The sequence below is a fragment of the Cygnus olor genome, chromosome Z (genome assembly GCF_009769625.2).
Source record: "Cygnus olor isolate bCygOlo1 chromosome Z, bCygOlo1.pri.v2, whole genome shotgun sequence".
Taxonomy (NCBI): domain Eukaryota; kingdom Metazoa; phylum Chordata; class Aves; order Anseriformes; family Anatidae; genus Cygnus; species Cygnus olor.
In genome coordinates this window covers 50,088,762-50,227,818 of record NC_049198.1, presented here as the reverse complement: position 1 = coordinate 50,227,818, position 139,057 = coordinate 50,088,762, and the positions used below count along the sequence as shown (strand labels likewise).

The 139,057-nt window shown below is 40.6% G+C and overlaps 1 protein-coding gene across 3 annotated transcripts; it reads left to right on the top strand.

The window, feature by feature from the left end:
• Positions 1-73,092: 73,092 nt before the first annotated feature.
• SLC44A1 (solute carrier family 44 member 1) lies at positions 73,093-138,833 on the top strand. Of its 3 annotated transcripts, XM_040541062.1 has the most exons (16): positions 80,988-81,047; positions 89,860-89,949; positions 92,583-92,725; positions 101,509-101,645; positions 111,182-111,275; positions 115,604-115,773; positions 117,496-117,585; positions 119,873-120,000; positions 120,903-121,089; positions 122,895-123,060; positions 126,366-126,522; positions 126,766-126,849; positions 127,925-128,062; positions 129,910-130,146; positions 131,620-131,700; positions 133,920-138,833. In XM_040541062.1, the coding sequence occupies exons 1-16, from the start codon at positions 81,003-81,005 to the stop codon at positions 133,941-133,943; spliced, it is 1,971 nt and encodes a 656-aa protein (XP_040396996.1). In that variant the 5' UTR covers positions 80,988-81,002; the 3' UTR covers positions 133,944-138,833. The 3 variants fall into 3 exon arrangements, with proteins under 3 accessions (XP_040396995.1, XP_040396996.1, XP_040396994.1); XM_040541061.1 differs by lacking the exons at positions 80,988-81,047; positions 133,920-138,833 and adding an exon at positions 73,093-73,359 and having other exon boundaries at positions 131,620-133,872; XM_040541060.1 differs by lacking the exon at positions 133,920-138,833 and having other exon boundaries at positions 131,620-133,873.
• Positions 138,834-139,057: the final 224 nt, after the last annotated feature.

Sequence of the window (139,057 nt, the reverse complement as noted above, 5' to 3'; positions counted from 1 at the left end):
TGATTGGAGCACACTGGTTTATCTGTTTCTCTCTGACAAGACTGGATCCTAAAGCATCTCATCCATATTTATCCTGAGGAAAAATGTAGTGCAAAAGTAAATATCAACAAGCTTCCATGCTGGAATGAGAGAATGACCTCCGCAGAATAAGTAATGTGATTCAGCATCTGTATCAGTTCAGACCTGAACATCTGCTGTCCTGCCCTCTTATCTCCTTCCCTATAAGAAGACTTCTGTTATTTCTCCCCATCCTCAGCCTGGACAAACAGTCCTTGCTCTACCTGACAGTCCCATCGAGCCAAACTCTGTGACAGAATAAAGCAGGGCACATTCAATGCCCTAAAGCTACGTTACACCACTGCCGACCAGCATGAAAGCCTGGCTCATGCAGACAGGGACTTTGCTTTTTCAAGTCAGCAAATTGCTGAATGGCTGGGACAGGCTGCAGATATGTCTAATCACTGGAAGGCATCCCTCCATCTCCACAGGCCATGGTATTGCTAGCTTAAATGCAACATGTCTTAGAGCTTGTCTACACAAGGAAGCTATTTCTTAGCAAGGAAGGAAGTGAATTTACAGCTGAGCACCACACTTCTCATGTGGACACATTCAGTGTGCATGAAGCAAATTACTGTTTGGCCAAGCTTTGAGTGAATATATGCCCAGGAATGATTCACTAAAGGACTATCCGGTGCTTTAACTGCTGGAAGATTTAACTCCTAAACAGGCTGGGCAAAGGCTACCACTATATCACACACAAATCCCTGCTGGAAGACTGCGGCAGTAGAAAAGTAAAGTGCTCAAAACTGATGAAATGCCAGGATGAAAGCTGTCTTCATTCACACATAGGTGTTGCAGTGGTCTGTGACTAAAGGCTCATGTAATTGTTTTCCCGACAATTTTTTTTTCTTTTGCAACCTTGTGCTGCTTCTAGTAAACAGTGGCCAAGCCTTTTCCATGGACACAAGTATGGAGTTGCTATGCCACCAAGAACAGTCCCAAAAAACATGTTAATTTCTCTCCAGAAGCACCCCAGAAGGTAGCAGGATGATGTTATCCCAAAATTGTATGAAGGGACAGATGGGAAATTCGGGTGAAAGCAACAGTGGCTCTGTGTCCACAGCAGCCTCAGCCACTCCGACAGCACCATGCCCTGCTCCTACCTCTCGCCTTTCCCCTTCCCCCTGCCAGTTCTTGCACCCCTGCGTTAACCAGCAGCCATGTTTTCTTCACCTCCCAAAAGACCCCGGAGTGAGTGCCAGGGCCAGGGCCAGGGCAGGAAAGGGAGTGAGAGCACCCAGCTGGGAGGAGAGGAGAGGACAGCAGCAAACAGCTGTGTCTAACTGCATCTAAAGAGCTTTTACCAGGTGGGTTCTCCCTTCAGTCAGACAGATATTAATAGGCTATCACATGTCCAAAGGGAAAATGAAACTTTTCTTCCTGATGCTTCATTTCCTTTTCAGTACTGTGCTGCAAAATCCCCTCATCTTCTCTCCTTCTCTTTCCTAAAACTCATCTCAAGAGAGACTCTATCAACCAACATCTTCTTGCTGACTTTCTCCTCCTGTTTTCAGCTTAGATGTATTCTCCATCAGCTCTTCTCTGTCCAGACATACCATTCTTCCTTTGCTACTTTTCTACCCATCTTTGCTGATTTATTAACACTAAGGAAGGAAGTTAAACTTTTCTGAAACAGCTCTACAAAGCAGGACATATATTCAGCAGGAGGGTGACCATCTTGAGACATGGCAGCGCAGCCCAAGAACATCCCTCTTCCACCTGTAGAGAAGTTCTGAGAAGTTTTCAGTCTCCATCAGGAAAATGCGTACAATACCAGGCCATAGATATTTTAAATTAGCATGAGCTTTGGCATCACTTGTTTGGTCACTGTGTACCCATCACAACTGAATAGTCTATGTGCATTCCTAGCTATAAACTACTAAAATGGTCAGCGTGCAATTGTTAAACAACACTCCTAATTACATCAGTCCTGTTTTATATATAGACAGGCATCAATTGTTACTTCTTAAACTAGAAGTTTGGAACCATGGGGACAATTGTCTTACAGCTTCCAAGTATACAGAGTTCTGCAATTACAAAATAAATTAATTAATTAATTAAAAAAAAAAAAACAACAATAAGCACGCGGGGCTCCCTAGCTAAATGATCTGTAAGGAAGCAAAGACACAGCTTGAACTCCATTGCCCACGCGACAATGTGACTCATACTTTTTACATAAGTTCTAAGTAAATTTTTAGGAGTATCAGGCTGAACCCTTGTGATTTGGGGATTTTAATGTCCACTTAGATGCAGGGAGACTGCCTGAAGAAACTGTCTGGAAACTGGTATGAATTACTATGTACATCATGCTATTTTTTCTGCCACAAAAGCCGTACACAAGCCGAGCTCCGTGCACAGCACAGCTCTCCCAACACCATGTAAAAAGACAGGTTTAGGTTTCTGCTTTACAAAGGCCCTCACTCCCCTCCCCCCTTACACTAGACAAAAAAAAAAAAAAAAAAAAAAAAAAAAAAAAAAAAAAGTTGCAGAGGCTAAACAAAGGAAACTTAAAAATAACATGAAAAGAGGCTTCCAGATAACTTATGGGAATAAATGAAGAAATGAAAGGACGTACATTGCTTACACTTAGCCTGCACATGCCTTTGTAAGCCTTGGGCAAGGGCGCTGCTTTTGGAGGCAAAGGAGAAGCAGCGTGAGTTGGGAGCTGCAGGTCCTCGTCCCCTTCTCACGGGGCTTTTATGTGCTGATGCTCTACCCCTCCCAGAGCGCAGCAGAGGCTCCACTGACCCAGGCAAAGCCAAAGATCATAGGGATCCTACTGTTCTTGGGCAGGATTTTTTTGTTTATTTTTAACATCCTTTTCCGTTGTTATTCTCACAGTGCCTGAGCAGAAAGTGGCTGAACGCTTCCTAGCATGGGCAGACGTGTAAAGCAAAGAAAGTTAACTGCTTTTGTTTGCTGTCTGTACGGACCAGAAATGCCAAGCTGTAAAAAGCAAAGCATAAGTGCTACCAAAGGTTTGAACATCACATAACCCACTTTTGGATTCACTAAATGCAATTCAGGCTGTAGGATACCCCTACAGACTAAAACTATGGGTTAAAACAGAACGTCTCTTTCAAAGTGTGCATGGGTACTATTAAAACGGAAGTAAAAGCTCTGGCCAGTGAAGAATCGTCGTGACATTTACCACCTGCAACCGCTATTACCCACAGAAGTCAGTTATTACCACAATTACCACTATTACCCAGCCAGAAGTCAATATTCTTCCTTATAAACAGGAATCACAGAAAAAGCTTCACGTTGTTCCTTTGGGCATGTCCACGTGAGACAAGTTTTCCTGCCACCAAAAGGCCCCCACAAAATCTCTCCCCTTTTTTCTCTTCAGGAAAAGGACTTTGCCTTGCATCCTGCAAAGCTCCCGGTATCCCCAAGGGGTACACAACTGTGAAGTTTCCTAGCATACTTTACTGTAACTTCCTAGCAGGCTAGAGACCAATTCAGAGAAATGCTTAGGTAATAAGTCAAGAATGCCAACAATTACTCATGATTAGAGCATCTCACAAGTGCGTGCAGCTTAGTAGTCAAAACCAGACTTCTTGCACTCATTTGCACTGGGGTTCGTATCCTGGTTATTGTTAACATCATGTCTGGAAAAATGCATATACTGCACCCTTCTTTGAACAGTGCTGACATTAACACATAAAACTCCCAGCCAAGACCCACCTCCTGCATCTGGACTGTATCAAGCACCGCACTTAGGATTCATACGCTGTATAATGAGATAAAGTAAAAGTGGAACAACATGTATTCCCCTCTGTGCTAGCTGCACAGAAAAAGGAGGAAGGTATGTTAAACCCACAAATCCTACAAATCCAAAGCATGTGTTTGTGGCATGGGCATTCCCACCCAGTTTCACCTGTCCCACATTTCCTTTAGAAATTTCCGAACTTAATGCAACCTCTGGTGAGATCTGAGATGTGACGAACTCACGCCAGCAGCACCACAGTGACCGAAATCAGGCAAAAAAAGGGAAAGTTTGAAACCGCTTGGTTCAGGCTGTGTTGTAGTGCAGGCTCCGGGATGAATTCAAAGAACAGGGATTCAACCATATGATTTACAGTTTTATTCAGTCCTACATTAAAACATCCCATAAAAATGGTAAACAGAAGAATTATTAAGAAAATGTCACCCTATAGGAAGGGAATTTCCCAGTGATTTCCTAAATATTTCTAGTTTCTAGATAGCTGACTTCATTTTCTGTCTACTATTTAGTCTCTTCAACCAGCCGGCGTTGTAAAACCAGATCTCAGACACAAGCAGACAGCTTTAAGTTATTGCTAACAGATAATTACATGTAAAAAGAGAAACATGCTTCTTTTACACAGAAAGAATTGTTATTTACATAGTGCCCAGAGCATGTTACATGCTCTGAAGAAAAAATGAAATAAGCAGCATGTGATGTAAAGCAAGAGCCATGCTCTGACTGTAATAAAAAACTAACTTGCTTGCTTCCCTTGGTAGAGGGCTGGGCCCCACATTTGTTTCAGTACTGAGCTATGTGTTTTTAAATTGCCATGCTGCAGAGAATTTTTGTTTGTTTTCTTTTAATATTAAACTTCTCAATTCCTCAGCCATAGAACAGGAAGAGATTATTGAGTCCAGCCTGTTCTTGAAGTCAAAGGGAGTTACTTCTCCAATAGGAAGGCTTTTGTTTAGAGTACAAGGCTGTTTAGACAGAGTGTAGGTCTGTGAGCCTTAAGGAACGGTTAGTGCCAGACAATTTGGCTTGTTCATTGTGCTCATCAGTGTTTTGGCATGAAAAAAAAAAAAAAAAAAAAAAAAAAAAAAAACAAGGACAATACTAATACAAGAATTATTAAAAAGATAGAACACTTCCATAGCCAAGCTTCTGCAGCTGACTGTTATTTCAGACCCGTACAGTGCTGATCACTGTGCTGACAAGCCCCAGACAGTAGCTGGGCAGAACCAGAAAAGATTGTTTGAAATCCCTGTTCCTGCAATCCAGCGCATGTGGATGCATGCTTGTCAGCCTCTCAGCCGGCAGCACCTGTGCGTACACTGTGGGACAGAGTCTGGGTATTTAACAAAAATTTAAAGGGAGCCCAGCTGAGAAAAATACCCAGGTTTCTCTTACGCAGAAAAATATCCACCACTTGCTTTTAACATATGTTGAACATCCATTTGAAAACAAAGAAGCTGAGAACTCAGTTTGTCTTGGAGAGGGAAGCTCATGCTACAACAAATAACTTCCAGTTCTCCTCTTTTTGGCCTCGTTATTCTTCATGATATTTCACTTTATGTCTTTACCTCCAGCCTGATACAAAAGCATTTATTATCTTTAATTACCTACAATAACTCCTACGTTTTGTTGTTCGTTCTGCAGAAATGCATAAGGCTCCTAGCCACTGACCCAGCAAATCTTCTAGGTGTTCCGTAAAACCAAATATGAAAATAGTTCTTGCAGCATAGAAACATCTTTGACATACCTGGAGCACTACATTTGCAGATCATGAACATCTCGTGAAAAATTAACTCCCTCTTGTTCCCTACCCTGCCTCATTTATCACATACACTAATGACTTCATTAAATCATTCCAGAACTCTATTCATGGAGTACTAGTTACATGGCTGAAATCGCAACCTGACCCTAAGGAGGCCAACAACATTCCTGCCAATGAGAAAAATCTCACCAAAACCCTCCCGCAACTGAGATGGAAGAGTATCATTCTAGCTCCTACCACACATGCTTTCTAATTCTAAAAGGGATGCTGAAAACAAACAAAAGTTCCTAACCGCTGTCTTTACTGTACTGGATTTCTGAGGATGCCCCAGCTTGACATACGGCTGGAGTTCTCGCCTTTGTGGGCCCGATGATGAAAGTACCGTTCAGTGAAGCTCCAGTTACAGTTCCAAGGAAATCCAGTTGGAAATCTATGCTATTTTTATGGGCATTCCAGTTTACAGGCAAGTTTCAGCTCAGCAGGTTTAGTTTCCCAGCTGGGGAGACGTGTCCCGTCTTGTTAGAAACGCTGCAGAAGCACAATCTTTCCACTTAGGGTGGAAAATACCCTTTTAAAGAGCAGCCCTTTTACGGTTCAAGCTGCCCAGACTAGAACATAAGACCATCTTAAAATGCGGCAGGGCAGGAGTGCTGCTAGCAAATGCTGTATTTGTCCCTACTCTTCAAACGTAGTCGCTGTGGGACAGTGGAGGTGAGATGCTGCGGCCCAAAGCACGGCATTCCCTGCTGCAGCTGCATCTTCCGGCTGCAACGCGGAGACAAGGCTACAGCTGCACAAGCAGGGACAAAGGGCTGCAGAGTGAGGACAAACAACAAGGAAGAAGGGAGAGGAAGCACAGAAAGTGCAAGCACTCACAAAAATGCGTCCAGGAGACCATATACGGAAGGCAGGGTCTTTTGGAAGGGACTGCAGCTCGTCCAAAGATTGTTTTATATAGACCCGTTTTAGCTCATAATTCTGTCCTCCCAAGCATGCTGACATTTCTTTTATCTTTAAAGTATAAAACCTGTCTCCGGTTTTCTTTAAAGGCAGATAGAGTTAAATGTACGAGGACTCTGAATGAGCTCTGAAAATTTAAGTCTAATCACGAGCTTTATTTTTCATGGATTCCCTTTGGTTTTCACCAGCGAAAACAACCTGCTGAAACAAACACTTGGCTTCTATTGAGAGTTTCTAGTGGAAATAATAAAAAGCATCATTAAAACTGTCTTCAGCACTGTTTTTTTTGTTTGTTTGTTTGTTTTTTTTTTTTTTTTTTTTTTTCAAACTATGTCATCTCAGGCTTCCCCCACTGCTCACAGGAAGTCAAAAGATTCACTGGTATGTATAATGAGACCCCAGATAGTTCAGCACTTTGTAAACAGCAATCGTGCAGTTTCCCTTAAATATCCCTGAAGTGAAAGATAACAGACGCACGTGGAAAATCTGCTTCAACAGGTGTGGGCAATGCGGCAAGGGGAACGGAGGAGGAAACACAACTTCAAAGGCTGCAAGGCTGATAAATGGTCAGCTTCTGAACCCCTCTCTTGTTTCACGTAGCAAATATAAATATTTCCCCTCAACTTACTGGTGCCTTCGTGCAGCACAGGGGTGACTAACGAACAACTGAACTCGGCAAACCTGCAAACAGCGGAACACAGCGAGATGAGCGCTTTAGCAGAGAGCCTGCAAGGGGAGAGCGGCGAGGTCCCGGGGAAAAACACGGCAGAACACGAGAGGGAAAACAAAAAAAACAAACAAAAAAAAACAATGAAAGCATTTAACTCGATAGCAAATCTCCCGGTATTATGTGGGGGAAGCTGCTTCTGAGAGCACAGAAACATTCTTCCTAAGCTCTTTGCTGCTCGATGTTACATTGCCGTGCAATATAGCGCAATTTGTGTCAGCTTAAGCAGCTAAGTGGGAGCAAAGCGTAGCTCCTGGAAGAACAAAAACACTTCTTTCATCTCTTCCGTAGCTGTTTAATGACAGTTAAACTGTACTTAAGCTGCCTTTCTGGAGAGGCACAAAGCAAATGGGAACGCGTATCGCGTTACAGATTCTTGCAGGGTTGAATCTCGTTCAGTTTTGGTCTCTCCTGCAGCGAGGGGGAGGACCGCTGCGCTGTGCTCCGGCCTGTCCTGCTGCTAACGAGGGAAAAAATAATTAAAAAAAAAAAGCGATTGCAGGGCCGGAAAACCCTCCCGAAATCAAGCTGCACGCAGTAATTAACGACAGCAAAAGAGACAGCCCCGGACCTAAATTCACAGCAATTCGGGGCAAAATTTTCGGGAGGGGTGGGGGCGGGGGCCGCGGGAAGCCACGCGCGCGCCCTCCCGCCGCGACCGGCAGTAACCCCGGGGGCCGGGAGGGGGCCGCGCATGCGCGCCGCGCCCCGCCGCCTGACCGGCAGTTACCCCGCCGGGAAGTAGGTGAGAGGTAACTCGGTGTCAGCGCCCTCGCGGGGCGCGCGTGCGCGGCAGGCGCCTCCCTCCCCTGCCCCGTGGCGCTGCGGGGGGGGGCGCCGGGCGCGGCGCTGCGGCTGCGGAACGGGGGTCCCGGAATAACGCGGTGCGCAGTTTGCGTAAGGGTAGTGCCGCTGACATGCTGACGGGAGTGGGATACCCGTGTTTTGTTTTATTTTGTTTTGTCTTGTTTTATTTTATTTTATTTTATTTTATTTTATATTTTATTTTATATTTTATTTTATTATTTTATCCTTCCCTTCCCTTCCCTTCCCTTCCCTTCCCTTCCCTTCCCTTCCCTTCCCTTCCCTTCCCTTCCCTTCCCTTCCCTTCCCTTCCCTTCCCTTCCCTTCCCTTCCCTTCCCCTCCCTTTTTTTGAGCTTTAAGTGTATCCAGAGATGGGACTCGTGACTATTTGTCACAACCAAACAGCTCTGTAGTGCCAGGAGCTCCACAGGTGCTTCGCAGCTGCACAGAAAGCTACCTCAGTGCAAACCTTGATGGGTTTATCCCGCGTCACCCCTTTTGTAAACACAAGGTGTGAGAGGCCGGCAGGCAGATTTCGTCCCGAAACACACGTTTTGCTGAACCCAAGACCACCTGATTTAACTAATCTGTTATAAACTGCAGTAAGTGCGATGACAGTAACGACACGGAGGAAACGTGGTGCCCTTGTTCAGTACAGCAGGTGTCTAAATCTGTGTTTTGAATTACCTGTACGTGAATTTCTCCCATCCTCTCTTACAAGCTCAGAGAGACCATCTGTGTTTATCTCGGGCAGACATCTCCTTGTTACTCCAGTGAGAACTCACTGCACGCTTGGCTTTCCTTTCTCCTGGATCCACTGCTCTTCTGTGCAGACACCTCACCCTAGAAACAGCCTTTCCAGGTACAGGCGGCCGGGTGGGCGGGTGCTAGGCGAGACAAATTTACCTAACGTCACAGAACTGGCTGCGCCCCTCGGCCTGAACGCTCTGAAACAGCACCACGGCCACGGAGGACGGCACAGGGAGGATGCCAGTAGGTTTTAATAGAAAAGGACAGGTATGTTTGGTATGAGCCTTCAAAGCATTTCACACGGAGCATGCAGGGAAGAATGTGTTATTTCAAAGTCCCCTCGTGTTTGTCCCAGCGGTCGGGCAACGGCGTTCCTAGCAGCAGACCGTTTCTGCCTCACAGCACCGCGGAAAGGCCGGACACTTCGCGGAGCAGTCTGAAAACAAGCTCTGCCTTCGAGTGTTTACGGTCCGCTTTGCTATCACCGCAGCAGCTGACACGACATTCAGCCTGGAGCAGTAAGTGGGAGGCACTGCAGCGTTTCATGCCAGGGCACCAATTCTGCGTTGGGTTGTCAGTGCGCCCAGCACGTGGTGGCTGTGCCTCTGAGCCGTCACCTCGCCCCGCTCCCCCAATCCAGGGGGGAATTTCCTCACTGTCTGTGCGGGAGGACCTCTGCCTCTGCTGAGCTGTCCGCAGACACTGCTGAAGATCCCAGCTATCAGAAGCTGAAGTCTGCACAGGGTACGCAACCATCGCACCCCAGCCTCGCTGCTTAGGACCTGTTAGCCCTGTCACATAGCAAAAGCCTGACCTGGCCTTTCCCATTAATATTAGACCCCCCATTAAGTAAGCTTAGTTTTAAAGAGCTTTGCTTCCACGATCTGGTGTTGGATCATGCCTTGCTGCAGCTACATAAGTATGTGGTGTGCTGCTGGTTTGCCTTCCGACAAACTTCTTGCTGCCGTGGCACCTCTCACTGATCAAGGCCTCCCACATAATGAAACGGGGACAAAATGGAGCTGGCACACATCTTCCTCACTGCCATGAGGGGCTGATGCAAGCAACACACTTGGAGAAATAATCTCTCTTCCCAGGGTTACGCATTGCCCTTTTTTCTGCCTGCTCTTTGAGGCTCAAAGGGACAGCAGAGCAGTATCTGCACTCAGCTCCCCAAATTATTTAAAAAACAGATTTCCTTTTGGGTGTTCTTTGTCACGGCAGAGGCCAGACCTACTCAGCAGTGTCCTGGTGAGAAAACCCTGGTGAGAATTAAGTGGTTGAGATGTTTTCGGCTCTGTGTCGTGTGGTCCAAAAGCTGAGGCAGAAACGAAAGACTTTGCTGCTCTGCGAGTTCGTTCTTACCCTCAAATCCCCCTTCCTTAGCACGTGTCTGGGCAAACAGAGATAAACAACCAATGCTGGACAGTCACTGGGTCAAGCTGGAGAAACCACGCAGGCTCAGGGAGCAGAAGTGTGAGAGAGCTTCCTAAGAAGGAGGCTGGTATGTCACGTGTCCAGTGTTGTGCACAAATCCCCAGCTGGCCCATCCAGTCCCAAATTTGCCCTTATGAAACAAGGCCATTATCTGCAGACATATCAACCATCTGGGGCCCTTTCAACTAGGACCAAAGTTGAGACAGCCACCAGATCATTTCCAGAACTTTTTGAAATTCGGTGGGTCCCTCCTTTGGGGGAGAAGCCTTGCCCTGCAAGCTAGAGTTAAAGGCTGCTTGCTTTGGTACCTGAGGGTAGACTCCTGAAGACCCTGGATTCACTGAGCTTTATTTTATGGGCTTTTACTAGGTCTGTCATGGGCTGTCCACAGCTGTTGCAAGACCATGCGCCTCACAGGCCACTAGTTTTTCCTGATTTCCAACCACATAGGCAAGGTCACCTGCTCCATTTAGCACTTCAAACCTGTAGTTCAGTTGCCTTTAGCAGGCCCTGCTCCTGCCTCATGCCTCTTCGCGGGCTCCCACTGCCTTCAGACCAAAGCTGTGCGTCTGAACCTAGGAACCCAGACAAGTTTCCTCTTCTCTCCCACTGCTCAGGAAAAAGCCCTTCTTGCCCTTTCCCCCACAACAATTAACTCTCTTCTTGCCAGCTGCAAGCAGCCTTTTGCAGGCTAATTATGCCTCCCAGGTACTGAGGGCCACAGACTGCCTGAGACTGCCTTAGAGCTTGTCCTCCTCTCCCAGCTTGCTCTCTCACAGTACTTGCAAGTCTGTCATACCACACGATCTTATTTGCACAAAGGGCTTTTTTCCAGGTTTTGGTGCTGGGAAGGCCCTTGGAATGTGAGAATGACCTACACCCACATGAGTGTCCTTCATGCTGACAACTGAGCCAGGCAATCACAGGACCGTATTTGGAAAAGCCTGAGAAAAGAGAGAAAGTATTCAAGAGAACAGTTAATGTAAGTGAAATTCAGCAGCTTAGAAGTGCTAGACCTGGGAAAGAAAGTCTAGGTCCTCATCCCCTCTGGAGCTGTGCTCACTGCATCACAAGATGAGAGGGGAAGGAGTGGAGAGGGTGCAGCTCGTTGAACACCCCCCCAGCCATGCAGCTGCCTATGGATCAGTGGGGATTGAGCTGCATGGGAAATCTGGCAGTTTTATTTCTCTGGAGCTTTTTAGTGCTGAGCTGTTAAACAAATCTGTCCTACATAATGTAAATGTATTCCGCAACACAGCACATTATTCTTGGTGAAGTCATATGGATGCTAGGCTGAAAATTTGCCTCTAATTTACTCTGCTCACACAGCCTGCTTTCAAACACAAGGTGAATGACTTATTGTAACCCCAGATTGGTTTCAACACCAAGTGATTAAACCATGACATCTAGACAAAGTAAATTAAGGAAGTGGTTTCACAGAACAGGCTGACACAAGACAGGCACAGAACTAATTCTGTAGCAAAAACGGAGTGAGTCATGCATCTGCCACATGTGCTTAGGATAAGTTATTGCAGATCCGTATCTCTCGTACATATAGCAAACAGGAGGAAGGGGCTATAATCTCTCACCACACTCATATGTAACAACACAGCAATGGCAGCATCTGTTTTGAAACATTCCTCCCCCTTAGCCTATCAGATGAAACTGAATATCGCTCTTAACCTTGGGGAAGATGTACCCTTGCCTTCCACTGCTCCTCTCGCACACATTCTCCATTTATATAGGTGGCAGGACCTCTAAAGCCATGACAACACTGCAGCGGCTCAGCAAGCCACCACTTTTCTTTACTGGTCATCTGTCACATCCCAGAAATTAAAGGAACCCCTTGTCTTTGATGGTTTCAAAAACATGAATCAGATTCCAAATCCGCACCCCGGTCAGCTCAGCAGAGTGGAGTCACCGTCATTATTCTTCAGATTTAACACACATCCCCGCTGAACTGCTGATAAAAGAGGAAAGGTAGTTTGATTCTGGAGAGCTGTGAAACTGCCATCTTGTTGTTTTGCTACAAATAGGTGGAGCCCGGGCGGTAGGAATATCGTCTCCCACAGTACTTGATAGGAAGAGCCTGGAATGCGAGTGAACCAAACTGAAGTGGATGGCAGTGGAAAAATGTTTCTGTTGCCGTGACTTTGCTTCTCCCAGATCCCTGTTCACTTTAGCATTACCCAGGGAGCAAGTAAAGGAAGGAAGTTTCTACCTATTCCCTGAAGTACTTGTAATTGCAGTTGCTCTGTGGGCTTATCGTCAGCTCTTACCAGAAGGCCCTTCAAGACAGCCACAAAATGTATCGTATTAATGGTCACTGCACACCGAGAATTCACCAGTTCCCTGACCTTTACATGCCTGCTGCTTCAGAAGCAGCTGTACTTACATTTTCCTCCTCATCGATCTAACCTGCAGGTATCTGCTCCCCTGGAACTGCTCATGATTTACATCTCTGATCTTTCCAAGCACTTCCCAGAAGACTGGGAGCTCTCGTCTGCACTGGGAGTGCTTGTTCTTATTGAACTGGCTCGGTCTTTCCTGATCCTTCCTTAGGGGAGCCTCTGAATGCCAGCTGATTTTAAGTACATTGACATCGAGCTACCGTCGGTTCCAGAGGTACCACTGCTGGTGCTACCCTCGCACGCTCAGGCTGTTTCTCTCTTTCAACTCAGTTATCTTCTCTTCTCAGGTATTCTCTTGTGCCCCGCTGTAAAAACGCTGCTTCCATTTCAGAAACGAAGTGGCTGTGTTTTGCTGGGGATTCAGGCGGCAGCCTGTGTTTGGCGGACGGCTCTGAACTCTAGTAACCCCGACGAAGAACTCTTTCATTATTACGAGTGCTGCAAGAGGCCGCAAGGCAAAACCAGATCTTCCTGCCTGCCTTGAGTCACAGAAATAGGGAAATGCAAAATTCTCTTTTCCACATTAGACAATGAAAAAAAGAAAAGAAAAGAAAAGAAAAGAAAAGAAAAGAAAAGAAAAGAAAAGAAAAGAAAAGAAAAGAAAAGAAAAGAAAAGAAAAGAAAAAGAAAAAAAGCATGTTTCACAAGGTGAGAGTGGGCAAGAGACAGAGTTAGGACCTAATTGTTAGGTACAAATATAAGGAACAAAGGGCCACATTTTAAATGCTCTGATTTGATTTTGCTATGAAATGCTGTGAAACAATTTTCCTTGTTACTTATTGGCCTCTGCAGTCTCTGAACACTCTGTGCTTTCACCCAGGGGCCCCTGTGGCTGTCCAGCCCAGTTATGGACATACTCTGGGGAGAGCACTCCTGTAGTTCTCCCCAGCGTATTATCAGGATGATCTCATGATGCCTACATTAAAAGTGTTGTCAGTGAACTGTGGGACCATTCAAGGAGATTTGCAGTGGATGGACCAACAGGGTTTTACTTGCAAAACTGCTGATAGGTCTTCATCTGTCTCTAAAGGCTGTCAGTGTCTCAAAGGATCTCCTCCACAACAAAATCCAGAGTTAGTTTAGTAGACCTGAGCTTTTAAAGTGACTCCTTCGCAGCAGCAACACGCCAGGCAGCGTGAAAACAAAGTGGCTTTTAAATCACCCTGTTTGTTACATCCAGATCTCAGGGAAGATTTTGACCTTAATTTTACCAGAGACATTTTCTAATAGCAACCTTGATGCAGAGACTTACCGAATCAAGATAACACCTGCTTCTCGTAGGGCTTTTTCTCACCATGTGATTTTCCAAACAAACTGGAAGGATGGCCTTTTGAAACACAAACAAGACTCGCTGACAGAACCGTCTGGAGGTGGCTCATTTGCTTTGCCTGGCCAGCGTGATGCCAAAGACCGAGGAGGGCACCTCTCAGGCTGCCCTGCAGCCAGCTGCCTGACCCTCCTCTAGGAACTAGAACTTCTTTTTCTACTGGAAATTCAGGAGTGCCACAGTCATAGGCATTTTCCCTTAAATATTTTAAGGCTGGGGCTAAGCTTGAGTTCATAGACTCTGAACTCACAAGGGAAAGAGGAGCTGAATCCAAACAGGTGGGACACATTGTCTCCAGAGGAGGATGAGACTGGTTATACCTGTATTATTCGTATGTGGCATCCCACGGTCACTTGGCCTATATTCTTGCCTTCATTTCAGCCAGACACTGGGCTAGGAAGGACTTCTCTGTGCCCTCTGGCTTGCTAGTGTGGTTGCACTGATACATCTGACCACTGCTGCTAATTTTTAAAATTAGAAGAGCAACTTAGCCTGTGGCAGGGAATCAAGAGGCTGAACAGGGAGAATAGTGCAGACACACTTGTGCAGCCCTGATGCTGAAATTAATAATTAGTCTTTATTTATTTATTTATTTTTAATTTAGGGAAAAAAAAAAAAAGGAAAAAAAAAGAGAGAGAGATGAAAGATAATGGGGCAGATTTGGACCTTGCTACAGCCTTTAATACTGGTCTGTTTCACATACATTCATCCTGAGATTACCTGCACAGTCCATAACCTTCTCTTTTCCAGCATAATCTCTCACAGCTGCCAGGATAGAAGCATGCCAAGACAGGGCCAGAGCCTCTGGGTGCATAACAAGGTAGGTGGAAAAAGAGGAATTTAACAATGAACTCCAGAGTTCCCATGAGCAACAAGATTAAATTCCCGTGAATCTGTGCTTTTCTTCTCTTCTGGCCCATCATGTGTTTGGCTTATTTCATAAGTGTCCAGCATGTAAATAGGTTTGCCCTGCACACAAGTAAGTCTCAAAATGTCTATGGATACAAAAATAAAACAGATAATGATCATTTCCTTCTCCTGAATAAATGAGTCAATCCCCTAAAGCAAATTCCTATCACTCTTCATGTCCACTTGCATTTAGCTAAATGTAATCCTTTTTGCAGCACTTACCACAAGCATGCCATTATTTAGAGGGTTCATTTAAAAAAAAAAGGAAAAAAAAAGTCTCCATCTGCCAGTGTTAGCATCACTGGTGTTTGAATATCATGGTTCATTAATCATACAAAAAGGGCATGTGCAGGTGTGGTCAAGCTTAGTCTTGGCACAAGCTCAGCTTCTGAATGTCACCTTCCATTGGGATCATCCAAGAAGCTTTTATTTCCAAGGGAAAGTAACACCTTAGGCTTTTCAGGAAGTTTTTACATCTTTCACATTTTGCCCCCTGCTTCAGCTAAGTTTCATTCCCCTTCTTCTACAAACCTGTTTCCCCTGAAGCCACAGTTCCTCGTACCAGCCAGAGGGAGCACTAAAGAACAACTCATGATGCTTTTCTGCAGTCTAATAGTGTTGCTTCTGCAGGGAATAGAGGGCTCACGCACTCAGTCTGTGCACATTTTCTGTCTTTAGCCCTCAGAAATCATTTCCACATTTCAAGTTTTTGTTCACCATCACTTGAATACTTGGGGTACAGGTGGCACAAGTGCCAAGGGTGAATTGACAAGTAGTCACTTTATTTATTTATTTATTTATTTATTTATTTTCTTGGAGTTGCACATTTTGATCTCTACTGGAGAATTTCTTTAACTAAGCAACAAGAACATATGTCTCAGATCACATTTGAGTCTAACATGTTTTTGGCTAGCACAGGCTTGTAGTTTATTGTGTTACAAGAGTGCCCTAATTATGTACACATACGCATACATATATGCATTTCTATCAGGAGTTATCATTCTGTGAGAACTCTCTGGACTACTTGTACAATCAGGCTTTTAATTTGCTTTTGTGGGAAATCAGTGAATCATAGGTTTTCACTCAAGCTAAGAAAATCCACGTGTAAGAGCATTTCTGGGAAGTGATATAAAAAGCTTGTGAATGTGTTTAAAATGACCTTTTCTTAGACTTTGAAGATACATTCCTGGAGTTCTCCTTTGCCTTGGCTTTTCATTCAGCTCTGGTATTTCAGGAGAAAAAAAATATGAAAGTGGGGGATCTCTAAGGTAAGTCAATAGACAGAGTACCGAACTGCATATCTCAGGAACCAGAAAACTCTGTGGATACCACTTCAGTGCCTTATCTTTCCTCACACATAACCTTTCCTACCCAACTCATCCCCTCTTAGCAGGACCAGGACCTACACAGCAGCTACAGGACATTCTATACAGCAGCTAGCACAGTGAGGGCTTGATTTAACGGCCTTCTAGGTGCCACAGGAATAAAAATAATTGTAAAGACAGTTATTTCCCAAGTGCTGTAGAAATGTTTTTTATTATTGTTTTTGATCACATCAGACTGGAAATAGCATGAAGACCAACTTTTTGGGGATGTTCCACAGAAACACATGCCATTAAAATAGACCACAAGTATTAAAAGCCTCTGTATGTTGCTGGTAAATCCATAAAAGAAACAGCGATACTCAGTGACTTTCTAACTGTGTATAAATACTTTTTATAAAAAATAATAAACGGAATGCTCATGATGACGGATATTTTCATATTTCTCATACAATGTTTAGCCACACAACAACCATTACTATTAATGGAAATCGAAGCCCTAAATATGTGTGTGATGCTTCAAAAACTCATACACAGACATACAGTACCTAAAAACAGAATTCAGAATTTATTGGCAGCTAAATAGAGAACTGAGGCAACTCAGGTAGGTGGTATCAAAGTCTCAAAGAGAAGCACACATGTATGCATTTACACTCTGATTCATACCTTACGTGGTTTACACGGCGAGGTTTTGGTAGCGGGGGGCTGCAGGGGTGGCCTCTGTGAGCAGAGCCCAGCAGCTGCCCCATGTCAGAGCAGAGCCAGCTCCAGACGGCTCCAAAGGGACCTGCTGCTGGCCAGAGCTGAGCCAGGGAGCAACGCTGGGTGGGCCTCTGGGAGAGCAGTCAGAAGGAAGGGAAAAACCTCCTGTGCAACAGCAGCTGGGAGAGAGGAGTCAGAAATGTGAGAGAAGCAGCCCTGCAGCCCCCAGGTGAGTGCAGCAGGAGGGCAGGAGGTGCTCCAGGCAGGCAGCAGCAGTTCCCCTGCGGCCTGTGCAGGGAGAGGCCCCTGGTGGAGCAGGCTGTCCCCCTGCAGCCCACGGGTCCCACACGGAGCAGATCTCCACGCTGCAGCCCCCCCGTGGAGGAGCCCCCGCTGGAGCAGGTGGATGTGGCCTGGAGGAGGCTGCGGCCCATGGAGAGCCCCCGCGGGAGCAGGCCCCGGGCCGGAGCTGCAGCCCGTGGACAGGAGCCCCCGCAGCAGGAGCAGGGGGTCTGGGGGGAGCTGCCGCCCACCCGTGGGGGACCCGTGCTGGAGCAGTTTGCTCCTGGGGGATGGATGGACCCCGCGGTACGGAGCCGTGTGGGAGCAGGTCTTGAAGAGCTGCTGCCCGCGGGCAGCCCCCGCAGGCTCAGTTCGGGAAGGACGGCATCCCGTGGGAGGGACCCCGCGTGGAGCAGGGGCTGACCACAAATCCCATTCCCCTGCCCTGCCTGAGGGCTGGAGGTAGTGTTAATAGGGGGAAGGTGTTTCCATTTTTTTGTTTGTTTGTTTGTTTCTCGCTTCTCTAGCTTGTTAGTAATAGGTAATAAATTTCTCTAATCTTCCTATGCTGAGTCTGTTTTGCCTGTCACAATAACTGTTGAGTGATCTCCCCATCCTTATCTCAACCCTCGAGCCTTTTTCATCATATCTTCTTCCCCTTTCACTTTGAGGAAGGGGAGTGAGAGAGAAGTTGTGGAGCTCCGCTGCCCAGCTCAGTAAAACCAGCACCAAATGTCACAGAAAGACCTAGCAAAAAATCTGATGTGGGAATCAGGCGGACTCATATGAGGGGGTACATTGCTGTAATTTTAAGCCAATGAAAAATTCCCTCCTTTCAAATTTGAAGACATCAGGGTCCACCAGTGCTGGTCGATTTTTAAACACAGTGTCTCATAGAGCACAGGAACAGGCAATTCCGTAATGTCAAAAGTCAAGCAGGCAGGGCAGAAGGCCAGCTTGGCTGAGCAGGGGACTTCTAGAGCTTAGGCCAAAAGGGAAAGTGAGTGGATGCTGAAAGTGAGTTTGGGTTACATGGGAGGACTACAGGCATGTTGTTCACCACTGTGGGGAGAAAATTTGTGTGGCCAAAGCTCAGTTAGAGTCGAAGCTGGCCAATGTGTGGGGGGACAATCTGTGGGGGACAATAAAAAGTTTTATAAAAATATTTTAACAGCAAATGGAGGACTAGAGAAAACACTGGTCTGTTACTTAATGAGGATGGTCACTTCACAAACAGGGACACAGACAAAGCAGACACATTTAATGCATTCTTCACCTTTGTCTTCAATATAGATGTTCGGCTCTGGGACACCAGATGCCCTGAGTTGGAGGACTGTGACTGCAGTAATGATAGACTCCCAGACAACCCCAAACCTGTGTGGGATTTGCTGTTCCAGGCGGTTGCACGTAAGTCTGAGACCCAATAGGTTTCATCCCGGGGTACTCAGAGAGCTGGCTGATGTTATTGCGAGATCTCCCTCAATTTTTTTATAACAGTCTTGGGAATCTGGAGAGGTCTCAGTTGACTGGAAGCTGGCAAATGTGGTCCCAGTTTTCAAGAAGGGCAATAAATAAGATTCTGATAGTTACAGGCTTGTCAGTCTCACTTCAGTGCCAATTATAGAGAAAATTATTCTGGGAGTTATTGAAAAACACCTGAAAGACAATGAGGTCATTGGTCACAGCTGACGTGGGTTCATGAGGGGAAGGTTCTGCTTAATTAACTTAATTTCCTTTTATGACAAAGTCACCCATCTAGTTGACCAAGGGAAGCCAGTTGCTGTAATCTCCTTGGATTTCTGTAAAGCTTTCGATACTGTCTCTCACAGTATCCTTCTGGACAAAATGTCCAGCATACAGCTAGACAAATACATAATATAATGGGTGAACAATTGGCTGATGGGTTGGGCTCAGAGGGTTATCGTAAAAGGCGTTACATCAGGCTGTCAGCCAGTCACTAGTGGGGTTCCCTAGGGCTTGTGTTCCTCATGATCCTGGTGTGTCCCTCCTTCCAACTCAGGATATTCTATGATTCTAACTATTACAAAAAGGTTAAAAAAGAAAAAAGAATACTACTTACTACTAGCAAGACGTAAGTCTCAATAATGATATAGTTAAAAACATTACCCACATAGTTCTTGGTTTCCACACTTTTTCCTGGTGTTATGCTCACCTTCTACTGCTTTCCTGGGTCCTAACGTTCAGTTTCCACTTTGTTAGAGGGGAAGGGGTGGAATAAATCATCAGCATCCACATTTCTTTGACGGGAGGCATATTATGTTGCTTTCTCTTTCTTACACTCCTTCCTATTATTTTTCACATATATGATGCTTTCTATGATGTTTTCAAACCTTGCTCTTTCTCTACCGGTCTGCAATATTATAACTGAGTTTACTACATACGATGTATTTTATGTATGTGAAAAACCTGCATTTTTTTTCTCTTTGTTATTCCTACAGAGAGCTTTGCCGAGCTCCAGGTTTGCATTTCTCTAACTTACCACTGGGAATCTGGGGCCAGAACCAACCTGTGTCCTAGCTCTTGCCACTCCATGCCCACGCTCTTCCATACAGCATCCTGTGTCTTCTGCTGTCATACCAGGCCTGTTATTCCTCACACTACATCAGTGTGTTAGAGTCGTGTCTTGATCTAAACTGAATAACTACTTACTACTACTGATATAAAAATTATGGTTGTGCCATTCAATGATACGCAAAACTAAAAAAATCAGACATAGCTGCATGGTCATTAGAACAAATGACATTACAGCTAAATAAAGTAAAAACAAAACTCCAGTCAGTCAAGAAAATTTCCAGCAAAGCAAGCCTGCTGTAGTTCTGAGGCCTGAGCTGTGAAGTTCACTCATGAGACTGTTCTCTCCACATTCAGGATGTATTAGAAGAAGCATTCCCAGTCACCTATGCAAAATAAAAGCAAGTTTTTAGCACTAATCTGCCAGCATCAATTATATTTCAAAGAAGGTACAGTCCCCATGAAAGGGAGAGTTTGAAGACCTTCCTGTAAGTCATTCCAACCCTATCCCCAAAGCAAATAGGAGGCTTGCAGTGAGTCTCAAGCTCTGGACCCAGCTCTGCTGCAACAGTACCATGTGTCAGACATGCCTTAGAGTAACAACCATGCTTCTAAAAACATGCAGAATTATGCAGAGAGAGGTGACATCTGCTCCTGCCTATGAAAACGAGGGATTTCTAAGATTTCATATTGGTTGGCCAGAAATAGAAAATTTCTGAGTGATAAAAACTGTGATTCAGTATTTTCAAATCAAATGGCTAGAAATCCATAATAATCCATAATTCAGCATAAATACCAGAAAAAGGTCCAAAGCAGTTTTGGTGCAGGTTTCCAAATTAATAGCTGAAGAGGGAGTGGCACACACTTAACCCCAAATGTTAAATATGTAAACTCTGAATACATGGACACTTTGGCATTCTGCAGAGTAGTATGCCTGAAACAACAATCTAAATTCATGCTACTTTATAGCTCCTTTAGGAAAAAGAACAAACAAAAAATATCACAACTTTCACAAAATCCAACATCTTCTGTATATGTAGTTTAGTATTAATATTACTACATGAATAATTAAGCATCAAGCATAATATGAAGTTCTTTTGGACCTTTTGATTTACATAATAGATAAATATGAACAAAACATTTTATAAATACAGACAAAGCTTAGTAAACATTTCTGCTTTTAAGCTTTGATTTTTGGCTACTAGTCATTAATATTTCCATAATGAATTTTATTCTTTAACTTACTAAATTTGGAGATTTTGGTCTGTCTCTAAAAAGCAAACTGATAGTCTGAGTGTATGTCAAAGTCTAATAGGTGTCTTTTACTAGGCATAGGTCAGTACAAATACTGTCTGTTTCTTATTTTGCATTTAATAATGCCTATCATCTATCACTTGTTCAGCTTCAGAAGTACTGCATATTCAAATTGCTTTAATATCTCTAAATTAAAGTCTGATCATGAATACACATAGAGCAAATAACAAATTCACAGCTTTATAAAAATAATATTAGCTGGGGAGAAAAAATATTTTACCCATAAATAACCATAATTTTTTAATAACTAAATACAGTACAGGAGCTGATATATTCTGACAGGAATTTTTGGTTTTGATAAAATGTCTTTTTCACCACAGAGTTTCTGCTAAATTATTTGATCAGCACTCTTAAGAGACAATCCAGTAATTACAGAAACATGCAATTATCTTTAATCACCTGATCAGTCCATTTTACTGAGATAAGTGAGATCAGCTCAATGTTAATTTTTGTCCACTTGTCAAAGAAAAATGATTCTCCAAGCAATCCATGAGATAATGGTGGTTCATATGTTAAAAAAAAAAAAAAAAAAAAAAGGCATCCCCCTTCCTCCACAGAGTTGTAATAGGTTTGGGTCTTCTTTTTTACGTTTAAATCCAAATTTGTGTACTCTTCCCATGGACAAGTATGTCTTGAGAAGATCACTTTGTTAAAACCTTTAGGTTTCATCATTCCTACACATGCCATTTTAAAAAGTTGAATTGATTTTACATTAATTCCTTGTTAAAAAGGGAAAAAAAAAAGTTGGGTCCCATCTCCCCACAAAGTCTTTAAGCAAAGGGTGACCAACTCATGTCCTTGAACAGATGATGCATTCCAGGTGCCATTCTGGTGCCAGACAGTAATATTTTGTACAGGTGGGGATTGATGATGATCCAGATGATGATGATCCAGACCCTACATGAAGGAGGAAATGAGCCAAGAAGTGGCTCTCAGGGTGTCTTGGGTTGCCCTGAGGTCCATAGGCTAACCAGTCCTAACTCTACCTATAATGGTGTGTAATCAGGCCCTGGTGATCAGTATTATCTCCTACCTGTGAACAGCCCTGGAAAACCCTACCTCCTTGATCCTCCATGCGTGTAGTGCATTGCTTGTGGTTATCTGCCACGTGAAGACTTTGGTATATGTCTCACTGCCAGGAGGTAGGGTTACCCTTACTTTGAACCCTGCATTAATGTGAGTGATTGCAATATTTTTCTATATCTACAGTCTGTTCACACGGGGAGGTCTGTTCATCCGGGAACTGTCCCTTTGTTTCCTCATTCTATAAAAACATCTGGAATAACTGTCTGATGGCACACATCTACACTGAATTACTTAGCTCCCTTGTTCATTCCTTGTTCTGCTTGCTTCCCGAATCTCCATTAAATAAATAAATAAATAAACAAATACCTTTTACACAGCTTATGTCATCCTCTGTTGTTTTTTGTTGTTGTTGTTGTTTTTTTGTTTTTGGGGGAGTGGGGGTGAGGGGATTGTTGTTGGATAGCAAACTAATTCCCTCTCATATAAGACCTAAGTGTAATTTTGGAAGTAGCTAACTCCAGTCAAAACGCAATCTGGATAAAACAGCATCTCAGGTCTGCCATACATAATCTTTTCAGACTTATCCCAGAAGGTTTTGTACCCTCAAAGCACCCCTGCATGCCCTCAGGCCACAGCCATTTCAGTTTCAGGCTAAAAACCATCAAACTGCTATGCTGAACTCCCCCACCCCCAGCTATCGTAGAAAACAGTAACTGCCTCATGGCCACAGGGCATCACTACACCAAACACTTATGTGGTGTGGATGTGACCACCTAGGTCTTGTGTCACCAACAGCCGCGTACTTAACTCTGCATCACTTGAGCTGAAGAGAAAGAGCTGGATGCAGCTAGCCAGGATATACAGCCAAGAACACTTCCCGTTATCAATTAACTTGTCACTTCATAAAGTCTGTTTTAGTACAGAACTTCAGCAGCGACCTCAAATGTGTTTGTAATAAAGTCAGGTCTGTACCACTGACAGCACACGCTGCAGTAATATTATTTTGTACTCATCTGCTTCAGGTCCTACAGGAGGAATTGGTTCTGCAGGGATTTACAGACAACAGCTGCAGCATTAGGGAGAATAAGCTGGTCTCTGAGCTTAATGGTTATAATGAGTGTTTAAAAAAGCATATTTACATGAAGGTGAAAGAGTGTGTCATGTTTGAATTAAAGGTCTAGGCTAGGCTGTATAAAGGTTATTTGTCAGCTCTCTTGTAACATATTTGCAAAGTGAGAGGATGGCTTATGTATGGTTGCCCTCCAGGACTCTGGCTTCTGCCTTGGTGAAGCACATTTGAATGAAAGTGACAATCTAGAGAGCCGTACCCTGCTCTGAGGTGCACTTCAACAGGATGAGAGGTAATGCTACAAATCTGAGAAACTCTAATGTGGTATCAGGAAAAACATTATGAAGGTGGTCAGCCACTGAACAGGGGCCTGGAGCAGCCTGTTGGGGGACCTCCATTCTTCAAGGCTCAGCTGGATAGTGCCCTGAAAAACCTGGTCTCATTGACCTGCTTTGAGAAGGCAGTTGGACCAGAGACCTTCAGAGCTTCTTTCCAACTCAGTTACTCTAGGGATCAATGGTGCTTTCAAGTCTGTGAAAACTTCAATGATGAAATGTGGTTCTCTGGGAAAAGAACACTTTATGCTCTCTAGATCAAACTGATTTGCATCAAAGCACCTAGAAAAAGTAAAACTGCAATATACCTGTGATATATTTTTACTTTTCTAAAGCACTAACAATGAAATGATAAACAATTCCAGCAGAGAAACATCCAGCAACACGGTAGTTACTAATGTGTATTTTGCCAGTGTTTTGGTTTCTGAGATTTGAATTATATTTGGTCATAGCTTTAAGACCTTCTAAATATGAAGAGTTGGAAACACTTTCGGAAAAATGTAAAAATGAACACCATCATTGCCAGTCACATGAATCCTGCTCCTCCTTTGATGACAACATATAATCTAGGTCTTCTACAGTGTTCTTCATCCATATAATTCAAAGTGTTTTATGAAAGAGACTGTAAACATCATCTTCATTTTATAAAAAGATGCTTGAATATGGAAGGAAGTGTTCAAAGTCACGTTGAAAAGTAGTGTGGTAGAGGTAGAAACTGAACCTGTCTCCCCTACATCAGGATAAATATATGAAGAACCTTTTATCTTTTGGTGATGATCACACCAAAAGTTGGGGACAAAATCGTTCTGGTTCAACCCAATCCAAAGGACATATTGGTAAGTCATCCGCATACTGCTGAAGTGCAAAGTAAAAATTACAACATTTTCCATTGTTTTTCAAACCTTTTTTTTTTTTTTTCTTTTCCCTGAACGCAATACAGATTCAGAACACTTTTACTACTTGGTGACTGTAATTATTTTTGCCAGCACTACGTGAGACCTCCAGTTCAGTGTCACCTGGCCACAAATATTTCCAGCACATTGCAAGTGTAACATTGCAGAGATAGATGTTAAATGAGAGGCCTGAACTTCTGTCTTTTTCAAAGGACAATCAGGAAAAAATGCTAGATGTTAAAATAACCTGATAAATAACCTGTAAATAGAACACTATTTTCTTTTCCCTAAATAGCTACTGAAGTATAAAAAGAAAGTTGGTTAAATCTTCTGTCTGTCTTACTTTTCTGGAAAGGGTAGAAGGACAGAAAAGGTGACAAAAGAGCACAATGCATTCAAAGATTATGTCTGCAGAAAACATAATGAAAACTGCACCACTGCAAGGAACAGGGGATGTCAACAACAATCCAACTCTGTCTTATATTAACTTGTAGGCACAACTACAAACATGAGACATTCAGACCAGATGCCCACTGATCCAAGATCTTGTCTCAGAAAATGGCCAACGGCAAGGGTGTAGGAAAAACAATAAAAGAACAGGATGATTGGAGAGAAAATTGTTGCCTCATTTACTCTGTTATCTTTCAATGTCTCGAGGGTTAGGGACTTCCTGAGGCAGAAACTGTATCCTCACCTTCGTGTTTATTAGCCTGCGATGGACTTCCATTAATTCATCTAATGAAATTCAATCAAGTTGCCATCAGTTCTCTGGGGTGGTGCTTGCATGACCATCATGTGTGGTGTAGGAACACATTGTGCTGGCAAACTTTCATATGGACAAGGGCTAACACCATTATAATACCCCACGTAAACCTGGACCTAGTGCTAGGCACTCCCTTACAAATAAAGGTACCACCCATTTTGCTGAAAATGTTCCAAAGTTGAGGTTTTGCTGGTCGTTCTTGTTTTCAGAACAACTCATCAACACAATGATCTACCTTTGTGGCCTGTGTTTTGAGTAACACGTGCAGACTACTGAAAGAGTGTTGTCATAAAGGGTGTTGGAAGCTACTGAATGGTGCCTACAGCCTTTTGCTGTGAACACTTCCTCTTCCCCCTCTTCCTGCCCATCCCTTCCATACAGATTTCAGAAGACTAAATTATGACTGCACTTTTATGTGGGTACTGCCTTAGTCATCTCTGGTGTTTTTACATTGTCCATATGCCCTTTGAGTTTCGCTAGTTTTGCACATGTTCCTGGATCCCACCCGCAGAACCTTTTCAGTGGACCCTGATACAATAACTGTTCCTATTTGGTTCACTGCAAGGCTGTAGATGATCTTCGTTCCCACTCATGGAAGGAGATGTGACAGTGTTATTGGAGGCATGCTGTGCTGTTAGATTGTTTACATTGTAGAGAAGTATCTGTCCAGCCAGGCAGATGCTACCAGTTCTTTATCTTTTCCATATGCTTAGCCTTTCACTTAATGCATCTCTTTATAATGAGGCCTCTAGTGGAGATATTCTGCAAGTGTTAATAAACTCTTAACAACAACAACAAGAAGCCTAAAGTGATCAAAATGGAACAAACACCATCTCAGGAATTCCCTTTCATAACTTCAAGAGTCCGTCTTAAAATAGGGAACATCACCTACAATTATAGGGACAGTCACCTGTCCTTGGGCTATGCAGATGTTGGAAGAAAAGCTTAATCCAATCTTATGTATACAAAACTCTTCTTTAATCCGGAATGTGGCTGATATCAATCACTATGAATTTACATAATGCTGGAGACAAAGGGTGAGCAAACCCAGCTGCCATGCCTTCTCTTTTTTTTTTCTTGTACATAAACATTACATGAGTGACTGACAGAATTTTTAAAACATTTAAAAGGCCTCAGGTGCCTGGTTCTTTTTATTATCATTATAATTTTTAAGCATAAGAAATATCAAACAGCAAACATTTTCACAGAAATTGCTGATGTTCCTAACTCAGCACTTTTGGACAATGTTTTCTTGGAGGGGAGGAGTGGGATATAAAATGATTTCAGCCAGATGCATCATTAAGCTTAGATGCTAATGACAAAAATACTGTGTTTAAAGACACTTAAGGTTGCATTAATATATCTGATCTGTGAGTTTCAGTACGAGGACATAAATACAGTGAGAATGTAAAGTCCTTTTATTTAAAACTCTGAATGCAGGACAGGTTTCCAGAGCTGCTGATCGTATATAGCTGTCACTAGCCTCTTTGGGATCAGCATGTACTTAACATCTGGAAATCAGACTAGCTTTGTTAACACATGTCCTGGACACTATAGTTTTGCTTATTGTTCTATATTTGTGAGGAATACAGAATAGTACAGCTTAAAAAAAAAAAAAAAAAAAAAAAAAGAGAGAGAAAAGCCAAGCCATCACTGTGATTGTTTATTTGCTTTTAAATTGAATAATTTTTAGTGAATTGTGAAGTCAATTTTCTTTTGTTCAGCTTTAGTAATATTGTCAACTCTTAACCGTCTAGGAAAATACAAAGAATTCTATGTTCAGTGAAATATGCCACAATAAGTTTGCATCCTACTGTCAGGAATTAGTTAATTAAAGTGAGAAAAATGAGATTTCAAAGAACGTATTTGTTATAATGAGAGGGCTTGATATCCTGAAAGGGTGGAACTGCACACCAGAAAGAAGGCATCTCTTTTGCCTGTCAGTTATTTTGTTCTAAACAGAGTGATTCAGGGCACAAGGCACAAGAAATGCTGACAATGCAAAGAATAATGTTCTGCTTCTCTGTTGTCTTCTGGGCCAAACTTTTAGAGCCTAGGAAATGCTGGAGCTTTCATCCTGTGCCTCTTGATGTTTTCTATCAATGATGCCTTTGGAGAACAATTTAGCACTGTCTGTTACTGTTTCAGTGCTAGTAAAATTCCTATCCCACAAAGAAAAACACCAGGAGCAGTATTTGTTTCTTTTGTGCCTCCTGATTTATTATATTATTACTATATTATTATAACTATATTATTACCTAGACTTTCCAGAATTTTCCAATTCTCTTCTTGGCTATCTTAAATAATTTTCTTCTCAGCAGGTTTTGCTGCTTTAATGGGAGAGGAGTGTTTATTTTCTAACTAGTAACCAATTGTTAATCTTTCCCAGAGCTTTTTCAGCCTGTGGATTTCAGCCTCACTTAATAGCCTCCAACAAAGCACTTCAAAAAAGCCATTTAGAAAACTTCAGTTCTTTAGCATGAATGGTTTGTTTCACCCCCCTTTAGCTTATGTAGCTCAGCATTACAACACTGAAGTCAGGGTACTCTGCTGTTTGATATTAGTTGGGAACCCACCAGGCAATAATTTCCTCCACTGGTCTTCCTAAGGAGTTTGCTTCAGAAGCGTTATTTATATAGGTACAACTATTTCATCCCCTCTTAGATTGTTCACATCACAATGATAATTCCATCTGTAATGACTTCAGAATATTTTCTTCCAACAGCTTTCTCAGAAGAGCAGCATAACTTGGGCCACTCTCCAGACAAGCAGCTGTTCTGAATGATAAAGAACATTTGTCACCAGCTCCCTTAGGAACTTCCAGGGAGATGTCATACAGTCCTGGCAAACGCTCGCTGATTCCTCCAGTTTTTATATCACATTTATTTTCAATGTCTCTGCTTATGACAATCGCAGAATCACAAAATGGCCGAGTTTGGAAGGGACCTCTGAAGATCACCTAGTCCAACCCCCCTGCCAAGCAGGATCACCTAGAGCACACTGCACAGGATGGCATCCAGGTGGGTTTTGAACATCCCCAGAGAAGAAGACTCCACAGCCTCTCTGGGCAACCTGTCCCAGTGCTCTGCCACCTTCACAATAAAGAAGTGCCCCCTCTTATTCAGCCGGAACTTCCAATGCTCCATCAGCAGGTAAACATCAATGTATCTTTTCACTTGCAGTGAGGACCACAGCAAAAAGTTAATTTTGCTGCTGCCTTTTGAGGTTCTCCCTTTACAGAAAGTATTTATTTTACTTTACCTATTTATTAAAAGTTATTTATTTTACTTTAGAAGACACAATAAGGAAGAAACAAATGTAATTTCTGAAGAGTTTTTCTCTTTGGAAGGACAGTACCGAAGAGAGAAGAAACTACAATTCTAGAAGTTCAGATTATGATATAATGTTGCTCCAAATCAGGCAAACCCCATTGATTCCCATGCAGAATCAAAGCCTTAGTATTCAAGTCACTGACAAATAATTAACCAAGAAGAAAAGCAGATGCTTACATGAAGTTTATTCATACCTGGAGAGCTTATGTAATTTCTGGCATTTCCTGTCGCCAGCTGTACTGTCAACAGTGCTAAACATTTATATCTTCAAAGCTTTAATTGCTCTGTATAGGAATCTTAGCGACATATGTGCTATACCTACTATTATCCGTGTTTATGAAGAGCAGGTGACAGCCATGAAGAGCAGTATAAACACCACTGGGAAGAGAAGGTAGATTCTGGGATGAGCACAAGAGTGTTCCTGACATATAACTGTACCAGACTTCTGTCAACATACACCTTCCCCTAGCTGTATTACCTATTCCACCTGAACTAGGAAATGAATCAAGGTTGTAATCACACTTTGGGGGTGTAAATACTCATTCACATTTGGGCTAAAGAGGTGCCTTTCACTTAAAAATTATCTGGAATTTCATTACAACCAAACACTCTGGAGATGTCCTCCCTGTTCCTTACACTCTTGCTTGATAGCTTTGACAGTGTACCTGCTGCATGGACATAGTGTCTACTTTGTAAGGGGGCTGCCTGCGGGCAGATTTGATGTGTCTGTTCTGCTTGGAGGCATCTTACCTACTTGCACATCCCAAGGATACCCAAGAATTTTCCTTCCAGAAGCAGCAGCAAATTTAAGACCAAAGTGAGTGCAGACAGACAAGGTGAGCAAGGTGTTGGGGAAAGGACAGGTGAGCTTTAATAGCACTCAAGTCCAGAGCACACTGCTGAGTTTCTCGGGGCAGATCAAGGCATGAATGTAGTGCCACAGCAAGACATTGAAGTCCTGGGATGATGCTGGAAGTGTGTCCAAATGCAAAGCATGTCACTTTACAGCAGAAACCCCTGCTTGCCCAGCTGTTGGTCTTCGTATCCTGGCAGTGTTTTATGAGAAAGATTTTCAGCAGTCACAGGCCGCAAATTTCTATGATTTCCCTAATAATTTCTGAAACCATAGGACAATAACAGTCAAATCAGACAGAGACAGCAATCATAAAGTTACGGAATTGCTTCAAGTTTTATGAAAATAGTTGTATGGATGGCAGAGTCACTGACTATTAGTCCGTTCACTAAGGAAAGGCTGCAGCTTTCACTAAACTCTGATTAGATGCAAAGGACACAAATGGGACAAAGACACTACCAGTTCTCCAACCACTGGAAAGCTCCAGTCAGAGTCATACTTCACTAACCAGAAAAATCCCCTCTACAATTATTTTACAGGTTTAATAAGGAGTTTACTGTTTAATTAGGAGTAAGTTCTCAAAGCAAACCATTAAAAAATCAAACAACCATAAGATGCATCCAGAGAAACAAGGATTCATGAATTCTCTACTTCTGGAACTAGTTCTTTTGATTCAAGAAGCAGAAATGAAAATTATACTTGTATTTCTATAAGCATCACTTGCTCACACTTTTATATCCATTTTTTTCTTAATTCAGAAAACCACCTCAGTTCAGTGTGTACAGGCACAACCTGTTATCCCACCCTTGTTCACCATTCTATTCACAAGAATAAAACCTTTAATAGGACTTAAGCATCTTAGGAGAAAAAGTCATTAGAATGTTCCTGGACTTCAGCACTTTTCAAACTTCTGTTTCTTGAGTGCATCTACAGACATTTTTTTTCAAGTGTTTGAGATTTACATGAACATAACAATGGCTGTGTTGTGCCCTTTGCATGGAGTCTTGGAAATAGAAAGTCTAAGATAAAATTTTATCAAAACAACACAATGTGACTCCAGAGTCTCTGATGAACTTTTTGTAAGATAGTTAATGTGACAGTAACGTCCAGACTTGCTATTCACATTCACATCTAGGGTTATGTTGACATTTAGGCTTATGCCAAGACTGTGCTGCTTGTCAATTACTTCCAAAATTTAAAAAAAAAAAAAAAAAGATCTAGATCTGTCATGATCCAGAGAGTAATTTCTCCATCAAGACAGTCAGCATTTAGTCTTTGCTGTGGATTCTCTGTTTTATTAGCACTATAATATCAAACAAATGCAAAACCTCACACTATCTTTCACCCTCTACTTTATTATGATCTAAATTTCATTTTACATTTGGCAAGGGTGTTCAGGAGGTGTCTGTTCTATTTTTGACCAGCTTTTCCATATTTGAATTTCAAACTGGAGAAAAATACAGAAAGAGCATCTCTGAATTCTCAGCCTGATAAGTCAATGTGTAGTGAGTTAGATTTATAAACAAAATCCCTCTTTCCAATACAATACTGAAAATATATAAATGCAGATTCAAACACAAACAGAAAATATTTTTCAAACCTTCTGTGTCTGAAAAGAAACCCAAACCCCACAGGCTACCTTGGCAGAACTGCCCAAGAAAGTTTTATTTCTCTGCACAGACTAAAACAAAATCCTTTGGGCTGGCCTTTCCCCAGCATTGCATTCCCTTTCTCCATGCTGATCATCTGAGGCAGGAATGAAAGATAGATCTTACTTGCTCACATCTTTACAATGGTCCAAGAGGTGACAGTGCCAAGAAGGATACTGTACCACCAGCTCACAGTCCTTCTGGAGGATATTCTTCCACTGAAGCATTTCTGCGTGAAATCAATTCCTGGCTAGATTGCTGCAGATATGTACTATTTTACAACCCAGTTTTCTGATTATTATGAGACAATTCATGAGAAAAAATAGTTACTTGGGATTTGCAAGCCAACACATGCTAAACATTTTAGACCAGCTATTTCTGTGATGTTTTTGCTATGCTACAGCTCTGCAACATATCGTGAGGCAAAAAAAAAAATGTGTAGGATAATGCAGGCCTTAAACTTATTTCCCATATTGTGAGCTTGATTCCTTAAGAAAATCCAGGTAACACTAAAGCACTGGCTACCCATCTCCTTTTCAGGCAGTTGCCCAAGTTAATGTAGATTTTTTAATCCACTGAATAGCTTTGCAACCAAACATGAAAGTTACTTATACTACAAATGTAAAAAGTAGAGACGTGGTAGAGTCTCTCAGAGGAGACAGGTAGACTTCTGTAATTCCCAACAGAAAAGGCAGGCAGAACCCAACCCCTACATTTCTTTGAGCTGTAGTCAGTGGACTGATTGGCACTGACCAGAAGACCACCATGCACGCAGCTCAGGGAAATGTGCTGTTTGTTGCAAGGAGGTGTATGGGACCTGAATGGGGATGAGGAGAAGCTGGGTTCATGCGGTGAGGAGAAGAGAGTCATGGGACAGAGGACCCAGCTTTAACTCACTATACTCAATTAGTGCATGTCATGGAGCAATTAATTATCTTCAAATGTAATTAAGAGAAGCATTTTAAGTATTTTATTTCTACTGGGATGAAAGTCTGAAGATAGGCTGATTTACTTTTGCTCTAAGTCCCTTAACATAAATTCAGAATACAGCATCATAGACTCATGGCATATCCTGAATTGGAAGGGACCCTCAACGTTCACCAAGTCCAACTCCTGGCTCCACACAGGACCACCCAAAAATCAGACCATATGTCTGAGAGTGATGTCCAAATGGTTCTTGAACTCTGGCAAGCATGGTGCTTTCACCGCTGCCCTGGGCGTCCTGTCCCAGTGCCCGACCACGCTCTGGGTGCAGAACCTTTCCTAACACCCAGCCTGACCCTCCCCTGTCCCAGCTCCATGCCGTTCCCTCGGGTCCTGTCGCTGTCCCCAGAGAGCAGAGCTCAGCGCCTGCCCCTCCGCTCCCCTCGTGAGGGAGCTGCAGGCCGCCATGAGGCCTCTCCTCAGCCTGCTCTGCTCTGGGCTGAACAAACCCAGGCACTTCAGCCGCTCCTCATATGTCTTCCTTTCTAGACCCTTTGTTAACTTTGCAGCCCTCCTTTAGACACTCTGATAGTTTTATATCTTTCTTACATTGTGGCATGCGAACCTGCATGCAGTGCTCAAGGTGAGGCTGCACCAGGCAGAGTAGAGCAGGACAATCCCTTCCCTTGACCACCTAGCAGTGCTGTGCCTGATACAACCCAGGGTACTGTTGGCCCTTTTGGCTGCCAGGGCACACTGCTGGCTCATATTCAACTTGTTGTTGACTATGATCCCCAGTTCCCTTTCTACAGGACTGCTCTCCAGCCTCTTGTCCCCCGGTCTGTACTTATAGCCAGAGTTGCCCCTTCCCATGTGCAGAATCTGGCACTTGATCTTGTTATATTTCATAAGGTTGGTGATGCACAGCACTCTGTTCTATCAAGATCTCTCTACTGACAATGGAGTCAACAGCTCCTCCTAATTTAGTGTCACCAGCAAGCTTACTCAGTATGTATTCAAGTCCTGCATCCAGATCATTTACCAAAGTGTTAAAGTGAATCTTGGAGCCTTGGGGAACCCCACTAATGAATGACCAACTGCCAGCCTGATGTAACCCCATTTACGATTACCCTGTGAGCCTGACCTATCAGCTCTCATTGTTCACTCATCATACCATGTATTTGTCTAGCTGTATGCTGGACGTTTTGTCCAGAAGGATACTATAAGAGACCGTATCAAAAGCTTTACAGAAATCCAAGAAGATTACATCTTTTGGTCTAGCTGGCAAGAATAGTGCCATCTGCCCATATGATGTTCACACTGCGTTCTCAGAAAAAACAGACTTATTTAGTATTTAAACATCCACAGAGAGGGGAGGAGAGGATATGGATTTATTTTGTGTGCAGATGCTAATTCTGCCAAGTTAAGAACAGCATGTGATGGGCCAGCCTACTGCACTGGAGGTCTGAAGCATCACTGAGGGTTATGGAGCAGGTATGCAAGAAAGAGGCAGTGAAGATCACATTAAGATTCAAGGGTAAGGACTTGAATGACTAGCATTTCCACACCCTCAGACTGACTACCTCAGAAATAGGAAACTGCAACTTAAGCAAACAAATTTGATTGCCTCTTCTCATACCTGAAGAAAGCCTACAGAGAGCTTGCAAACTCCCAGCTACCCTGAGTGCAGAACTAGGTCCTCTTCTGTAAGAGAATTATATTATCTGCCTGTAAGATGTTCACACTACTTTTGCATTTTGAAAGTTTAGTGCCAAGCAGCTGGATATTTTCAGTCTCTTACTTTTGCCAGTTTGTGGGTGAGCTTTCCACAAGCCAGTAACATGTCAAGCAGGATGCAGTCAAGAGGAAGCTGGAGGAGAGGGAGAGAGCTTTGTCAGAAAGCAGACTTCTGTACTTTTTATATTCAGACTGAGCAGGGAGTGTAGGTTTCTTCTGCACAGTGATGTTGACACTGCCCAACTGAAAACACCTCGTGACAAATGGCCCAAAGTGCTGCCACAGAGGATTTTGAGCGTGATTTTCTTTGAAGAAGGAGGAAATTACTCTGAAAAATCAGGAAATAGCTCTTCACTGGGAGGTGGTCAGGCACTAAAGCAGGCTTCCCAGGGAAGTGATCATGGCACTGAGCCTGCCAGAGTTCAAGAAGCATTTCAACAATGCTCTCAGACACGTGGTCTAATTTTTGTGTGGTCCTGTGTGGAGCCAGCAGTTGGACTTGATGATCCTTGAGGGTTCCTTCTGACTTGAGACATTCTATGATTCCTCCAAAACCTCTTTAGGTTTTTCATTTCTCGATGGCTGTATGAAAGGTATAAAAATATAACTCGTCCTATGCACATACAAGTACTCTAGAAAATTTACAAAGAGAAGAAGCTCTACAACTCTGCAGTCCTAAGCAGTGTTATACTTGATAAAGCATGTGTTCTATTTGCTGTTTGAGCAACCTGAAAAAATGAACACCATTCAGCTATAAACAGCCAGCCAAGAGCTGTCCAACTTCCTTTTGCCAGAGCATCAGTGATGGCATGAACTACAGAGTGAACTATGAAGGAAACGTTAACCACTGTATGAGACCAGACAGCTTACAAGGAGGCTTTCCACCCACTCTGATCATTTCAGACAGAAAATTTACTTTGTTTTCCTCATTTGACCCCCTAAATCGAAAGTCTTTGGTAAAATCCTGTAGTAAGGTTTTAAAGTCACTGGACTCCTCTTTGGATTCTTTCCTGGGATTTAGACAGATTGATATGTTGTGCTCATAGAACAGCTTAACTCAGCATAGAATTTTTATTCCAAGCCAGCACTCGTGTTAACCTGCAGACATGAGTTTGATTTGGTAGTTGCATTACTTTAGTCTTACATTGTATTACTTTAATCTTTAATCTAAACCAGTATAGCTTTAAGGAAATGTTTTCTTGATTTGATAGTTAATCGTATGGATAAAATCGGTCCCAAGTTTCCTTTTTCTTCGGTAGGCGACATGAGTCAAGGCTCCAAATCCACTCGCAGAGGACATTAGAGACTTCATATAAATGCCTCACCAGCACACTTGTAGGATCTTACTCCGTCTTTTTAAAAATGCTAGTCTTGTCATTAATGTCTATAATTAAGGAGGAAAATAAATGCAAATAAATTATTTAATGTCTAAAAATAACAACTAGCTATGCCATGAGATAAAATACACTTCAGCTCTCTGTGATTGCACCATTGGCAATGGGTGGGGAAAAAAGACATATACTCCCTGGGCAAATGCAAAACTTCAAAGGCAATATGAGCCTGTCAACCTGCTAATCTCAAGTGGTAAAAGAGCTGGAGCTGTCAGGAAGCACTAACTACTTCAGATGACAGAAATGTTTTTCCATAATAGAAATAATATCATTGAAAACACAGATTAATACTCCACTTAAAAACAAACAAACAAATAAACAAAACTATGCAACACTATTATTCAGTACTGAATTGCAAACTGAATTCCATGCTTGCCATCTCTCTTCTTACGTTAGTTATTATATTCCACTATGCAACAGCAGGGTGAGCTCAAAAGGAAGACTATCTGTTGTGTGTAATGACATTTTTCACCCAGTATCACTTAATCACAGAATAATGGAATAATTCAGGTTGGAAGGGACCTCAGGAGCTCTTAAGTCCAACTTCCTGCTCAAAGCAGGGTCAAACAAGAAAGCACAACAGAATATATGACAAAATTGCTGGTGAACCTGGCCTAAGTCACTCTTGAGATAAATCAGCTTTTTAAAGTCAATAGAGCAATATAAACATTATATAGGAGTAATAGGTAGTAATTAGGCAGAGGGCTTTCTCTTAGCTGTAGCGTAGTATGTAGCAAGGAAGAGTTGTATAAGTCTTGTAGTAGGGGGTTACATTTGAAAGACATTAGGAAGGGGAAGTGGACGGATAAGGAAGTATTCTCCTCCCCTTGATGTAAAGCAAGAGAGTTTGTTGGGTTGCATTGTGTGGTCTGTGAAATAACATGTGGCTGGGTAAAACAGGAAGTAGTAAAATCTGCTGAGCTTCGATTGCTGAGGTGGTAAATTAGAGAAAAGGGGCAAATAAGTTTTGTGCCAGACTCAGATTAAGTAAGAATAGTTCACTGAAGAAAGTCATGCTGCAATGAGTTATCTCAGATCAAAACCTGGCCTGTGGGATATGTATTTTTCATCCTACAGAAAAGTTAAATTCAAGATAAATTCTAGATTCCTATTCTCTCCTGAGCTCTTCCCAAAGAAAGGCTTACAAAAAAGTAGCAAGGTAGGCGTGTAACAGGGAAATATGGAGAATGAAAGTAAAGACCAAAACAGATATGCTCTAAAACAACAAACTGATAAAATAACTACAGAAAAAGACAGGTTGGTGAGTCATATTGAATATTTTGTGGTTGCCATAATTTCATCCTTATCTTCTCTGCCATACCTGCCATACTGCACCCCCATAAAAATTAGTAATGAAACCATGAAGAACCACATCCTGAGGGAGCTATCCAAGTATGCAGTAACTGAACATCTCACAGAAAGTCATGTTAGACTGCTGAAGCACGGCCACCTAGTGCAGGTTGCCCAGGACCATGTCCAGATGGGTGCTGAAGATCTCCAAGGAGGGAAGCTCCACCACTGCTCTGGGCAGCCTGTGCCACCTGCACAATAACGAATTGCTTCCTGATGTTCAGATGGAACCTCCTGGGTTTCAGTGTGTGCCCATTGCCTCTGAGCCAAAGGTCAAATATTTGATAACAACTTTGTTCAACTGTTATTGCCCATCAGGTTGGATTTAGTGTTGTTTATCCTCAGGAACAACAATCATACACTGTATTTAGGGTACTCTCAAGAAGAGGAAAGAAACCATGTCAGAATCTTAACCTCTGTTACTACTATTACCATAAAATAAAAAGCAAAGTTTCAGAGTAGGGAGAGCAACAATGTTGAGATTAACAGCCTTGCAAATTGGATTTGTTTTGAATGAGAAACCTTCACTTTCTTCCAAAACAACTCGTATCAGGGAATCCAGATTAAAATAAATATTTTGGGCAAGACCTCTGCATTCTCCTATACAGCCATAGAAATGGTACTTGTGATTTTATGAAGCCATCCCCTATGGCCCCTACATTGACAGCCTATGTTTAATAACAACCAGAGACTGGCTGTTTCACGTGACAGGATGAACAGCCAGATAATCCAGAAAGGCAGAACACCTTCCATCTCACTTGGAAGGCATCCTCTCGGTACAGATAACAGCTATTTATCCTGCAATGTTCTCTTGCTCATTGGCAGCAAAAGCTCTATGAGAATTGAGTAATCCATGCTTTATGCAGCCCTTTGGTGAACTCTAGTAACCCTTCTGCCTGCCGCTACTTACTTGTCATGGACTATACAGACAAGTTCAAAAATTCTCTTGTGGGCTGGCACTTCTCAGAGACACGATTTTGCAAACAGTTGTTGATCTGGGTGGCTTCCATTGCACTAGAATAACCCCAGGACTGGTACAAAAACACCCATTGATAAGTGCCCTCCCAGAGAGGCTATTTAAATAACAATAGCATATGTTCTGCATTTAATTATGATTTTGCAAACATGCATTGGTAGTAAACACATTGGCTAAGCAATAACCGTACATGCAAGCTCAAGCAATGACTCCTGTTAAAGAAACAACATCTACTGAAAATTGTAACTATTAACTTAGTGACTGCTTGTTTGCATCTAGTTACTATAGCTTCCAGGAGGCGTTGGGACATGTTAAATCAGCGACTTCACTTTGTGCTTTTTGATTGTGATTATTCAAATACAATCTACAAGGACGACCAGCTGTATCTTTTTCTGGTCAAATATGTAAACTGGGCACAGTAAGAGGCAACAGGCACTGACAGAGTAACTCGGATTCAACTACAATGCCTGTAGCAATTACACAATATATCATCAGTAGAATTACAGCAAGAAATGGTTCAGCTAGATCTACTGGGGATGTTACAACAACCAATACACCAAGCAGCTGAAGGCATACAGATATATATTACATATATGTAATATGTGTGTATATATGTATATACATATGTATGTACATATTTATGATTTTATGATCTATAGGTTTGCTCATGAATTCTGGTCAAATAGCCTGGTAACCAAAGAGGTTCCATTAAGGTCTCAGGACACATTACTGCCAGCTCTGAATGGCCCAGAAAGACTTCTCATGCAATTCATGCATGAAGAGCACAGGATCATTGGATAATTCAGGTTGGAAGGGACCGTGGCAGGCCTCTAGTCCAACTTCCTGCTCAAAGCAGGGACAGCCATGAGACCAGATCAAGGTCCTCAGGGCTAGGTCCAGTCACATTCTGAAAACCTCCAAGGACAGAGATGGCACAACCTCTCTGAGCAATGTGCTCCACTGTTGGCTGTCCTCATGGCAGTACAGTTTCTCCTTATATCATTCTGGACCTCTCCTGTTTCAAATTATGATTGTTGTTTCCTGCCCTCCCACCATGCACTGCTGTCTCCTCCACCGAGTTGCAAAAGTTAACCAACAGGTCTCTGACATTAAACCTTCATCAATTTGCAGACTTTCTATTTTTCCAGTGGAAATATGGATACCTGTACGGTAAATTTAAACCTTCTAACCAGGTAGTGCTTCTCTTTGATCCCCTTACAAGTTGTTGAGGACGATCAGCTGGAAAACACTGTCAAGATACGTTCCCAAACACAGGAGAGAATAGTTTGTCAAGTTTCACCATGGAGGACCGGGGAACAGAAGGGCAATGTACCAGTCTAAGCAGAAATATGAGCCTCAGCAACAGACAGCTGACAATGGAGAAACCTTAACACAGCAGCCAGAGTAATTTTATTAAGCTGCAGAGGAAAAAGTTATAATGGAGAGAACATAATCTCATGTCACTAATGAGAAAGAGCTGGCACCTCGACTGCTGTAAATGTGTTGTGCTCCATTTCATTCAGTGGAGATATATGCCTCTCACACCACCTCAGGATTAGGCCTGAAGTATCTTATTCCCTAAGGAGCTGTTGCTTGTCTCACTCTATGTATCATCTTCCACATGCTGCACATTATACACCAGCAAGGAGTTGCTTGTTATGTCTGTACAGTATTGCACTGCATGGTAATTCATTGCTCACTGACATGTCAGAAATTTTTTTAATGAGGTGTCTCTGCTGTTCCAAAATAGGGTGAACGCTGAATGTTAAGTTTTACTGTTTACATTCAGCATTCATTTAGATCAAGTGGCAATTCAAGGTTCTCATGGCATATTTTAAGCTCCTTTTGCCACATTCCTACTGTTTAAGCAAATAATCATTACTCAACAGATAACCACTACTTTGTCACAAGACAAAGGTGGAAAAGTCATTGCAAAGACAAACAGTTCTGACAGAAAGTTTGCATGATGCTAGAAGGATGCTAGGCAGTCTGCTTGTGCAACTGTATTGAGACAGAACAAGGACTATGTTAAACAGCTCTCCTTTTGTCTGCAGAATGGAAGGAAAGAGTAGAAGGGTCTTGTTCAGGTTTAAAAGAAAAACTATCCCAGAGAAAAAGTAGTACATAATTTTATTCTAAGTGAGGCTGAATTTACAATCTGATGCAATTCTGATAACAGTCACTGAGTTACAAGTCATTCTATGATATCCCTCTAGATCTTTAATTACATCCCGTCTAGGCAAGTACTTAAGTACATGCTAAACTCTCGCTTCAACAGGATCACTCACATGCTTCAAAACTAAGACACAAGCTTGATTGAGTGTCTAGCTTAATCATGGCTGAGTTTGATCCATTTCTAAATCAAACTAAGTAAAGATTGTAACAGATTAGAAGGAAGTTAGATTTGCCTCTCAAACCATGTGCAATATCCCATGTCAGAGCAGATAAGGCACAAGGGTTAAATAGAAGTGTGATAAAATATGACTCACATTGTATTGATTTTTAATGAGGCTGTTAGGTAGATCTTTTGATGATGTAAATCAGCATAACACCATCAAAGCTGACAAAGTAATGCCAATATGCATTTGCTGAGATTTACTAGCAGAACAGTAAGATGGCAGAAGAACTCAAAAGTCCAGTATCCCATGGACACACACCATGTTTTAGCTCTGCTGTCTCATACCTATATGATGCTATTGTAATACAATCTTCAGTCCTACAAAACCTATTCACACTTTCTCTGCATAGCAAATGAAGAAAATGAACTACATTTACTTTTATGTGAGCAAAAAACTAAGGGCAAGTTGTGCCTAAAGAATCTGGTGGCCTTCTATGATGGAGTGACTGCATCAGTTGACAAGGGAAGACTTCTGTCTTCTATGTCATCTACCTGGGCTTCTGTAAGGCTTTTGACACGGTCCCACATGACATCCTGATCTCCAAATTGGAGAGAGATGGATTTGAAGGGAGGACCATTCAGTGGATAAGGAATTGCCTTGAAGGTCACACCCAGATAGTGGTGGCCAATGGCTCTATGTCCAGGTGGAGGCTGGTGACGAGTGGTGTCCCTTAGGGGTCTGTCTTGGACGGTACTGTTTAGTATCTTTAGTAACTGTTTATTTTTGAGGAAGCCAGTATTGAACTGAAATAGAAATGTTTAGAGAAAATATTGAAAAAAAATATTAGAATGTTACTATATATGACAAACTTGTGTCATCTCTTATAAACTCCATCTCTCCAACACTAAAAATATACAGAAAAAAAATAGGGGCTTGAGTTATACATGAAACTTACCTCTTGACAGATACAAAAAACATATGTTTACTTTAAGAATAAAAAGGGACAAGCAAAGTTCACTGAGGAACTTCACACTAAAGCTACGTGAACTCATGACAGCAATATAGATAATGTGCTTTAACTACTGCTTTCTTTTCTCAATTGTTGTAAACAAGAGTCATCAGTGACTTTTAGGAGTATAAAGGCAGGAAGAGATAAAACTACATTTTTAGTATAGCTTATGTTTGGTGCTTACATTCATGAAACAGTAATGATAGCAAGGACTCTTAACAATATCTACCCCCAAAAAACATACATCAACAGGAATAATAAATCTGCACAGAGTTGCTATGATTTCAGAGTAAAAGCTGTCATCAGCAGGAGTTTGGTTCTGAAAAAGGAGGTAAACGCCTGGCAACTCTTGTGGATATGACCTCTATATCCATTCTCATCACTGACCATTAACAAGAGGAGTTGCCCAAGTGAGGTTGTAAAGACTCTGGAGCTCTTGAGTCACCTTAAAGAAGTGACAACATTTTAACTTTCCTCCTGAATCCCTCTGCTTTTACATGCTGTTTATTGTCCTTCCCTCAGCCCACAGGAACACAGAATTTTTCCATAGGGTTAACACCAAACACAAAGCTAAATTGTAGAGAGTGGTCATTTTTAGGAAAGCATAAACACAAAGTTAATCACAAAAAAAAAGAAAAGGTGAAAGCAGTCCAGTTTCCTCCTCCCTTCTACACCTCATAGGAATTGTCATGGAATATAAACACGCAACTAGTCTATTCTGTGGATTCAGGTCAGACAGAAGCAGGTTCTCTCTATAGCAAGAAGAGAGAACACAAAGTGAGAGAGGTTCAGCCCTCTGTAAATGAACTCTGACTTAAAAGAAATTACCAGCACATATATACATTTACAGCAGATATAAATTGCTTTGTGGAGATGCCTGAAATGGCAGAGCAGCATCGACACAGAAGGGAACTTTGTGCCCGCAGATGTAACTGGGTGTGCCTGCAAACTCAGAATCTACAGCCACGTGGCCTCAACACACCTCTGTCTTGCTCATCCATCTTTTGCTTGAGACACTGCTGTGTCCTTGACCAGCTCTCAGGGTTAGCAAGGCCTGCTTCCGTACAGCTTATTACCTGAAACAAAAGAATGGTTCAAGTGTCAAAAGATTTTTATTTTGCTTCTTCTGTAACCAACTGGTTTATTAGGACTTAACAATAATTCAGGCGGTCTTTCATATTATCTTCCTGGTATGGGAAGATTTATGGCCTGAGATGTTACTGATGGAGCAGTATTGGTTGTTCTTTATTAAACTGTGCTTTACTCTACTGGCTTTGAGTTTATACAAGCTATTACCCATCTGTTGAGTAATACATCTTTACAACTCTACAACTACCCAAAAGGAGGTTGCAACGAGGACGGTGTTGGTCTCTTTTCTCAGGTGACAAGTGATAGGATGCGAAGAAATGGTCTCAAGTTGCACCATGGAAGGTTTAAATTGGATATTAGTATAAAGTTTATCATGGAAAGGGCGGTCAAGCATGGGAACAGGTTGCCCAGGGAAGTGGAGTCCCCATTGCTACAGGTATTTATTTAAGAGACGTATGGTTGTGGCACTAAGGGACATGGTTTAGTGATGGGACTTGATATGTCAGGTCAAAGGTTGGTCTTGATGGTATTGAAGGTTTTTTCCAACCTAGATAATTCTATGATTATATGGTCTATGATCTATTCCAGGGACCACTCCCCCCAGTGCCTATGAGGCAATTGGGTACATGAACTTGCAAGCTGACACAATACCACCCTCTTCCCATCTGGCAATAACTTCTGGCATTACCGAAAGTCCTACCTCTAAACTGCTTTTGTTAACTAACTTGCTACACTAACGTAGTTAAACTAGAAGCACATGATCCTCCAGCACGGTAGTCCACCAGATACGAGATCTTCTTTCTGCAAAAAAATAACCTCTTTTCAAATAGTGGAGAAAAACATAATTAAAACGCTCTTCAAGAAGTCATTTTCTATAAGGTTGTTAATTCAAGGCTTGTGGTATTAAAGGATTTTACTTCTTTAAATTGAATTTTGGGAGACAAAAAAAAATGTCGTAATATCTACTGACCCAAAGCCACAAGCTGCTCTTGTATTTTCATTCATAATCAGGCAAAAGCTAAAAGGTCCAGGACTAATTTTGAACTGAGATTCTTCCTCCACCCTGAAAGGACAGTTTCTTTCAAAAATGGCACCAAGAAAAAGGGGTTGTCAGGCTCTCAAATCGCCCCTTTGGCACAAGAGTACAAGTACAGTTTTCCTTCCCCTTTCCTGAGCCATACAAGCTGTCTGTCCCCTTTTTTCACTCACCTAACTCCCACCATACAACTTTCTGTGCTGGACTCCTTGAGTGGTGCTCCTCTAGATACCAGCCTGCTTTCTACTGGGCTTATCTCTAAATGAAAGGAAGACTTTTTGACTCCAGTTCACAGCAGCAAGTTCCTACAATGATGTTCAAAAGAGCGAGGGGAAGAGGTGAGGGTTAAAGTCACATATTGTAGAGCAAAGCCTGTGGAAGGGCTGAGCAGCTACTACAAGTCAAGTGAAGGACTCTGTGGTGGGGACTATGAACAAGTCAAGAGTTTGAGGGCCACCTAAAGGTCAGCCCATAGGTACAGTACAGGCAGGACCTAATACATGCCAAGGTCAGGCAGGACTTGGCTAGGCATCACTGCAGAGCTCATGGTCACACGTGGAAGACTTGACTTACAAGCATAAAGTGTCCAGGTATTAAAGGCTGAAATGAAAACATGACTGTCTGAAGAGAGTCTGCTCCCAGTAGGCAGAAAAAAGAATCGTCGTGTCCCAGGCACAAGCAGTTCAATCCCTTCCACCCATGCACATGCAGCCATTGCACTTTACCTTTCCATAGCTGAACATTGCTACTTGCCTGAGAGAGCAGCAACAACCCATGCAACAGCAGCTGAAAAGCTGTACCACTGAGACGTTGGTGAGTGCAGCACATTGGGAAGCTGCGGTTCCTAGCAAAGGGGGCTGCCCAGCAAGCCTTCCAGATGGCAGCAGGAGCTGCAAACAGAGGAGCTACAGCTTAGCAAGAGAACAGGCTGCCTTTATACGTTTTGGAGGCTACAACATCCTGCTGTATCTACAAAAATGGGAGGCATATCCTCAAGTGGTGTGAATCTGCACAGCATTAATAACTCCAAAGTACTGCTGCAAGTTTATGTAAAAGGAGGCGTAATCTCTGTTTTGGCAGACACCTACAAATGTCTTCGGGGCATTGATGATCATTTTGTCCTCTACTTGTATAACTCTCACCATAATGGTACTTTGACCTACATGTGGCCCTTAAGTTACTAGGGAAACCAGTAACAATAATAACTAACAGCTCTCACAAAACACTACACAACACAAAAACATGCAAAGGGTAAATTATATGAAAAATTACAGGTTTACCACTTTCCCCTATTTGTAAGACCTACACCATGTCCTACAGAGCAAGGAATATTGAGAAAGCTATTGGTACTTTAACCACAAAATGCTGAATTGATACAGCTTTTCAGCTTTTATTTCATACAATTTTCCTTTATACATAACAATTGCTTAGATGGCCTCAGATTTGCGTCCTCAGGAAATCTGAGTTTGTTTACAGAACAAGGCAAAATAAGCCACACTGTCCTCTACATGGTGTTTATAACACACCATGCAGATGGTTAATTATCTCTTGAAATATGTGTATGTATAATATATGACTTTCATACCTTTCTTTTTTCCCTAACTTTTATCCAAGGAAGATCTCTGATCTACTTAAAATATTTCTGCCAGCATGAGAGAATGTCAGGCGGGAAACAGAAACAGGGAGTGGAGAGAAAATGCCAGAACTGGGGCTAGGAATGGGATAGATGCTTGCTGTATCACAGAAGTCAAACTGCTTATGTGGCAGGTGTTTTTGTTTGTTTGTTTGTTTGTTTGTTTTCTGCTAGCACCTACATAGATGTGTTTGTGATGTCCTAGCCAAAGGCTCAGCATTTCAAATTCTATGCCATAAAAGCAGTCAAAATGCAGAAATACAGCTCCATGAATAGAAAACTCTGTCATCTGAAATACTGCACGTTGCAACATGGTATATCACATTAAACAATATTTGAACTGTCAAAAAAATTAAATGAAAGGTGCTTAAATTATCTAAACTCCCAAACATTTCATGTTTTTTTTCCCAGTATGTTGCTTAAATGTTTCTGACTTTGCTGAGCTGGTTATTTTCTGATACAAAATTACCATGACAAATTCTGCTACAGAACTTTTATTCCGTTTTGCCTTTTACTTTTCCTAATCATTCTCAAATGTGTAAAGATGTGACAAATGCATTGATATGCTCTGAAACTGGAATAGAAGCATGTTATGCTTTGTTCACCCAGGTGTGAATAACATTACAAGGTACAAGCAGAAGGCATGGTCAGCCAGGACTTAAACCAGCTGATGTTGCTTACAGGGAATCAGGAAGGCAGTACAGTGTTGCAAGGTGCTACCATGGAGCTACTATTTGCCTGCTGAAAACTGAAATGACACAGTGGTAGAAAAAGCAAATAGAATTGTGCTTATCATAGAATCATAGAATATCCTGAGTTGGAAGGGACCCACGAGGATCATAAAGTCCAAGTCATGGCTCTGCACAGGACCACTGAAAAATCAGACCTCAGATGTCTAAGAGCATTGTACAAACGCTTGCTGAACTCCCTCAGGCTCAGTGCTGTGACCACTGCCCTGGGGAGCCTGTCCCAGTGCCCGACCACCCTCTGGGTGCAGAACCTTTCCCTAACACCCAGCCTGACCCTCCCCTGTCCCAGCTCCATGCCGTTCCCTCGGGTCCTGTCGCTGTCCCCAGAGAGCAGAGCTCAGCGCCTGCCCCTCCGCTCCCCTCGTGAGGGAGCTGCAGGCTGCCATGAGGCCTCCCCTCAGCCCCCTCTGCTCTGGGATGTACAAACCAAGGGGCCTCAGCTGCTCCTCATATGTCTTGCCCTCTACACCCTTCACCATCTTTGTAGCCCTCCTTTGGACACTCTCTGATAGTCCTTCTTATGCTTTGGTACCCAAAACTGCATACTGTATATGCAGCTAAGGTATTGGATTTTGAGCCTTGCTTGGCATGCCTGTTTTTATAAAAGTTTGCTGTTTTTATTATATTTAGATAGGCGCAATTAAGTTGCTAAGACAGGTGTAGGAAGTTAACCTATGTTGTACCAATTGTTTTTGTCTCTCTTCTTAGCTAATATTAATACTTGTTAGCCTTTGACAACTGAGGGCAAATCTGGCCCTAGTTCTCCAAGAAGCATTGTCTGTGATGTGGACTGGACTTATCAAGAGAAGGGAATTCACTTTGTTGCAGATGAAGCTTTCAATATTACAGAAGTCAAACCGCTTATGTAGTGGCCTTGATCTGAGATAGCGTTTGTGCATCTTCCATTATTACACTTCTCCAAAATGAAGGAGTAGTCCAGCCTGCAAAATTGATGTTCAGCTTTAATTGCTTAGCACTGTATCTTTTGCCTTACCAGAGACAAACATTGCATGTATATTTCAGCCCTGAATTATTTCAGGTTTCTTTTCATCTGCTGTTAATTCAAAGGCTTTGTTACAATAGTCATTTTCATTCTCTTTCTCTTTCATCACCTGTCACGTTCACTCCCTTCCAGTGTCAGTCTTCACCCTATCTCCTAACTGCAGGAAAAAGAATACCAGCCTCCAAACCAGGGAAGAACACATTTTGAATGACCTACATATTTTCACCTTATCTTACACTATCTGTTCCTACAGTGATTGTAATGAATAGATACACAAATCAAGCAACCTCTTTTTTTTTCCCTTTATTTTTCTGTATTCTGGAGATGATCAGTTTTAATGTCTATGGCTCCAAAGCTTTAAAACACACACTTAGAAGAGGGCTTCATCTAAACTGTTTTTTGTTGTTGTTTTGTTTTCTTTCTTTCCATTTCTGAAGACATTAAACATAAACAAAAGACCTGGGGCGTACTAGGTCCTATAGTGCATCCTGTGCTCTCCTTTTAACAGTTCTTTGCAGGAAGCCATACCTACAGAGTGGAAATTAAAACAGGCAAGACTGGGACTAGGAGTTCTGCTGAGGACAGCAGTATAAATCAGCTTAGCAGCTACTCATCTGAGCTAAAGCAGCACATTTCTCTAGTACAACCCACTGACCAGGTGAGGACTTCAGTCTTTCGCACTGCTATATTGTGGAGACTGGTCGTGTTTTAGTGCAGGCCACAGAGACTAGAGGAAATCCTCCATTTAATCCCCTCACAGCAGCCATCACATCATCAAAGTTTAACTGCCGGCTACCTACATCTTCTAGCAGTCACTTTTCCTTCAGAAGCAAATATCTCTCCCAACAAATTCTCAACAACAGTAACTGCAGTACTGTTTATTTTCTTTTTCTATAAATATTGTGATCTTTTAAGACGACTTTAAAAAATATTAGCCAAAAAACAAGCACTCTAAAACACCACAGTAGCTATTTCATCAGGTGTGGGGGCATTTCCCACATTCAGGGTCTAGCTCTGTAAATGCCCCTCATCCTGCTCATGATGCAGAGTACATGAAGTTATAGTGGCAGACTATGACAGAATTGGTCAAGGTAATACGCTGGCACCAGCTTCCTCCTATCACTGGTGGTTCCTGTGCCAATAACTCTACCGCTCAAATCTCTCAAAGTTCAGTTGACATCTCCATCAGCAAAAAAAAGAGCAGTTGTCTTGTGCTGGGGAACTCTAAGGCATCCAGCATAAGGAATTACTTTGAATAATTCACCATTCAGCATTTACTTCCTAAGGGGTTATATGGTATGCACTATCCAAGCACCATGCACCCTGCCTGCTCCACTCCAGTGAAGCAGTGGGCTGCAACTGTGCTCAGTTTACCCATCAGAGATTGAAAAACATGATTTGCCAAAGCCACATAACACATGGTACTTTACTATAGCTCAGTCATCGCCTTTCCTAAGTATTGCAAGGCGCTCCTTTGAGCTGCTCTCCCCTTTTGTTGGAAGGGTAACAGTTGTATTGTTTTCCTCGCCTCCATCATCCCCTGGTGACTAGTAAGAAGCCACACCCATCCTGTCAGAGTCAGGCTTAGCGACACTGATCCAGTGCTTTTGACAGCCAAGTCTAAATAGCATCAACTGTTATGCCTAAGTACAGAGCAGCTGCCCCTTAAAACAGTCACAGCTGGTTTACTGTGCAACAGGCCATCTGCTCAGCGAACACAGATGGCTAAGAACAGAGCAGCTCTGGCGTTTGCTCTCTTCCCTGGCTCCAGGTCAAAATAAGACGAGGGTTTTGATCTCCAGATTATCGGAGAGATGACCTCTCTCTGACTAAGGCTTCTGCAACAAGTAGGACAGAGTCACGCTCAGCACGGAGCCAGGCAGAGCAGCTGCAGGAAGCAGAAAGCTCCCCAGGGGCTGCAGCAGCTACTTGGGTCTCTCTCCCACAGGAGATCAAGATGTCCACACAGCACAGCACTCTTCTAAGCACACGCACAGATACAGAAACAGAGAGCTTCTGAGGACCCTCATGTAAAGAGAAAGAAATCTTTTTATGATGTCACTTTACAAAATTGCGAAACACTCAGATACCATAGCGGTGTCTAAGAAGAGAAAGATTATTTAAAAAGGAAGTAAGCAAGCTGCAGAAGGTGTGAAAAAATAGGGCTTGAAGAAGAATATGGACTAGTCCTAAATCTAGGACTCACACTTCTGGAGTCTCATGGCTCTCCTCTATCTCAGCTGGGTGTATTTAGTTGACTGTGTTACACTGCTTTATTTTCCGAGAAATCTCTAAGTAATTATTAAATCTATTTGAATACATGGGTAATTCAGCTGACGTAGAAAAGATTCCTTATGTACCTAAAGTGAATTACATGTGTAAAATGTCTTACTGAATAGGGGTTAAAGTAATCAAAGCAATTTCTACAGGTGGAATATTTGCCAGTGACATATATGCATAGTGTATCCCTTACTGGAACCATGAAGCAACATGTTAATTTTTCTTCCAGCTTTAGAAAATGGAAACAAAGAAAATGGATATATGCAAGATAAGATGTTCAGTGGCAATAACAAACAGTAACATACGTGACAAATCTTTAGGATTCTCATTGTAAAATAACCTCAGTGTTGCTGTTGAGATGGTTACAGACTTAAAGCCGAACTTGCCCAGTTTCTGAAGGTCCTCTTATTAACGTGCAAGTTCCTGAAAGGCCCAAAAATTCTAGTACAGACAGAAAAAAACAACCAACCAACCAACCAACCAAACAAACAAACAAAAAAACGAGCTTCTTTTAACAATCTGGTGACTGATACAGGCCTGGTTCCTAAAGAGCTTATTGGAGCTCTAGAAGAACTGGAACAAAACTATCTGAATGAGAATTTGAATGGAAAGGGAAGGGTAAGGGATACAACAAAGAACAATGCTCTCAATTTCTGTTGCAAATGGGAAGTATCTCTGAGGTTATTACTCATCTTCACATGAACCCCATTTCCTATAAAGGTGACTTCTGTGTTTCGTTGTCATTTCTTTTAAATGCACAAAGAAAAATAACAGGATTTAATGATTTAATCTTATGTGTCAAAAATACATCCACAGAGTAGAGCTGATTAAATTTGGAATTCACTTTCTGATATGGATTACCCGAGCCTCTGCATAATGCAGGGTTATGAGCTGCAGACTGAGAGTTTGCTAGTACTGTACAAAAGGATGTTCTCTGCTGTTCCATTCTGGTGATTTTTGGGTCTGGATTGTTTATTCTCAGCAGTCTTCTTGTTCTGCATATCTTCACGTGTCCCTCAGCTTACTCTCAATGAATTTTGATTTTTCCCAGACCACCATCAGCTTCTGATCTCAACTGTAGCAAACCAAACACAGACTCAATTCAAAGCCAAAGCAAAACTGTGGCTCACTGAAATCTGTAGAAAAAGTTCTGCAGATCATACACAGAGGGAGCATCATTCTGACTGTGTGCCCTAGAGAAGCCTACCTGCAAAAGCCCAAAATAGCACCTCCCATTGCCTTTCACTCAGACAAGACCAGAAGCTCTCTAAGAAATCGCTGACAAAATCTTTGAGACAATCTAGCAGGCATCTGCTTCTTCTTGTCACTGCAGTATGTCAACATTTCTCATACTTCAACACATGTGCCCATGCCAGTCCTTGGGAGGTAAGCATGGGTTCTGGAAATCTATTTTTTTTCTTGCGACACAGGCACTTTGAAGCTTTCATGAAAAGCAAGAAAGCACTTTCATGTCTTTTTTGGCTGATCCCATCTCTCATTCCTTCTTGGGTTCTGAGAAGCTGCTGTAAGTCCCTCTGCTCTCAAGCCATGTTCACAGTATCAGAGCAGAGGGTCATCACAACTCAGATGCTGTAAGACAGACCAGTGAGTAAACTTCTCTCATGGCCATCAAAGAGCTCATCATTCATCCAGCACTTATTACACATGGTATTCTTACTCGTGTCACTTTATTCTGCATCTAAACTTTCCTGCAAAAAAATGACTGCAATGTGAAACAGGCAAAGAGAGCAAAATCCAAATTGTAGTTAAGAGTCAAAACAGAGAGATACTAAATCCTAAAGCTGCTTACTCTTTTCTCATGGAGGTTGTCTGGATTTGTGCCTTACAATTGATAACAATGTCTAGACAAATAGGACAGTGACTAGAAAATGAACTAACACAATGAGAAGGAAAAAAAAAAAACAACCACACCTGTGAATTCTAGCCTAAGTTTCAAGCAGCATGGTATGGTTGCTGACTGAAAATGGATTCAGTGCTACATCCAAATTTACATGTTCTGTGCACACATTCTATGAAACTGTCTTCTGTGAGATTCTCTTATCTAACAAAGTTATTGTAATAGTGTGCTGCGAACAAGGAAGAGGTTAAATGCGATTTACAATTCCCCAGGATAGTATTTAATAACATGACAACAAGTTGATGGGATGGATGTTACTTTAGTAGCAGCACTCTTCCACCTGACATTGATCATTCTTTGGATCACTTAGATTCACAACATTTCCACTCTTTGTGTCTTGTTATGAAGCTTGCAGCTCCAGATTACAAGCTGTTCTCCAGGTACAAGTTACTATACTTTGGGCTTTTAACTGCACCTGTTTATATTTGCTCAAGGGCAAGAATTGATGGAGCTGTGAAGTGTTGCCACATATGCTGGCCAGTGTTGTGCGTATGAATTTTGCCAGGCAAATCTTATTCAGGTGGTAGATACCCTGAAAAAGATAAACTGCCAGCATTCAGTGGTGTTCCTCACTGTAGTCTAAGAAGCATCTGTCTTACAGAGGGCATGTTGTATAACTTCCCAGCTTCTGGAATTTGCTCTTTCTTATACATACAAATGACAGTATGTCTAGGACACTTTTTTACAAATATGGTCTCAAAAAGCTTTCCTTTGTTGTCTCTTTGACATTACATATATTGTTCTGCATAAAAAATTCTTTGGGAGGTGAGTGGAGACTCTCAATGCAGTAAGAAACATTATGATCCTGTGAGAAGTGCAGGAAGAAGACTATATTTTGACTCTCCAAACTGAGACTAAAGTTGTTCTGTTATATCTCAGATCAGTGACCTAAAGAGAAACGGAGAGAGATATGTTGCTCTGGCGCTTTTCAATTCTATTTTTCAAAAAGGAGACAGTAGCTATCCCTACTTCTCATCTAGAGACAGATGTATGTATGCTATGGCAAGAGATAACAGCCTTCTTTTGTTACCATGCTCTTATCACCTTCATTTTGTTCTCTGGTCCTGAACACTGAGCTAAATCCTACTCTGTAAAGAAAGTCCCCTCTGAAGGACTTTCTTCCAAAACTTCAAAATACTTCAAAGATATTTGCTCCAGCCAAATATTTAAATTTAATTTAATCTCAAAGGCTGGGACATGATGAAAACAACTTCACACCCAACTCTAATGTGGTGGAACAAGAGAAAAATCCAGCAACATTTGACTGACTGCTGACCAGTAGGCTTGGCAGAATCCCACAGACATGCACTTAGGAGGGAGGATGCACAGTTTAAATAAGCACTCATGCTGTCCTGACCTGGGACTGGCAAACAATATTGGAACAACTGTGAGGAATTTTTTAGCAGACATGCATTTGCATGAGAAACTGGCAAATGCAGCTACAACAAATATATGTGTGTGTGTTGCTTGGTTCATTTGAACAGGGCTGCCTGCTGAGAATGACCTTCTGCTTTGCCTGCTTTCCATTTTATAGCTGGCAAGCAAGAGCTTTCTTTCTGAGCACTTCTACCATTAAGCGGTGCAAAGAAAGTGGGATTCAGAGTAAACAACGCTTTAAAGGCTGGATTGCACCTCTGAAAAGTGCAAAAGAGAAGCTTATTTGTTCCAAAAGCATGTTGACTCAGTGGGCAAGTGGGCATATTTGGCACTAGAAGAAGCATACAAAAGCTTGTCAGAGTTAATTCTGAAGTAGAGATTTCTGTCTACAGCCAAGATGGCATAAATGAAAAGATGTAATAACTGGCATTTTCAACTTGTAAAAGAGGTTGCAAGGTGTGCTGCTGCCAATTACAAATCCAGATGTTTGAGCTTTGTAAGATACAGCAAGATTCACTATTTTTAAAGATCAACCTTGTAGATATTCCTACAGAGTTTGTAATGACAATATTTGGTACAGCTGAAGACTATGGCAGAAACAGGTGGAAATATATAGAAATAGGTAGATAAAGAAAACAAGGAAACAGCCATCCTAGGGGCGTGGACATGTCGTTTTTGGCCATCTGAAATAAATACTGCTCTCTTATTAAGGATCCAACCAATAACTGTCTCAATCAAGCAATTGGTCAATGACAGGTATATGACTGGGAAAACAGCTGGAGGTGGATGCTTTTATAAAGGAAATGCCCAGATGGATGTTTTAATCCAGCGTATCTCTGTTATATGTGATAGCAGTAGCATTCTGTTCCAAGATGACCACAGTCTAAGGGAGACTTTACAAAAGAGACGTATGCTTAATGTCATCACTTTCATGAAGGCACTGGGCAGCACTCAGGAGGCCTTCAGCTGTGTTATGTATGCCACGTTAATCTATGCAGAGGCTTAAGACCAAGAAGAGCAAAGTATGCATGACTCAAGGCAAAACAAACAAACATGCACCTGTGGTGCATCTCTTCCTGCTGTATAAATAAACAGAGCTGATTAACAGCTCTGAAGCAACTCATGTTTTCTGCAGTCTGCTTGTCTGATACTGATCAGTCAATCTTAGCTGTTACTCGTACTTCATCCCTTGATTTCATGGAGAATAAGTGATTTGCTACCAGCCTGTTGTAGATGAAAAGCCAGAATTATACTCAAAAGCAAGTCTGACTTTAGTTTTTACATTGCAAACCCAAGCTGAGGTCAATGTGCCTTTGCTTTCTCTTTGTGAGTGGTTTACAGTTCTTTCTTTGCAGTGTCATGACTACTCCTTTTTATCTTTCTCTTCATTTCCTCCTTTGGTTCTCCACCAACAACTGCATATCAGACTTTTCAATGCAAGGTTATACTTGCTTTACCAGCCTTCTTGTCTCATTGTTTTTGACACTCTGCAGCAAGAATGATACACTTCTGTTTCAATAAAGTGAACATTCAGTTTTGATCTACATGCCAACAAAATCAACTAGGGTAAGAACAGTAAGCCAATACACCCAGAGACAATAGAGGTAGGCTGTATTGTTACATTCAAATCTTTGTTGCATTCTTCTATTCAACAAGAACTTCGAATCATGAATCTTATACATGACTGGCTTTATTTTCATGGCACTGATACATGAACCCATTCAAGAAGTGAAGATGGGGGAAAGTAAATATTATGATGCTTGGCACTGGATCCCCTTATAGCTTTGATGTTCTTTGAAGTTTCATGCTGCTTCAAAGCAGGAGTAGTTAGTTGCTTGTGCTTTTCAGATTACAAAGACCTGCCAACAAGGGTGTAGCTCGCATACTGGTCTACCTAGGTTCAGAGTGGCACAGAATCTGGTGCTTGAGATTCTGCTTCATTTGTTCTCATGCTCATGATAACAACACAACAAAAGCTACTGGAACTTGTAGGGGTCTTGTACACCCAGGGACTGCAAAGCAGTTTGCAAAAGGTCAGTAAGCATACTGACAACATGTTAATGAGTGATGAATTCATCCACATTTTAAAGGGCTTTCTCCAACTACTTCAAGGTATTCATTGTATACAATGGGCCCACTGAATCCTCATCAGTCATCTGTTATGGTCAACAGATCACCTTTCCATTGTTATAGTAAGCTGACAGCTGGCTAGAATAGCCTCGCTATAAAAATACCATCTTCCATAAAACTAAAGAGTGGGTCATGGAACAGCCATCATGACAATTGCTGTTTCACTCTCACTGGAGCTCTCCATCAACTATTACAAAGCAGTGTCTGCTTCTATCTAAGTATTTTATTGGCTTCTTAATTTACCCATGAACAACGAAGACTGTATATCAAGGCATCTATGTTGGAAAACATTGAGTTGATCAGAGATACGTTTATACAGTTAAAGACGTTGTTCTGTATTGGGCACATCTTTCTGGTCAGACACAGATTAAATCTCAGGTGGATATTATGCACGTAGCGTTCCAGTGACAGGCAGGTAAGCTGATAAAATTGTCCTTACTGTGAAAATGAGTTTGCATGTATGTGGAGAGAAGAAGAAAAAGTGGCTATGAAAGCAGGGGAAGTAATGCCAGAATATTTATATAATAATAGTGGTAGTAACACCAAGAATAATAATAGTAATAATAGGAAAACAAGCTTTTTAACCTGAAACAAATAGCACAAAATATTGAACACAGCTTTCAAGGACAGTTGTTTAGAAAAATAGAAAAAATTTACTATGAAGTGAAATACCATTTATTTCAATAGTAAGACACCTGTTAAATGTGAAGATCTCTCCTAACTCCACACAGTCACTATTTCAAAGAGCTAAGTTGACAGATGATTTTTTTTTTTTTTTGAAATCAGTGTAATAATAACAAAGTCAAACCTGACCCACTCAGTTTAACTTTAGCAGCCAACATTAAACAGTGGAAACACAAGAGTAAAGTATGCTAAAATCTCAAGGTCAGAGCTGCTTAAATATACATCATTGTGCTGTAAATGCATCCGAAGACTTTGCTTGAGCCTCTTAGTACCAAGCATCATGTAAAAACATTTCCTTTTCTGTAGAGTTAATGGTCAAAATCAAGGAAGAGAAACGATTTGGAATGGAGAGAGGAGAAGCACACTTCCGAGTTCCAAATCTTCTTTGTAGCCACTGTGCAGTACTGTCTTTGTGGATTGTTATGTTGTTAGAATCAGATTTGTTAGAAGACAGAAAATCTGGTAGCAGATCATCTTCAGTCTGAATAGCTCTATATGAAAAGCCAGAGTATTGTTCGAAAAAACAATCAGATACCCAGTACCCTGCTTTCACTGATGAAACAGTTTCTGACACAGTCTGCCAGGAATAATAGCATATAATAAACTAAGTGAAAACACAATCAAATTTATTATAACTGGGTCAGCTTAGGCAATTTCAGTTTGATCATTCAATGAAAACAATCCCTGTGTCCTGATCCACGAAACAAACTCAAATCAGAGACTAAATGTAGTGTTGTGCTAGCTGCACAAGCAAGTTCCTTGGTGATGAGAAAGACCAGTCACATGCTGATGGATTATAAGTAGCATGTAAGTAGCACTCTGACAAGTTATACAACTCTTACGCTTCCAGCCAGCAGCTAGCCAAAAGCACAGGGATCACTTTCCCTCTTCTGGAATCATTCCAGCGTTACTTCAGATCTGGGAGTTGTCACAGGTGCTCCCACTGGTATAGGAGCTATATCATCTGAATACACTACAGACAGATCTGCTTGACTGCTACACAGAAAACACATAGCAGAGAAAGATCTGTGGGAAAAAAGTCCCAACGTCCATACCAAATCCTCTCAGTAGAGTCTGGGAGAACATTAAAGGATCCTTGCTCTGTTCTTACACTTCCCCCTAAAATCCGTGTTTTGGCTCATATTAGAGAACGAGAGCTGAGGTCTGGCCAAATATGACTCTTCACATGTTCTTATAAAATAGAACAAGGAGGAGAGAAATGCTGCGGTCTGTCTTTGTGGAAGGGCAGACTAATCACCAGTTTAAACCAGCCACTTTTTGCCCCTTTTGCACATATTGGTGTATTCATACAAGGGTATGAAGCGTGGCTTTCTTCTTCTGTAACGGCTTGGAGAGATGCCTCCTTTCTTTTGCAAATTGTCGTATATTCACATGCTTTGGTCAGTAGTTCAGCAACGGCACCCCTGCAGGTAAAGAGAATGACTGGAGAATGTAAGATTTTCTCCATCCCTCTGGTTTCGCTAACTGCCTGCCAGTCCAGCACTGCTCTGCTTAACTAAACACATGCAGATGATTTCTATGTGCTGACTTGCAAAAGCATTGCAAAATACAGGAAGGAGGGGAAAGGCAATGCTATTTTGCTGACTGGACAGAGAAGGAAGAGCCATCAGTCCTGTCAGTGAGAGCTACACCAATATGCCTGGCAACTAGAAGCTCACAGTGCAGTAAATCTGCTGTTAATGAATTTCTCATTTTCAAGTCCTGTCATGTTAAGCAGTATGATTTTCAGATGAACTAATTGCAGCTAGCAGGAAGCAGGCATCATAGCAAAGACTTTGGCAGCTATCTGCAATAGGGTCCTTCCAGAGACAAATTCCCTCATCGGGGAAGGCAGACTCAAGCTGTCTCTCTCGCTGGTATTGCAGAGTTAATTCCTTTTGTCCTGAGTGGTTACCAACTCTACTCATGCACTCTGAGACTATGCGACAGGACATTCCAACTCACAAACAAATACTGGGCCCAGAAGCCTGAACTCTAGCATCTGGTAAGCAAAGCACCAAGCAGGCAGTTAAACGTTATGCATGTGTTTGAAGTTCAGTATCCTTCAGCCAATCATTTAAGTATTTGGTTGAAATCCACTGTGTGTGTAAAGTGCTTAGCTAGACTGGATCCCTATGTCCACCAAGTTCTGGGACTGAGTTTTGCTACAAAGATGCCAGACAGACCTGCAAGAAGGTACAGTGGGAAGACTTTCTGATAAAGTCATTTAATTATGTTTTAAATAAAGTCACCTCCTGGGGAGAAACAAACAAACAAACAAAAACAACAACAAACAAACAAAAAAAAACAAACCAGAAGCCTGTGGGGGATGATTTTTGCCAATAACCATCTCTGAAAAGTCATCAAAGGTTCTGAAGCATCCTGTTGTCTTCAAAAACCCAGTAATAAAACAAAGTCTTATATCACTATATCAAAACTCCTCCCTTGCAAGAACAGCCAAAATATTGGGATATAAAAACTTTGTCATTGCAAAACTATTTTTAATACAGTAGTTAAGAGCATTTCTGCTGACATCCAAATGCTGGGTGCTAAAAATATTTTCCGCCTTCATTCTAGTGCAGAATTCTTGTATGCACAAAGAAGTAGCTGCTCTCTTCTTTGAACACAGAACAGGTCTGACTTCTAAGGCTAGATGCTGAAAAAAAGCAGAATCCTAGGGCTGTGAGCTCTTTTATTCTAAATTAGATATGCAGTTACTGCAGCTCTGTGGCATATCAGGTCTTTGAATGTACAAATGGTAAGATGGCTATCTCACTGCAAATTCCAAATGAGGGTAAATAATATTTTTACAAATTGTACAAACACATTGACTACAGTGTTGTAAGGGACCCTTCCGCCTTCTTGAAAATAAAGTATCATAGCGTATGAATAGTAAAATGAGACTGATTTCTTTTCCTTTTCATGTTAAGCAAAAATCGAGGGCGCTTATTCCATAGACAGCAGAAATGGAATGACTGGATCCTCCAGAATTTCAGCCAAACAACTTGTCTTCAACTGCTGCCATATACGGCAGAGTCAAAAATAAACATTGCTTCCATCTCAAATGTTTAAGGAGATGCTGTTTCTGATTCCCAACTACAGGCATGACCACAGTATGTCATGAAGCACGGAGATTCCTGCCTTTCTCAGTGGAGAGAGGAGCAAATGCACTCTTAAGACTGTGAGATTTTCTTTACTCTCAAGTTTTCTTTCTATATGGCTCCCTCCCTGTCCACCACCACAACCAGTAGTGATGGCCAGGTGTACAAGCGCAGAAGCTTTGCATTTGGCACCTTGATCAGAATATGTAGAAGTTTAATAGTGGGACACAATGTAAGCCTCAGGTTCCTAGCAAAGAAAACACTTGTTTGACATATTAGAGTTTGGATCTCACCTTTTACTATGTGTGTTTTGAATTTGGGTAAGGAACAATGCTGAACTTTTCTTGCGGCTTTTCTTAACATATGTCAAAGATTCCACTTTCACATTCAACAGAAACACATTATTTTTGCTAAGAAAAATGAGAAAAAAAAACTCTTAAAAGAATGGCAACAAGACATTTGAGTACAAAGACCCAAGGGAAGCAGAAAGAAAATATAAAATTACTTGAATCACCACAGCAAACCAATTTCCTTCCATTAAAAGCACTGAATTGTGCATACAGAATAATTCTCAGTGGGCTCAAGCCACAGAGTTGGTAGCTTGATTCAGGTTTCAAGTTTGAGGACACTGAGACCTGAGAACATGGTTCAGAATATTATGAAGCCTCTGAAATGCAAAACATGAGCTAGGTAATATCATAACTTTTTTTTTTTTTTTTTTTTTTTTTTTTTTTTTTTTTTTTTTAGCACTTGAATTCCTCTCAAGGTCCAAAGATTTTGGTTCAAAATCTTGAAATCTCACTCAGCCTCTGTGAACACTTGGAAAAAGTTCTCATACTAGCAAGTTCCTCCTGAACACTGCCACTACCATGACAACTATTTATTTGGAATGAAATGCATGGGGAGACAGATGTTCCTACATCACCCATATACTGGAATATTATGCTTCTTCATGGATAGGCAGAAACTTCACTGTTTGGACAAGCTGTACTCCCTCCTCCAGCCATTCTAATGGGAAAATTACTGAAGAGTCTCTCTCCAAAGTTTATAGGGCTGCAAAATATGACAATTATAGGATTAAGGAAGATGGTAAGAGTGTTTTTTTTCTATATTGCATGACTGCCCTAGCACAGAACAGTTCCTAACCCTGCCTTTCAGCAGATCTACCAGGACAGGAAACAGCAGGATTATTCCAGACTGGGAGACCCTGTTCTCCCCATTTGTTGCTCAACTTGACCCACCCTTCCTATGGCCAAGGACAGAAGATACAGCAACTTCAGGATGAACTTATCAAACTAGAAGCTGATTGGATCTAAAGCTACTTCATGTATCTTTATATTTAACTTCTCTGCAATGTGTCTAGATTTTTTTTCAGTTTAATCTCTCTGTAAAATCACATTCCTGTTAAATGTGACTCCTGGGCATTCTCCAATGTCAAAAGGTGCTTGGAATTAAAAATATTATTTAAATGTTCTCCCTATATTCTGTGACCTAAAGATTCATCAACCTAGAACACTTTGCAAAAAGAGCTTAGCTCAAAAATAACCTGTGCTGTAGCATCAGTTTAGATTTTCACCAGTGTTAGCCAAAAGAACTACGGGATTTGTCTCAGGGACACATTCCTCTTGAGGAAAAGCAGAAATATTATCCATGAAATAGAAAAGTTCCTTGGAATCAGGGTTGAGCCTCTGTTGATAACAAACCCAAGCCTGAGGATTGCGTTAATAGGAGAACCTGTCAAATCTGCCCGCGTCTTGAATCCAACATAATGCGAGTGGCTCATCAGCTGCAGGACAGATCGCATCCTTGAGAGGGAGTCCTGATTGTTCCTTTCACATGGCTCCCTCTGTCAAGACTTAACTCACCTGCAGGGACGGAGTAGTTTGCAAGCATTGAAAGGAAAAAAAAAAAAAATCCCGCGTGGTTTAATAACGCCAATTCTGCCACCTAGTGACCAAGGAAGATTAACCTATAGTCAATGAAAGGCCTGAAGGCAGCTTGGCTCAGCTACAACGTGCCATAACCCATCAGCACCGAGGGCTCACCCAGGCAGCCTGCCTGCATGCATGCATGTTGCTCAGAGCGTAAAAGGGGAATGGCTGACGGCATGCTGCTCAGCAGTGCATGGAGAAGATGGCTGTGCCAGTATGTAGACACCCACTCTCAAGGTTCATCAGCACGCATCAACCGCTGATGACTCTAGACCTTGCCTTCAGGGAGCTCAGCAAGTGGGTTCAGCTATTGCCTGCACAGAAGCACAACACTGGCAGAGGGGATGAAGGCAGACACCGATGTTCTTTTCCAGTCCTTTGGCTGATGTGGGTGGTGATTCCAGCAGGATCTTCCTGTGTTCAGAATTCACATATGGAACCCTTGCAGAGTGAGGCTTCGCAGCACCGTTCTCCAGACGGACTGCCAGCAATCAGCACCGTCTCCGAAGCATGTTGGCCATTAATTTCCCAAATGGCAGGTGGAGTCCTCTGAGCTGAGCTATACATAAAAAGGACACCAATTGCATCCAGTGACAATTTATGTGCTCCTCTCTGTCGAGGATCTTGCGACCTCATTTTCATTGTCCTGTGCATGTGCCAAAGTTCCAGGAGGAGATAAAGTATTTAGCTAGAAAGCGTAGCCGTGCCTGCTGTCATAAAGGAAAATGGCAAATAACATGGTGTTTAGAAATGTGTTAAAACAACTGGCTTCTACGAATCTGCCTTGGAAGTATTCCTAGGACAGACAGTTGCAAACTCCTTACTACCTGCTGCACTTCACAGTGCCTACCTACAGCAAAACACTTTTCAAGCTTTTGTAAAGGGGTGAGTAAATGGATAGAAAACTGCAGTTGAAAAGACGAGCTCCATTTCTACACCTTGTTAAACTAAAGATGCATAAAGCTGAGCTGCTTACAGGCCTGTATTACCAATTAATAAAGCCTGCAATTAATCATTAAAAACATGGCAGGGCCAGAGCTGGAAATAGAATCCAGGCTTGCTATCTCCCTCTTCCTTGCAGAAACTAGTAGAAAATCCTTTGTCTCTGGGTAGTTGTGCATCTGCTTTATATCCGTAGTAACAGTGCTATAGAAAAAGCTACTGGAATGGAAAGCTACAGGGCTTTCATTCTAGTCAGATGGTTTGTTCTTCCTCATACATCTGTAATTCTGTAATTTCCATTAGAATTGGTGGAACTACAACAAAGTGAGAGGAGTGCGCAGTCCAATGTCTACACAAATGACATGTTTCATACAGCCACTCAGCCTCGTCTTAGGAGAAGAAGGCTAGGTATTCAGGAAAGCTTTTCAACTGCGCTTCAGCATAGCTAGCTTTAGCTGGTTTCATGGTAGGAGCTATAGCGTTTAAGCAGAGTTTTTTCAACTGTGAATGGGAAAAAAAAGGAAGTAAAATAGAAAGTATTTACTCCCCCTGATGAATGGCAGACTTTTTGTCAAAACGCTATTCCTAAAATCTTTTGGAACCTCCTTCTGTACAGCACATATTTACCACTTGGAAAACAAGGCACCCAGGATTATCACAACGATGCTATGAAATAAATATATGCAAATCAACGGAAAGCCACTTGTTTTTTTTCTCCTCCATACTGTCACGTTAAACAGAAATGCTAAATTGTTGGTGATTAAGCCACGTATTAGAACAACTAAACACATCAAGATTCTGGTAGGAGAGAGAATGATGCCAGATTCTTGTTCCACAATACACATCTTTATCTTCCAGCTCCATCTGGTTTCTCAGCCTGTCCTGTTCTGTTCTGATCAGGGAATAAGGAAATCTAGTTACTGTTTGAAAGTAGAACCACTAAGGCAGCGTTTGTTTCAATAACAAATTGGATTCAAAAAATAACATTGGGGAAAAAATTGAAAGTTGCGTAGATACCAGAAGAGATCCAGAAAACATGCTTTTATCTCCTTCTAGGGAACTGATTAGTGCATATGTTACTGAAGACAGCAACTATGTCTTAGGGGCACAGTGGAGAAGGGCGTTGAGATCTCTGATGCGGTAAATCTAGAAGGTTCAACCCAGGTGAGATACCCTACTATTATATCTGTACTGTTTCTTCATACAGATGTGTAGGCAGCTTTGGTGTTATGAACTATACTGCCCTACAAGTACACTTGAAGACTGAAAATTCCAGCGCTAGCCTGGATATTCCCAGGTTGATACTGCAGACGATCCCTAAATGACTAATGATTTTGGTTCTCCATCCAACTCCATCTCCTCAGGATGGAGAACCAAAGGTCTGCTTTTCAGAGCTAACACTAGGTCTTGCATGTGTGTGTGCATGTTGAGGGTGGTTTTTGTTTAAATAAAAAAAATCAGAATCAAAGCACAGCGGCCTCTGGAAAGCATATAGTGAAAAGTCTTGTATACAGACAATCAGCTTGAAATTCACTCTGCATCAGAACCAGAACTAAAACATTTGTAGTTCTTTGCATCAGAAGAGTCCCTAGACCACAACTCAGAACTGGGTACAACTTTCCTACTTCAGAGTAGTGAGGCATACTGGAATGGACACATGGAAATAAGAATTTATTTCCTTCCAGATTTTTTTTTTTTTTTTTTTTTGGACAGAACACTCCTTTGCAGAAGTCACAGTCAGCTCTGGATAATGCGTCACTGATTTCAACAACAACACAAAACATCTATTACCCTATCAAACGTGTAATACAGACTGATATTTATACCCACCTAGGATCTAACAGGGAAGAACAACTGCTGCAACACGTATTCATTCACATCCAGGTCAAAGAAAACACAGTAACAGCAGGAGCCAAAATCCTCTACCTGGAGTGAGAGCAGCTCCTCTGCTTCTCCTTTACCAGTGTACCACGTATGCCATTTAATGGCTTCTTGATGACTCACAGAACAAAACCTTCTCACAACCGTGTGCATCTGCACTATAAAGCAAATGTGGTCCCTTGTCCCACCCCATTAGCTGAGCTGGAGGTTATTTATTCCTCCAAGTCTGAGAAGAAGATATAGAAATGTCACAGGAAAATACTCCATGGGAAAAATCCACCACAGAAGAGTTGTTTTGAAGAACCAGATGTGGTCAGCTCTCCTTCATAGGTTACCCTTGCCCATTAAAAAAGCTGGATCCACCCACTAGGGGATGATAGTTCCCTCTTCCCTTATCTAGCTACCAGCACTATGCAGCAGAACTCGTACTTTGGAGACATGGAACTGGTGGCTCTGATCAGAAAAAAGCTTTGCAGTAGGATGACATTTACTCTACGAAAGCCCTAGAGGTTGAGATGTTTGGCAAACATGACGGGATAAAAGCTGAAAAGCAGGGCAAGTCTCTCAATCATAACTGATGCTTTTGAAACTTCTACTTTGTCATCACATTATAGCAATTGGATTCTTTTGCTGTTTTAAGAAATATTGCATAAGCAGTTTCTCACTGAAAACCACAAGCTGTTTGAAGCTGAAACGTCTTGTGGCAATGCACAAATTTTGCTTTAAATCTGTGAGAAGATAATTTTGACACCTGAAGTACAATGCCTGGTCTATATTGGAGTCTGCCCTTTGTCATTAGCCCTAACATAACCAACTGTTCAATGAGTAAGGCTTTCACTTGGAAAATGAGTAAACAGCAGGGGACTAGTTCCAACATCATCTGCAATACCTTAGCAATTAGCTGATCAACTCATTAAGCAGCTTTTTTATATTTTAGAAAGAAAAAATGTGGAGTCAAATCTTTTTTTTTTTTTTTAATTTTTTTTTAAACTGCAGAACAAACAGCTACTAAAATCTATTATTGTGGGATGGTCACCTTATACCAGTGATAAGGAGGTTTTATTGTGTTAAGTCCAATGTCTAACAAAAGTAGTCTGACAGTCAGAGAAACAGCGTTTTCTCTGTTCATGCACAAATCTTCTTGCCTTTTACTGGTTTCATTCATTCATGGCTCCTGTTCCCAAACACAGACTTGCCACGTCCTCGGCCAGCTGTCTGCGTGGGGAAGCAGCGAGGGAGCAGGCCACTCCACAAGGGAAGGGGAACCTGGAGCTTCGTTATGGCTGGTGCGAGCAGGGACCTCACCAACAAGGTGCCAGGATGCAGAGCAGCACACCCAGGTCTGGGTCAGGGCCAGGGAAGGCAGGCAGAGTCAAACACAATCCAGTGACGAGGCAGTCCAGCGTCACGTCTGGCAGAGAGAGCAGTCAGGCGCTGACTGAGAGCTGCCACCTCTGCTGTGATGCTGCACAGGCAGGGCTCAGTGGTAAGGCCTCAGCATAAGAGCAGCCCCCAAGGGAGAGGAGGGAAGGCCTTCGCCTCTAGCTTCCTTCACAACAGTTCCTACCGGTGAGGGAGCTGACCTTGGGCTCTGACTGCTAAACTCAAGTCAGCCAACTAAACTCCCTGAAGGGGGTGCCCTCCGGGCCCTACGTAACGAAAATCCGGAGCAAGCAAGGAGAGGATTCCTCACCTACTTTAAAATTTGCAGGAAGGCTTTTGGTAATTGGATATTACAAACCACTACCTTGGATAGACTCGATGGGTAGGCTCCACCTCCGTAAAATAATGTTCCCGCAGCACTGTTAAAAATCCAAAGCAGCAGCAGCAGCAACACAAACCAAGACCCTTCTTCCATATTTTCCATCTTTTGGCTTGAAAACTGTCTCACCAAATCTCTGGAATTCGAAAGCGACGCACTCTGCGCTCTTCCCCAACCCCTTACCAGAAATGGCTACAAGAACACCCCTACCAGTCACCGTATCCCACCCTAGGTGTTTTCCAATGTAACATGAAAACTGGTAAAGCTGCAGTTTTTGTACCCAGCATCCGTCGAGGTCTACACGTAGCTGGCTGCTTGGTCAGGTTTCTGGAATCTAATCAGCAAGGTAACAGGGACGGTGACAGAAGGAATAAAGAGAACCTCTTCAGTTCATTATTAACACTCATCCCACCTTCCCCTCGTGTTCTTATGCCTGCTACCTGGGTCCCTTCACACTAATGTCTCATTTCTGTGTCATAAATGTACTTTCATTAGTACTGCAACAAAAGCTAAACACTTCTGCTTGTCTGCCACCTGTTGCAAGGAGACAGCGAAATAACTGTTTCTCAGTGTCACCTGCTCAACCAGTGAAGCTTCAAGTATCTTAAAGTGAAGCTACAACATTTGGCCTGTCAGCCTGTTATCTGCAGACAAACTATTCCTGCTTTTATTTTCAAAGTATTCTCCTCCCTGGAAACTTAAAAAGTATTGCTAATGGAAGCGGTAATAGCAGGTAAGCCTGATGCAGGTGACTAGAGGCTGGCATCTGAATGATGTCAGGAAGAAGCAAAGAGAAACCAGAATATTGTGGAGTACTGTTCAGTTAACCATTATGGGATGGGCAAATAAAAAAAAATCCTATAGACAAAGTCTGGCTTCCCACACATTATAAAACAATTTACTCAGTGGGTATTATTTGCCCATTACTTTGCCAAATGAAACGAATGTAGCCAGAAGAAAATAAAAACAAACAAACAAAACACATCAACTGATTGTGTTCCTGTAAAATACTTCTGAGTTTGAACGAACAATGAGAAACAACTGTGTCTCTGCTTATTCTGCAGGCTGTCCATAGCCTCCGGGTAATCAAAGACCTGGTAATCAAAGATAAAACTGCTGATAAGAAGAAATGCTTGAAGAATTTAATAGAACATACTCTTCTAAAGAATGATGTCAGCCATTATTCAATGTTTTTTTCTTTGGTGCTTATATGACAGTGAGTATTGCAAATGGGCAAGGATTTTTTTTTCACCCACCCAAGCTTTTTGTGGCCTTGGACCCCACAGCTGTTAGTATGAGGCTGCATCAGCTACAGAAAGGCTGATATATGTGCCTGCTGATAATCTGGCTCTATGGAAAACTCTCTCTATAGAAGTAAAATCCTCTCCCGAGATTGCAGAGCATTCTCCTACAATTAATGATCTTACTGCCCTATATCTTTTCTGTTACAGGCACAATGCTAGCAGCGTACAGGTGGTATAAACTAGCAGTGTAAGCCACTGGCCAATCTAGAAACGGAACTCAGCTTGCTTGACCACCAGACAATAATCTACTAAACCTCATACAATGCTGACCATTTTATAGTCCTCATTATTGGAGAATTACTACAACTAGACTGCTGGGCTTGTTGTTGCTTTAGTCTTTTTTTTTTTTTTTTAACCCATCTTCCCCTTGTTCTTTTCATGACATATTTTTGTGTAGTAAGTTGATGGCACAAAACAGATACTGCAGATACAATCATCTTGATTTTTGTCAAAGTGCAGGTCAGCTTGCCCTGCACACAGTAAAAAGAGGCTTGTTTTTTTTGTCCACTGTAGTCCGTGGTTCTATTATATGTTTGCAACTTGCAAAAGCCAGTCTTTCCCATGCTGTATTGTTGAGAAGAAAGGGTGTTAAAGTAATTACCCAACTGATTATACATCCACTGCAGTGCACAGTAGATGTCTGGAATTGAATGTATCCCATTTGTGGCATTGTAGCATGTTGTCACCTTGATCATGGACCTTTGCAGGCTACACAGTCCAATACAGAAAGGAAAATGACTTTAAAAGAAACGTAGACCTGTTGGAACAAAGCAATGGAAATATGTGGAATCTGAGCGCTAGAAGAGCTTTATCCAGGCATTTAATTGAAGGGGATAAATTTAAGGTTTTGCAAATGTCATTGAAAATGATACAAGGTAGGAAAATTAATGGAGCACCAGGTCAGATTTTCCAACATTCTTATGAACACTAACAGGCTTTCACTAAGCAAAGCACTTAGTTATGAGCTTAAAGGTAAGCATGTCGACAGTACTGTGGACTTTTGTGGTACTATTACATAAACACATTTTGCCAAACTGAGGCCTCATTTCTTAATAACCACAGAATGACTTCTCAAACTGTTAACAAGTATCGTTCTAGAAAAACAAGTGCTGTTATGCTACAGTAATCGCTGAAATACCATTACTCCAGGAACTGCAGAGGAAAATAGATATGCTGTTCCTCTGATACGGGTGCTGTCAGAACACATTAAATCCATTATTCCCATAGGTAACAGAGGTATGCAGATAAATTCTATCCTGAAACAACAACAGAGATTCTCACCTATCAGATTCACAATATTGCCATTGTCTTCTACAGAGCTCAGCGGAAGAGAATTAAATAACGAAATGCACACTTCACACCTGTCCTCAGCCAGCAGAAGCCTCGTTCAGGGGTCACGGGCAGTGCAATATCTGATACCAATGAACATATGCAACCTGGAGGCATATATATATTGTTCACAGCATCATACAGCTGTCCAGGACCGGTAAGAATGGAAGTCCTCCAGATAGGTCACACTAGCTCTATCACATTCAAAGGTTATTTGCTTAAAGAAGGAATATTATTATGATTATTATTATTTATTTTTTCTTCAGAAAGAAAGTTGAGATTCACAGGAGCTGATGGGTGTACAGAACTTCTGAAAGTCTCCGTATTTAGTCTGAGGCAGAACAATTAACCTAACACTCGTTTTTCTGACATCCTTATGAGCACTTACAGGCAAAAGCACTTAATAAGCAAAGCACTTTGTTTTGAGCTCAAAGATAAGTATGTCTGCATTCGTAGGAAATGTAAATTAGGAACCTCAATTTCAAATAGATCTTGATTCCTCTTTACATATATTTGTACTTATTTTAATTGGAATGGGGGCACTGTATAAAAATAAATTGCTTTTCAAATTGTTGATACCCTCATTTTAAAGGTGAACACCAGTGACACAGAGAACAACCACAAGCGAGTTTCTTCGGATAGCCAGTCACAACAATGAGGTTGGGGCCTTTGAAGCCCATCCTAGAGCAAAAACACCATGTGCAAATCACGGAGAAGCCCTTTACATCTTTTGTTAGCTGTCACTGCCATCTGCACTGGTTGTATATGTGTTCTGCCATCTACAGTATGGAGCTGAGTTAGGTCGAGCCCTTTGACAGTCCCGTCTCTCTAACCACCTTGCTGGTAGAACTCACCCTCCAAGTTTCAAAACAGCCCTTTCCAGGACTCACACACAGATTACCCATCAGTATTTTGATCTCCCTTGGTGTCTGTTCACCTGCAGTGCATCCGTAAGTGTTTGTGTCGATGGTAAAGCATCGTGTTTGGTCTTAAGTCTGCACCTGAATTGAATGCCAGTTCTGCAGGTGATGCAGACATCCACCACAGCCAATTGTCTAGAACAGTGTCATAGAACTGTGGAGCTGAGGAATGGTTTGTGTTGGAAGGGACCTTAAAGATCACCCAGTTCCAACCCCCTGCCATGGGCAGGGACACCTCCCACCAGACCAGGTTGCCCAAAGCCCCATCCAGCCTGGCCTTGAACACTTCCAGAGAGGGGGCATCCACAGTCCAGCAACTTCTGCTTGGCCACTAATACAGCTAATGTAAAGTCCACCACAGCTTAAGACAGCCTCTGGATAGCAACGTCTCTGTCTGTCCTTCCCTCTCACACAAAGTACTATAGAGAAAGCCTGAGTCACACAACACACTGAATATTGCCATGTCTCCTTTCTTGTCTTACTCTGAGAGTAAGCTGAATATTCCTTGATGAATGCTTCCTTGCATGACATTAAGGAGTGCAGAGTGGAACAGAACCTCCCTTCATACCACCTTCCCTAAGAAAACAAATGACAGGTCCCTTTTAGCATAGATTTTGTTTTGTTTGTTTTATGCAGTAACTTTTCTCCAAGAGATTTACTGCAGCAGTAAAGACGTTTGTAGCAGGCAGTGCTCCATCTGTAGTCATACATCCTCAGTGTGAGAGCCATAATTCTCCTAGAGCGAAATGACAAGAGATTGTAATGGCTAATCATGTATTATGATGATACCGCCTCTGCTGGAAGAATTGCGCTTGGCGTTCTGTGTCTCCTTTGGGCAACACAAAACTTTCTCACAACGCTGAAACAAATAACGTTTTTCTGGTTACTGCTGTGACATCAGTTGGACATCTCTCCTTCCCCACCATGCATCAGCACCATCCCAGCTACTGTAAAGAATATTTTATGAAGAGCGTATTTCTCAGTGAGTTGGATGCTGGATATGGAACATTTCAGCTACAAATTGCCAGCGTGATTCCAGCTCAGGTTGATAATGATATAAAAGTCTGACAGATGTTTTGCTTGCATGAAATGATCTATTCATACAGTTCTTCATGCACAGGTGTCCAATATCAGAATGAAATCCAACAGGTTTTAAATTGTGCAAAGCAACATATTTTAATATAGAAAAGATATTTTACTTTCATTATACCATCTATGGACTACCGTAGGCAGAGAGCAGATGCTTACAAAGGCATTTTGCCAACACACCAAAATATTATTCTTCTAATGAGTCTTGAATTTCTTGGATAGCCACCAATAGACAGGCCCTCTACCATACACTTCTGACCTCTCACCAAAATCTTACATCTCCTAGACTACAGTAGACCAAAATCTTGATTCAGAACTGGGGAAGGAAAATTTCACCCTCCTGATTAATTCAGAAAGCTTTCTGTTGCTCTTTCTCTTTCCTTGGAATCTCCAGTTCTCAAACTGAAACAGACTGAACCTGATCAATTTATGGGACTACAGCAAAAAGTATAATCACAGCAGGTTTTCTGAGCTTCCCGGTAAGTTCATTGAATTATCTGTTCCTTTGTGGTCTGAAAGGCAGCAAGAAGAAAATCTTAGCTCTAACCTGAGAGCTCAGTGTTACTGAGCAGTATATAACTTCTCTTGGTCAGAGGTGAAAAATTCTGCAAGAATCCTGTCATTCTAACTGCTAAGTGGGATACCTCAAATGCTTTTGCCATGACTGATTAACACTTAACCAACAGGACCTTGGGTGTACAAGCTGCAGCTCGCAAGATACAGCTTCGGTTCTCTGTTCCATAACTGGTGTCCTGTGTGACTTAACACAAACACACGTGCCTTAATTCCCTAGCAGTAAACAAGTGTAAAAGCACATTTAACTCTTCAAGAAGACAATCAGTTTCAGGTGGTTTATTAGGTATAGAAGATAACGTGGACTCAAAACCCTGAGTAGGGGAATGGGCTTTATCACCACATTGCTCAGAGACATACTATTTGCAGTGTGTTTACTGGAATGCCTTCTTACATTGTACTTTCATTAGTGCTCTGAAATCAGCAGAATCACTCTCAAACCCTGCACGGACAGACTTGTATAAAGGAAGACAGCTAGTTTGTTCACAGGGCAGATTATGAAGGGAATGTGTGTTATTCTATATTAAAACAGATTAAAACAAACAATCAAACAAACAAAAACAAATACTGAGACTAGACACGGAGGACAGGATTTTAAAAAGTACAGAGTCGTTGCCAAGCATTCATGCGTGCAAATTCAGTGGTAGGTGGAAGAAGTAAGTGTAATGATAACAAGCTGAATTTGTCTTTTAGAAGAGGGAGGGGAACACACAGACTGTGACAACACTTTGCTGCTGCAGTACTCGATATTTAGTCTGCATGGTGTAACTCTTACCTTCCATCAACAGTAAGGGCAGATTTGGACTTCCTTTTGATTAAGCAGTTAGCCCATTACAGAGCTTGCCTGAAAACTCCATCCCAACATTCTTATTTAGGAACATATACAACAAATCTGAATTTTATCTAGTGCTATTTGACAGGCATGTCTCCTGTTAATTTGTAATAGAAGCTACGGATTTTTTTCTACCTTCGTAAAATACTTAAGTGTTTAAACATGGGTGTCCAAGGTCAGGATCTTACATCTCATGAGAAAAGGTAAATATCGTCACATATTTCACACCTTCTGGAATGTTTCCTTATCTTCTTTTTTGTTCCCCCCTCCCCCTCCAACACTTCCTAGAGTGGAAGCAGTCTGGATATACGCTACAATTTATTTAACTCAAGTACCAAAGCCATTTTGTCATTTTAGGACCTTCTCTGCGGTGCTCCCTTTCGGAATATCAGATGGTACTTCAGAAACTCTAACCTGTCATTCTGAGTCTAGCAATGAAATGAAAACACAGATGAAGCTTATCCTTCTTAGCTGAAGGGAGAAGGGCAGATTCAAATCTGCTACAGAAAAAGACCTAGATTCTTATTAACTCTAAATCTGGGCAGTCAGATTTACACTGTAACAGCTTGCAATGTAAAGATACCTTAGAGCAGATTATAATCAAATTCAGAAAGAAATCCATAAAACATGACTTAAAAAAGGTACTTAGGCATATGCTTAAAGTTCAACTTATGTTTTACTGAATTAAGATTCAGCAATCCCCCTTTCTTTACCTTCCAGTTTATTCCTGAAATACTAATCTGAATAAATACAAAAGCAAGTGCAAACATGAATAAGAAAGAACCTTTTAACTCTTCCTCTCCTTTGTGTGACTGGCCAAAGAAAGCAGAGCTGAACTAAGGAAAGCCAGACTTCTATTGCTGCTGCTGCATCCCTGACAAAAATGCAACTAATTTCCTCAGGGCAGAAGCATAGATAAGGGCAATTACTCTGGTGATTACTTCTAAGGCTCGGATTTGTCCAATTGCTTTCCACAGTTGTCACATACTTACACTAAACCCCAGTTACCTATGCGACAGCTGGTATGTCTTTACAAGCTTTTACATAAATGCTCTTCCAGCCACTGAAGGCCCAGGATTCTTTAATCACTACAAATCTACCATTCCCCCTACGCAGAGCTTTTGACTATTGGCAGGAAAGAGCCCACAAACGTGGGGGGCAGAGCCTGTGTTTAATCCATCACCATCTTCTGATAATCGTGCTGAACGTGTGAAGTCTGTAACTAGAAAGCAGAAGGCGGTATTTAATTATAATGACAACACTTGGATGAAACGCAAGGACTATTAAAAAAAAAAAGGTCTATTTAACAAACGGACTAAATCACATTTATGGCACTCTCATCATCCTGCTGTTACCGAAGCAACTGAAAAAGAAATGCTGGGACAAAGGTCAATTTTACAAACGGCAATACTGAGGAACAAAGAAACTAAAGTGACATGTCCCAAGACGCACAAGGAATGTCTAGGGGTTTCTTGTTACCTGTTCCAGTGTCAGTCACAAAAGGCACATGCCTCCCAGAGCGCGTTCCTGCAGAACAGTTCTTTGATGGTCATACTTTCAAATACAACAGAAATATTTGGATAGAATCTGGCAGAGCAACCGAAAATAATGCCAGGGTGTGTACAAGTGGTAAAAAGATATTTTAGCCCAAGTGTTATAAAGTCCAAAGTGAAAATTGCGAAAGTGATGTTATTTGCCATTGAGGAAGAGCTAAAAAAGACTTATGATTCACAACTCACCCACATGCCAGTTTTAGTTCTATTTTGGAAGCCTCTTAAACTAGACTCCTTCTCTAGTCACAAGGCCTCTTTTGCCTCATTCTGCCTGTCAAAGGATCATTTTAAACTGAAATCAATATGGTGTTATTCCTACTCACGGGTAGTCTATTGTGCTGATCGAATTAAACCCACTGCAAAGATTCAGCAAAATGTTTTAAAATTTGGAGTCTCCTAATGTATTCGGGCCACCTTTGGATAAAACTCCTGGGCCACATAAACTTACCTTTTGAGGGGCTGTGAGGTTCCAAGGGGAACGGTGTTTCATTCTGAGGAAAGCTGTCGCCTTTGCTGCCATTAATGACTACAAGACCTCACCTAGTTCAAAAGCTTTCAGGCACTTGCTAACTGTGTGGTTTACAGATGTGGTCCAGCCTACGCTTGAAGCCTGAATTTGTGTGTTACCAATACATCAGACATTGTCCTAACGTGGTTTTTGCATTGTCTGTATGTGGTTCACGTGGTCCTGATGTGGTTCACGATTGTCCTAACACGCTTTGCATTGCGCTGATGTGGTTCCCACCACCCCAACGCGGTTCTCATCGCCCTAACGTGTTCCCAAGCCCAACTCTTCACAGCACCACGGGGGCAGGCACTTCAAAACAACCGCCCCCGAAACCCGTGCCCGGGGGGAAGGCTAAAGCCACTCGCCCACGCCGGGTTCACAAACACGCGGCAAACAGCTGCCCACGCGGGGATGAAGCACACGCACATCTCCTGCTGCCGCCACCACCCCCGCCGCCCAGGACCACCATTTCAGCACCCCACGGTGCCGCCACAGGGAGACGGGGCCGGGCGGAGAGGGAGAAACGGGGAGGGGAGGGGGGGGGGGGCGGAGAGAGGCGAGGCCTGTGCCCGCTGTTGCCATGGCAACAGGGCGGCCGGGCAGACGAGCCTGCGCCACCGGAAGCCGCCGGCCGCGCGGGAAGTGGAGGCGGTGCCGGCCGCTGGCGCAGGTACCCCCCGCGCTGCGGCGCGCTGGCCCCGCCCCAAGCCCCGCCCTCCCCTCTAAACCCCGCCCCCCTCCCCCACAAGCCACGCCCCCCTCCTCAAGCCCCGCCCCTCAACCGCGGCCGCCGCCGCTGGGGGAGGCTCCGGGGGGCGCCGCGGCGGAGCCGGTGCCGTGTCCGCGATCCGGTGCCCGGCCCCGCGGCTGCGCAGCGTCGCCTCGTCCCCGCCGACACCGACACCGCCGCCGCCACCGCCACCGCCACACAAACACCACCGCCCCGGGGCGGGCCGTGCCGCCGGGTGGATGCCCAGCGCCTGCCCGCCGCCGCCTGGCGCCTAGCGGGCACCGCCGGGGCGGGGACGCGGGGACGCCATGGGCTGCTGCAGCTCCGCCGCGCAGGTGAGCGCCTCGTCCCCCTGCCCCCTTATCCCCCTGCCACCTTATCCCCGTGTCCCCCTTTACCCCGTCCCCCCCCTCCCCCCCTTAACCCCATCCCGGCCTCTCGCTGTTCATTTATTTATTCCCACCCCCCCGCCCTGCCCCTTTCCCGAGGCTCCGGGGGGGACCAGCCCCCGCCGGCCGTGCCCTCCCGAGCGCGGTTTCCCCTCGGCGGTGTCGCTTGTGGTCGCCGGATCCGGCTCTCCCCCCCGCCCCCCCCAATCCCTTCCCAGCTTCGAGGGGGGAAAAGTCCGCCCGCTGTCCCAGATGACTCATCACAGGGCTGACTTTTTGCAAGCCAGCCCTTCAGACAGGGGCTTTCTTCCCTTTTCTTCTTGTTTATTTATTTATTTTTTTTAACGAGGGCTCCGTCCTTCCCGTGCAAAACGCTGCAGAGAGCTGTCCGGTGGACGTCCTTCCTGCGCAGCAGCGCTGTAAGAGGCAGGCAGTGAGCCTGTTGGGGCGGGGGGGTGAAAGGGGTCTGAATTCCGGAGGGATTTCGTTCCCCCCAAATGCGAGGAGGGGATTTGGGAACTGTCAGGCCACTGCAGCAGGCTGCCGGGGGAGCCCGTGGGGTCCGTGCCGTGGAGGTCTGCTCAAACCACGGCAGTAAACAGCTGTCAGGAGCGCCGCAAGTGAAGCCGGTGCAGACTTGGAGCACCGCGAGCGAGTTTGATGTTTGCAAGCAATGTTTTGAAGTCCTTTCCAGCCTTATTTTCCGCGATTTCCACCCAGGTTGCTTTTCGTGAGTGTTTAATAGGCCCTTTCTGGGTGTTCTTTATCAATCCGAATTGCCGTGCCCTGTTCTGTTCTGCTCTTAAAGGAAAAAGCAGGCTTGTTTGTGGGTGACGCTACACCAAATGCAGGAGAAATAGAGGATTAGATGTTTTCAGTGTCTGTCCTGTTCAGAGGTTTCATGTAACTGATCTTGTTTTCCAGTGAAATTTGCGCTCCCCTGCCAGATCTCGTGATGTTAATAGTATGCTGCCGAACCTTTCATTTGCTTTCCCTGTGTGTAGCGAGATGTGGTACAGTAATTCACCTTAGCATCCCGTATATGTAACTGAGCTATAAACAATGGTTGACTGTTTAATTCCTTAACTGTGAGCAATTGTGCATTTCCTCAGGAAATCCAAATCAAAAGGTGATTGCTGAATATTTTACCAGCAACAGTTTCGTCTGGCATATTGTTTGCAGAAATCGTTCTACCAATGGTACAACACTGCATTACAGTCTAACGTCTGCCTTCTCCTCCCTTTATCATTAACAATAGAGGTTGGCTTCCTCATCTAGCCTTGCCTTTTTATTTTCCCCTTTCCTTATTTCCTCTTAAGCTTTCCTTGAGCAGGGTTCCACCAGACGTTCCTTCATGTTGCCTCAGTTCTTATTTCTACCTGTTTAGCTTCGTCTTATCCTTTGATGTACAGTCATCACGATTCTTCACCCTCATTCCTTATGACTTTATCAAGTTGATTTCTCATTAAGTTTATTCTTCAGCTCCCTGGCCTGTTTGATCTTCATCTGCTAATCCTCATTTTTGCTTCTGAGGGAGGTGATTACTTCTGTTGTGACTTTGCCAGCCATTTTCTTGTTTAGTTACTGCATCTCCCAAGTCCTTTCTCATGACTGCCACCTCCTCATCTTATTTACGTTATTGCACATACCTGTGACTGGTTGTTGAGCCAGGTGGATTTCTTTAATGTCTTCTTCCTGTCTTATATTTCATACTCAATTGTCTAATTTTTTTTTTCGATTCATTTCCCAGTTCCTTTAATTTGCAAGCTGTCAGGAGCTCTGCCTTAGGCTTTTTCCTGTATCTCTTTCCCTGCAGAATCTAAAGGTTTCCAAAAAAACACGATTGGAATTGGCATGTTTAGCTTTGGATTCTCATGTTTGCTTGAGCCTGGCCCCAAAGTCCCATTCATTCCATTTTAACTCCAAATGTGTGGGTTTTTACCTTTTCCTGGCATCATATTCCCTACCTGATTTTTATTCTGAATTACTGTCCTCCATCTGTAAAACTGACAGTCAACTCTAGTCTGCTTTCCTTCTTTTCCAAACTCTTGGAACATGAAATCTGAATCCGTTGTTGTACGTTCTTTCCTCTTGCTTCATACTAAGTTCTTCCAATACTATTTGTGTGCTGAGCTGCAATTTACTTCATTAAGCTCTCCACATACTCCTTCTGGCCAAGTTCAAAGGCTTCCCCTCATTTGTTCCTCTCCCTGGCCTCTGTTGCTTTTGGTACTGCCAATAATTCTCTACGTCTTGATGTTGTATTCTTGCAGAGCTTCTGTGATACTGTCCTGTTGTTACTCTTCATTTGCAAATATATTCTGACTGTTATTTTCTCTTCCCTGCAGCTGTGTGTGCTTGTATTTCCAGTTGTTTTTTGTTTTTTTTTCCTTGACAAATCAATTAAACGTTTGTGATCTGAATCATGCACTTGAAAAATATCTGCATGATTATTTAAAAACCCGTGTTAAAAAAATCACACTCTTAAAAGCACATGACAAGAACAGAGCATGGTTGCTGTATATCCCTAGAATTTTTTATATATCATATTCTTTATAGAATCATAGAATGGTTTTGGTTGGAAGGGACCTTAAAGACCATCTAATTCCAACGTCCTGCCATGGGCAGGGACACCTCCCACCAGACCAGGTTGCCCAAAGCCCCATCCAACCTGGCCTTGAACACCTCCAGGGATGGGGCATCCACAGCTTCTCTGGGCAGCCTGTGCCAGTGCCTCACCACCCTCTGAGGGAAGAATTTCTTCCTTATATCTAATCTAAATCTACCCTCTTTTAGGTTCAAGCCATTGCCCCTTGTCCTCCCCTTGTCCTATCACTACAACCCCTGACAAAAAGTCCCTCCCCAGCTTTCCTATAGGCCCCCTTTAGGCACTGGAAGGCCTCTGTAAGGTCTGCTCAGAGCCTTCTCTTCTCCAGGCCCCAACTCCCTCAGCCTGTCTCCATGGGAGAGCTGCTCCAGCCCTCTGATCATCCTCATGGCCTTCCTCTGAACTCATTCTAATAGGTTTAATTTCATTGAAGTAGAAAATTCAAGTTTGCAGTTGAGTAGCAATATTCTCTTTCCTTTCTTTCTGGTCTTCTCCTTCACCAGTGGTGTTTTCTGCTGTCTCGTTGTATTAGTCCATGATAAACTGGATTTGCGGAAGGTACTGTAAGAGTTCGTCATTCCCATCTCATCATAATGTCAGGCTCTGCTGTAAACCTGTTTGACTGAAGTAATCCATACAGGTGTTTTTCTTTTTAAGCAAGCAACCTTTCTTTAATTGGGATTGTTCCACTGGTCTGGTTTATAGCACAGTTCCACAAAGTTAGCGTTGTTGTATATGGGAGACAGAAATTCATAGGTTATGAAATGGAACAAGTTGTGGGAAGAAGTGGACCTTCTCAAACTACTTTTTCTTGGAGTAGTTGTGATACGGAATCTTTTCTCCATTCCTGCTCTTCTATAGACGAATTGAAGAGGCTGACTGTAGTAGTTCCAAGGTATTTGCTTTGACATGCTGTTATAGGACCAAGTAAACTTATTGGGGTCTTGCTGTTTGTGTTGGGTCTGGGAAATAACTGTATTGGTTTTTGTTATTGTTTTAACCCTTACGACTTTCTGTGCTATAAGCTTAATCCAAGAAATTTGTGGAAGGAGCTTCAAATCTTGCTGGAAACTGGAGGTGCAAGTGAGGTGAACAAAGCACATGTTATTCTTGATGGTTTTATTGGTGGCCTTGGTCAAAAGAGCTTTCCGTTTTAAAAGGAGGAGAAGACAGATCATCCATTAACTTTCCATTAAGCACCTGCTATCAAAGCATCACAGAATAAATGTAGAATTCCTAGCTTTTTAAATATTTTCATAGTTCTGGTGACATTTTAGTCTCCTGTGAGGTGCTGCTACGTATAATACCTATCATTAATTGCACTTCATCCATAGCTTTGCCAGAGGTTCTTGCCCTCAAATTTCTGCATATAAGGGGCACCAAACCATGCCTGTTTCATTGTGGACATGGATATGATGAAGGAAGAAGACCAGTTGAGTAACAGTGTTGACGGGCAGAAGCAGAATGAGTTGTGAGTTCTGCTTTCACCAGCTATAAGGTTTAGTTTCCCTTTCAACACCTTGACGCCAGATGAAGCCTCTGGCAAGCAGTATGAAGGATGAAGCATACAAGCAGGATTGAGAACAGAATAAATCAGTCAGGCACCTCATGGAGCTCTTTACTTTTTTCTTTTTTTTTTTTTTTCTGCTGTATTTCTGGTCTGTGAGCTCCACTCACTTCCTGTGAAGCATCAGGTGTATATTTTACAAATGCTGTCACAAGCAACTGTACAACGTGTGCGAATGATTCCTTTTGATCTTAGCACAGAAGGAAATATTTTAACTACAGAGCTACTTGTGAATACCCTTCTTCAAATTCATTGAGTGATGTTAGCTACTTTTGAAGTTTAGACTGTTTTTCAGTTGTGTCAGATCTTAAAAGTTGTAAGTAACACATTACTTCCTTTTGCTTTGTGAGACAGGTAACTCAGACCGGATTTTTTTTTTTGGCACTTCAAAAATGAATTCTTGGATTAAGAGCAAGCATGGAACATTGCATCCTTACAAGACAATTCTTCTGCAAAGTGAGAGTGATTTTAGAAAGGATTAATTATGTTGCATCGTTAATAGTAAATGTTAAATTAAAAGCTTATGTTACAGTAATCTAACTGGCATCTAGATTGCTGTCAGCAATCTGACTTGTAGGTTGATAATCATAAGGGTGTATTCAGCATCGTGCAACTGTCAACTTTTATTTTTTGTGATGAAGAAATGACACTGTGGTTATGTGGGGAAGTTGTCAGCTGTCTTCATGCTGTTAATTCTAAAGGGGAGCTTTGTGCTAACTATGCATGCCTTTTTTTCTCGTAATTATAATTCTTGTTCATTTGAACTTCAGTGGTTTTGTTTGTGAAAATCAAAACTTGCGGAAAAAAGATAGAAACTGTGTTTTTTTTATTGTGTGTTTGAATCTTTCTCACTTGAGGAAGCTGGGCAGTTGTGTAAATCTTATGGTTTGCTTCTAAAAACCACTTACACAGAGTGTTGCCAGATTAATTCTACCCACTGAGTAAACTGATTTGCAAATTTTTACCTATAGAATCGTGGAATATCCCAAGTTGGAAGGAACCCACAAGGTTCATCAAGTCCAGCTCCTGCTTGGACAACCCAAAAATCAAACCGTATGTTAGAATCAAACCAATATTTGATTTGAATGGAGAGCTTTTTTATGCATAACTTTCAGGGAACAAGTCTGTGTTGGTGAATAAATTAGAGGGCTCTTCTAAGTCTTCCTATTACTTTAAACTTTTACAGATTTATGAAGTAAATACATCTCATCGCATTTAATGGCCTCTTATCCATACACTGCCCCCCTCTTTTTTTAAAGTCTTTTAGGTAAGCAAATTTGTAATGTGGAATGAAAGTGTGTGGTTGTACACAAACAACCTCAAGAATGTTATAAGTAGAGCAAAGAGTTAAAATTCAAAACCCTTCATTTTAAAGTTTAGCTTTCCAGTCTTAAGATTAATGTTCTTTGCTTTAGTATAATTTCAATGCCCAGTGTGCAATGCACTGCAAGAATGGGAGATGATTGTAGCATATAGGAAGGCTGAGATTCTGTCCTGCCTGTTACATGACAGTTTCTAGCTGTAGCTGTTTTAACCAGTAATACTGCTAGAATAGAGTGGAGTGTCGTGGCAAAAAGAATGCAGTAACTTACGCCTGATATCCTCTCTTAATAAATGTGATATAATTAAGCAGCTGTTTACAGCACAAATGAACTCTGGACTGGATTTTTTTTTTTTCATTGGAACCACTGTTGCTGTTCTCCAGATGCATTATTTGACTGAGGAAGGGAACTCTGAATATCCTATTGAGGTCTGTAGAAACAAAACAGGAAACCCATTAAAGTGTTTTGTTCAAGGTCATTATCATCGTGTCCTGGGAATGCTTTTTCAGGCTCCCCCTAGTTTGTTATGAAGAACTGCAAAATAATTGCCTATGTACAAGGAAGTGTGCTTATGTGATAAAGTGCTAGATACATTATTTCCCTTTTTATTCTCCCTCCACTCTTTCTTCCATAAATCATTTAGAGCCTTCTTAGCATTAGTTCTTATTAGTCTAATGCTTTTTAAATGTCTTCAGGCTGTGACTGCCCTCTTACTGTAATCCTGAGTGGTTTTTGTTCTTGTTATGCTAGAATTTTGGACCTGTTAAGTCAGGATTTTTTACTGAGGAAACTGTGTAAGCTGTAGGTTTTCCTGATCTCCATTAGAGGAAACTGGTGCTGCAGATATCCTTTAGATATGGTTGGATATGCATATTGGCTTCTCCATTTCCATTATAGCTCAGTCTTTCAGCTTTTGTATGCAGTGATGTGGAATAATATAGGTGGCCAGTGTATGCAAGAGTTGATTCCTAGTGTTCAGTGTAGTGTCACATTTTTTTTTTAGGATCATGTTTGTGTTGACATGTGCTAATATGAGCCCTCTAAATTCACAGAACCCTCTGCCCAGTAGGCCTTTGCCTTTGAACCATAGGATGCTCTTCTGTAACGACTGCAAATGCAATACAAAAATACACGATTTTAGGATTTTCCGTTGACAGCTCTGTTTGAATGTGGGATGCATTTTGAAAGAATACTTAGCAAACTGCTATCAGTGCCTCTAGTATATGGTAACATCATTTTTCACAACAGTATTCTACAGGCCATGAGCTCTTAAAAAGTTGTGTTGGTTTTGGTATTGAATTCTAGCTTTAGACAGTTCAGAAAGGAGAAAGTTCTTTTAGTACAAATTACTCACAGACAGAGAGAGTGCACAGAAACAGGGGCAGCATTTTCTGAGCATTTTCATTGTAATGTCCTTATTTTTATATGGAGCCCCACCCATGTGGGGGCTTCTACTGTGTTTTTTTTTCTGTTGCTAATGTCATGTTGTGGCAAAGCTAGCTTGTTTGGAAGCAAAGGGCATGCTGTAGCTGGACAAAATTTTACTAGTCCAAAGTATGGAAAAAAAAAAATTGTAATTTGGGACTTAGTCTCATAATAAGAATAAAATCTGAGGATCTGCTTGATTGATGTACACATAGAAAATTCAGCATGTATGAACTAACTTTTTAGGTGTAAAATATCATCAAACATGTTTCTTTTTATTGATAATCATTAATAGAACTATGGAAATAGGAAACATTCATTGAAATGTATGTTTTAATCATCTGAAAAATATTTGTCATATTTGTGAAGTGTTCTTATTTATTACCGCTTTCAAATAAGTGCTTAACTGTGTGTAATGAAGAGAAGAAACAAGAAATAAATACTTTGAGGGTGAAAAACTGAGCTTTTATCTCCAGATGGCCTTATTTCTTAACTTCAAAATATCAGCAGGTGTGCTGATCGTGTTGGCTCTCTTTTAAACAGCTGTGTTATGTTGCAAGATAAATATTTAAGTTGTAGACCATGATGGAAGTGATGTCACAAAGGGAATTTTAGAAGCAGTGTTAAATATGACTGAAATAATGTGCTAGGTGATACACAACACAGCATGTGTCAGATTCGTAAGCGAAGGATTCAAGTACGAATTTTCAGTGTAAACATCTTGATATTGCACCATCACTAATATTCTGAGTGCTGTCTTATGTACTTTCTATTTCATTTACGTTATGTTGAAAACTCGTAAATATTGTGTGGGGTGTATGGGATCATTAACGAAGTAGCAGGTGCGGGAACACTGAATTGGAGAAGCACAGTATAAGTTCATTACGTTTCAGTCAATAACTTTGAAGTAGTATCACACGTTCAGAACCCTTTTTCTTTTCCTAGCAGGAGCTCAGAGCTTTGTACTTCAAAGAGCAGATGCATCTTCTTGGTGGACAAGGTCTCGGGGAATGACTGGTGATGTGGAGCCATTAGGCAGATAAGCACATGGGTGCCAAAAGTTCAGCTAGCATCTATTTTGCAGTATAGGGAAAAATAAAGCATTTTGGAATGAGATTAGAGACATTCCACAAAAATGGGCATTAAGCACCACCATGACTTGCATATTGTGTAATACAGTCCCTTTTGGAATGGCCCAGAGGTGTTTGTGTCTTCTTGCTGTCTGGAGAACGGTATCATTGTGGAGGGTACGTTGATAGAACATGTTTATTATCCAAAAATAATACTTTATTTTAGAGATAGCTGCCACTTGTGGCTGTGTATGCACCTTCTGTAACACAGTAACATGCTCTTTTGCCCCTGGAAGCGGGAGGCCTAGTCTCAGTTCTGTAAGTCTGGGAGAATCCAAAAATCCTCTCTACCACCTGGGGAATGCTATATCGGCAGGCTTTTTGGAGTGGGAGCCACACAAACAGGGGTAGACCCAGAATTTTTTCATTTGTGTGCTTATGGTGGTGTTTTTATTGATAAAGTGTGGAAGTCTGGTTTTGCTGGTACGCGTTCCTACTCTAGTAATGGAAGAGTACCAACAAATAGCTGTGTAATAAATCAGTTGTAATGGGAACCTGAGGGAACTACCAGAATCCACGTTAAGCTGTAGTGTGGCCTGCAGTGTGCTGCTGTTAGGTATTTTATCTGAACGCTTTTAAGTAATGGTCAGGAAATCTGTAGTCAATGTTGAGCATTTTAACCAGTTCTGGGGTTCCTTTAATAAACAGTAAGATAGTTGATGAAATTGTGTACTGCAGATAGTTTTAACACTCCAAGACTTTGCTTTGGCAAAGCACATTCATCACAAGAAAATTTTATGTAGAGAGCTAATTTACTTGAGATGGTTCTTTTCTCTCAGAAGTTTGTGTATGTGGTTCCCCACGTATGCAAGCGTTTTTATTTTTTAGGAACTGAATCATCCAATTTTCAAAGTAATACAAGAGCCTAAAATAATTATAGGCTTCATTCCCCCTAGTGGTAACAAACACTAGCCTTCGTATTGGAATTGCTAGGGACTCCAGGCTCAGTTTGTAATTTGTGAAGGCTTTAGAAAATGACCATATTTTTTCCTTTGCTCTCAGTATGAATCCTTTTGTGCTGTACCTTAACAGGTTAGAAGCTGTCTAATGCTTTTGTTTGCAAAAGTGAAATGATTTGCTAGACCTTAATTTCACATTCAGATGTTTTGCATATTTGCTCATACACAGCCAATTTAGTAGAAAATGACTGATCTGCAGACAAATCCCCTATTTTTCATGAAGTAGTTTCTGACTCATGATGTTTTTACTGGGACATACTTCTACACCTTTACCTGGTAACACGTATTTTAACAACGTTGTGGTCAAAACACAATTCAGGTACAGCATACTGGTCGTCTTGTTCACTGCAGTTCAACATTCATCATGAAGGGAGAGAAGTGACTGGATACTTCACTTACTTATGTCAAAATGATGATGCTGCTTATGGGATGGGAGGACTTCTTTCTTGGTTTTGGCCTCCAAGCGTAATCTACAGACATCCTAAGCTATTAATAGAGTCAGGACTCATCTCCCCTTCCTCTTGAGGTTCTAGAATTAGGATCTGTTCAGAAAAGTGGAAGAAGTTGTATTAGGACAATGTACAACGTGTTGCTCGTTCTTGTAAGCAGATGAATAGTGTAGAAAGGTGTGCCATACCTTGGACACAAAAGTGCCGTGCTCTCTGGTAAACTAGACAATTACATTCTTGCAGTGATTTTTTTTGTCAACTAGTAAATCATGTTTCTCCTTTTACATAGGTGGCATGCATCACAGTAAATGAAAGCATGTGAATGGGACTGTTTTTTAGCTCATAAAGAGATGTAAAATGATTAAAGAACCAGCTCTTCAAATGATTGTTAGGAAACACTGAAAAATGTTTCAAGAACTTTATTTTTTTTGGTAGTGTGGGGACGTTTCCATAACGTGAACTTGTAGTTTTAAGCTTAGCTTGCTGGACACCTTCTGTACATGACACATTTTTGGTAGCAACCTCTTTAACCTGTCTTGACTGTTTCTGAAGGAGAGCTCAGGAGTGGACTATGCCTCGTGCGCCATTTTGTGCCATGCACAGTGCAGCAATGGGCTCAGCAATTCTGGAACATTAAACTTGCACTGTAGGTGAAGAATGACTATATCTGTACTCACTGTGCAATTCAAATAATCTGAGTGCTCTTCATGGAATTGGTTGAACCTCAGGTACTTCATCAGAACCAGTGTTCCTTGTAGGAAATTTGGCTCTGCAGGACTTAATGGCAGTTTGCCACACAAGATCCTCGTCAAGATGAGTATCTTTTTTTTTTGCCTCCAAGCACCGTGTATTAATTTTATGTGTGTTCTGTGGCTGTTTATCTCTCGTGTAGATAGATACATAGCTACACAGTCATTTCTGAATTCCTTGATTTGCAAACACAAACATGGTTTCCAACAGCAGTCATTTCCTGCAGTGAGCTACAGTTGCACATACTCTGAATCGAGATGCTACAGAAAAGTGATAAAGCAACAGGGAATTTGAAAGGGATGAAGTTAGATGAAGGTGGTTCTTAGACTGGAGTTTTGTAACATGTGATCTTTAAATGCCAAGTCACTAATAATGTCCCTGAGGATTTTTAAAAGTCCAATAAAAACTATCCTTTCATTTAGAAAGGAAAAAAAAAGGAAATACTTACAACCCAATAATTTTAAGTTGAAAAACCCAGAATTTTCAGTACCCCCTTAGCATTATTGGAAGTGGTTAGAAAGAATAACAATATTCCAAATTTTTATATAGTGACTCTCTGCAGAGCAATAAAAATACTAAATGAATTATAGCTATTTGAAAAGTTCATGTATGTGATCCTTTTGCAATAACTTAGACAGTTGGTAATTTATGTTTAAATAACAGCTTTGGAACAAATTGCACACATTTCATTCCTTCAGAAAAATACTTTTTCTCTCCCAAGTAAGTCTTAAAATTGTTGACCCAGCTTCAGCCAGCTTGCCAGTGATAGCTAATTTGGCAGTGTTGGTTAATTCAAAGCTATTATAGTCCTGTGAATTAATGAAAGATTGAGGTCAAACTGTTGCTGCAGAGAAAGGGGCTGTAGCAAAAGCCATGTTATTCTTAGATATCAGAAATCCTGAACAAGAAAAGAAAAAAAAAAGGTGGGGAGGGGTGGGGGGGAACAAAATAAGGAATTGTTTCTACTGCTGGAAGCACAATGATAACAACCTTCACTGTGTGTTACATACAAGAGGATCTGATGTAGTACTGTGTAGAAAGTGCAAAGGAAGTCAAACGTAACTAGTTCCATGCCTTCCAGAACTACTGATTTTTTTAAGCTAGTTTCTGTGCTTAAAAACAAGATAGAAGTATGTCACCTTCAAAAAACAGAAGTCACAGACACCGTTTTGAGGAACAAACTGGAGTTTGGATATTCATGTGTAGCAGTGTTTGTAATCAGCAGCCCAACAACTGTTCTGTGGAACCAGCATTTTAAATGTTATTAACTTTCGTAATTTGATATCAACATCCTTTCAGGGGAGAAATCTTTGTAAAGGGTGTGCAGTTGTTGTCGTCACTGAGATACTTGAAACTTGGAAGGTGGATGTGATAGAGGAGGGAGACTAGGGGCCAGAAGAGGAGGTCTAAAAAATTGAGTGCGTGTTGTTTACGAGAGAGTGGAAAGATGGATTTATTTTGTGAATTTATCCAGTCTTTAAGGAAAGGTCTAACAATTACTGAATGTGAATGGTGAAAGTAGTGGTGCAGTTTTTGTACATGAGACGTGTGTCTGTCATTAATGTAACCCAACAAAAGTTTCAGAAGAGCGGTAAAATCAGTCCAGTCTGATTCGGTCTGAAAAAGTCACATCATTAAAGCAAGGAGTGAGCTGCTAAGAGAACTGGGCCAACTGCTGAAGTGCCTGAGAATGCTAGGATCTAAAATCCTGTATACATCCAGGCCTGATTGTTTAGAGAGATGAGTCAAAATGCCTTGTCTTGTATTCAGTATCGAATAGAAAAATAAGTGGCCATTTCGAAGTGTAGGAAATGTGAAAGCTTATTCTCGATGCCTGCAAATGGGTAGCTGGTTGTTTTGCAGCATCTTCATGTTTTACTAGAACTGGGTTAAAGGTAAAAGAAAACTAAAAGAAAATTGGTTGCTTTCTAAGAGGGAATGTCAAAATGTTTTGTGTACATGTGTTTTAAAATGATTTCTTGTCTGTCTTATTTTCTGTTATTTTTGTCTTCAAGTGGAACTGAATTAAACCAAATGCTGAAGTAGAAGAATAATAGGTCACTATGTTTTATCTAACATGAGTTACAAGTAGAAGTAATGAACAATTTTTTTGTCGTTTTGGTTTTGGTTTTGGGTCTTCCAAGAGCTCTGAGGACCTGCACTGGGGAGCCTTCTCTTGAACCAGAATAGGCTATCTCACAACTGATAACTCATGAAGTTTGATTTTGCTTACTATGGACATTGCTTTAAAATGTTGTCTTTGTATGGCTTTGTTAACACTGTGTTTGGTAGTCTTGGAATTAGACTGGTAGTTTGGAAGATTGCTCTTCCTCATGACTTATATACCTTTGTATCTTCCTATGGGATTTTGATGGAACTCCCTTCATCCTGGGTCTTTTCTGAGGTTTGTTTTTGGATGAAAAAATGTGAGAGTTTTTTCCCTTTCTTTTCTTCCTTTTTTCTTTTTTTTTTTTGACCTTAACTACCCTATCTTTAACTAAGCTGTTTGTATTCTTATAACCTATGCTAATCAGAGTAGTTCTGTACTTTTCAGTTGCTATGTTAAACCTGCTAGCTAAAATAACCTAGAATCTTACCACACAATGTCCTCTTCAAACAGTGGGTATATTTAGGATTTCTTCCTCCTGCCTTTCTCATGGGATGCAACTTCCTCTCTTGATGGCAAATTCTATCGTTATCCTGATCCTGTTCACATCTTTGCTACTTAACCACAGGCTTGATTACCCATATATATATATATATAATCCTGCAGATGTTCTTTACTTGGCTTCCTGGTTCAGTCATGTTACTCCCAAATTGCCCATTAAACACACGAATGTCTCATGCAAAGAAAGTCTTTGATGCCTAATTTTTATGATACAAACATCTGTGCTGTTTTTTTTTTTTCTTTCTTCAGACCGTGTCAGGGAAGTTAATGTCCTGGGCATCTATTATAGCTTTTTTTTTTTTTCATGATTCTTTGTATTCGCTGTAATTTCTTTTATCTGTATTCTTTGCCTGATAGGCCCCATTTTTACACTTTTTGTGTGCACTTACATTTGTGTTGCACTCTGGTTGGACAGATGAGTGCTTCTATGGTAGCCTCAAGTGCAGTGATTACAATGATGACACACTCATTTGGATTCTTAAGTAAATAACTCTTAACCTCTAAAATCAGCACTGAATAGCTGTTACGGTCAGGCAAATGTTCCCAACTTGCACGTTTATCTTGGAGAGCGCTCTGTTGCGTACAGCACTCTGAAAATGCTCCTGATCCTCTGTTGTAGTGGTGTGCAGGTAGCATAGCATAAATTATGAAAGCTCTGTTTGAAGAGAAAAAAAAATAAATCAAATTATTTTTAATTAAAAATATTTTTCCTCTATTTAACTTTCTTGCATTGTTAAATGTTGAAGAGTCTTAATCTGGCTAGAGGAAAGGTGGAAATCCATTTAGGATTGCAGGCAAAGCACGTCTAGTAAAATTTTGATGGGATTTCATTTAAAATGGAGACAAAGCATGGTTTCCAGATGGAAGAACAAACAACACTTGTTAGAGTTCGTGTTGACCATAGGTTGACAATTTCTGTTGCCCAATCATGAATATCAATCAATGTCCGAGTAAATATCTTTGTGTGTGAGGGGAGTTGCCACTAGAGAGACCTAGACACCAGCATCAAAGATGAAGATTAAGGGGTGTAAAGCAATGGAAGAAGATTCAGTGGAGGTCCAGAGCACAAGGAAGCAACTGAAAAGGAAATAGCAAACAGATACTGGCAGCTAGCTTGTGTTGTGCCAACCTCAGGACAGAAGAGAGGAGAGCCTAGTGGAGAAGGACACTGTTCTAAAGATGTCATTTCTCATTATGTTAGTCTGATGGGTGGTTAAATTGCCAGCTGATAAGTATCTAGTGCCTTTTGAGTTGTCTCCAATGGTAAATTTCTTACTTGAAATACCTTCCTTAATGCTTTTTTCCTTTTTTTTTTTTTTTTTTAAATAGAAACTAACGTTTTGGAGTTAAGTAAAGACTACTGACACAAACTAAATTCTTCCGTGTGACTTTTTACTTACATGTTATGCCAGGGCTTTCCAAGTTTTCTTGTTGAAGTAGAAATTGTAGTCCAGTTAGTAAATGAAATGGGTTAGTTACGGTAACTGTGACTAGTCAGACAACCTAAATTGCCAGAGGATGTCCAGTGGCTTTTAAAAATCCTATTAAAAGATTTTGTTTGCAGATGGTTCAGAGCGGATAAAACAAACAAAAGAACACTATGCCATCCTGTCCATCTTAGTGTGCTGCCTCTTTTGTCAAGGGCAGCTTTACTCTTAGGTGGAGCTAGAGCTGAAATTTTTCTCTACTGTTTGTAAATAAAAGTAAATCTCTAAAATGTCCAGGGTTCTTGGAATGGATTTAGGAATATGAAGCTTTACATATTTTATGCAATTCTATTTATGCTAATTAAAACAATATAAATGCCACAATCTTGCTGTAAATGTTAAGTGTGAATAGTGTGTTAGTTCTAAGTGTGAACTCGCCAGGATCAGAAGACAGTTTTATTGAATGAGTGTAGTAGAGTGCATAATGTGACCTTTTAGCACCTCTCGCTAGTGATTATTGAGTAAAATAGAAAGAAGTTCAGCTGTTCAGAACTCTGTGAATTTATTAACCGAATTATTATTAACTGTGAATTTATGCAATGTGAATTAACAATATAAACACATATATCTGCCAGTGGAGCTTCCTTAACATAGGATGGCAAAAATAGGACGGAATTCCCAAATGAAAAGCCAGACTGTTCAGAAAACTGCTTTTTGATATGTTGTGCATGCAGGATTTCTTTTATATGGCATGCGGTTCGTAGTTTTCTAATGGTATTATTTGTAAAGATTGCTTTGTACTTGTGAATTAACAAAAATCAAACAAAAAGTCATGAATACCAAAAAACATTTGCTCGCATCACGAAAGTTACATGCTACAGCTTCTTAATTAATTAATTAATTAAACTCTGCAAAAATACTGGAGATAGAATGGCTGGATGAAATGTCAACAGCATTTGTTTTGATTCAGTATTGATATTTACTGCCCGGTCAACTAAGTCTTGAAGATGCTTCAGAGTCTTGGGAGGAAAAGAAGTCTAAAATTTGAATAGCTAACCCCTTTTGAATCTTTCTCTGATGAGAGCTGTTGTGTATGCTCCCTTCCTCAATCTCCTTTTCTTCCGAAGTTAGTGTTTTTCAGGTCTTGATAGAAATGTGTGAACAGTAAGTACTTGAGAATTAACTGAAAAAGATTGTGCAACTATGTATTTTTAAAAGTAGCTATAATTAATATTACCTTTCTAATATCCACACTTTAATATGGTGGCTAGTTTTGTGCTACAGCCTGTGTTCATTCTTTTTTGTAGAAATTGTTCTTTTCTTGAAGTATTGTTTTTTTAAAGCTGTATTGCCTAGACAGCAAAATGACTATTCTTTTTGTCTAGACAGCAAAAAGACTTCATTTTAGTGGTGTATACACACCTATTTTACCTCATGAGCAGCAAACAATTTGAATTGCTTACAACTGCCTTTTTATTTGCTATATTGCAAAGATTAAACAGCTCTCAGCATCATTGAGTGTTTCAACCTTTTAATGCAACGCTTTCCTTTATGACACCTGGGCAATACTGACTAGGGATTTCTTTGCTGAAGTGTTATGCTCAGCTGCCTCTTGACAGATAGAAAAAATGTTCCTTTAACAGCAATTTATTATATCCTTTCTATATGTGCTATACTTGTTTAACCTGCCATTAGTGTTTTCAAACTCGAGAGTTTTTGAGAAGTTTAACCTTTTATCCTTTGTGGAAATCAAACTGTTGGAAAGTGGGTGTGGAAAACTACAATAGCAAATATTGCTGATTCCATGCCATTAGCATCTCTTTCCAGTGAATTAAAAAAAAAAAAAAAGAGAAAGGAACCTGTTTCTTGGATAAAGAACTGTAAATTCCTGGATAAATTACCTGTTTCTTGGGTAAATAATTCTTCGTCAATCTACCTTCCAATGGATGCACTTGGTTTGAAGTTTTTCATGAGCCTTACTCTTAAGTTTTTTGACCAAGCTGCTTCAGTTGCATAAGAGCTGAAAGATAACTCCTGCTATACGTTAATGCCCCAGAGAATTATTTGCTGCCTTGTTTCTGTTGAGAATAGGAGGCACTTAAATAAATGTTGTTAACCCCATTTCTCTCTTCTCACACAAGAGCTCCAAGCGAGAGTGGAAGCCTCTGGAGGACCACAGCTGCACAGATGTACCATGGCTGCTCTTGTTCATCCTCTTCTGCGTAGGAATGGTGAGTAAAGCTCAAGGGGTTCAATGAATGTTATGTAGTTGGTGAGTTTGCATGCATTTGAAGGCGGTTTTAAAACTCTTTATCCAGTAACTTATTTACTGGATAAGGTCAGCAGGATATACCGTCATGGGAGCTGTGAGCTGGAGAACAGAAATGGGTCGTATGCACAGATGAAAAGCCTTTGATAGGGATTCAGAGTTTGTTGTTCGTGCCAGTTCTTGCTCCAGCTCCCTTTCCCCTGAAACTCCAGTTTCATTTGTATGTGACTTTCAGCACTATGAGGTGTCACTTGACTCATGTTCCTTGTGGAACTGGGGGTGTCCTGGAAATAATACTTTTGAGCCTGGTAAACAGTTCTGTGAATTACTGTATGCTTTTTGCTGAGAAAAAACGATTGAGTATCCAACAGTTGACTATTTTCTTCTTGGAGGCTTACTAGAAGCACCGACTACTAACAACCATATTTCTAATGGTATGGTGTTTTTATCTGAGTTGTCCTATGTGTTGAAACCCTCATCTTGCTCAAGACAACTTCACAACTCTGTGCACTTTATATTAAAAGATAAACAAATCTCCAAGAGCTGCAGATTACTGAAAACTGAAAATCACAGATTCACAGAACAGCTGAAGTTGGAAGGGACCTCTGGAGGTCATCTGGTCCAATCCCCATGCTCGAGCAGGGCCACCTACAGCAGGCTGTGCAGGACCTTGTCCAGGTGGCACAAGCTGTTATGATGTCTTTTTATCTTGTGTTGTTTCGTGGACCTATGTATTCTGTTCTTCTTAAACACAGAATGTCACTGTCTTGTATTGCTGCCTTTTATGTAGTAGCTTATCTGGAATTTCTTATTTCTAATTTTCCTTAGCTATCTGGTATTTCTGAAGGCTGTCAGCTTTCTCTTTTTGCAGTCCCTTAGTCTCTGGTCTTTGGAATTCTTAATCCATTGACAAATGTGTTTTTTTTTTTTTCTTTTCCTGAAATGTTTGTCATTGGCTGCACTTGAAATGCAAAGATGACAGTTTTTTCTTTAAACTATACAAATTATGTCATCACTGTAAGGTGAATATCTTAAAATCTTTAAAAGTACAGTATTTCCTGACAAACGAGCTAGCAGCTTTTGTTGTGGTTGTTTTTCTTCTGCCTGTGGTGTTGATGCTCTCTGGTTACTCAGTCTATACCCACTTGCTCCACCAGTCATAAATTAGCCTGCTGTGGGTTAGTGCCTCAGATCTTCCTGTCTAAGCAATATAGTATACAGAACAATTAACCAGTTGGGTCAAATAACCTGTAAGTTAGTGTTCTAGGGGAATGTTCACCTGAAGAGTCAGGTACCATGATGGGCTGGGAGGTCATCTTCACATTATCATAACTTAGATTAGATGTGGGAGGAATTACATAATTTCCCTTACTGTGTGTGTAGGGAAAAAAAATATGAACCAGCCGAGAGCCTGAGTTTTGTTGCATGTAAAATGCATGCTAGTAAGTCCTTTATAGAACAGCAAGACATCGAGAAAGTTGAGAGAGAGTGCTGGAAATCAGGTTTAATTACTATTTGTGATGATAGCCTTTTGCTGACTTTGCCCTTGTTCTCACTTTGAGTATTAAGTCTGTTAAGTGCATTAGTGCATTGCAAGGGAAGGATAATGACCAGCTTGCTGTTGTGTGGGGTTTCTCTGCAATGATAGCCTGTCCATCATAAAGATCACTCTTGTATCTTTAGACCTCTAAAACCACCCACATTTTAACTGTTAAATGCAGATTTCATTACCTGTTGTCATCAAGTGTGTATGATCCTGTTGCTCCCCACACGTCTCAGATGGTTTCTCAAATCTTAGCTTGCCTCATCTATAAAAACAGTTCATCGGTAGTAGTGGAGCAAACCTATGGTTCACTTTTCCCCTGTCAGTGACGTAGCGAGACAGCTCGTGATTCTTCTGGAAACAGTCTCCTGTTCACATCGTCACTGCCTTGATCCTGATTTTGCCAGTGTAAGAACTCTGAACATTCACAGCAAGACCTGCCTGATTTGGGGTATTTCTCATGTTGCTTCGTGTGCCGTTTTGCATTCTCTTGCACTTTATCTCCTTCTTTCCTGCATTTGAACCTGGCATTTGGAACAGTTGGTGCCTTCACCTGGCCATTTTCTTCTTTTGCATTAGAGCAAAAAGATTTCCTTAAAATGAACTTATGTCAGATGAACCTTGTCATTCTAGCTCATCTTGAAAGCACTAGATTTGAAGGAAGAACAAATCTTGAAGTAAGAAAATCAGGACGGTCTGGAGTCTTCTGAGACACATAATAACCCTTGAAAACTCCAGCTCTTTTTTTCACTGACTGCCCTTGGCCTCCCTTCTGTTTCACGCACCACTTGAAGAGAATATTATGACTCTCATAAAAACAACTACAAGTTTTTTAACTCCGCTTGGATTATGTACAGTGTTAGATACTTGAGTCTTCTTTTTGCCTTGTACTTTGTTTTATAATTGCACAGTAGTTCTCTGTGGATTCTCCTTGTCTTTCTGTCTTTGATCTGAAAGGGTTTTTAAAGAAGCTGTGCTTAGAAACAAGTGAATTAAACTCAATTTTTCCAGCTGTCAAAGAGAATATTACTAATTTTTTTTTTTTCTCCCAGGGTTTTATCTGTGGCTTTTCAATAGCTACAGGAGCAGCTGCAAGACTGCTTTCAGGATATGACAGTTATGGAAATATCTGTGGACAGAAAAATGTCAAGGTGGAGGGAATAGTCAACAGTGGTCTGGACCTCACACAGAAGAAGTGAGTATGTGATTCAGTTGCTTAAATCTGTAAACCAGGAAATGCAAAACCTTTCTTCCTTTGAAAGTGGTTTCCAATAAAATGTGAAAAGGAATATCCTTTTTTCCTACTGGTCCTTCTCCACTGTTCTCACCCGGAGAACAACAATCTTTTATAACATCCATCAAAAGTACTTTGAAAGTGTATGTTGACAGAAGTGTAACGTGAACATAGCTAATTCATTTAGAGATGTCCTATTCTTAGCATTCAGTTAATGTGGGATATTGTAGTAGATCACTGAAGAGTCGTCTTTTTTAGGGTTTTAAGTGTAATATAAGTGTTCTCAGATTTGAGAGTAGGCCTATGATATGTATGTAGAAATGGTTTGACTTCTGATGTCCTATGATTAATTTCTGCCATTGAGTGTAGGGAAAACCAGGATATATCTGACACATTAAAATGAGACTTTAAAACTTTAAACCTTGGATTGTAAGTAGGAAGTATAAAAGGTGCTCGTGGAGAAAATGCACAAAGCTTTTAATCAACGCTCAACTTTTAGTAAGCAGAGTCATGGGAAACACACTTAGAGGTCAGAACCAGCAAAGGTATTTTCTGTCTATTGAGAGGAAAAAAAATCTTACTACAGTTGTAGTGCTAGAGCTGAGTAACAAGAATTCTGTCTGGAGTGAGGGCCCAAAAACCTAGTGAATGTCTGTTGAGGTCTGCCTGCTCAGAATGCATCTGTACAATTTGTGTAATGTTAGAAAGTAAGCTATTCAGTCTAACCTTAATACTACTATTCTAATTGTTATGAAAGATGTCTCGTTCACTATTTGATTACATCAAAGAGCTAAAAATTACTCAATTTACGAGAATGGTATTCTTTTACTTCACACCTCACTTTCAGATTAGCAGAAAATCCTCTATTTGTGGGGATTATTTTGGAAATATTTCTAATATATGCTGATTTTGAGTTGCCATAATGAAGATTTCTAAATAGCTGATTGTACTGGGTGTGGCTGGGATGGAGTTAGCTTTCCCTGCAGCGGCCCATACAGTGCTGTGCTCTGCACCTGTAGCTAGAACAGCATCAGTGTCACACCAGCGTGTTGTCATCACTGAGTGGTGCTGGCACAGCACCAAGACTCCCTCCGTATCCCTCAAAGCCAGCAGGCTGGGGGGTGGGCAAGAGGTGGGGAGGGGACATCCCCAGGGTAGCTGACCTAAACGGAACAAAGGGGTATTCCTTCCATACAGTGTGGTGTCACACTCAAGAATAAAAGGTGGGGAAGGGGAAGGAGAGGGTTGGCTCTCATCCTGAAAATGTCTGTCCTCCCAAGCAACTGCTCCACGCATTGAGGCCCTGCTTCCTGGGACGTGGCCAAACATTGCTTGTTGATTGGAAGTAGAGAATTTGTTTTTCTTCCCTCTGTGCTTCTGTGTAGCCTTTTTTTTTTTTTTTTTTCTTCTCTACCTTTTATTTTGAGGAGGGGGAGTTGAGAGAGTGCTTGTGGTGGAGTTCAGCTGCCCAGCTGAGTAAAACCACCATGCTGGTTTAAGATTTAATGTTGCTAGGTATTTGGTGTGATATCAGGAAAATTTAAATTAAATAAAACAGCGTGAACATTTTTACATATTTATTCTGTCAAAAGAATAATTTCTTAATCTAATTGCAGCTTTTAGGAGGGTTAAAAAGCTTAGAAGTTATGCAGAAAAAAATTCCTACTGTACTCTATAAATATTTTAGTGCTTTCTAAAGTCAGGTATATCAGTACAAAATTGTCGTTCTTGTGTTGTGAAAGATGATACAAAGTTTAAAATTATCAACATAAACATGTTTACCTTTAGAAGGAAATGATGTCTCTCTTGGTGTGAGAAGGTGGAGAAACTCAGGCACCATATTGAAACACAACAAATAATAGTGTAATAGTCTCCCTAGAATACGTATGTCACAGAAATTAGGCCATTGTGAATAGAAACATCTAGCACTGCTAAGTGATTTTCACCTTGTAAAGTCAATGATTGAAAGATCGCAAATAGAAATTGAGAAAAATTTAAATGCAGTTAACATACAGAGCTTGCTGATTGTCAAGCCAAAGTGTTAGTAAGGTTCAAAAGTATATTTTTTGAAAAATGGTATCGTGGCTTGAAGCATGACTGAAGTGGGTACACTTACATGGGATATCATCATCACTGGTAAGAGTGAGAGAAAGTCTTCTAGGAAGGCAGGTTATTCTATAACTGTTCGCAGTGAAGTGTCTGGTACAGTCAAGGGTACCCAGCTTTGGTAGAGGCCAGTTCTTATGTAAGCAAGTGATCCATCCCACTCTCACTCTCGGTGGCTTTTTATTTTTTTGGCAACTTTTCAGAAGAAACTATCTGCTTTGCATCTGTGTCTAGCAGATGGAGTTCCTGCAGTGTCTGAGGTGCAGTTCAATGGAATATTTCATGCTATTTTATAGGAGTACTTTTCAGACATATGTAGAAATAAAGTCGTCTTACTGCTGCTTTGTATTTCAGTTTGTGGAAAGAAAGGATGGGCTTTAAGCTCTACAAACGTGATTTTCGAAACATAAAGTTATACTCATTTCATTCTACTTGCGGAGTAATTCTGTCTTCATTTCTGAGTCCAAGGTAGAAAAGCTAAATCATCTGTAAAAACAGCATTTCATTCCTTGTAAATGACAGCAACCCATAAAGACTGTAATGAGGAAGTGAAATGTGGCCTGCATGAAAATGAAAATCTGGGTGGCAAGGGTAAGGAGCAAGAGTTCTCACAATAGTATGATCTGATCAGTGTACATCAGTTACGCTGACACCAGTGAGGTGAAATGTTGGGAAGGAGTTTTTTACAACACGATCTTGTCAACAAAGAGTGAATCAAGCATCTTTTTATTTTAGAAAGAAAATACAGCTTTAATAGACCGTGCTCAAGGGTAAGACACAGGATGATAGACCAGCCCTAGTTTAATGAATTCTCATTAAGCCTCCCTGCTTTAAATAAACTTCTTGCTTTTCAGGTTTTGGCAATTATGATGCGGTTAAAAATGTCCATAAATGATGTCCATAGTAGCCAAATATTGTCTTATTTTTGATCAGTAGTATTTTGCTGCTTGGGCAGAATCCAGTTAGTGCTGTTCCTCCAAGTACAAGAAGATGTTCATATGCTGCCATGGAGAATAGTTAGGGTGGTTTTCTGTCTTAATAAATGCCTTTAACTCAGGAAAAGGGTTGATTTTTAGCTAGTAAGAAAGCCCAGATAGAGCTTGCAGCATGCATGATGCATGCAGAGAATTTGGTTGAAAGAAACTGTATATGCCCTACATGTCATTTGTTTAGATTGGTTGTGATCATTTAATTCACTTCTCCATTATAGCAATAAGATGCTTGTAAATCACAGTAAATGGTTGTTCTGTAAAGTACTCATTTGCCTATAAAGAGATGCCCTGAGAGCTGACAGAAAATCAATGACACAAATATAAGAACGTACAAGGTACTTGAAGGTAAGATAGTCTTATGTGGTGGTTTTACCCTTCTGGGCAGCTAAAATCCCACTCCAACTGCTCCCTCACTCTTCCACCTCAATGAAGAGGGGGGAGAAAATACAATGGGAAGGGCTCAAGGGTTGAGATAAGGACAGGGAGATCACTCACCCGTTATCATCATGGGCAAAACAAACATACCACAGGAAGATTAGTGTAATTTATTGCCCATCACTAGCAGAATAGAACAGTGAGAAACTAAAAGCAAACTAAAAACACCTTCCCCCCACCCACCCTCTTCCACCTCCTTCCCCCCCAAAGCTTCGCAGGGGAATGGGGAATGGGGGCCACAGTCAGTCTCCGCCACCCCTTCTCGGTCCCTCCCTGCCCCTGCTCCCCATGGGGTCCCTCCCACGGGATGCCGTCCTTCCCGAACTGAGCCTGCGGGGGCTGCCCACAGGCAGCAGCTCTTCAAGACCTGCTCCCACACGGCTCCGTACCGCGGGGTCCATCCATCCCCCAGGAGCAAACTGCTCCAGCACGGGTCCCCCACGGGCGGGCGGCAGCTCCCCCCCAGACCCCCTGCTCCTGCTGCGGGGGCTCCTCTCCACGGGCTGCAGCTCCGGCCCGGGGCCTGCTCCTGCGGGGGCTCTCCATGGGCCGCAGCCTCCTCCAGGCCACATCCACCTGCTCCAGCGGGGGCTCCTCCACGGGGGGGCTGCAGCGTGGAGATCTGCTCCGTGTGGGACCCGTGGGCTGCAGGGGGACAGCCTGCTCCACCAGGGGCCTCTCCCTGCACAGGCCGCAGGGGAACTGCTGCTGCCTGCCTGGAGCACCTCCTGCCCTCCTGCTGCACTCACCTGGGGGGCTGCAGGGCTGCTTCTGTCACATTTCTGACTCCTCTCTCCCAGCTGCTGTTGCACAGGAGGTTTTTCCCTTCCTTCTGACTGCTCTCCCAGAGGCCCACCCAGCGTCGCTCCCTGGCTCAGCTCTGGCCAGCAGCAGGTCCCTTTGGAGCCGGCTCTGCTCTGACATGGGGCAGCTGCTGGGCCCTGCTCACAGGGGCCACACCTGCAGCCCCTGCTGCCAAAACCTTGCCGTGTAAACCCAATACAGCTTGTTTGTATAATTTGCCACAGTGCTTAAAATGAACTGTTCATGCTTCCAGAATCAAGGTGTAGTGTATGAAGTTACCATGCTTTGTCTTCCTGTTTTTACATGGGAAGAAGAGAGTGCTGTATTTTTCATAGTCATAAATAGGTAATAACTTGTCTAATAAGCTACCAGTCAGGAGTCAAAACTGTTGATGCTCTGTTTCTAACTTCTGATCGTTTTGAAATTATATTTTGAATTACTTCCCTAGAAATCCGGAATTTTCTTTTAGACATCTTAAAAAAAAAAAAAAAAGGCTACATTGAAATAAAAACACAAAACAGTAGAAGAACAAAAAGAAGGCTATATATATACATGTAAAATTTTTTGATACATTTTGAAAAATTATGGAGAAGTTCATTTTTAATTTCCTGCCTCAGAACGAACTACTTAATACTGAATTTATTTTCACATATCATGACTTTTGAAAAGTTACACAAATTCTTTCCTTCTTTCTCTGTACGTATAGGAATTACTTTAATATTAAATATGGGCTTAACATTTCTAGTTTTTATTATAGCTATGAGTGTAGATATATTACAAATTACATGCAGTTATTTTTACCTCAGGTAACTTTTCGTCATGCCTTGTTTCAGAGACAAATGTTGATTTCCAAAAAGTAGATTAAGGTACAACATAAAGATGCTTTCTTAGGCTCTAAATCTGACATACGAATTTCCTACGGCAAACAAATTTTCATTTCTAGTGCTGAAGCATATTCTAAAAATCTAATTACTTTAGTCTTTGTGTTGCCGATCTAAGTTACTTTCTTACCAGCAAATTAGACTATTGTTGATTTTGAAGAAATTGCAGCACAAGATATGAACAAAACCTGTTCTGTGGTGACATGGTTTGGAATTTTCTGCAATCAAATCAGTTGTTTTCAGTAAATCATAGCTTTAAAAACCAAACCTTTTCCTCTGTAATGCTGGTGCTTGGCATTTCAGTTCTTGTTTTAGCTGTTAGAATTTGAAAATATCTTGCATCAGATTTCTTAAACCTTGGATTGAAGCCACATATTCATAGCTTGGAGTTTGATTTGCAGCTGCCTTGTTTTGGTCAGAGACATCTCTGAACCGCACAGTGTGGTGTTTGAATTATATGGGTCTGTTTAAGCGTATGCCAACACAGCATGCTTCTGTCCAAATTGGATATGGCCCTATAGTTGCATCATACTTCTCAATTGCCAGTCTTGACTTAAAATTGTAGTATTCATTTTACAGAGTACTCCACTTTCTTCCAGCCATTAAGATTATAGTTTGGTCTTTGCCTTGAAATGAATGTAGAAGTGGGCTGTAGTCCAGCCTGTGAATGCCAGAGTTGGTTTTCCTGGGCTTTTCTCGGCAATACGTGTTCAGGGATGCTAGCAGTGGCCTCCTGCCCAGGGAATTGGGGTCTCTGCCCAGGCTGAGGGATGCAGATGGACAGACATGCCCAGAGGACACTGCAGGACAGAGGCACACAGACACAGCCCTGTCCCCTCCTGCCCTGGGGCTGCCAGAGCCAGCCGGCCTGGTGCAGCGCCACACGCAACACCCCTGGGTCCCCATCACAAACACATCCACCTCCCTGGTGCTGCCGGCACCAAACTGACCCGTGCTGGTCCCCCAGAAGCTGTTATCTGGCAGCAGACTTGAACATTGCATGGAGCAGGATCATGCAGAGATGTTGAAGCAAGGATTTAATGAGAAGATGGGACAGGCTCATTCAGACAAGCTTTAATGACCAGCCCCGGCTTACACACAACTGGCACGTTGTGTACCTTTTTCTGTCTCTCCAACTTTGATCCTCCCATCCCTGTACATCTCATCAGCTAGTGTAGCCCCACTGACCTTCTCCAGCATCCTGGACCATCAGGTTTGCATCCTTATCGGTTGAGAAGTCCCAGTTTGCCTGCAGCTTCTTGATAGGTCATCAGTTGTTGTGATTCTTGTGTTGTTTCTAGTTATTGTATATGTTGACAATAACTGCATACATTTTATGTCTGTGTGTTTGTTTCCCCTCCCTTATCACAATTTGATGAGGTCCTTAATAATGCAGTCTCACTGCAAAATAAGTGTTCTTTGCATATCCTTACTAGTTAGTGCAATGACCAGTTTTGTTCTCGTTACTGCCTCCCTCATCGTTTCTTGGTCAGGTTTGATTCTTACATGTTCTTGTTGATGGCTGCTTTGATCAGATAACCTTACAGGAGCAGATGCTCTCTTTCCACATACGCTCACAGAATGGAAGAACATCTGCAGGGACTTGCCTTCAAGAAGAGGAGGCTGTAAAAGGAGTGTCCAGTTAAAACCACTGTTGTTTTTCTTAGTATCGATTAGAAGGTGTTTTCTTTGAAATAAAGGAAAAGTGTGGAACTCATGGCTTGTTGCTCACACCCAGTTAGTTACCTTGGAGACATGGCAGAGGTTTTTGTGTGTGCTTGCTTCCTAGACTTTCATGGTCTATGGAGTTCTGAGGTGTGTAGTATGTATTCAGTAAAAAAAAATAAAAAAATAAAAAAATTCACAGAAATAGGGACAAAGAAAATGAATGTTTTAAGAATTCAAGTGGTGTATTACTGCAGTACACTTGATATAGATGAAAGTTTTGATGGAGTTTCAGGAGGTAAGACAAGAAGTCTTTTGAAGCTAAGGACTGAAAAAGTGTGCTAAGTAGTAATAATTCTCATACACTGAGATTAGGTAATAGAAACTTCCCTCTCTTTTCTCTGTGTGAGAAAGTTAGACAGCAATTGGCACATAGACTGAAAGTGTTCAGGCAGGATCTTAACTCTAGCCATTACACATGTGGCCAACTGATATGATGTATACTTCTTTTTTTTCTTGTCCTAGGATCTGCACAGTAATTTTCGAACCAGCTTTGTCCCAGTTGTTTAAAAAAAAAGATGGATGGTTTCACATTTTTGCATGGTCTGTGAGATCCGTTATCAAAAATATCACTTGAAAAGTATTATCTCCTAAAGTGTGTAGTGTCAAACGTGTTGGGACATTGCCTTTTTCCTTGTAACACTTTCTCTCATAGCAAATTCTTCTTAAAAGTTTCAGTTCAAGTAATCAAGAAAAACATCAATCTCTTTGAAAGTTGTATTTATTTCTGATAGTGTGCTCGTAAAGGAGTCTTCTTATAGTGTACTAAGTAACTTAAAGTGTACTTATAACTATGTATAACTGTATGATAGCTTAAAAAAGTATTCTGGGATCAGAAGGGATTTTTACTGATTGTGAGTTGAATTTCCCCTATGAGAACTGTAAAAATAGAAATGCTATTTTACATGGTAGTTTTGTTTTCCCATTTTGATGTGAGGTGATATGAAGAGAGTATTTCAATGCATAGCGTGTCACCAGAGTTACAGGAATTTGAAACACTCGTTCAACTTTCACAAAAGAAAAGATGCTGTGTCTGCATTATACCATGAATGGACAATACAGTAGGGCAGTGTTTGCGATGTGATGTGTGTAGTCAGGAGAAATGATGTCTAGGAAGCTACAATAAGTACTTCACAAACTGGGTTTTTAAATGACAGTGACCATCTTGAAAAGTTATGAAATAGAATCTCTTTAAAATACTTCACCCGAACTGTAGCTACTAGAAAGAGCTGAACAATTTTTATTTCAAAATAAATACTAACATGATCTATGGTATGGGTATAGGCTGGTGGTGTGGAAAATCAATCTAAAACAAAAAGCTGTTCTGAATTGCATTTATCATGTGTGTTCATTAAAATAGTGACAGTCTGTCTTCTTTTTTTTTAATAGCATAAGTATAATCTTAGGGGGTTTGTTTTGTATTTTGGGAAAAAATGGAAATTATGAAGTGAAGTTATGGACTGAAGCATTAGCTCTGAATTTTAAGACCCATATCTGTGAAGAGGCATGATAGAAGTGCTACTCTTTTTGTAAAAAATACCATTTGAATGGACTTGAATCTGGTAAAGTTACGTATCTTTTCTGTGTGATCCAAAAGTCTGTAAATATTAGTCTTTTTGGTGCATATGTTGAGTACGTCAATTATTTTTACCCACACAATTATGATAGTAGCAAATTTCCCATGTTTCTAGGTAGACTGAAGGTTAGTCTTGAATGAATCTTTTAGTTTGAAATGAAATCAATTTTGTTCAGTGTAATTGTTGATTAAAATAGAAGTAATTCACATCTTTTTCTTCCCTAGGTATGTGTTCTTTTTGGATCCGTGCAACATTGATCTAGTACATCAGAAGATCAAATCTCTTGCTTTGTGTGTATCAGCTTGCCCAAGGAAAGAACTAAAGACTCTGGCTGATGTTCAGAAATTTGCAGAAACTAATGGTATGAAAAAACCATATCTGTTCATGTACAAATTTAATAGGATTAAGGAAAGACTTGTGCATTAGCTGAACTAAAAATGAAATCTAGTTTAAGAAATGTTGATGAAATAATGCAGTATTTTTTTAAACTAAAACTTTGCTGAAACTTACAGTATCGATATGTTTCTGTTTGTGTCTTGGACAGTTTTGAAAGATCATTCTTAAAACAGGACCAGAAAGTATAACGAGAATTAAAGAGAATGGCCAAGACTGTTGGGTGTGTTCTCAACTCCTATGGAAACACTCCGATTTGTTCAACAGTAACTGTTGAAATATCCTCATGTATAAGGGCCAGTGAGAGCGGTACTGCTGTCGAACTGTGCTTGGAGCATGTCTGTGGGTGTGAGAAAATGCCCTCCTTTCCTTCAGTGCTCCAGTGCAGTGCCTGTTTTTTTGGTGGAATTATAAATAACATTACTTGCCTGTCTCCATAGCAGTGCGAACAGCTGTGCCAGCACAGTGCAGGGTTAGACCAAGAGTGGTGGCTTCCTTATGTAATTTGTGCAGAGTCGTCTAAGATAAGTCCACAGTGAAAGTAGGCGGTGTTGGAATATGATTTCACTCTTTACCCCTTAACCATGTGTTTCTCTTACATAAAACAGGTCAGTTATTTTTTGATGTGAAGTTAACATCAGTGGAGTTTTGTAGAATCGTAGAATCACAGAATGGTGGTGTTTGGGAGGGATCTTAAAGGTCATCTAGTTCTAATCCCCCTTGCCATGGGCAGGTGCTTGAAATAATGAGATGCAGCTATGTCTTGTTTTACCACAAACACTGTTTCTATGTTTATAGGTTAAGTCTTGAATTAACTGTGCCTGAAATATGTTCAGCATAACTATCTTTAAAAGTACTGCAAAACCCACTCTTCCTAAAAAACATGTTGTGTCTTGCCCACATGATTCTCCATTCTAACTGTTATTTATGTTAGCATTTTAGGTTTTAAAATAGATCTTTGACATTTTCATTAATTAATATCAGAGCCAGGTGTTCGAGCTGAGAGAAGCTTGGCCAAAAGTATGAAGTCTGTTGTTAAAGAAGAATGGAATCATTCATGAATTCAAGTCCTAATTTTCATTATGTGATCTTGAGCTTGTTGAAAAGGAGTACTAAACTAAATTGAGCTTTCCTCTTGTAGATGTACTCTGTGCAGGACTGGAATCACACAGTTCTGAGAAGCTCATCTTCATGGGTATATTTTTGTTTAAAGGTTCACCAACCAGGACAGGTTCCAAAAAGTGGTATTTAATGACAAGTGAACAGCTTACCTACTGAGCACCCTAAATGCTATGGTTCCACAAGTAGCGTATGCATACTATGTGTACAGTAAAAGTTAAAGCATTATTCAATCCTATGACAGACCAAGAACAGTTAATTCGAATCAAACCTATAGTACTGAGTAAACAATCATTTTTCTGAGAGACGCTTTGTAGCTCCAAGAGTAGGTTTAAACTAAATAAAACTAATAAATTGAACTGGCAGCCTGTTTCACGTGACCTTAGAAGGTCACTTCTACGTTGCAGTAATTGACTGTAAAACAAATAATAAGGAAACCTGAGAACTTTGAACATTTCTGCACACAGCTTAACTGGAATTTCTATGTTTGTGATGTTATCAAGTCAGAATTTTAGAGTGTACCTGACAAGATCTGAAGAAGGCAAGAGAGATGTTTCATTTATTGTGATAATCAATGCTGAGTTTTCCATACTTGCAATTTCTAGCGCATAACAAAAAAAAACACCTTAATGTGTGAAGATGCATGGGTATAGAATGCAGTCAACTCTTAATTTTGCTCTTCTGAGCCCTTCTAAAAGCTCTAACCCTTTCTACAACTTGAAAATAACAATTGTGCTGGGTATAGGCTCTGTGTAGGCTGTTGCATATGCATTTGAAGAATTAACCGTTTTCACCTGGCTCATATGCCATCCCTGAAATTTGTTTACTTGTCCATACACCTTGGAATTCTTTTATAAATTACTGCTTAAGAACCCTTCCATCCCGAAGGAATCCTGCGTTGTCCCTCAGCCCATCAAGAGATGATATAGTAAATTCAGATAAAAAAAAATTTACCTAAACGTCTTTATAGAAACTTGTAATGTAGTTAAACATACTGCAACATCACTGGATTAATTCATGATTTTATCAATATTAGGTATGGTTCTTTAGCTAGTTTAGCATTTATGGTATCTTTCCCAAAATGGGAGAGGAACTTGACTGCCTATACAAAAAGTGACAAAACTGCTAACTCTAGGTAAGGTTCAGAGCATTTATGGCAGAATTCTTACTTATTGTGCAATGCAACTTGTGTTTTTCTGTAAGCAAGATTATAAATAAGTGTTTAGGGCAGAGGCAATGCTTGCTTGAAACATGAAGAACATTTCATGATGAAGCAGCCTTCTGGTTTCCTGAATCTGTAATGATGCACTTGCTATTCTGCTGTAATTTAGGAATAAGAGATGATGTGGTGAATAATGCTGCACCATTTCAGGTCAGTAACCTCTCACCCCCATCACACTTGCTCCCTCACTGTCAGGTCCAGCATTTGTAATACCATCCCATCTAAGAAAAGGAGAGTTCTGTCCCTTGGAAAGCCTGGCTGATGTTAAGAAAACAAAATGTGTGCCTTCAGTCTGTTCAGAATGATTGACACACAGAATGCTAGCAACTGGCTGGGGCCTCTTACGAAAGGAGACACAGGGAAGGAAAAAGCTGTGCAGTTGACCACTGAGATTTTCAGCCTGTACAAAGATGCGAGTTGAAAATTTTAGGAGTGTTCTGAAGCAACTCCTGAAGCTGATGCAGTGTTGACTGGGAACATTTTCTAATGCTGCTCACACACAGCCATGCTAATAATTGAGTTTTTAGATCTGTGGATTTTGCACAACTGAGAAACTTGTGTATTTTGAACTGACTGTTGCTGGTCTCTCCCGGATTTTCTCACCCAGCAGAACACTTTAGGCAGGGAGTGCTTGGGATTCAATATTTTTATTGGTCTTGGCACTTGAGAAACGATGCATGTTGAGTATTGTGGCTAAGAGCTCTTTTTTCCAGAAAGGTGATTGATGCTTCAAAATGTAACATCCATGAAACATTGCAATGACCTTTCCAAGGTCTTGGCAAAGCATTTTTAAATATCCTTGAAGCTATAATTCATTTATGACTGTGTGAAATGAACAATGACATGTCATTATCTAAAAGAAACACTAAAATAGGTGGCCATAATTTCTGACATGTTTAATTCAATAATAAGTGTAATGACTAGTCTTTATGAGAACCACTATTCCTATCTGTTGTGTAAATGACTAGATGCAGATTTAGGAATCTAGAATATTTCTATTTTAAAATGTGTTGGCAGGCATCTTGGTTATCAGAATACCATAGCTAGAACAGGCTACTCGTGGTCCGGGAGGGCTTAAGAGCTTGAGGTAAAACCACAGTAAGTCTGCTATGGAGTCTGGCCTGAAAAGTAATCACTGAAGGAAATCAAGCTGCCTAAGTCAGCATAAGGTCATCTCTCTGAGCTATGGGGAGGAACCAAAGGGAAAACAAAAAGGATTTTTCTTTCATTTGAAGATAATGAAATCATCAAATATAGTAGTCAAAGTAAGCCTTTGTGGCATGCTGTTGGTATTTGCCTTAGAAATAGTGGTTACATTGCTGCCAGCTTCCGACATTTTTCTTCTGCTCCTGTTCCTATCCCAACCTTTCTTTTTTATTGTTATTTATTTATTTATTTATTTATAGGGGAAGTGTGCTGGTTAAAACTTGATCCCTTGTTCATGATTTTCCTGAAACCTGTTGTACCAAATTAGTTATAGGTTAAATTGATTCTGCACCACTGGGTGTTCGGGAATCTGAATTTGCTATTAATTCTGAGTGTGGTTTTTTTGAATGTCTAGTAATAATAAAAGTACATTATAACAATAATAGTACAATAGTACAACAACAACAATACAATAATAAAAGTACATTATAACTGGTTTTGAGATACGGGGCAATATGGTTACTCTACCTTGTTACTACAGCTGCCTGTCAGAATTCTGTTGAAAATGGACCCCCCAGTTAGAATGAAACAGTTCTCACAATAGAGATAGGCTGTGCATGGAGTCCTGCAGTAATCTACACCAAGATGGCGTTATTGATATCATTAAATGTTTGATAACATTGATAGCATTGTCCATAAGTGCAATATTTATAAATTGTGAAGAGAGAAAAACAGGGACCACATTTTGTATGTAAAACTCTTGCTCTGATGCCATCTTAAAGGCTGTGTTCTGGTCCTTCCTTTGCAAATGCCTTTTTACTTTTTTTTTTTTTCTTAAACTTACTTTAATTTTTATGTCTGTTGATGGTAGTAACAAGAAAAGTCCAAAGAATTTTTGCCTGGAAAAAAAGAATGATGTCAGGAAGAGTAAGGTCTTGAGAAAAAGAAATAGCTTAGAGAAAGTTAAAACACAACAACAAAATGCCCTATTCTTTGGTCTCATAACTTGAGTAGTATGTAACTCCAGAGTAAAATGAAATTACCAGGCACCAAATGGCCAGATTTTTTAGATTAGTTATGGGTAAAGTATGAAACTTATTGCAATATGGCAATATTTTAGATACCAAAAGGTAAACAGTTGGGCTTACAATGTTTGGACATTTAAAAGTAGAAAAGGACTCAAGGAAACCCGCCTGGATGCCATCCTGTGCAGTGTGCTCTAGGTCGTCCTGCTTGTCAGGGTGTTGGACAAGATGATCTCCAGAGGTCCCTTCCAACCTCAACCATTCTGTGATTCTGTACTAACCTTGAGCCATAAGTGGCGAAGAGCTAAAGATGCAGGAGGAGATAAACAACAGCTACTAGGCTAGATGCGCTTTTAATTTGGTTCCAGAATAGCTGATTTTATTTAATAGTGAGAAAAATATGAGTGGTTGAATGAGTAAATTAGTATTTGTTTTCAAGTTCCTGTACTGCTGATTGAGAAGGGGATAGTCTGGGCTTTAATTACAACTGAAAATACATCTCTATGAATTTTAACTCTAGGACATTAAAGGCATTTTTTTTTTTTTTTACATACAGTTATTTGTAACAGGAACTGTGCTCAGCTGTTGAAGTAGTTCTCTTCATGGCCTTAAATTCTGGAGACATCTGAAGGGTCTAAATTGTGTTGTTGGTTTTTTGTGTGTGTTGTGTTTTTTTCTTCAAACATTTTTGCAGGCACTGGAGGATACTTCCTTTAATTTCAGTCCCGTATTTATTTATAAAAGCAAGCTGTGATTTCTCCTACCCTCTGATTCTCACTCTTTTACAGAAGTGACAGTACATCCCTTTGGAACAACCAGGAGTTTAGATACAGTCCTTACTTTCCTTCCTTTAAAACACACTGTGCTTCTGAAAGATACTGGTGGATAGATCTAGAGAGTGAAGCTTCACTGAGAACAAATCTTTTGCATTAATATGAGAACTCAGGACCACAAAGTGATTAGTCCTATGCCTTCTTACTCACCTCAAGGCATTTTTCTGGTTTCTCTTGGGGTCCAGAGATTAGGTTTAGGTGTTCAGGTGAAGTTACATCTTTGTTTGGCCTCCTGCATGTATTCCTGCACCATTCGCACAAAGGGCTCTCTACAACATTTAGGAATGTTGCACAGTCCTCTGATGCTTCCACATTAGCTGCTAGTTCAAAGAAGTGGAGTTCTTGTTTTCTTACTCATTTCTGGCTCTGATGGTAATTTGTGCATAGCTTAATGCTACTTCATTCCTAAATGAAGCATCAAATGTGAAATGTCTGCTTCTGGAGTGTCTTCATTATTCTAAAAAGCCAAAGGCAAGTAGGAAACTGATGCAAGCCTAAATTTTATGTATTCTTAGTACTTGTGTTGTGAGTGGAATTATTTCGTATGGTGGTTGACAGGGTATAATTACAGTTGTCAGACCTCGCAGATGAAGAGTGAAGAAGTGTGGTCAGCATCGTGTATTTTCTTTCATGATAGCGGGAGTCTTTTCCCACTTGGCAGGAGTTTGTAGAGAGAGGGTTTTGTTACTGCTCCCCATAGGGAGTTTCTGAGGTCTTGCAACCTTGTGCTCCTCTGCTTTTTGTTATTTGCAGAAGTCAGCAATGAATGGTAACATACCTTCTTTTGTGCAAGTACTACTTGGCATCCTACCCATTTTGTGCTCTTTGGCTGTGAAGTTTGCAGCAGAGTTCCCCACAGGTATATGAACCAGTGTCTTAAGCTTCCATTTTCCATTTTTTAAAGGAAATGGTGGTTGTTGTTCCTATGGCTGGGTTAAGGTTGAAAGGAAGGTTTGTTTTTTGAGATACTTCGTTCCAGTCGCAGCCCCAGAATGTTCTAAGGCCTGGAGCAACTCTATTTGTGGAGAAGAAACCATGGATCAGAAACTGTTGTGTCTCCAGAAGACCACCTAGTAGGTGAAAACAACTAATAAAACTCTGTCGAACCAGCAAATTTTATGTTTTCATTGCTGGCTGGGCAGCTGTTGCCCCACATAGTCTAGCAGTATTTTTCTTTAAGGTTACGATATGTTGGTATCTCAAATTCAGTCCCTGTAGGACAGTTTAATGTTACTTGCCTGATGATTTCTCCAGAAGAAATACATGGACAGCTGTAGGGAGCAGAGAATGTATTACTTCAATGGTTTTTCAGTTTGTTCTCTGAATTCTAGGTGTAATGCTTTGCAAACATTTGAGTGTGATAATAATTTAGGAATGATGGTAATGCCTCTGGTAGACTAGTTATCTCAGCAAGGTAGATCACTGAAGCTCGTCTTTCAGCTTTTCCAGGCCTTGTAAACTCAAACAGCAAGACTGAGACTGGCTACGCTAAGATAGACTCTGGTAGCCCGGACTAACTAGTGTTGGCTGGAAGTTTTGGCAAAGCAATCCATTCCTCCCGTTCTCACCTTACAAAATTCAGACTTTTATTTACTGGTGCATGGCTACTCCCTTGTTAAGAAAATCTGCTTGATGTACAGCGATACAGTGTGCAAGCATCCAGCTCGGTTGTGGAGCTCTGCCACACAGTATTAGTGAAGTCAGAAGGTTTTCAAGACAGAAAGAAATATTTGTTTGAACAGTAAAAACTTTCTCTGCCTGATTGTGTAGGACAAAAGGACAAACAAATGTCATGGGCATTATTTCAGCTAATTTGTTTTGACGCAGGGTGGCTAATGTCCTTAGTCTGACAAGCTCCATGAAAACTCTTTCCTGCTTGGCTGGGAGTCTAAAGAAGTACGTAACATGAGGTGGAAAGCAGAAGGCAGGAGAGCCACAGGAGCCTAAAGAGCAGTTCCCAGGCAAGAGGAGATAATGGCAGCAAGAGTCACCCACTGATCCTTTGCATGGCAGGAGGGAGAATGCTCAGGAGGGTTCTGGGATGACCTGGCAAGGTGCCTCCAGTTTCCTCCACAGTCAGGGACTTGTTGGGTTATCCTAGTCTACAAGTTCTGCTTGAATAGCTTTGTGTAGATCAGGAGCTGGCATCCAGTTTCGATTCGCTTACTCGTGTGGGTTGGGATACAAACAGAAGGTCTTCAGGTGTACATTTCTGTGCACAGACAAGGGTCTAGAACCTTCTTCCCAGGCCGTAATAAGTCCTGTCCTTTTCCCCTTCTGCTGGAACTGGTAGAAGGTTCAAGGAAGCATGGCTTTCCACAGTTCAGCTCTCTCCCTTTGGGTTATGGGGGACCTCTGCATAGCTGTAGTGAAACACTGATAGTGTTGAATGAAAAAGTGACAAAGCAGGAACCAAAAATTCTTTATCATAAATCGATACACACTTATACAGTTCCTTTTCTTCTTGCTACGGACTTCATGTTCTGGTCATTTCTATTATTTACCTTTTGGCCTATATTCAAAGCAAAACAAAATATATATATGCAGTATTCTTTTTCCTTGTGTTTATAAGTGAGGATACACGTGTGACTCTTTCTACTGCTGCCTGCCCCCTCTCCAAATTCCAGAATTGTTTATACACTCATTCAAAAGTTTGTATACCCAGAGAATGATGTCCAGAGTAAAAAAATTTCTCATCAGTATAGTCCAAAAAGAATATTAATTATTTTACAACTATGATGTAAAGAAGATAATTTTGTCTGATGTCTGTGTATTTGATGTCATGTTTTCCATGTAATAGCACTGAAAAGAGAATTCAGATGTTTTACCTGATACCTTCACTTTGCAAGAAATCTAATTTTCTTCAATGATGTACTTGATGTTTTGGACTGCTCCCAAAATACTAATTCATGGAAGTGATACTTAACTAGTGTTCCAGAGACTGCATGGGACAGCTACTCTCTTCTTTTGCAGTCTATAAACAGATGTCTGTTCACAGGGAAAGCAACATGGCAATGGTAAACAAGATTTCTACAAATAATATTCTACAGTTTCTACAGATACTTCCAATTTCTCCAAGTAATACTTCTGCCTGCTGTCACACAGGCTAAGATAAGACGGTTTCTCAAAAGTCTCAGTTTAATTTGTGTAAAGACGCTTAGATCCAGTTTGTAGAACTCTCTGCTACCAAGTATTTCTGGAGAGGGGACTTTCAGAATACAAAGAATTGAGTATCTCTGGGGAAGGTCAAGATGTCCTTAACTTACTGTGTTAGGAAAAAGAATGCTAAAGGCTTCAGGGAATGCTGCCCCTTGCACTGAGCAGTAAACAAGCTGTTAGCAAATAAACTTGGGAAAGAATTCTCTTTGGATAGGAAGCTTATCCCGTTGTAGGCTTTCTCTCTCTCTCCAGTTTCGGAGAGGCCACTGCTCCAGTCTGATATGGCAATCGCTGTGTTCCTTCAAGTAGTGACTCAAAAGTTCAGTGCCTTCGTCACAGGCAAATGAGGAGGGATCTGTCTGGGTGATGTACTTCCATGAGGCAGTTTGAGTTCGGTTAAATTCGGTTGTAGGCAACTTGATCACTGTAATGCTGTACTGACTTGTGTATGCAGGACATTCAGCTTCATTTCCAGAGCTTTTGACGTCTGATGCAATAGCTGTTGTGTTCAGCCAACTTTCTAATCTCAGCAGTTTGGTTCATTTGGTCCTTTCTCTCAAGTCTGTGGACCAGTACCATTTTAAAAACACCAAAAAAATCCCCTCCACAACACTTGAAAGTTTTCTTTCTATGAGGAATGTTGTCTTATGCAATACTCATACACTGAAAACAATACAAGAAAAGCATGGTGGAGTAGCAGGGAAGGGAGACTGTAAAGTGTTTTGTGTCCTACTCTTTTACAATAGATCATGAATGAGCCTTTTCCACTTGAATACACAAATGCTGGAGGACCCAAAGCTAGATGGAAAATGTAATTCTGTTACACTGAAGTATGTGCTGGGCTTGATTCAGTGTTGCATTACCGCAGGAGCTGTGGCAGAACATTGTGGTAATAACATGAGGAGCTACAGAACCAGGACCTATATCAATTTTAATATTGTTTGCGAAGAATATTTGATTTTTTTCCCACCAATCTTTTTTTTTTTTTCCCTCCCAACAGGATCCACTCTGTGTAGCTATGAACTACAGCCATCAGAATACACTACAGATCCAAGGGCTGCCAAGTTATGTCCTAAATACCCTGTTCCAGAGAGGTAATATTAACATCTTGTCTGATTGGGGATGAAGGGAGAAGAGACTTGTTTTGTTTGTGAAAATACCGTAGAAAATACTCAGCATAGATTTCTTCTGTCTTGCAGTTGGATGTTTTATTGTATTACTGTAACATGTTTTTAGAACACATTGTGAATGCAACTTGTAAAGAAAAACCTGAACTATCCACACACGCATTAATAAGATTATTGAGCTAATATCTTCAAGTTCTCTTCTGTCTTATGTAACTGATACTGTGCTGAGTATCAGCTGTTTTACTGCCTTTCACCCTACAGCCAGCTGCCTTCCAGCAGTGCAGTTCAGATACAATTTCTGAGGCCCATTGGATCTTTGAGAGGGAAAATGATATAATCTCTTATGAAAATGATATAATCTCTTGCAGTGTTCACTTCTAACACCTTAACCTCAGCCAGTCAGATTGAGCAAATTGCTTCATTTTTGATTCTTTCAGTCCCCAAATGACTAATATGAGGATGCCTAAGGAAAAAGAGGGCTATATTTTATAAACAGATTGATTTGAGTTTTATTGTTCAAAATATTTTACTGGACTGCTTTTTGTGAAGTAGAGAGAAAGGATTGTAGCTCCAGAAACTCTGCAAGCTGCGTTGGCTCCACTGGAAATGTAGAGATAAACATTACTGAAAAAAAGAAACGATCTGTTTGCTGTTTTGCACACCTTTCTGTCAGAATTCTATTCACTGAAGAAGAATCAAGTTGTGTTTCCACAAATTTTAGCTTGTCAAACATATGCAGTAGAGGGTTGTAATTTGTTATTCTTGCCCTATGGATCATCTTCTGTTACAGTTCAATAAATGTCAGTTCTAGAAACTCTGATTTTAAGTATCTATTGTCTACATGGTAAGCTATCCAGCGAATAATTTTTTTTAATATTGTATTGGCAATAAATAGCAGCTGGAATATAAACTTTTTTTTTACTTTTCCCCACAGCAAATCAATATTCCATGCAGCTAACCAGCTGTTATAGCTGTAATACAAAAACAAATGAAAATTTCAGTGCCAGCTTGCATACTGAAAAGGCTCGTCGTTCTTAATTTTTGCTAGAATTATATTGACTTTTCTCACTGTGTGTTCCCATATCATTCAATCTGAATTAATATAACTTAATAAGAAAACAGGCAGATAGAACGGCATGTCAGAACTCTAATGATACTATGTAAATTCCTTGCAAAAACTACCTAGAGTTATTTCTAGAAAGCTATTGTGCCACTGGCATATTTCCCCTTTGTTGTTTGGCATGAATAAAATGTACAACACGTTTGAATATTTTCTGAGATTGAGAAGTCTGAACTTAATGCCCAAAGGCAGAAAAAGCCTATACTGTATCTGCAAACCACTCTGGTTTTCAGATTTTTATGGTTAAATTATTGGAGAAAATCGGTGTAATTTGGAGGGGAAATGGAATCCTGTGGAAGGAGACAACTGAAAAAGCAGCAGCACACTGTAGGCTGAAGCAATCAGTCAGAACTTACCTAGCCCTCGTTTTCTCAGATTTGATCTGTCAGAGGTATGGACTATAAGGTCAATGGAATGGAGGTTGCTCAATCTGTTAGGCCCATCCCTTGATATTTGATGACATGGCTTCTTCACACCCTGCAGATGAGTCTTCTGGTCTCAAGGGACTCTGATCCACAAGCTTCAAGGCACTGTGTACAACTTTGACTTATCAGTGCAGTCCAGCAATGCAACCAGTGATTCACATTTCTTCCAGTAACTGCCTACAATCTCTCAGTCTAAGTAGATCATAACCTCACTTTTTAGTTTTGGAATAGAGAACTCCAGAGGAAAACCTATACAGCTTTTCCCTGCAGCATTTATCTCTCGGCCAGCTCTGCAGAAGTCTGTTCTGTAGAGGTTATAAAAAAAAAAAAAAAAAAAAAAAAAGTTAACAGTGGCATTCCAGCCAGGTTCCCTACACACAGGTTTCTATATATGCCTGGGTGTGGCTGTGAGACAAAACAGTTATTTTCTGAGGTCTAATATTTGAACAATTAGGTGGGTCTCTTAACTTTGTCTGCTGGCTTGAACTTCACTTGCTCTTGTTCATGATTAACCAACTTACTATTATTCTCAGAAACTTGCAATTCCATTTGAGTATGCCATCTACCAAGTAATGACCAAGAGGCCATATAAGATAGTACAGGACATAGAAATAGATCTATTACTGCATTTTTAATTAAACAAGAACCTTACCTACTTGTTGAGTCAAAACCACTGAAATAGCAACAGCTCTCAAAAGGTGGATATTCAGGAGTCCAATTTATTCAAGAAGGCTTGTAGGAACACTAACCTCATTTTTTATTAATTACAATAAAGTTAGAAAATAAATATTGCACATGAAAATAGGTAACTTAAAATGCGTAGTGAAATTACTGTAGCATGAGAGATGTTAATTAATACAAAGTGGTACACCAGAACATTTTTTCCTCTGTTAGGGTGTACTTTGGAACAGCATTTTAATCCTCTTAGTTTTACTCTTCAGAACTGGTATTTTCTTAATCAGATGCAGAAATTACAGTCCTTTGCCTACGCCCAGTTCAAAATTTGGGCGTTGTTACTGGTACTGGCAACTTTTAAATATTCCAGGCTTTCTGAAAAGTTGGATCAGTTAACAATTGAATGAAACTCGTATTTCAGTATTTCCCAACATTACTGTGTATGATGAAGAGTAGTACTCTGTGTATTCCAAAATAGGCAATGTTGTAAAAGGCTGAGAGGATACACAGGCTGCCTTTTAGATACAGCAGCCATAATATTGGTTAAATTTTTCTTTTTTCTAAACAGTTGTGAATAATACAGTATTACTTTGCTGTGCTTAACTGCGGTCTTCATCGTTAACCAAAAGTAGAGCATCAATGTGAGCACCTGCGAATGTGTTTACCTATCTAGCACAGTGAGTTTAAAACCATATAATTTACAATTGTCAGTCACTTCAAACAAAAACCTAGGATCTATTAGTTATCTAGGTATGGCAGGTGATCATAATTTCTCCTGAATTATATGCAGAGTAATTACACACACTTGGTTTTCAGAATGTTGTCTCCCACCTGTCCCCCCTTCCCCCCCCCCCCCCCCCCCCCCCCCGAGAAAAAAAAAAAAAAAAAGGATAGAAAGGATGTGGCTGAGGCAATTGGTTTACTCACTATGTGTTTAAGATAGAGATTAGAATTTCGGAGAGGCTTGGGATTAGGAAATTGTTATAGAGTACAGGAAATTATTGGTTTGTGGGTCGTTGCTAAAATGGGAAAACTGCAAAAGATTATGTGCATTGCTTCTGCAGTCCACTGAAATCTTTTAAGTAAGGAAGATTGGGGAGGATGAAATAAATTTAAAGGTTAAAAGAAAAGACTGACTTGATACAAAAGACATTTCTTTCGTTGCATCCAATTACAGGAAGGAACATGTAATTCATGGAATATGCATCTGAACTGGAATTGAGAAGAAGGATCAAAAGATGTAATAGGCCACTTTGAGATCTGACATAGTTCATGAGTCAGAAAGGCAGCTACTTATTGGGAAATACTTGGAAAACAAAATTACCCACTTTTAAAGTGAAGTTTTTTGCTCTCTTTTATCTTCCTCTGATGGACTTGATAGCATGTTGTGCTGAGCATTTGAGAAGTTTAATGCATAACATCAGTATTTTCAGGGAGGATGCTTCCAAAGCAGAAATAAGGAAACCATAAAGGCATCTTTGCATGTTTTGCAAAGGATGTGGTGCATTATTTTAACAAAGGTAATGAAGATAATCCCTGTGATTGTAATCTTCAACAGAAAAACAGGCCTAGTGTGGGGGAAGACTAAGAACAAATAATATTGGTTTTGCTTGACAACAGTTGTAAGTGCTGATGTCTTTTAGTGTAAAATGTATCCTTGCAAGAAGAGTATTGTCAGTCTGGGATTTCTTTGCTGCAAATATGGGCCAGTACTCCGTTCTAACATGAGCAAAAGGCATTGTTTCAGCTGCTGGTTCACCATGTGACACTTGAATGTGAGATGTTTAACTGGAAATAGGAACATGTGTTTTCTGAGACTTGCTGTTTAAAGGTGGGAGGGTAATATGCTATTGGAATGTGCACTGCAGCTTCACAGGGTTACTTGTAAGAACATCACTTCCCATTATGATCATCCTCATTCCAGCAGCACTTGTGCATTCAACACATGGTTTCTGGTTATGATGTTATGAGGGTGGAGTGGTTGCGTCTATTCACCTTTCATTTGTGTGTTGATGTGGCATTTATATTAAGTAGGAGTAATTTTTTTTTCTGATTTTTTTTTCTTGTGTCACCAGTGCACCTATTCCATTCTTCCATCGCTGTGCTCCTGTGAACATTTCCTGCTATGCCAAGTTTGCAGAGGCCCTGATCACCTTTGTCAGTGACAGTAGTGTCTTACACAGGCTGATTAGTGGAGTTATGACCAGCAAAGAGATTATAATGGGACTTTGCTTGTTATCACTAGGTAATTGTTTTTCTCATTACTAGCTATTTACTGCAATAGGAGATTGTTAACACTCTCTAACAACAATATGAGAAAAAAAAATACCGCCATGTATTATAGTAACAAGCCCTTAAAAATGGTTCAGAATGATACGTATTTTTTGACAGCTGGATAACTTCTTCAGAAGCAATATACATGTGCATTCCTGTTTTTTCTCCTCTTCCATGGTGAGGGACAGAACACTTGGGGCAGTTGATTAGTCAACAAGAGTTTTGACATAGTTACCAAAGCATCCCCATTCTCCTCCTTTTTATTGCAATATTCACCTTTTCTTTTTATAATATTAATCTTTTGCCAACTGAAGTCCCTTTTCCAATAAAAAAGGACAGGGTGAGAAGTGCACAATAAAGTACTTCTCTAAAATGTAGATTTTTTAGTTTGTTTCACTTAATTGTACAGGCTTACTAGAACGTTCAGAAGGAAAATGCGAAAGTTAGGTGCCTATTTGTTGTATTGTATGTTACTTCCTCCTTCCCCTCCCCTTTCCCCAAAGTTTAAAAACAAACAAACAAAACACTTCATGCCTTTGAAAATCGCAGCATTGTTGAGCTGGAAATTCCCAGCTGTACAGAGGTGCTGAATGGTTTTTGCGATAGCAAAATGCTCATTTCTGGCCTATGGAGTGACACATTTCACCAGACGAAAGTACTGTAGTGAAGTGTTGTAAATTAAAGTGAAATGCTATTCACTTGTGTAAATTACTTTCCCAATGAGTATATTTTAGTCCTACTGAGTATAAAATCTTTACACTTAATATACTAAGTATACCTAGTATAGTAAATATTAAATGGAAAGCTCCAGATACTAGCCATGTAAAAAAAGAAAAAAAAAAAAAAAAAAGAGGATATTAGTTACCACTTAAGAAATAGTAAGACCATTGAGTATCTTTTCAACTGTAACTAGAGAGCTGTTTATTCTTCTAATCTTCTACCCTGACAGCTGCATTAGTCTGATAGTAATGGTAAAATGACTATTCAAAAGCTGAAACCTAGTGGATGAATTAGCAGTGTTACTGTTGAGTTAGAGTCAGAAGTTAATAGAAGGTTTTATATACATTTAATTTTAACTTAAACAGTAGGGTAGGTTTTGTGATTCACAAAGCCTGGTTCAAGCAGCTTTCATGTGGAAGTGTTAACTACCGTACACAAATAAGTATGTGCAAAAATATGTGCATGCACTTATATAAACCACTCACTAAACAGTAGTTGGCTGACACTGAAGAGGTCTTTTTAACATGTAGTTCCTGAATGGCAGTGGAACTATTGAACAGAGCTTGTTAAAAAAAACTCATTTTGAATGCTGAAAATAAAGCACAAAGCTCTGTTCCTTGAGAGGTGTGCTCATGTTAGTAGCCTCAGAGTACTATCATGTCTTGCTGTCTGTTTTGTCATTGTCTAAATACATCTCTGTCTGTATGTACACATTATGTTTTGTATGTAATGTACCATGTAAATGTACTTATGCTCTCTTTGTTTTAATCAGCAGCACCAAAGCAGATGTAGATGTGCCTAATTTCCTTAACTATCTGTGCAGTGAGTTTGTAAGCCACAGAAAATAAATCTCTATCTAAAAATTCTGTTGGAAGACAGTTACGTAGTGCAGTGTGAGAACTGGAAAGGCTATTCCTACTTGAAATAATTGTTCTGCTTATTTTATTTGTCTTTTTTTGTCTTTTTTTTCCAGTGTTGTCCATGATTTTGATGGTCATAATCAGGTACATTTCAAGAGTACTTGTCTGGATTTTAACAATTATTGTCATTCTGGGATCACTTGGTAAGTCATGTTTATCTCCTAGTTTTTGAGTGGCCAGTTCTCATATTTATCCTCCATGTCCACAGGTCAGCTAAATCCTATACAAATCTTGGGACCGTGCCTGTTATTTCTGCTTTCCTTTGAGCCCCTTGCAAGATAGGTGTTTCTAATTGCAGTCCTCTCTCAGATAGCATGCTGCTCCACAGGGATTTGCTGCACTTCCTACTTGGCAGGCAAGCTTCCTGTCAGCCTATCTCATACAGCCCTAACCATTGTCTTCTTCTTAACCTACCTCCAAGCACGTCAGCAAAGCAGCTGGTCTGGATGTGTTAATGGCTTACCAACCCATGGGGAGTACTGAAGCATGCAGGAATCAAAGGACAGCTATTGGTTATGTGGCCTTAGGACATAGATGTGTCCATATAAACCTGACATCTTCACCAGCCCTTTCAGTCATATTAGCAGCTCTGTAGGCATATCTAAAATCTGTTTTGAGGAGAGGATGCAAAGATGCTTGTCTGTCACTTCTAATCAAATCCTCGTGCTTCCATGTGACCCAGGAAGTCCTGCATGACCTAGGTCGTGTTTGAAGTGCAACCAGCCATAACATCTTGGGCGTAACCAAAGATTGTCTTATTCAAAATGATTTAGTTTTCATGAAGGTATCCTTACTTGATTGCATTAACTTCACATTTATAAAACTATTATCCTATTTTTGATACTCAGTAACAAAGCCACAAGTAATTAGAAGTAATTCAAAGTATCATTTCAAAATGATCAGAAGTTAGAAAGAGAGCATCAACAGTTTTGGCTTCTGACTGGTTGCTTGTTAGGCAAGTGTCCTGTTACCTATTTGTGACTATGAAAAATACAGCAACCTCCTCTTCCCATTTAAAAACAGGAAGACAAAGCATCATAATTTCATACACTACACCGTGATTCTGGAAGCATGAACAGTTCATTTTAAGCACTGTGGCAAATTATACAAACAAGCTGTATTGGGTTTACATGGCAAGGGTTTGGTAGCAGGGGCAGATGAATGTATGGAAGGAACAAGAAAAAAATAATTAAATTAGGAAATACTTGCAGTGTAATAATTGCAATTCATAACTGCAATGGATTGAAAAAAAATTGCAGGCCATCACTTTGTTTTTCTGTTACTGCTCCTGGGATCTGTGACCACAGAAAAAGGAAAAAACATTTTTTTTCATTTATATTTGTTTTAGAGGCTGAGCAACCATGCTGAATGAAGGAACTGAATGATTTATTGCCATCTGTTACTATGTTCTAAAAAAAATATCACATCCATTACACAAACTGAATAAGAACATGTCATCTCTGAAATACACTGCTTATTCTGTGTTCACTGTTTGTTAAAGAGATGCCAAAAGAACATCCTCCATTTAAGACCTGAATGGAGTACCTTCAGCAAAAACTTGTGATCTCTAGATAAGCTTCTGCAAGTGATTCACAAAGAGCAAAAGAACAGAGAAGGATATGCAAATGAGAAAAAAAATGTGTTCAGATGAGAGGTTAACTCCCTGAGGGGCTGGTTTCCTGTATTTAAGAAAATTTCTACCTTGGAAACTCAGAGTATGAGATTGAAGTTCTGGCCATAAGACTAGGTTTTCATAATTGGTTAGAAGAAAGTACCTCACACTATATTGGCCTCCTGGACCTTACGATGATGTTTTTCCAGTGCCTGAAGGACATTGTCTTGATGCAAGCGTAGCTGCGTGTCATTAACCCAAGGTGCTGTTGTCAGAGTCAAGGCTGTCCCTTCTTTTCCTTATAGATCTTCTCAGGGATTATAGACTCCTCTTCTTCCTCTTGCTATTTTGCATCCTTATCCAAAGATACCTCGTTTCCCTCTCCTAGATTTTTACATACATCCTACAATATAATTTCTCTGTTTTTCTCTTTATTACTCTTTCTTTCCTTTCTTCTTCTTTTTGTTCTTCTGTTACCTGGCTAATGGGCAATCTTCACTGCTAGGGCTCCCCATGAACTAGTCTTCTCGCACACTTTACCCTAAACCACAAAGAGCTGCAAGTCTTTTAAGTAGGCTTATTGGGGTGAGACTGTGGAAAGAGTGTATCCAATTGAGAAGAGGTCAACAGAGGAGAATTGAGCACTTCTCCATCCTTTGAAGTTCCCGTTGGGTTGTCTGTCAGTTCCCGGGAGTCTTCTATTCCAGACCAGACTTAAGAAACTAAAGACTTTTGGTCTTTAGGTACTACGCAGTATGATTGTGTCACGTAGAAGAAGCATTTTTCATTTGTCTTTTTTTTTCCCCTCTAAAACATAGGTGGTACAGGAGTCCTGTGGTGGCTCTATGCTAAGCAACGAATATCTGCCAGTGATGTTGAGACTCAAATAGCCAAAGAAAATCTTCAGGCTCTCCTGATCTATGCCATTTCAGCTACAGTCTTCACAGTATGTTTTGCTAATGACCATACAATTTTTTTGTTCTACATTTCTGTTTGTCTCTCTTTTTTTTTTTTATTCAGGTGGAAGGTTTATATTACACAAGTTTTAAAGAGTTTATTTCCATTACAAGCTCTGTTGGTGATATATATATATGCATACATTTTTACCTTCCTAGCATTGCTCTGTAATATCTGTCTGTGTGTCAGGAGAGAGTTCCTGACCCTGCACCTTTTCTCCTCTCCTCTATTCTAAAACCTCTACAGGGACCTCCCATAAATAGCTGGAATATGAAACTCCCAGTTTCACTGATGATATTTTTGTTAGATCCCCAGTTCAGAGGTACTCTGTCATTTCAGTTTATTTAAAAGTCCTTAGACCATTTACACTTCTGAAATCAGTTGTTCCCAAACTTCTTGCACTTACACATGGGTTGTTGTGAACTGAAATGCTAATGACTACTGAACTATCTTATGTTCTTTTGGCCTCGCTGTTTGTTTCAGAGACAATGACCTTGTAACTAAAAGTTGTCAATGTTTGACTAACTTACATGGCAAGTACACCATGCAATGTCTAGAGAGAAATGTTAAATTGTATTCTTTAAGTTTTGCAGTCTGCTGATTTTGGTGGTTTGTACAACATAATTAAGGATGGAATCTGGCCTACTCTCATAAGTCTGAGGCTGATGATGATTCCAAGTAAATAAGTGTGAGATTAAATTTCCCCAAAAGTGTAATTTGGAAAATACTTTCTCACTAGAATAAGCTGTTAGAGGTTTTACATTTTGATCTTGTGATCTTACAAGTAGAGAATGTGTTAATTTTCTGAGTTTGATTATCCTAGCTGTGCAAAATAATAGCTTGCTTATTTTTTAATTCTCTAATATGAGATTTGGAAACTTCTCCCTCTAGGTTATATTGTTCTTGATAATGCTAATTATGCGCAAACGAGTAGCTCTCACCATTGCCTTGTTCCATGTGGCCGGCAAGGTCTTCATTCACTTGCCGCTGCTAGTCTTCCAACCATTTTGGACATTCTTTGTGCTTATCCTCTTCTGGACATACTGGATCACAGTCCTGCTTTTCCTTGGTACTACAGGTAAGCAGCTCACAGGCTTAACTTAAATAAGATACTGTACTGTATTTTAGCCTGTTTTCACACACATGAAGAGATAGTAATGAAAGGGCCATTGCATGCATGTTCTGTCTCCCAAAACATAGATACACTGATAGTAGCTTCTGTTCTTCATAACTTAGGAATCCAGTATTTTCTAGATTATTAGTGAAATGTTCTTTGATTTTTGTGCTCTTCATATGCCATATTCTGAGAGCAGCAAGTGTACTCTGAATTCCTTCCTTTTATGAAGAGCATAAGTGAGAGCTTTGCTTGTGTTCTGTGTCTGACAAGAGCTTCTAGAATTATTCTTACAGCTCCAAATCTTAGTTACTTCAATAGAGAAACTTAGCAACTGCTTTTTAAAATGGGAGATCTGTGTGTTATTTTGCAACAAGTTGTGCACAATAGAAACCATCATTCATCACTAGAACCTTAGAATTTTGAAAATTACTGCTAATCCAAATGCAGCAGTGTTTCTGGTCACAGAGCTATTTCCACATAATACAAATCAAATATTTTGGATTTTGTCATCTGAAATTTTAGCAAGGGACAGAGGTAATAGAATCTTGTTCTTATTACTCTTGAAATTTTTAGTTTTCATTACATGATGTTCTGTGTGCCTAATGAATGGCAAGTTAGAGAAAATGTTTGCCTCCAAAGTCCCAGTCCCATGCTTCACTCTGCAAAGGAATTAAATCTGTAGGAGAATTTAGACTGATACTTATGTTTAGCTGACAGAATTCTTTGGTAGACCTTGATTCTGCAAAGACTAGTGTATCCTTTTAGCTTCGTATGCACTCAGTTTATTCACTGATGTCAGCTGAAAAAAATCTTTGTGCAAGTAGAACCAGATCTTTTCAGTCCAAAGCAGAAGAATTGACAAGTGCACGTTATTTGTGTACAAAAAAAACCTACATTTTTTGAAGAGCTTGTTCTCTAAAATTGAGATTTCAATAGTTCAATTTATTTACAGGAAAATACATTTTTTATATACACATGATAGCACAGCTAAGAATGTAGAGGAGGTATTGACAATGAGAGGTGAAAACACTGGTTTTCAAGGTAAATATCTTATACACATGATATTACTAAGCATTTTTCTGCATCTCATCAGCAGTTTACATAACTGTTGCTTAAGATAAACGTTATCAGTGTGGGCTAGTATGTTGAAATAGGGCATTGCCTAGGATGGTTTTGACATGGACTGTAAATCATCATACATCACACTATTCAGATTCCATGGATTTTTTTTGAATGCACACATTTAGAATCTCTAATGCTGTTCCTCATCACTGTAAATACCTTTAAAGATATAAATATTCTTGAAATGCATGCAAAAATACCTGCTACAATGGAAACAAAAGCGATTGTTAATGTTGACATCTAGATCTAAGGAGCTATGATTCTCACTGTGTAAATTATACCAAGACAGCAACAGACAAGTCAAGAACGACTAAAACAAAATTCCTTTTAGTATGTTTAATTATAGGGGTTCTTGCTACTTTGTAACGGTGGTTAGTCTTGGAAACTTTCACCATGTGGCTGCGCAATATTGGGTATGCTCAGAATTCTTTAGTGCTTTTTTTTTTTTCAAATGCCATTATACTCATTGTCTCAGAAGGTATGTTTTTCTTATGAACCATCTTCCTAAACTTGATAATTAGTAGTGTTAAAAGAAGCTAGAGCTGTTCTTCTTTAAATGGTTATGAACTGCTAACACCATATACTTTCTTCTTTCACAGTTGGTGTAATTGTTGTAATCCTTTTTTGACCTCATTAATTTCTAGGTAATCCTGTCCCAAATGAAGAAGGATTTGTTGAATTTCGGATGGTAGGCCCTCTGAAATACATGTGGTGGTACCATGTAGTGGGACTGATCTGGATCAGTGAGTTTATCTTAGCCTGTCAGCAGATGACAGTAGCTGGAGCTGTTGTGACATACTATTTCACAAGGTAAGAATAACTTATCTTTATTGTGAACAGCCTACGAATGGAATTAGCAGAAATAATGAGGGATAGAGTTTTTGGGAAGAATACTTCTTGCCGGAAAGCTGAAGAGTAGGTGGATTGTATTAACTCGTCTTAAATCATGTGAAGTCCTAAAATAATCTGCTTTGCTGGTTATGGATGGCATTCTTAGTATTTAAGACTTGAAGTCGTGTTTGCCTTGTAAGCTATGTACATTGTAAAAACATGAACGCTTGTTTACAAAAAAGAATGCACCTGTAAGACCAACTTTAATGTTAATAATCAATGCTGATAAACTCGTCAGAGATCAAAAAATTACTGACAGCAATTCATTGTTGTTATTGTAATTTTAAAAAATGCTCTTTAAATTAATCTTCATTAATCATTCTTGCATAAGATTGCTCAAGGTCTTAGTAGATTCATCACTATATATAGGTCCTCACAAAATCGTGTACAAGTACAAAAATAATACAAAATATGTGTGCATTGAAACTCCCTATTTCATTACTCTATTTGTATCGCAGTTGTGTATGAGAGCGTACTTTACCTTGGCTATTGTGCATGTATCTGCTAGCTGTTCAGGAAGGCAGTACTATTACTTGAACAATGCTTTTAACAAATTTCAGGCACAAGCATTTATTTTTACAGAGTTAAGAGACTTATTTCAGAATCACAGACTTGTCCAGATAAATAAGTCCCTGCTTTAGGGCCTTGTCTCTAGCATTTGCAGACTTCTCTGAAATTAAGACTGCACAAAATTTGCCTTAAATAAGTGAAAAATAAGTTCTTGCTTTACCTATTTAAGACCTATTAAAAAAAAGAAAAAAAAAAAAGGCAATTGAATGCACCTTCAGCAAGTTTGCCAATGACACTGAGCTGTGTGGTGCAGTCAACACACTGGAGGGAAGGGATGCCATCCAGAGGGACCTGGAAAGGCGTGAGAGGTGGGCCTGTGTGAACCTCATAAGGATCAACAAGGCCAAGCGCAAGGTCCTGCATCTGAGCTGGGGCAATGCCAAGCACAAATACAGGCTGGGTGGAGAAAGGATTAGGAGCAGCCCTGTGGAGAAGGACCTTGGGGCGGTGGTTGACAAGAAGCTCTACATGAGCCAGCACTGTGCGCTTGCAGCCCAGAAAGCCAGCCGTATCCCGGCTGCATCAAAAGCAGCGTGGCCAGCAGGGCTGGGGAGGCGACTGTCCTCCTCTGCTCTGCTCTCGTGAGACCCCACCTGGAGCACTGCCTTCTGCTCTGGGGCCCCCAGCACAAGAAGGACGTGGACGTATTAGAACAAGTCCAGAGGAGGGCCATGAGGATGCTCAGAGGGCTGGAGCAGCTCTCCTATGGAGAGAGGCTGAGGGAGTTGGGGTTGTTCAGCCTGGAGAAGAGAAGGCTCTGGGCAGACCGCATAGCAGAGGGTGGATTTTCATTAGATATAAGGAAGCTATTCCTTACTCTGAGGGTGGTGAGGCACTGGAACGAGTTGCCCAGAGAAGCTGTGGATGCCCCATCCCTGGAAGTGTTCAAGGCCAGGCTGGATGGGGCTTTGAGCTACCTGGTCTGGTGGGAGGTGTCCCTGCCCACGGCAGGGGGGTGGGAATTAGATGTTCTTTAAGGTCCCTTCCAACCCAAACCATTCCATTATTCTATGAAGGATATGATATATAAAAATTTCTAGGGATATACAGCAACCACGCTCTGTTCTTGTCATGTTCTTTTAAGAGTCTGATTTTTTTAACATGGGGTTTTAAATAGTGATGCAGATATTTTTCAAGTGCATGATTCAGATCACAAATGTTTAATTGATTTGTCTTTTTTTAATTGAGGTTGTTATCTGAATTATATTTGATTCCTTATCTGCCCTAGTATCTTAAAATATATCAAAGGCGAGGAATTAACTTACTATGCTGACAGAAATTCTGTTGTTTCATTAATGATGAAATCCTCCAGTATACTGGTGAAATGCATCTGTGAAGTTATTACAAGATGCTAGAGGGATGTACACTTGTGAATAATAAAACTAGACTGAGTGAAAAACTGCAAAAGTACAGAGTAGAGAGGATAGTTTTGCGTTGGTACAGATGGCCTAGCGATGCTTATTCTTCATCTGTACTTTTATATATTTTCTATCACCTGAAAAGGAATGATTTTACTTTTGACTGTACCTATCATTCCTTAACGGGAATTTTAGGTTAGCATGTATCAATTGCTCCCTACTGTAATCCTTTCTTGCATTTTAAAGTAGATTTCTAACCTGAAAAGGGACTCAGTAAAAAGGAAAGGGCATTAATTTGGAGTTGCCCGTTATTTTGGACATTAGCAGCTTTGCACAGAAAATTAAATGAAATTATCTATGGAAAAATGTTTTATGTATGTTCAGTATTGATTCACTGTGGTAGGATGGATTACTTTCAACTCATGCAATAACAGATGTCAGCATTGTGCATTATAGAGTCAGCAGTCAGTTATGTTAACTTGAAAAGGAGAAAGCATTTGGGTTGTATAGGTATAGGGATTAGACCATAACTTTTTATGTGATTGTGCGCAAGGGAGAGTAGAATTTGGCTTCCCCCTCCTGAGCAGTAAAAGTTAATTGGAAGAAAATATAGGGAAAACCTGTTTTAGTTATTAGCATCTCATGATTAAGTTGCTTGGAGATTATTTTTATGTGATAAAGACTATTTCTTGATCTTTTTTGAATGAAATTCGCATGAAAATAATTTTCTCCCAAGCTGGGGAGTTATTTTATGTTTGGAATGTTAACACTTGTTCCTTTAATACTTGCTTTCTTGAGTATATAATAGCTAAATTAGAAATGCAAAACATCCGGAAAAAGAAATTTACATAATAAATTAAAATAGTAATACCCTCTTCAAGAATGTCTCGATGAAGACCTTAAATAGAAGGGGAAGACAAGGTTATCAGCAGGCTGATGGAAAAATGCTGTCATTGTTCTTTACCTTTCTTTTAAAGGGCTTGAGTTTCATACCAGGAAGTATAGTTTAGAAGAAATTGTTATTTGGCAATAACTGAAACGCATACAACTGCTAGTAAGAGTACCCTTAAGATGTACTGTTTCTTTATCCTGTTTCTAGTATTACATTAGAGCCAAAGTTGTGACTTGCACAGGCTGTCAGCGTTTTATACGGAATGCACAATACACACTGACAGCGAGAAGAAGGATAAGAAACTCCTTTTGCATGCTAGCCTTTCAGGAATTTGTGGCAATTCTATATGACGACATTAAATATATATTGATCATTCTACTTAATTCTTTTTCTCTTTTCAACAGGGAGAAAAGGAACCTGCCATTTACTCCTATCCTGGCATCTGTTAATCGCCTTGTTTGTTACCATCTAGGAACAGTAGCAAAGGGGTCTTTCATTATCACATTAGTGAAGATACCACGAATGATTCTTATGTATATCCATACACAACTCAAAGGAAAAGTAAGAGAAACAGATTCCATTTTCTTACTGAAACTCAAGGCCTGATGTGTTTACAGATAATTTAGTTAAACCTGGAGGGAGGTCTTTGGAAGTCTCAGTTTGGAATATTTGGTCTTTCAAAGGCCGTAGAACTGAGAGTAACTGCTGGAGTTACTGAGTATCAGTTACTGAAACACAAAGGAATATTGTTTTCTTGTTTTTCATGGTATGTCTTTTTGCCCCCCGCATTTTATGCTTTCCTAGGAAAATGCTTGTGCTCGCTGTATGCTTAAAGCTTGCATCTGCTGCCTTTGGTGTCTAGAAAAGTGCCTGACCTACTTAAATCAGGTAAGATTTCCAATATTCAAAAAAAGATAAAATATGTGATTTCTAGAGTGTAATCTGAGGCTGACACACAATGTATTGTACTTTGTAACTGACCCAAGGGATGGTACTTAAGTTTTGTTTCCATTACTGAAATTAAAATGCAAGTCATTGCATTAGTCTTTGTTCAAAGGTGAAAAAAGGTGAAAAACAGCCAGTATTCATCTTTGAGAACATTGTATCTCAACTTTAGATGAGATCTCAACAGATTTGATTAGTGGTTGGAGACAATCCCCCTTATGTCTGTTCTTCCAAGCTACATCTGATTTTCAAAATATGTTTTCTGTGACAAGGGAGCGAACCTTTTCCAGGTGTAATATTTCATGTTCACAGGACTGAAAAACAGTATGTAACATCAAATTGTCATTGTCATCTACAAAGTGGAGGAAGAGCTGCAAGTTGCAACACACAGGCTGGTCAGGCCATCTCATCAAAGACATTCATCATTTGGCCTGTGGTTCCACCTCTTAAATACATCTCTAACTCCCTTTTACTGTTCCATACCCCGCCCCCCACACACACACCCCCGCCTCCAGAAATAGAGAAAATAAAATCATAAGGAAACAACGGTGTAATCCTTGAAAATTGTCCTGGATAATTTTGAGTGCAGTCTGTTGAATTATCTGGAAATTATCTTGGTGGACTTGTATGACTCTCAAACTCTTATATTTCCAGAATTTTTTCTAACAATTTAATTGCTGTAGTGATGCCACTACTCACCTCCTGCAGAGAAACTGCAAATTCTGTTTAATTAGTTTTTATTGGAATAAACTTGTTAATGCATAAATCATGAGCAAGGGAGGAAAAGAATGGTAATTCTCTGCTTCATATAGTCTTCTGTCAGCTGGTACATACTGATTGTTTCAACAACTCTCATGGGAATCTTTACTCTTTAACATCATATGACGTGCCTTTTTCACAAGCCATGCCTGCCTTACTCCCCCCTCCCTACTCTTCCCCCTTTAAACCCCTCTCCCCGCCTCCCTCTGAAACATCTGATCATTCCAAATTTTCTCTTTTTTTTTTCTTTTTCCCCCAGAATGCATACACAGCCACAGCTATCAACAGCACCAACTTCTGCACCTCAGCAAAGGATGCCTTTGTTATTCTAGTGGAGAATGCTTTGCGAGTGGCTGCCATAAACACTGTTGGGGATTTTATGTTGTTTCTGGGAAAGGTACGTATGCTGTATACAGTTATGGCTTTCCATGGCAGCAAGCTTTCCTTAGCAACAACTTGCACCCCCAGATACAAAATGCCTTTGAACTCTTGTTTCTTAGCATGACTTTATCACATCTAGCTGCATCTTATAAGGAAGGTACTGTGCAGCATGAGGGTGGTTAAACAAATGATCCACTTAGATCAAGTAGAACTCATCAAGATCAAGTAGAACTCATCAGAAAGGAATGGCTGAGGATGACGACACTTTTTGCATTAATTTATTTTAGGGAGTCAAGAGAAGTGTGACCAGAATTGCTGAGCTTTTGATTGGTTTTGTGGTTAAAAACTTAAAATTTTAAGGAAAGAAGACATTTCCTCAGAATTCAGCTCTCTAGATTTTTATTGAAATTTGACAGTTTATTGATGACCATTTTTGTCAAAATTGCACTGGAAGGTAGTATGGAAGCCTGCAATGAGGAACTGTCAGCTTAACTTACTAAGTTTCTTTTACTCTGAGGATTAAGTTACTTTTACGCTGGAATTAAAATAGACTAGAATAATTGCTGTGGTCAGCTGTTTGTCTCTCCAGGAAATGATAGAGACCTACTTTATGGAAATTTAATCCAGTGAATTATTGTTAACCTTTTAAGGATTTTGTGCCATTGTTTACTAAAATACTTAATACCTATCCACTTAAATCACCTGTGCTTAAGCATTTGGACATTAATTGAACTGAACTGTCCTCCTTATTACATTATTCTATTTAGTCAGAGTACAGTGGACTGAACTTTTAATCCAGTAATTAAATCAACAAGATGTGAGGAGAAGTAAATACATAATGAAGATACAGATGCTCTAGAGATCATGAAATGCATAATGCAGTTTTATGGAGGAATCTGAAATGTGTTAGGGAACATCTCCTTGAAAGGATGTCTCTCAAATTATTGGAGAAATGCACAGGAGACAGAAACATTAAAATGAACAGTGCAGCATATCAAAAATGGTATCATCTAAACAGTGCTAGGCTGCCAACATATCTTCTCTACAATCCAAGCCAGTGTTTTCATACTACAATAAAGCTGACCTATTTTACAATTTGATGTTTCTCTGCGGTTCATAATAAAAGGTTTAGAAATGTTCAAAATGTTGAGTGGCTACAACTGTTGTTTTGTTTTGTTATCCCTAAAGACCAAACTGGTACCCAGTGAAATATCTGTTAGGGCCTCACACGTAGTGTAGTTCAATTAAAACAGATATGATGTGCCTTACCTGAATTACAATAATCTCTTATTTTATTCATTTCTAGTCTGACCTATAATCTAATCTACTCTGACCATTTCTAATTCTGATATACTTTCCTTATATGGAGACAAGACAATGATAAAACAAGCTTGAAAGATGTTTTGGCTGAATTGTTTCCTCCAGCAAAATGAAACACATGGCCACCAAGTCCCACACTCCCAAAACAAATAAACCAAAACCAAATGCAATTGCACATTAATTGTTTGGTAATATCTGGTTGTATTTTTTTTATATATATACAATTGACAGGGTAAAGTTATTTTTTTAGGAGTATTCTGTAACATTGTGAATTGTGACAGCAAGATATAATTGTCTCTGAGAAATACCGTTCATATTGACATATGCATTTGAAACTATTCTGACTTGCACTTGCTGGTCCAACAGATAAAACATCATTCCTACTCAGGGATGTGAGGAATCAAGGCTGTAAAGATGTCATTAGCACTGGCATCTGCAACCCCTAGTTTTAGGATTGGTAGAGCAAGGAGCACATAGGTTGAAACAAACAATCAGAAGGCTTCTACCGTTAGAATTCTCTTATTCGTATGTTTTCTTCTTCAGGTCCTGATTGTCTGCAGTACAGGTTTGGCTGGGATTATGTTGCTGAATTACCAACGAGATTACACTGTCTGGGTGTTGCCTCTCATCATTGTCTGCCTCTTTGCGTTCCTGGTTGCTCACTGCTTCCTTTCCATTTACGAAATGGTTGTTGATGTCCTTTTCTTATGTTTTGCCATCGATACAAAATACAATGATGGAAGCCCTGGGAGGGAATTCTACATGGATAAAGTTCTCATGGTGAGTTTCCATTGCACTCTAAGAATATGGTTCCATAGGATCAATTTATTGAGAGTGGGGTGAATGCACTAGCTGAGTATAAAATTTATTTATTTTTAAAATTTGGATTACCACACTGTCTTACTCATGACTCGATCAGCCAAGAGTGGTGTGGTAAGCATTAGATTAGTGATGCATCCCCGCTGCTATTGACTTCTACTTGCTGACAGCTCAATGAGCATTCCTCATACAGAGTCATACTCCTGGGTGTCATTTCTTGTAAAGGATGCAGTGCAGAACAGAAGGAAGAAAACAATGGGTAAAGGTTTGCTTCTTGTTCTTTCCTGAAAAGGACTTCTCCAGAGATGTGGAAGAGAACAAATGTCAGAATATTCCACCCCACACAGAGCTAGTGACTATGTTGAAGAAGCAATCAGAAATTGCTTCTCAGTCTCTCATGCACAAAAGCAACAGGTTTTTCATTCTGTGCTTGAGCCTTGATACTATGTCAAGGCCCTGTGCACAATTTATTTTTAATTTGTTTGTTCCATCTTATTACCAGTTCACTCTAACTGTACACCAAGATGTAAAAATTGTGTTCCTCTGACCATTCAGTTTGTTACTGACGGTCATTTCTTGATAATGTTTTTCCATTTTAAGTGGCAGCCACAGAATATGTCCCTGTAAAATGCACCCCCAGATGTAGGCTCATGAAAGAGTCTTGTGACTTCTTAGCGAATTTTTCCTTCCTTTTTTTTCTTTTGAATACTTGTTGGAAAAGTGTGCCAAGAATTTAACTTTACATTTTGGTAAAACACTACAGAACCTAGAGTATATAATGAAAATGCTAGCAGTTGACTTGCTTTTTAGCAAAATGTTGTCTCAGAAGTAAATCATAGAAGCCTTGCAGGCTTCTTTAATCAACAGCAGGTATCACAAAACATTAGCAGCTAAAGTATACTGATATTTGTTACAAAATGCCTCTTACCTTGAAGAGAAGAGAAAAGATTGAAAGGGGAATTATTACCTTTGTTAGTCTTTGAATAGGTAATTTTGGGGGAAAATTGAAGAATTTGCATTCAGGGAGATCAACAAGACCTTGCAAGTAATTATCTTCAAGTTCTGTTTAATGGTTCTAACATTACACACAGTTCACAGGATAGGGTGTAATAACTGGTGTCTCTGTTTTTGTGATAGTCACCCTCCTACATTCCTTCCCGATAAAGGAGAGCTTAGTGGTCAATATGTAACTTACAACAGCACACAACGACAGGTACCTGTCTGGCTTCCAGTTCTTCAGAATTAGATGATGGAGACCCTTGTGGCTATCTGGCAGGCTCTTTTGATATATCATGGGCAAGTTTGAACAAGAGGAATGGGAGAAGCAAGTTTCATTGACATTTTGAGCAGTTACATCTTTGAAGTTTTGTATCTGGATTAGATGCTTGGAGCCTGCCCTAAGAAAGTACTTTTCACATTATTGCTGTTTTTCAGGAGTTTGTGGAGAATAGTAGGAAATCTATGAAGGAAGCTGGCCGGGGAGGTGGAGCTGAGGGCAGAGAGCTAAAACCAATGGTAGGTGCAGATGAGGAGGTGGCGATCCTCCAAGAGTTTCACTTTTACTTCTTCTCCCTCTTTGTCTTTACTGACTGCACTTCTTCAGGAGAAGTTTTTGTTCTCTGTATCACTCAAGATGTTCTGCTTTTTCTGTTTGTGAGCTTGCCTATCACCTGGATGGCAGAGTTTTTGTCACAGCTGAGACCATCTCCTGTAAAAGTAAGATGAAAGGAACTGTGTCATATGAAACAAATGCAGTATCATTTCATCAGGATTAGTAGTGCATGCTATGTGGTATACAGACAGTCCCAACTGCTGAGTACTCTCAAAATAAGATGATGATGGAATTCATTACACTATTCTGACTTCAATCCTCTTTTCAGTCCGGAATTAAACAATTTTTGTTTATCTTACATACACTGTAAGAGCCTGAAGAATACTACTGAGCACATCCATTGTTGCAAAGTAGGACCAGGCATTTAAAGCTCTCACCAAATTATTTTATACAGTGCCAAGGGATTGTATACAGTGATTCCTTTCAACCTGCTCAAATGACATTTCTCCCAGTTGTTTGTTTTATTGCCAACTACTTATGTTGCTTGTCTCTTGTGTGCTCTTTCCATCTCACACTGTCAAATATGCAGACAGTGAACAATGCATCATTTATGCTTCTGCAGCCTGTCTTACTTATGATGTGCCTGTTAGGAAGGCATTGCATGTCTGAGTAGTCTGGAATACGGAACAGCCTTACGTGGTACAAGTAACAGATAGGTGATGGGTTTGGAAAGTGGAGAACTGAGAGCATATGATGGAGAGCCAGGCTGGGCAAAGTATGACTTGTCATCATGCAATATGACTTTGTGAGTTACAGTCTTCTTCCATCGTTACTTTCTCAGAATATCTGGGGCCTGACTCAGTTCCTTATTTGTTAATGTAACGGAATCCGAATAAGTGTATGATAACAGTAAGAATTTTTTGAATGATGTATGTGAAGCCATGTTGCATGAGCACTTTTTGACGTGGCTGGAATGAGTTCCTGCTGTAGAACTGATAGATGTGTAGCTTTGTGTGTTTTGCTATTTCATTATAGCATACCAGTTTCTAGATTTGCTTATGCCCAAATGCTGCCATGTTTATACATTTAAAAAACTAATTTTGTGCTCATTTAATGTTTTCTTCAGGGAGTAATTCTAGCTGTTCAAACAGACACTTACGTTGGGATTTTCAGAGTGGCCTAAACACTATAAAAATAAAGCTACCATTAAAATGGTTGAAAATTGGGTTTGCAAACCCTCTAGTCATATGCACAAAAAATCTCCATCCAAAATTTAATGTTAATCTCTTAATTCAAAATACTGGTTTACATTAAGTGGTTTTCTACTTATGTTCTCCTCAGTGCTAGCATAGACCACTAGTCAGACTTGTACTTGAGTAACTAAAGCATGGATACTAAAACCTATAATCACCCCCTTGTAAAAAGACAAACCAAGTACTTGCAAGTCAAGCATCTTTTTGTTCTTTTAGAAACTTGACTCTAGGCACTTGAGTCTGGCAATGACAAGAAGTCCTCCTAGGACTGCTGGGGAAGATGCTGAGCACTTGGGACTCAGCCTGAGTGTCCTGTGCTGAATTACTCCCAGTTCTGCTGCTCATTTGATAGTCTTGTTTGGAACTGACTGGGCCTTGTTTTCTCAAGAAGTCTTCCATTTTGGGGTGTTAAACTCCAGCTGAATAGGTTCTGAAGTATTAGGGCCTCGCTTACTGACAAGGGCTGCACACAGCATAGGTAGTAGCAATTACTGCTTCTGTGAAATTTATAATGCTTTGCCCAAAGGCATTCAGATTCATCTGGATTAAGATCATTAACAAGTCTATTCTAATAGTAGCACCTGTAGTCGCCAAATTGGGTGTCTCAAAATTAGCTTAATTTTTCTTCAAAAAAAAAAAAAATAAAGTCCTTACTGTTTTGCCTCTGTCCCTTGAAATGGATATTTTGTAGGTATGACAATTAGTTCTATAAAAGTCAAGTGCCCTAAATGCATTTCTATTTTAGATAGGTATTAATAGCAGAGATGAGGAAACATTTTGGACCTTCTGTCTCCAAAGAGACTGTCAAGGCACAAGAAGAAAACCTTTTCACACTTCTTTCTTTATGGTTTCCAGTGACCTCTTTGACTCAGTTTCTCCTTGTCCTTTGGCATTTGTCTAAGACTATACTGTATGACTTTGTTTTCTAGGCCTCTGGAGCAAGTTCATCTTGAAACTAGCCAGCCATATTGGAACCCATTGACATTCCAAAACAAAATATATATATACATATATACATACATATATATATATATATATAAAATAAACAGCCAAAATCAGAGAAAAGGAACAGGGATTTAATACTTTTTTTAACAATTATTTTTGTGAAACATGTACTCTTTTCATACGGGTGGCTTTTACAAGCAGCTTTATCATTGTTCCATTTTTTAAAAATTATTCATTGAAGTCATGGAAATGTTGATTCTTATCTGCTTGATATTTTACAATCTGGAGGAAGTATTGTAAAGATAATCTGAAATGATGATTGCGTTTAGGGACAGATTTCCCATGACACAGCTAATCTGCTGAGTGTTTTATTTGTTTAATTTGTTTAAATTTGCATTAAATTTAGGACAGCCACATGTGAGGAAAACCTTCAAATCAAGACAAGTCTTAAATTTAGGTTTTTAAAAGGTAGTTTCAGTGTGAGTTAATTCAGTTCTAACTGGTTTGTAAGCAGTCATTTTATTTCATAGCCCTGGTAGGGCACAGTTTTGTTTGTCAGTATCAGATATCACAATAACCAACTCCTCAGGTATTCAGGTGTGTGGGAGCCCTTGCATCTCCTATTCAACAGAAACTATAAAATGGGGAATAATAATTTTTATATGCAATCTACTTCCTGTTTTACCTTACTTACCCTCTTACCCATTCTCCCCTATCCTCCCGTTGAGTTCAGTAGCCTCCTTCAAACTTCAGCAGTGCTCCTTTAAGGGTATGGATTCTTCATATGAGCAATTCAAATAACAGATTATTAAAGCTCAGTCTTAGCCATACTCATGATTATTTCATGACTAGATATAAAGATGCTGAGGATGGGAAAAGAAATGAACTGTCTTACTGTACAAAAAAGTACTGTATGTTTCATTTCATTTAATGTCAGGGAGGTCTGGGATGTGGAAGGGACCATTCCTTGCCTGTTTTTTCATCCATATTTCTATGTACTTTAGCAGGTGGTTATAACAGAAAAGGTCAGAGAAACATTTCTTTGGAAGTGTAACTGCCAGGATAGTTATCTAAAGTCATCAAATAATGATAAGAGAACGTGTTTTTTGTTTTGTTTTTGTTTTAAAAAGAAAGATTATTATGATTCTGAGATATTTGCATTTTTTCAGTCTGGAAGTTCACCAGATATGAATGCTACTATTGAATTGTTCAGCATATTGTAATGGTAAATGCTTAGAAGTGTATTGCTAAGAATTCATGATCTGTCAATGCTATATACTCCTTTTGTTACAATTTTTTTAAGAAAACTATTTTTGTTAATGTAAAGTTAATATTTCAGAGCAGAATTTTTAAACTTATTGCACTAAATATAAGCTCTGTACAAATAAGTAATGCCTCAATGGTTTGATCACTCCATTCAAGAAAATCTTTCGAAAGATAAAAGTCCTTCTGTAGAAGCTCTACAATGGAGTGGAGGGGTATGTCTAGGTAAAGAAATGCACAACTCATATTATTGTGGTTTAATAAGTAAGCAGTTCTCTGTGCTTCCTTTCAGAGGATCAGACTTTTAAATTGCTGCTGAGGGTTTAAAAAGGTAGAGTATCGTGTAACTAATCAGTGCTCTTACCTTTTAGCAATAGTGGAATATTTCACTTTTGCTTCTGTAAGTCATTTGATTCTTAGATTTGTTTAGTTTTCTTTCAGTAAGCCAATTAATAAAAAGATTTACTGTTTTCATATCACAGAAACCAAACTGTATGAGAAGTAAGAAAATAAAAGTACATTTAGAAATGCTGTCTGGGGGGGAGGCAGGGAGACAGAATTATCCAGTCTTGCAAGCATTAGACACTTGTTTATCTGAACCATATCAGTAACTCCACCGACATCAGGAGGGCTCTCTTACGTAGGGAAATTGTAAGTTGTACATCTGTGCATATGTGTATGTTAACTGGACTAGAACTTCAACCTAGGATTCAAACTGGAGCACTGTCGAGGCCTCTAAATGTGAGCTAGAGGTCAGGCTATCTAGAAGAAGCAGTTGCACTGAACACTGATATTCGTGTAGATCAGTGGGGTTTAGCAACAAAAATTTTAAAACTGGCTCAGATGAGTCCTAGAAACTGGATTCCAAGGCTAAGAGACTTATCACATACGCAGTTGCTTCCAGAGAAACTGTAATTTCTGTCTTGTTTGGAAATTATTGGAGGTGCTTTGATCGAAGCCTTGGATTCTACTCATTTTGACAACAAATACCTGCCGTGACAAGTTCTGCAAGTTTGTGCTCTCTGCTCACTCGAAGTGGGAGCTTTTCTCTGCAATCACAACTAGGACTGCAATTGGAAACAAATTTTGTATTTTTGTATGACTTGACTGTGCACCATTTTTATAGCAGTTTATCCTGTTTTAAAAATAAATTTGTTTTATTTACATGGTGTTTAAAAGGTACAGGCAACACTTTTCTATGGGTAGCTGTAATGTTTAAGTGACAAATCTATATCACTACAGAGTTCTTAATAAAATCATATGCACCATTCTTGAGTGTGTATCCGGCATGCAGAGCTTTTCAGTCATGCCAAAATGCATTCCATCCACATGCAGCCTTTCCCGTGGCCCTTTAAAGCTTTTGAATGTTCTTTGAAGTTCATTTGCAGCCAGACTACAAGCTGCCCTCTTCCAGTGCGGTCTTGTGCAAGGAGATAAGTAAAAGACTGGAGTCTAAAGAGACAATTTTCAGGACAAATTTAGCCTCTGCTTTCCTCCCCTAGTGGAGGTAGCGGAGAACATTTGACATGTAAATCCCTAGTTGGCAGTAGAGTTGCTGGGGACTGCCAATTGTGATGGATTAAATATTCTTTTTGCCAGCTGGTTATCAAGGCCAGTATATGGACTGCTTTTTGGGAAGCAGTCTAGACCAACTAGTGTGGTGCTGCACTGGGAATAACACTGCAGGAGGAGCAGATGAGGCAGCTGAGATACAGAAATCATCTCCTTGGAAAGTCCACTGAATCAAACAGTGCTTGAGGACTGGTGCTTCAGGCTGGACAATCTGGGTTTAAAAACCAAGCCAATATGATTACTGGTTCCCAGCATTTGTTTTTTGCAGCCAGTCTGTACCATAGCCTCTGATCAGCTAGGCTTCAAAGGAAAAAAGCATGCCATTCTTTTTAATTGTTTATTTTTTCACGTTATATTACCTTCCTTTTTGTTTTTGGAAGCTAAGCAACATGTTATTGCTTCTTTCAGCCCTAGAGAATATTTGTTCTTTTAGCTCTCATTTCTGTATTGCTCTTTCAGCAAAGGAGTGCCAAGCGGTCAAGTGTCAGCTCCCCTTGTCCCACCGATCTTAGCACATGCCTTCTCACCTTCCCAAGGCAATGATTCAGGATATCACCTGGACCGAATGGGAGGGGGTGTAGGTGCAGAGCTGAAGTTCTGAGATGGTTTTGGTTTTTTTTTGTGTGCGTGTGATACCACTCCATCACGATGCTTGCTGTGATTAGGAGTGCAACCCATCATTTCTACGATGTCGGTGCTGCTCCGCAGCTAGACAAAGCATGTGGTATGGCCAGTTTAGATCTGCATCTTCAGCCTTCCATTAGCTTACGTTCACGCTCCCAGCTGCCAAAAACAGGATTGGATTTTATACGTGGCCTTAGCTTGGCATGGTAACCCAAGGACTTTCTGCGTTAGGAAAGCATGTCCTAGAAGGGACAACCTGAAGTGGAAAACCAAGTACATGTTGTGGTGGGTTGACCCTGGCTGGCAGGTAAGCCCCTACTCAGTCCCTTGCTCCCTCCCTCCCAGGAGGACTGGGGAGAGAATCAAAAGGGCAAAAGCAAGAAAACTGTTGTGGGTTGTGGTAAAGACAGCTCGTTAAATTAAAGGAAAAAAATCAAGAGAAGAAAGACAACACCAACCAAGTGATGCAAAGGCCATCACGCACCACCTCCCACCAGCAGACCGATGCCCAGCCACTCTCTGAGCAATGGCTACTCTGGAAAACTATCTCCCTCACTCCAGTTTTATTGCTGAGCACGGTGTTACGTGGTACGGGGGAGGTTTCTGTGGCTTCTTCGGGCCAGCCGTCCTGGCTGTGTCCTCTCCCAGCCTCTTGCCTGCTTTGTGGGGAGGGCAGGGGGGGAAACGAGAAGGCCTTGTCCCTGTGTGAGCACTGCTCAGCAATGGGTAAGGCACCAGCGTGTTTTGGTCACGGATCTAAAACACAGCACCGAGCGGGCTCCTGTGAAGACAGTTATCTCCATCCCAGCCAGACCCAGTGCACAGGTCCACTTACCCAGTAGTTAATCCAAGACTCACTTTCCACGTTTCTGTACAGCACCTTCTCAGGGTGGTTACTTCTTTCTGAAAGGGCTTTTTTCAGAGTAGGCGATTAGCCTGCTCCACAGTGCTCCCTTTTAGGGAGGGAGCAGGGTATGCTGACTCTTACTCTTTCAGCACAAAATGGGGATGTAAAGCAGAAATGAGCCCTGTCTGTATCAGCGTTCTGGCAACTGAGCAGCCAGCGCTGGAGACAACATATTTAATGTGCCCTCAGGGCCTGCACTTTAGTGGTTTGCTCTGAGTAGTTATGATGTATTCTATGAATGTATGTTACAGAGTCAGAATAAAATGCATGTAGCAGACATATACTCATCATCATCATCCAGTGATCATTTGGTTCTGAATGCGTATTACATGCTGTATTGAACATAGCATAGTCATTTTAAGAAACACTAGAGATTAAAAGTAGATACCTTACAGTGCACATCCCGGTTTTGTAAATCATGGCTTTGCCTGTGCAGATACTGTTTACTAAATCTAAACAGCTCAAGTCCATTGTTTCTTGAACAGCTTGCGTGTCCCATTATCACTACAGAAATCCTATTTCATCTTTGTGGGAAAAAAATCCAACAACTCCTTCCCAAAGGAGGAAACTCCTTCCCCTCTGTGGGAGAAAAAAACAAAAAACACCACTGTTTCACAAAACAAAACCCAACAGACTTACCTGAAGCATTTCTTGCACTCAGCTTGTTTGTTGGGATGATGGAAGTTTACTCTAAATATTTAATTTTTCAGTGCTCTTCCAACTATTTCACCTCTGCTGTTATTTCCATCACATTGC

Excerpts from the sequence above, each read along its gene's own strand:
- SLC44A1 (XM_040541060.1), top strand. The coding sequence starts at position 81,003 with ATGTGTCAGATTCGTAAGCGAAGGATTCAAGTACGAATTTTCAGT. Across the intron at positions 81,048-89,859 it reads TTCAAGTACGAATTTTCAGT|AGCTCCAAGCGAGAGTGGAA; the intron begins GTAAACATCTTG and ends TTCTCACACAAG. Across the intron at positions 89,950-92,582 it reads TCCTCTTCTGCGTAGGAATG|GGTTTTATCTGTGGCTTTTC; the intron begins GTGAGTAAAGCT and ends TTTTTCTCCCAG.